Source organism: Anolis sagrei, chromosome 4, assembly GCF_037176765.1.
Source record: "Anolis sagrei isolate rAnoSag1 chromosome 4, rAnoSag1.mat, whole genome shotgun sequence".
Lineage (NCBI taxonomy): Eukaryota > Metazoa > Chordata > Lepidosauria > Squamata > Dactyloidae > Anolis > Anolis sagrei.
Genome location: NC_090024.1, coordinates 238,239,261 through 238,383,439, shown reverse-complemented (window position 1 = coordinate 238,383,439; position 144,179 = coordinate 238,239,261). Strand labels below are relative to the sequence as shown.

The 144,179-nt window shown below is 43.2% G+C and overlaps 1 protein-coding gene and 1 long non-coding RNA gene across 4 annotated transcripts; one reads left to right on the top strand and one right to left on the bottom strand.

The window, feature by feature from the left end:
- Positions 1–58,077: 58,077 nt before the first annotated feature.
- On the bottom strand, positions 58,078–127,041 carry UCKL1 (uridine-cytidine kinase 1 like 1). 3 transcript variants are annotated; one of them, XM_060771917.2, is made up of 15 exons: positions 126,931–127,041; positions 100,591–100,784; positions 97,594–97,700; positions 91,753–91,923; positions 89,903–89,974; positions 84,560–84,749; positions 82,611–82,672; positions 72,126–72,145; positions 67,473–67,571; positions 65,708–65,801; positions 65,011–65,073; positions 60,137–60,259; positions 59,931–60,038; positions 58,903–59,059; positions 58,078–58,492 (listed from the first exon to the last, which is right to left on the bottom strand). In XM_060771917.2, the coding sequence occupies exons 1-15, from the start codon at positions 126,990–126,992 to the stop codon at positions 58,416–58,418; spliced, it is 1,599 nt and encodes a 532-aa protein (XP_060627900.1). In that variant the 5' UTR covers positions 126,993–127,041; the 3' UTR covers positions 58,078–58,415. The 3 variants fall into 3 exon arrangements, with proteins under 3 accessions (XP_060627900.1, XP_067324354.1, XP_060627899.1); XM_067468253.1 differs by lacking the exons at positions 72,126–72,145; positions 126,931–127,041 and adding exons at positions 79,266–79,282; positions 112,475–112,879; XM_060771916.2 differs by lacking the exon at positions 126,931–127,041 and adding an exon at positions 112,475–112,879.
- Positions 113,178–117,673, top strand: LOC137097025 (uncharacterized). The gene is made up of 2 exons (XR_010909933.1): positions 113,178–113,388; positions 117,288–117,673. It is a non-coding gene; the product is annotated as an uncharacterized lncRNA (long non-coding RNA).
- Positions 127,042–144,179: the final 17,138 nt, after the last annotated feature.

Here is a 144,179-nt window from a genome sequence, read left to right as displayed (position 1 = left end):
GGGGGAATTGATACCAAATTTGGACACAAGGCACCTTTATGTCCTCCACTCAAAAAAATGATTTTGTCATTTGGGAATTGTCGTTGCTGGGATTTATAGTTCACCTACAATCAAAGAGCATTCTGAACTCCACCAATGATGGAACTGAACCAAACATGGCATACAGGACTTCCGTGACCAACAGAACACACTGGAAGGGTTTGGTGGGCATTGACCTTGAGTTTGGGAGTTGTAGTTCACCTACATCCAGAGAGCACTGTGGACTCAAACAATGATGGATCTGGACCAAACTTGACACAAAAATTCCATATACCTAAATATGAACACAGATGGAGTTTGGAGGAAATAGACCTTGACATTTGGGATTTGTAGTTACTGGGATTTATAGTTCACCTACAATCAAAAAGCATTCTGAATCCCACAAACGACAGAAATGGGGCAAACTTCCCACACAGAATCCCCATGACCAACAGAAAATACTTAAGGCCATCCAGTCCAACTCTCTTCACCAGGGCAAGAAAATGTAATCAGAGCCCTCCTGACAAAGAGCCATCCAGTCATACATACATACATACATACATACAGATAGATAGATAGATAGATAGATAGATATGATTCACACACACACACACACACACACACAGATATAGTATCATAGATTTGAAAGAGACCCTTAAAGAAGGACTATGATATGTTGCATATTCCAGAGTAGGCAAACCAGACACTCTCCACATCAACACTGACAAAGAAACAACAAGAAATACTGTTTACTCACAAGCATCAAGGAATTACATATATTAGAAACAACACTTTCTCATGACTTTTTTTCCAGATCACCAGACTGGGCCACAGCAACACGTGGCAGGGGACGGCTAGTGTTACTATATAAATGCGATTTGATACCAAACACAGTGTAGGATCTCAGTTCTACTGTCAGTCTTGATATACCTGGCTGCTTGAGGTTATCATTTCAAGCTCTTCTGCACGAAGCTCACTAAAGGCTGTGCGCGGAAGGTGGGAAAAGAGCGGAAATTTATTCTGCATTTTGCACTTTGCTAGTTTTCTTCCTTCGACAGCAATTTCAATCTCTCTCTCCCCCCCCCCCCTTCCATTCTGCGTGGGAGATATTTCAGCAGCCACAGTATATTATGCGCTCTCCGAAATTATACATTGCCAAGGGATGTATTAAGGGGGCTTTGATCCTATCAAAGGGAACAAACGGGTAAGATCTTGGCACCTTCACAGGGCCGCTCTGAAGCCAAAGGGAAATTGATTGCCTGGCCAGGACTGGCATTGACCCAGTGATTATGGAGAAGGGGCTCCAAACTTTGAAGGAGTTCCGTTGACTCATGCGGTCTGTGTTCATTAACAAAGCACTTCTCCTCCTTTGTTCTGAGCAGCGCCTGATGAATTAGGACAAGAGAACAGTGGTTTAATAGGGACCTTCCTCTCAGGTGAGCGTGTGCCTTTGGGTAGAAAGGAGCCGTACCACAGAATCATAGAGCTGGAAGAGACTCCAAGGATCATCCAGTCCAACCCCCTTCTGCCACGCAGGAACACACATTAAAAGCACTCCCAATAGAGGACCATCCAGCCTTTGCATCCAGAATCATAGAATCGTAGAGTTGGAAGAGACCTCATGGGCCATCCAGTCCAACTCCCTGCCAAGAAGCAGGAAAATTGCATTCAAAGCACCCCACACAGATGGCCATCCAGCCTCTGCTTAAAAGCTTCCAAAGAAGGAGCCTCCACCACACTCCGGAGCAGAGAGTTCCACTGCTGAACAACTCTCACAGTCAGGAAGTTCTTCCTAATCTTAAGATGGAATCTCCTTTCTTGTAGTTTGAAGCCATTGTTCCATTGCGTCCTAGTCTCCACGGAAGCGGAAAACAAGTTCACTCCCTCCTCCCTATGACTTCCTCTCACATCTTTATACATGGCTATACCTTTTTAACTTGTATGCAGAACACATCATGCGATGTGCGGGGCTTGATGAATGCAAAGCTGGGGTGAAAATTGCTGGAAGAAACATTAACAACCTCAGATATGCAGATGACACCACTCTGATGGCCGAAAGCGAGGAGGAGCTGAGGAGCCTTCTAATCAAGGTGGAAAAAGAAAGCGCAAAAGCTGGGTTGCAGCTAAACATCAAAAAAACCAAGAATGATTGACAACTGGAAAATAGAGGGAGAAAATGTGGAGGCCGTGACAGACTTTGTATTTCTAGGTGTAGATTACTGCAGACGCAGACTGCAGCCAGGAAATCAGAAGACGCTTAGTTCTTGGGAGGAGAGCAATGTCCAGTCTTGATAAAATAGTAAAGAGTAGAGACATCACACTGGCCACAAAGATCCGCCTAGTCAGAGCCATGGTATTCCCTGTAGTAACCTACGAATGTGAGAGCTGGACCTTAGAGAAGGCCGAGCGAAGGAAGATCGATGCTTTTGAGCTGTGGCATTGGAGGAAAGTTCTGAGAGTGCCTTGGACTGCGAGAAGATCCAACCAGTCCATCCTCCAGGAAATAAAGCCCGACTGCTCATTGGCCGACAGGGAGCTCTGGCGTGGGCTGGTCCATAAGGTCACAAAGAGTCGGAGACGACTGAACGAATGAACAACAACAACAACAACAATCATGTCTCCTCTCAGCCTTCTCTTCTTCAGGCTAAACACGTCCAGCTCTTTGAGCCACTCCTCACAGGGCTTGTTCTCCAGACCCTACAACAACCCAATATTCCAACAAACGCACATGTGTTTCGCAAAGAAGCCCACTTGAATCTCTCCAGCTAAACAGTGGAGGAGTTCTCTGAAGATCTGTACATTTGGTGGAAAGTTTGATAAGAAATGTAATAACACATCCACTACTTGTGTCACTGCTGAAATCTCTGTTTGGATCCAAATTACGATGAAGTGAATGCCAGGAAATTGCCATGTACATGATAATAGCCTCAAGAACGGAAGCGGTTCCTAAACTGAGCCCAAAAAGACAAGAGTAAAAGAAAGGAGATGACTAGAATGAGGAATGCTTTGTGGAGGATGAAGCAAAGACAGAGAAAACATTAATGAGAATGTAGAATCTGTTCAGTCAGTTGGGTTTTTATGTATTCCGGACAGTGAATAGAGATGAGAGAAATTAAACTGATGTGAAATGTGATGCTGGAGGCAAACACCATGGACTGATAAAAAAGGCAAATGAAAGGATGATGTGTTGCAGTACTCTCATTTATTTACGAATGATCCATAATTTTTCATGATCAATCAATCAAAAAGCTTTGCTGAAATCTATAAAGCACACCCTGACTTCTTTTGGAAATTCTTGGATGTCCTTCAGTGGAAAATAAAATTAAGATAGGCAGAAAACAATACAGCAGTAGATACCCAGCGATACGTAGCAAAACATCAAGCAGCACTGTAGACAATTTCTTTTTCTTAAATTAATTTTTATTGAGTGTTTTCCAAGAGGGTATATCCAAGTTTCGAAAGTCAATAACTTGAACTTAACCATTAAGGAGAGGGATGGTGGACGGGGCCAAATCTCTGCCCCCTGAAGGCAACTGTAGTGAAAGAATATGGAAAGGAAACTCAGAGACACTTAGCAGTGTGATAGGGAAAGCACCTGTTTCATTAAAAAACTAAGTAAGACTGAGCTCTTCTCTCCTCTCCTCTGCCACACACTTCCCTGCCTAATGTGATGAAGTGGCGGGATATATGTTAGCATGAGTTTTTATCGATTGTATCTCATTCAGTCAGACACTATGGTTGGTTTTTGTGGTTCCTAGTACTCTGCCTAAATCACCTTTAAAAAGTCACCAGATTCCATCTGATCTTGGCTGCTAGAATCATAGAATCATAGAGTTGGAAGAGACCTCATGGGCCATCCAGTCCAACCCCCTGCCAAGAAGCAGGAATATTGCATTCAAACCACCCCTGACAGATGGCCATCCAGCCTCTGTTTAAAAGCTTCCAAAGAAGGAGCCTCCACCACACTCCGGGGCAGAGAGTTCCACTGCTGAACGGCTCTCACAGTCAGGAAGTTCTTCCTCATGTTCAGATGGAATCTCCTTTCTTGTAGTTTGAAGCCATTGTTCCGCGTCCTAGTCTCCAGGGAAGCAGAAAACAAGCTTGCCCCCTCCTCCTTGTGGCTTCCTCTCACATATTTATACATGGCTATTATATCCCCTCTCAGCCTTCTTTTCTTCAGGCTAAACATGCCCAGCTCCTTAAGCCACTCCTCATAGGGCTTGTTCTCCAGACCTTTTATCATTTTAGTCGCTCTCCTCTGGACACATTCCAGCTTGTCAATATCTCTCTTGAATTGTGGTGCCCAGAATTGGACACAATATTCCAGGTGTGGTCTAACCAAAGTGGAATAGAGCATGGGTAGCATTACTTCCCTGGACCTAGACACTATGCTCCTATTGATGCAGCCCAAAATCCCATTGGCTTTTTTTGCTGCCACATCACATTGTTGGCTCATGTTTAACTTGTTGTCCACAAGGGCTCCAAGATCTTTTTCACACGTACTGCTCTCGAGCCAGGCATTCCCCATTCTGTATCTTTGCATTTCGTTTTTCCTGCCAAAGTGGAGTATCTTGCATTTGTCACTGTTGAACTTCATTTTGTTAGTTTCGGCCCATCTCTCTAATCTGTCAAGATCGTTTTGAATCCTGCTCCTGTCCTTTGGAGTATTGGCTCTCCCTCCCAATTTGGTGTCGTCTGCAAACTTGATGATCCTGCCTTCTAGCCCTTCATCTAAGTCATTAATAAAGATGTTGAACAGAACCGGGCCTAGGACGGAACCCTGCGGCACTCCGCTCGTCACTTCTTTCCAGGATGAAGAGGAAGCATTGGGGAGAATCACCCTCTGGGTTCGTCCAGGGATGACAAAATACGCGGGGATGACCCTGGTTAGGACTGGAATTGGAGACTGCCAATGGATCCCATGTGCTGTTGGCTCTGTTTCAGAGGATAGGCCTGGTAAAACTACCAAGGATTATGTCTTGTCTAAGAAAACCCTTTGAAATCCACAGGGTTGGAATAAATCCACAGGCACATATTTTCTAGGTTGAAGAGGAGTCTTCTGCCTACCCAAAAAATGTCCGCTTCCCATCCCATTTTTCTCCCGATGGGTTTTGCAAAAAGGGACAAAGAAAGTGTTCCGAGTGACTGGAGGCAAACTGTGTCGTTTCCTGTTGGCAAAGGGTTTCAAAATCCCTTTCAATGGGAAAAGATCTGTATTTTCTTTCCTTATAGGCAGCTGTAACCTAGATGTGGGTGTTTGATTTGCCTTTGCGCAGCTACAACGCACCAAGTCTATTTTAGGAAACTCCCTTCCGGCATTTCCATTCTCTTGGGTCTTCTCGGAAACTCTGGGTTGAAGGCTGCTCAAATCTTCTCCCTTCCCTTTTGTCTGAGTCACAAAGACCTCAAGCAGCGAGTCATCCTTCATCAAACCCGCTTCACCATTTCGGCCCTGAAAGCAAGTTGATGGAGAGCGAGGGGGGCCAGGAGAGCGGATAATGCAGCAGGACACTTTTTCGCTGGGCCTTTCGGTCCGGCTTTATGCCATGGACCCAAAACTACAAATTGCAACATGTTTGAAAATGAGCCATTTGGCAAAAGAGATGGATCTTGTCAAAAGAACCTTCACCAGGCCCATCTTTTTGTATCATCTTTGTCTCCAGACTTGGCATCAGAGTGGCCAAATGTTCCTTCTCTTGGATTACAGCAGTGGTTTTCGACCTTCCCAATGCTATGACACCTTGATACAGTTCCTCATGTTGTGGTGACCACCAATCATACATTTATTTTCGTTGCTACTTCATAACTGATTCTAGGATTCTATGATTTTGCTGCTGTTGTGAATTATAATGTAAACATCTGATATGCAGGATATATTTTCATTCACTGGACCAAATTTGGCACAAATACCCAATATGCTCAAATTTGAATACTGGTGGGGTTGGGGGGGGGTTGTTTTTGTCATTTGGGAGTTGTAGTTCATAGAATCATAGAGTTGGAAGAGACCTCCTGGGCCATCCAGTCCAACCCCCTGCCAAGAAGCAGGAACATTGCATTCAAAGCACCCCCGACAGACGGCTATCCAGCCTCTGTTTAAAAGCCTCCAAAGAAGAAGCCCCCATCACACTCCAGGGCAAAGAGTTCCATTGCTGAACAGCTCCCACATTTGAATACTGGTGGGTTTGGAGGGGATTGATTTTGTCATTTGGGAGTTGTAGTTGCTGGGACTTAGAGTTAACCTACAGTCAAAGAGCATTCGGAACTCCACCAATGATGGAATTGAACCAAACTTGGCGCACAGAACTCCCATGACCAACAGAAAATACTGGAAGGGTTCGGTGGGTATTGACCTTGAGTTTTGGACTTGTAGTTCACCTACCTTCAGAGAGTACTGTGGACTCAAACAATGATGGATCTGGACCAAACTTGGCAAGAATACTCAATATGCCCCAATGTGAACACTGGTGGAGCTTTGGGGAAATACACCTTGACATTTGAGAGTTGTAGTTGCTGGGATTTATAGTTCACCTACATTCAAAGAGCATTCTGAACTCCCCTAATGATGGAATTGAACCAAACTTGGCACACAGAATTCCAACGACCAACAGAAAATACTGGAAGGGTTTGGTGGGCATTGACGTTGAGTGTTGGAGTTGTGGTTTATCTATATCCAAAGAGCACTGTGGACTCTAACAATATTGGATCTGGACCAAACTTGGCATGCATACTCAATGTGACCAAATGTGAACACTGGTGGATTTTGGGGAAAATAGACCTTGACATTTGGGAGTTATAGTTGTTGGGATTTATAGTGGAGTTGAACAGGACCCAACTATGCCTGGAATCCTTGATAAAGGGACATTTGGACACTCAGATATTGGATACTTTTGAGATCAGTGAAAATCCCTCCCCATTGAACATATTGCATTGAGATCATGGGAGTTATAGGCAGAAATATCTGGGAGGCTGAAGGTCCCCCATCCCTGCCATAGTTCACACAAATAAGGTTACATTTAGTAGCAAACGTATGGTCTAAAACCCTGTTGTTAATCCTGAGGAGAGTACAGTAAACCCTCTTTCTATGTTTTGTGGGGTTGGGGGTGCAGGGCTCTTGGGAAAGTAGAAAAACCATGAATTAGAAACCTACTATTTTTGTAAAACCTGCAAAAAAGCCTCTCAAAGAATATCTAAATCCTCCAGCACAACTCTATGGGCAACTTCTGCTGGGAGCTGACCTTGGAATTGCACAGAAGGACATACAAATGCTTACATAAGGAACTCTAAGGACCTCTAGATCAGGAATGGGCAAACTTTGGCCCTCCAGGTGTTTTGGACTTCAACTCCCACAATTCCTAACAGCCAGTAGGCTGTTAGGAATTGTGGGAGTTGAAGTCCAAAACACCTGGAGGGCTGGAGCTTGCCCATTTCTGCTCTATATCCTCCATCTTGACCTTATGGTAAATTTCTTGCAGAAGTTGACCATAGAGTTGCATTAGAGAACTTAGAAAGATATATGAATATAATCTGCAAATAATCCAGTCTGCGAAAGTAAAATCCGTAAATGTGGAAGGCTGGTGATGACTATTGAACCAACTGGATTTACCAAAACAGTGACTCACCATTCATCAATAACTTCCCTTAGCTTTCTCTCAGAGAAGCTAACGCTAAGCTGGAATATAATAAGACAGAAAAGGCTTCAAAGCTTGTTTTTATTTCCATTTATTGCATATATTAAAACCTCCATCCAGGGAAGGGAATCTGTGGGTGGATACATGTACAGAATTTTGAGAAATCTTAGAAACGGGTGAGATGCCGGAGCAAGCCATGTCCCTCTTTTTAAGAAGGGCAAAAAAGGCAATATCCAGGAAACTCAATATCAAGATTCAAAGCACAGTCTGCTTGTTAAGTGCCTTTCTGGCAATGCAGTGATTAGTAGAAGCCAGCATGGGCTTATCAGAATGCTGCAGAAGTCATTTAACTAGATTTCAGCAAAGTATTTAATGAGATTCTCCATGATATTTTGATTAACAAACTGACTCAATATGATCTAGATGGAAACACCATCAGATGGATCCATTATTGGTCAAAAACCATGCTCAAAGGGTTGAAATCATTGGATACAATTCCAATTGGAAGCTGGTCTTCGAAACTGCAAGGCCATTTAATGCTAATCAAGCTGGCCAATGGCAACATCCACACTTGCCTCCAACAGACAAGAGTTCTTTCTCCCACCCTGGACATCATTCCACAGATATATATCCCCACTTGCCTAGTTTCCAACAGACCTCACAACCTCTGAGGATGCCTGCCATAGATGTGGATGAAACATTAGGAGAGAATGCTTCTGGAACATGGTTGTACAGCCCAGAAAACTCACAGCAACCCAGTGATTCCGGCCATGAATACTTACTTACTTACTTAGGCGATCCCTCGTTGTCCAAGTAAGATTGTTCTCCAAGTTCGGTGTCCTGGTGGTGGTATGTAGGTGGCTGTGGAGCCCTATTCTTGACCTTCATGTTCTCCTGCAGTGAGGGCATTGGTTTCCAGGTGGAAGGTGGTCCCGGTTGGGGTTGGCTTGACGCACCTTCCTCTTGGCACGTTTCTCCCTCCCTCCCTCCCTCCCTCCCTCCCTCTCTCTCTCTCTCTCTCTCACACACACACACACACATAACCCACTTGCCTAGTTTCCAGCTCACCTCACAACCTCTGAGGATGCCTGCCATAGATGCAGGTGAAACATCAGGAGAGAATGCTTCTGGAATATGGCCATGCAGCCTGGAAAACTCACAGCAACCCATGCTCAAAGGGTTGCCATCATTGGATGCATTTCCAACTGGGAGCTGGTGTCAAATGAAGTGCTGCAGAGTTTTGCCTTTGAGCCAAAACTCTTCCAATAATTTTTTTTATCAATTACACTATGTAACAAAATTTGAAAAAATTTCTGTTCCTGGTTTGAAAGTATTATTCCTATTTGATTGTGCAGTACTTACTCTGAAAGTAGTTTTTCTACTCCAGAACCTTCGTTTTTGTGGCTGCCACAAACTTGGTTGGGTTTGTTGAGGCTATTATGGGATAGAATCATAGAGTTGGAAGAGACCTCATGGGCCATCCAGTCAAACTCCCTCCCAAGAAGCAGGAAAATTGCATTCAAAGCATTCAAAAATATTCATTGAAAAACTATAGCAAAATATTCTGCAGCTTATTTATTTATTTATTGCATTTGTATACCGCCTTTCTCATCCAGAAGCGACTCGATAAGCTTAATAAGCTTTCTCCATGTATTTATGATAGAACTAATATTTCTTTATTGTCTCAGGAGTGAACCAAGGGTGCAGTTGTAACGTATTTTAAAAAGTTTAAAAACTTGGCATTATATTACATGTTGTTTGACCAGTTGCTGGCAACTTGAAGTGCCTCTGGTGTTACTATAAGGAGGTTGAGCATGTGGCAGGCCTGAGACTGCATTGTAGTAGGTGGTCTGTGGTTTGCTCTTCTCCACACTTCCATGTCATGGACTCCACGACATGCAAGTGGCTCCTGTTCAGCGTCCCCATGTCATCCACTCTTCTGTGTGCCCAGGAGGGAGTTTCTCATCTGGTCTCAGCCACTGATTGAGGGTCTGGGTTTTAGACTGCCACTTTTGGACTCTTGCTTGCTGAGGTGTTCCTGCGAGTATCTCTGTAGATCTTAGAAAGCTATTTCTTGATTTAAGGCATTGGTGTGCTGGTTGATATCCAAACAGAGCATGAGCCGGAGATGTCACTGCCTTCGTACTTTCATTATTGGCTGCTACTTCTTGGCAGATGTCAGGTGGTACAATATCAGCTAAACAGTATAATTTCTCCAGCGGTGTAGGTCATAGACATCCTGTGATAATGCGGCATGTCTCATTAAGAGCCACATCCACTGTTTTAGTGTGGTGAGATGTGTTCCACACTGAGCATGCATACTCAGCAGCAGAGTAGCAAAGCACAAGGGCAGATGTCTTCACTGTATCTGGTTGTGATCCCCAGGTTGTGCCAGTCAGCTTTCATATGATAATGTTTCTAGAACCCACATTTTGCTTGATATTCGAGCAGTGCTTCAGTGATATAACTAATTAAGAAATTGCATTTATAACCCAGGAACAAGAATTGTGCTACATATAGTAGATAATGAAGCCGAGGTAATCCTGATCAAACCTGCAGATTTTTTTTTTGTCGTGTCAGGAGCGACTTGAGAAACTGCAATTCGCTTCTGGTGTGAGAGAATTGGCTGTCTGCAAGGACGTTGCCCAGGGGATGCCCGGATGATTTGATGTTTTTATCATCCTTGTGGGAGGCTTCTCTCATGTCCCTGCATGAGGAGCTGGAGCTGATAGAGGGAGCTCATCCGCCTCTCCCCGGATTTGAACCTGCGACCTGTCGGATGATACAAAACTAGAAGGAGTAGCTAACACACTGGAAGGCAGGGACAGAATTCAAAAGGGCCTTGATCAATTAGAAAATTGGACTGAAATGAACACAGTGAAATTCAGCTGAAACAAAGGTACAATTTTACATTTAGGCACCAAAATCCAGTCTAATCCAGCTTTTATCTTTGTAATTTATGCTTTAGATTTAGATGAGATCTCTTTTCTTTTCCTCAATGGATGACAAGCAGAAAGTGATGCCAGTTCTACCACTAATTAATCTGAAAATGAGATTCGTCCATGAACTGAAGTACATATTTGGTGATGAATTGGTAGCCGCACCTCTGGCTTCATAGTATATGGGTTACTTTAAATGGTTCCCTTTTAGTCTTTTTTATTTATAACCCATCTCTGTTTAGATTGACAGGGGCATTGTTGTTTTTAACACTGATGAATGATCTCAATTTTTATCCATTTTGAAAATAAATTCTAAAAACCCTCCCAACAATTGATTTAATGAGTCTGGACTCAGGCAGATGGATCCGTGGGCTTCTGACTCCTGTGGCTACGAGACATCTTTAGCTGCCATGAACGCATCCTGTGAAATCCTGGGATTTGCAGTTTGGAGAATCAGGAGAACTCTCTAGCAGCAAATTCCAGGTGCCCCATAAACCTACAAATCCCAAGATTGCATAGGAGGCAGCCATGGCAGTTAAAGTGGTATCAAAGTGGTATAACTGTGTAATGTGGAAGGTACCCTATGCATTGGTGTCTGGAAGCTTTGAAATTCTTTGTGATATTAAGTGATGAATCCATCATTAGGTTGAATGGTAAAGGAACTATCCAAGGCACAGCCATTATTGGCTTTAAGCACCTTGGAAAGCTCCTTTTGAGTTCAGACTAAAATCCAGCACATGTTTGTTGTCATGTGTGTGTTAGCCACCTTGAGCCTCTACATTGAGCACCCGTACCTTGGGAAGTCTGACTTGGCCACGGTAGTCCACGCTCTGGTTACATCCCGTATAGACTACTGCAATGCTCTCTACGTGGGGTTGCCTCTGAAGACTGCTCGGAAGTTTCAAATGATCCAACGATCGGCAGCCAGGATGCTAACAAGAGTGGCACTCAGGGTGCATACAACTCCTCTGTTGTGCCAGCTCCACTGGCTGCCAATTTGCTACCGGGCACAATTCAAAGTGCTGGCTTAAGCCTTTAAAGCCCTAAACGGTTCTGGACCAACCTATCTGCCCGAACGCATCTCCTCCTATGAACCAGTTAGGACGTTAAGATCGTCTGGGGAGGCCCTGCTCTCGGTCCCGCTGGCTTCACAAGCACGCCTGGCGGGGACGAGAGACAGAGCCTTCTCAGTAGTGCCCCCCCGGCTGTGGAACGCCCTTCCTACAGACATTAGATCGGCCCCCTCCTTATTGGCATTCCAGAAGAGAGTGAAGACCTAGCTCTTTGAACAGGCATTCAACTAAGCAGTGCAATTGATTGATTACTGGAATATGGATTAATGGACAACGAGATCGGATGCTGATTCTATTGATGAGACGTGATGGATTGTTATTTGCTGTATAGTTGTATTGATGTTTTGATGTTAATTAATTGATATTACTGTTTTAAATGACTAACGATTTTGTATTGTGTTGTTGATACTGGTTGTTAACCGCTCTGAGTCGCCTGAGGGCTGAGAAGAGCGGTATACAAGTGAAGTAAATAAATAAATAATAAATACATTGGGGAAAAGGCAGGATAAAAAGGAAGTAAATAATAAATGTTCACTGCCAAACTAGGCCAAACCGACCTAGAAGCCCTCAGTTGGTCTCTTGTATTTCACCTGTTTCCTAGATCGATGAAACTCAAAGTGCTTTTCTTCCTGCTGAATGAAGAACTCAGTTCACCCTTTTCCCCATCATTCTTTGGTGTGTTTAAATACCCTTTGTTTGAGAAGGGAGCATCATGATACCTTTGTGTGTCAAAGGTATCTTCTGTCTATAGATACCTTTGACACACAAATGGCAGTCAGTCTTATTTATTTATTTACTTCTCACATTTCTAACCCGCCCTTCTCAACCCCCGAGGCGGCTTACACCAGCAATAATTCAATGCCAGAAGATAATACAAATATAAACAAATATAACAACATTTTAAAACAGTGATTGAACATTAAGTTAAAAACACATTAAAAGCATTGTCATCAATCCATATAGCCAATTCCAGTACGATTCAGCATCCAAAATGCTGTCATGCTTGCTGTACAAAGGCCTGGTCCCAGAACCATGATTTAACCTTCTTTCTGAAAGAAAGGAGGGAAGACATCAACCTGATTTCACTGGGGAGCAAGTTCCACAGGTGTGGGGCCACCGCTGTGAAAGTCCTGTCCCTGTCTGCACAGGGACAAATATTTCTTTATATTTGTATTATCTTCTGGCATCGAGGGGTCCTTGCCAAGCGCACTTGCGAGACTGGTGGGACTGAGAGCAGGGCCTCGCCAGATGATCTTAAACTGCGAGGCAAGACGTAGAGGGAGATATGTTTGAACAGGTAAGCTGGGCTGCCCGTATTAGAGACTCTTCAACCAAAGTTGGGTAACTTTCTATCTTCTCTTTTACTTGAGATGTATTACCTGCCTATTACAGAGAAAACTAGCTGATTTCTAATTTATCTAAAATGCAGTCATGTCGAGACAAGCATCTCGTGCTCTGAGGATTACTTGGTAAGGAATCCCACTGGAGCATTGCAGCACACCCAAATATCTAGGAATCCCTCTGGACCATTCTCTGACTTATAAGAAGCACTGCTTAACTATCAAAGTGGGTGCCAGAATTAATATCACAACCAGATAAAGTGAAGACATCTGCCCTTGCACTTTGCTAATCTGCTGGTGAATATGCATGCCCAGTGTGGCATCTCACCACTTTAAAACTCTTAAGGAGACATGCCACATTATCAGAGGATGTCTACACCCGACACCACTGGAGAAACTATACTGTTTAGCTGGTATTGCACTACCTGATATCTGTCAGGAAGTAGCATCCAATAATGAAAGGACCAAGGCAATGTCATCTCCGGCACATCCTCTGTTCAGATATCAGACAGTATGTCAACGGCTTAAATCAAGAAACAGCTTCCTAAGATTGAGAGAGATACTCACAGAAACACCTCAGCAAGAATCCAAAAGTGGCAGATTAAAACCCTGTACCTTAATCAGTAGCCGCGACTGGATGCGACACTCCCTTCTGGGCACACAGAAGACTGGATGACCTGGAAGGAGCTGAACAGACTGTGCTCTGGTACCATGAGATGCAGAGCCAACCTTAAGAAATGGGGTTACAAAATGGAGTCATTAACATACGAGATTGGAGAAGGGTATTCCTAATGGTCACTCTACCCGCTACTTGCTGGTCATGCTGGTCCCTCATTCTGACATTATCAGATGCAACAAGCAATAGCTAGACACTTGAAGGAGCTCCATGGCAAGACGTGGTGGCAGCAACATGAAGACATGGGGTTGGGCTGGCATGGGGACAGCTGGACTGTCTGGACACTGGCTCCAGATTCAACTGATTTCACTGGGTTCCTAGAGAGACTGTTTTAACCAAATCCATGTGCAAACATATCATCGATTGATAGCTAAGTAGCATCTCATGGCCTGACTTTTCCTCCCAACCTGACTTAGTGGGCAGCTGCTAATGTGAGCAAAAGTTGAGGGCCAACTGTAGTCTAATCTGTCATGAGCAAGTGGTGTTATGCTGGTGTAACCATTCCACAAGAGGTTGGACTTTCTGGGAAGCTGCATGAGTGTGTTGGTAGACCAATTTGCTTTGTGCAAATGAGGCCACACCACTTGCTCTTTCTAAGGTTGCCAGTTGCTTCCCTTTTAACTCAGGAGGAACTACACAGTTGTACTACAGGTGAGTGTGAATCACTATCCAATTGTGATACAATTCATTGTGTGACAGCGCGATCCAGTATAACTCTAAAAACCTACAACAACCCAGTATAACTCTGGTATAGCGTACCTCTGCTGTACCCGTACATTGACATTTGGCTGCCCAACAGAATCTCAGTTTATGCAATACTTACTTAGCTGACATTATGACTTGGCTTCCCATATGAGGATTCCCAATTCAACTAAGAATAAAACCCCTACAAACAGAAGCAATCAAAGAAGTAAACAATTACAGATGAAACACTTAAAAACTCCAAAAGGAGGCAGCATTGAGCACATAGAGACCCTCAAAACAGCACATCCAGATCTATCAAAACAGATATTTTATGACATGCTAAAACATCTTAAAAGGGGTGCTTTGTCAGATCTCCAGGGCAGAGAAAGCGACATCGGTAAGGTCACCTGGAACTTTTGGAAACTTGGAAATGTTAACAATATGGAAAGGTGGTCCATTGGGAATCAATTCTCTCGTTTTTCTTCTCCCGAAGATGATACATTGGTTGCTCCAAGATGATTCAATGGTTGCTTCTCAAGGGCGAATCCAATGGGGATTAATTAATTAGAGACTTTTCTGTATTTAAGCATGTCACTTGTCTCCACCATTCATTAAAAAGTGACAACAGCAACACAGCTGTTTCAAATGTAAACAGACTAAGACATAAACACACCTCCGGAACCACTGAAGGGTATCATTTTCTCTCCTCCTCATCAGTGACCTACCTTCCCTTTTGCTGCAAATGTCTCTTTGTGGTTCCCAGAGTGCTTGCCAATTAAAGTTGTCACAATGCAAGATTCTCTGCCAGGATTGTTGTGCTCAAGTATCGTTGACCGTGATGGGGATGTTCCTATCAAGCGATGACACTGAATCCTACTTGTCTTTTATGACTCCTAAAAGGAGAGTGAGTTTGTTTATTTCAAGCATTCGCAGTCCTCCTTAACCCGAAATCTAAGTGACAGGAGAAGAGGGAAAGGACAATGGGAGCCAAGATTTGCTCACCGAGGCTTTGTGTAATGAAAACCTTGGTCTGCTATTTTCTGCAAATTCAATACCAACAATGATTTTCATCGCACAAAGCTGAGTTGTGAGCCAATCTTGTTTCCCATTGACCTTCCTTTACTCACTGATGACTGAAGGAAGTCAAAGAAGAAAGCGCAAAGAGAGGTTTGGAGATGAACACGAAGAAAAAGAAAGCATGACCATAAGATGATTTATATAACTCTAAAGCAGACAATGGAGACATTGAAATAGTTCAAAACTTGTCCCTGTCATTAGCCATTGAAGAGACTGAAGTCAAGAAATCAGAAGAAGAGAAGGACTTGGAAGGGCAGTTATCGTGGAACAAGATTCAGAAACTTCAAGATATATTATTGAATACTAAAGTTAGCATGACCCATGTCACCGTATTTCCCCATCTCTATGTGTGGCTGTGAAGAAAACTGACAGGAAGAAAATCAAGTTATTTGAAATGTGATGCTGGAGGAAAGTTCTGTGGATACCAGAATAATCTAAAAACATCAATAAATGGGTCCTGGAGATAATAATGTCTGAACTCTCCCTGGAAACCAAGACAACTGCACAGGGACTGTCATAGTTTGAGAAGCCATGACTCATTCACCAAAAGCCAAAGTTGACTTGATGACAGTTAACAATAACTGAATGTGCAGGTACAGCTGTACCAGGAGCTCCAATTTTGTTTGCTTTGCATTGAATGTTTGTTGTAGAGGACTACAACAAACAAACTTAGAAAAGTTTCAGGGATTCTGCAGATAGGTGGCTTCTTTTGGCTGCAATCATAGGGCAAGCCACTTGTCAATTATAGTTAGGTTCCCTGGTCCCGCCCCCTTTTTGGGTTCTTGGAGGGAATAGGAGCCTTTTTGGGTCAGTCCACACAGAGAAGCCTTTCATGCAGGACATAATACTAAGAGCTCCTGTAGAAAGCTTCGTCTTCTATGGCTTGGCCGGGGAGATATACAGCCTACAGCTTGGCCGGGGTTATACAGCCCACAGCTTGGCCGAGGATCATACAGTCCTACAGCTCCTTTGCTGAAGGACTTCAGTCAGCCATCATGGAAGCCTGAATTCTTTTCCCCTGGAAGTCTACAAAGCTCTGCTTGGTAAGGGTCACTCGCGGAAGCCGGAAGCAGTTGGTACCAGGTGTAGGGGCTCCACGCCAACAGAGGCAAAGAAAGACTGCCCAGATTAGAAGTTAAGGATTTCCCCATTAGTTAGTATACAGTTATGAAGATAGTGCCTATTCCCCGTGGACAAGATTGAGAGGGCCAATAGACTGTTAAGAAAGCTTTAAAGTACCTGTTTGTTTTCATCAATAAAGAACTTTGTTGAACCTTTAAGCAATCTAAAGACTCTGTTTTAAGGAAATCCAAGGGCCTTTAATCTGAGGCAGCCCCGGCGTCCCGTTGGGCACACAGAATTTATGTCCTGTCTACAGTCTGATGCACAGGCCCAGCGTGCGATAGCACACTGAATCTGTACTGAAATTGTGTCTCATACCTCATTTTCAGAAATACCTACATAGAATCATAGAATCATAGAATCAAAGAGTTGGAAGAGACCTCATGGGCCATCCAGTCCAACCCCCTGCCAAGAAGCAGGAATATTGCATTCAAATCACCCCTGACAAATGGCCATCCAGCCTCTGCTTAAAAGCTTCCAAAGAAGGAGCCTCCACCACACTCCGGGGCAGAGAGTTCCACTGCTGAACGGCTCTCACAGTCAGGAAGTTCTTCCTAATGTTCAGATGGAATCTCCTCTCTTGTAGTTTGAAGCCATTGTTCCGTGTCCTAGTCTCCAAGGAAACAGAAAACAAGCTTGCTCCCTCCTCCCGGTGGCTTCCCAGTGGCTCCCGGTGGCTTCCTCTCACATATTTATACATTTATACAGAAGCCTTCTCTTCTTCAGGCTAAGCATGCCCAGTTCCCTAAGCCGCTCCTCATAGGGCTTGTTCTCCAGACCCTTGATCATTTTAGTCGCTCTCCTCTGGACACATTCCAGCTTGTCAATATCTCTCTTGAATTGTGGTGCCCAGAATTGGACACAATATTCCAGATGTGGTCTAACCAAAGCAGAATAGAGGGGTAGCATGACTTCCCTAGATCTAGACACTATGCTCCTATTGATGCAGGCCAAAATCCCATTGGCTTTTTTTGCTGCCACATCACATTGTTGGCTCGTGTTTAACTTGTTGTCCACGAGGACTCCAAGATCTTTTTCACACGTACTGCTCTCGAGCCAGGCATTGTCCCCCATTCTGTATCTTTGCATTTCATTTTTTCTGCCAAAGTGGAGTATCTTGCATTTGTCACTGTTGAACTTCATTTTGTTAGTTTTGGCCCATCTCTCTAATCTGTCAAGATCGTTTTGAATTCTGCTCCTGTCCTCTGGACTATTGGCTATCCCTCCCAATTTGGTGTCGTCTGCAAACTTGATGATCATGCCTTCTAGCCCTTCATCTAAGTCATTAATAAAGATGTTGAACAGGACCGGGCCCAGGACGGAGCCCTGCGGCACTCCACTTGTCACTTCTTTCCAAGATGAAGAGGAAGCATTAGTGAGCACTCTCTGTGTTCATCCACTTAACCAATTACAGATCCACCTCACCGTAGTTTTGCCTAGCCCACATTGGACTAGTTTCCTTGCCAGAAGGTCATGGGGGACCTTGTCGAAGGCCTTACTGAAATCCAGGTACGCTACATCCACGGCATTCCCCGCATCTACCCAGCTTGTAGCTCTATCGAAGAAAGAGATCAGATTAGTCTGGCATGACTTGTTTTTGATAAATCCATGTTGACTATTAGCGATGACTGCATTTGTTTCTAAGTGTTTGCAGACCGCTTCCTTAACTATCTTTTCCAGAATCTTGCCCGGTATCGACGTGAGGCTGACTGGACGGTAGTTGTTTGGGTCGTCCTTTTTTCCCTTCTTGAAGATTGGGACCACATTGGCCCTCCTCCAATCTGGTCCCAATCTTCAAGAAGGGAAAAAAGGATGACCCAAACAACTACCGTCCGGTCAGCCTCACGTCGATACTGGGCAAGATTCTGGAAAAGATTGTTAAGGAAGCGGTCTCTGAGCTTGGACCCTTTCCTCCAGTCCTGAGGCTAAGGAGAGGAATCTCAGAGTGAGACCAGAGCCTTGAAATGTATGTGTGTTCATAGATACTGACTAGATTCTCCTGTTGCAGTTACAGGCTGGGCCGGAGGTTTAGCACAGCTGGTAAATCATCAGCAGTTATAAGACCTATCAACCAAAAGGTTGCAAGTTCAAAGCCCTGGGTTAGCATGAGCTACAAACTGTCAGCTTAGCTCATTGTTTACCTAAGCAATTCGAAAACAGCTTTAGCTGTGATTAGAGAAATTAGGTAACTCTAAAAGCAGGGGAGGTGTTTTACAATGCCATAAAAAAGAAAGAAGATCAGAAAACGGAGGAAGTCCTGACGGCTCTTCGTCATAGAGGATAGAAAACAGCACGCCCTGGACTTGAGCCCAACCTTCCATGACACCAAAAACAGCTGAAACAAACCACCTCCTTCTGTTCTGTCTGTCTGTGTATTGTCTATACAAAGCAACATTGAATTGTTTGCTGTGTATATGTACTGTGATCCGCCCTTCGGGGTGAGAAGAGCGGGATATAAATAAAGTGTTATTATTGTTATTGTTGTTGTTGTTGTTATTGGGTTGTTGTAGGTTTTTCTGGGCTATATGGCCATGTTCTAGAGGCATTTTCTCCTGACGTTTCGCCTGAATCTATGGCAAGCATCCTCAGAGGTAGTGAGGTATTATTATTATTATTATTATTATTATTATTATTATTATTATTATCCTACTAGAGGAACAGATACGTACCTGCTCTGATTTCAGCTTTCATATTTACCATATTACGGTTATTTGTGCTCCCTCAAGTGGTTATATGTCTGTTTCCCATTGTACGTGATTTCCCTCACCTCTGAATTTTGCCTTTAGCACATTTTCTTTTGCAATTTTTTATTGGTCTTTACTTGCAAATCTGAAGCTGAAAAAATCCGTCTATCAGATGGGAAACATGCTGATCTTGGGGACTTCCTCAGTGTCTATTTTCACCCTAAGCCTAAAAGGAAAGGAAAGAAACTTGCCATGGTTGGTGTCTGCATGGAGAGAGAGCCATCCACCACAAATGGTCATATGTGATCCAACTACAGTTTAACATACATAGAATCATAGAATCATTTTTTGAATCCACAGTGCTCTCTGGATGTAGGTGAACTACATAGAATCATAGAATCATAGAATCAAAGAGTTGGAAGAGACCTCATGGGCCATCCAGTCCAACCCCCTGCCAAGAAGCAGGAATATTGCATTCAAATCACCCCTGACATTGTTCAACCAAAATCGATTGGGCAATTCAGTCAATTTACTAATACAAACCCAATTGAACTCAGTGTACTCAGAGTCAGACTAACTGAACTAAGTTTGTTGTTTTGGCTGTGAGAAATCACTGAGGGTTGTGCAGAGGTACAATCTCCCATGTTTAAGAGCTGGCATTTTGACTGAGACTTGCAAAAATTCAGATTCTGGCTCTGAATGAGTCATGAAATACTCCAAGTGACCTTAAGCCAGTTGTTTTGTCTCTTGGGCTGACCTATCTAAACCTTTTGTGATAGAATAATAGAGTTGCAAGAGACCCCGCAAGGACATCCAGTCCAACCTCCTGCCATATAGAATCAAATCATCTCTCACAGATGCAGAGGCGGCCCTAGGTAATTTTCAACGGTAAGCAAACCGTATTTTGCCCTTCCTCAACTCCCCCCCCCCCCCCCAAAAAAAACAACCAATCACTGATATATATTTTCTGTTCATCATGGGAGTTCTGTGTGCCATATTTGGTTCAATTCCATCATTGGTGGAGTTCAGAATGCTCTTTGATTGTAGGTGAACTATACATCCCAATAACTGCAACTTGCATATGTCAAAGTCTATTTTCCCCCAAGAGTGCCTCAAGAGCGCCCCTGGGCAAAATAAACTATACTGCAAATGCTTACTTTGCATAATGGGTTGATCCGCCCCTGCACAGATGCCCATCCTGTTGGAGCATGCAATCAATGTGTGTGTGTGTGTGTGTGTGTGTGTGTGTGAGTCAACCGTAAAACAAGATGCATGGAACTGATTGGCCGGACAATGCTTGGGGAGAAAGCTGAGCCTGGGACTTTTGGTTACTGTTACATTTTTGTTCAGGCTTGAGCTATGCAGGTGCAAAGAGAGAAGAGAAAAGCAGAGAGAGAAAGATATTGGAGTGTACTCTTGCTTCATGAACTGCTGAAAGAGTTTATCCAACATGGATAAAGAAAGACCATTTTAAATCTCCCATAAAAGGACATTATGTGAGTTGTTGCAACTGATCACATTGTACATATGTTGTTCTGAACTATGAAGAGTAAACTATTTGTTCTTTGGGTTGTTGTAGGTTTTTTCGGGCTATATGGCCATGGTCTAGAGGCATTTTCTCCTGACGTTTCGCCTGCATCTATGGCAAGCATCCTCAGAGGTTGTGAGGTCTATTGGAACTAGAAAAAAGGGTTTATATATCTGTGGGAAGACCAGGGTGGGACAAAGGACTCTTGTCTGCTGGAGCTAGGTGTGAATGTTTCAACTGACCACCTTGATTAGCATATAATGGCCTGACAGTGCCTGGAGCAAACTTTTGTTGAGAGGTGATTAGATTAGATTATTTGTTCTTTATTGTTCACCTGTGCGGCATATTTTCTTTCTCTAGCAAGACAGTGTGTGGGCTGATCAAACATGAACCACACATGTTTAATTTTACATTACACAACCAGCCCCTGCTTGAAAAACTCCAGAGAAGGAGACCGCACCAGACTCCGAGACAGCATATCCCACTATTGGGCAGTCTTGCTATCAGGACATTAGGTTCTTGTGGGTTTTTTCAGGCTATAGGGCCATGTTCTAGAGGCATTTCTCCTGGCGTGTCGCCTGCATCTATGGCAAGCATCCTCAGAGGTAGTGAGGTCTGTTGGAATTAGGACAATGGGTTTATATATCTGTGGAATGGCTGGGGTGGGGCAAAGAGCTCTCCTCTGCTGGAGCTAGGTGTGAATGTTTCAACTGACCACCTTCATTAGCATTTGAAGGCCTGGCTGAGCCTGGGAGAATCTTTTGTTGAGAGGTGTTAAGATGTGCCTGGTTGTTTCCTCTCTGCTGTTTTGCTGTTGTAATTTTAGAGTTTTTTAATATTGGTAGCCAGATTTTGTTCATTTTCATGGTCTCTTCCTTTCTGTTGAAATTGTCCACATGCTTGTGGATTTCAATGGCTTCTCTGTGTAGTCTGACATGGTGGTTGTTGGTGTGGTCCAGCATTTCTGTGTTCTCCAATAATATGCTGTGTCCAGGCTGGTTCATCAGGTGCTCTGCTATGGCTGACTTCTCTGGTTGAAGTAGTCTGCAGTGCCTTTCATGTTCCTTGATGCGTGTCTGGGCGCTGCGTTTGGTGGTCCCTATGTAGACTTGTCCACAGCTGCATGGTATACGGTAGACTCCTGCAGAGGTGAGAGGATCCCTCTTGTCCTTTGCTGAACGTAGCATTTGTTGGATTTTCTTGGTGGGTTTGTAGATTGTTTGTATGTTGTGTTTCCTCATCAGCTTCCCTCTGCGGTCAGTGGTTCCCTTGATGTATGGCAGGAACACTTTTCCTCTGGGTGGATCTTCATCTTGACTCTCGTGGCTTGTTCTTGGTCTTGCAGCTCTTCTGATGTCTGAGGTGGAGTCTCCATTGGCCTGGAGAGCCCAGTTGAGGTGGTTCCGTTCATCTTGGAGGAGGTGGGGTTCACAGATTCTTTTTGCACGGTCTGCCAAGGCTTTAATGGTGCTTCTTTTTTGACTTGGGTGATGGTTGGAGTTTTTGTGTAGATATCTATCTGTGTGTGTGGGTTTTCTGTAGACGGTGTCCCTGATGTTTATATGCAATCTCTTTTCCTGTAATTTGAATATGTTGTTCCATTGTGTCCTAGTCTCTGGAGCAGCAGAAAACAAGCTTGCTTCCTTATCAATATGACATCCTTTCAAATATTTAAACATGGCTATTTCAACTTTCTTTATCAGTGTTTCCCAACCTTTGGTTCTCCAGGTGTTTAGGACTTTGGCTCTCCGGCTTGGCCAACTGTCAGGGATACTGCATCTCAGTCAGCGAATAAATAGAATAATAAGTCCCAACACCTGGAGAACCAAAGGTTGATAATAATGGCTGGAGGAGGAGGAGGTATTCTGTGAGCTCCTTGGAGGAAAGCCAGAATATAAAGGTAACTAATTATTATTATCTATAATTACAATTATGTATAATTAACCATAATTTTAATTTTGATAGCATTATTACGGTATATAAAAATAATTATGGTTGGCATCCTGTTCAGCCATTATGAAATTGTAAACTGTACTCATCTTGTGTTTGCTGAAGTTTGACCTTTATAGTTGTAATGACTGAAGGTGACCTCCAAAACCAACTGTGTTTTCCAAGTGGCGACAATGCAACTGAAGTTGCAGATTAGGCGGCTGTGGGATGGAGCTAGCAACATGCTTCCAGTTGTGGGGCTCATGGAGAGAAAGAGTTGTGGCCAGACCCGAAGGGGGCTGCCTCTAAAGCAGCTTTCCAAATTTGTCATGTTGGTGACATGCTGTTGTGACATGCATACTTTTGCGACACAGCCATTCAGTTTAACTAATAAACCAAAGGTTACAGTAAATCATCCAGAGCCCCCGGTGGCGCAGTGGGTTAAACCCCTGTGCCGGCAGGACTGAAGACTGACAGGTTGCAGGTTCGAATCCAGGGAGAGGCGGATGAGCTCCCTTTATCAGCTCCAGCTCCTCATGCGGGGACATAAGAGAAGCCTCCCACAAGGATGATAAAAACATCCAAATCAGTGTTGATGTAGAGATTGTCTGGTTTGTCTACTCTGGAACATGCAACATATTATTGTCCTCCTTTAGGGGTTCCTTTCAAATCTGTGATACTATATCTGTCATATACATATATATGTGTGTGAATCATATATATCTATATCTATGGCTGGATGGTTCTTTGTCAGGAGGACTTTGATTATGTTTTCTTGCCCTGATGAAGGTAGTTGGTCTAGATGGCCTTAAGGCAGCATTTCTCAACCTGGGGTCAGGACGCAAGGGGGGGGGGGGGTCGCAAGGGGATGCCAGAAGGGTTGCCAAAGACCATGAGAAAACACATTATTTTCTATTGGTCATGGGGGTTCTGTGTGGGAACTTTGGCCCAATTCCATCATTGGTGGATTCAGAATGCTCTTTGATTAGAAATGAACTATAAATCCCAGCAACTACAACTCCCAAATGACAAAATCAATTATTTTTTTTGAGTGATGGGTCACTCCTTGGGTTAGTAGGTGTCCTGTGGCCAAATTTGGCGGCAATTTGTCCAGCGGATTTTGAGTTATGATGTCACTCAAAATGAACAGAGCATATATATATATATATATATATATATATATATATATATATATATAGACATAGACATAGACATAGACATAGACATAGATATAGACATAGACATAGACACACACACACACACACATATGTATGTGCGTGTGTGTGTGTATACATATGTATACATACATACACCAAGCATGGACAAACTTTGGCCCTCCAGGTGTTTTGGACTTCAACTTCCACAATTCCTAACACTCTACCAGAAAGATGGGGTGGCAGGAAGAGCATACAGTTCTTTGGCCATGTGTTCCCCCTTTCTTTTTCAATCTCTCCTACACAAAATACATATTTGAAGGATTCTCACCTGGTGCCAGAAAATGGGGCCAGCTGCCAGTCCAACGTGGAAGTGTGCGACATCTCGTGGCCCCAGAGCTGTGGAGGCAGCTTCTCGTGGGCTGACGGACCTGAGATTGACCTTCATAATTCACCATTCTCAGGTTAGACAGTCCTCGAAAAACTCCTCACCTGGGCAATCCCTGGTGTGATCCCTGAGAGGAGACAGAAAGATCCTAGCAAGACTTCTCCATTGCCCAGACATTAGTAGGAAAAAAAAATATCACAATGTAATACCATATATACTCATGTATAAGTGAGTGGTCAAAATTATGGGGGTTTGATATAATCTCTGGATAAGATGAGGGTGGTTCTGCAGAGCGGAGAAGGCACCAATGCCGCCTTAGGACCCCACTGCCATTTTCCTGCTCAAGAAGTCCAGAAGTTGTGCAGCTATGGAGTAGGTAATAATAATAAAGCTATTGTCCTCCCAACCCTGCTATACGACTGTGAGACATGGACCGTCTACAGATGTCACATGCAACTCCTAGAATGATTCCATCAGCGTTGCCTCTGAAAAATCCTGCAAATCTCTTGGGAAGACAAGCGGATAAATGTCAGCGTGTTGGAAGAAGCAAAGACCACCAGCACTGAAGCGATAGTTCACCGCCATCATCTCTGCTGGACCGGCCACATTGTACGGATGCCCGACCACCCTCTCCCAAAGCAGTTGCTCTACTCTGAACTCAAGAAGGGAAATTGGAATGTTGGTGGGCAGGAAAAGAGATTTAAAGATGGGTTCTAAGCCAACCTTAAAAACTGTGGCATAGACACTGAGAACTGGGAAGCCCTGGCCCTTGAGCGCTCCAGTTGGAGGTCAACTGTGACCAGCAATGCTGTAGAATTTGAAGAGGCACGAATGGAGGGCAAAAGAGAGAAACGTGTCAAGAGGAAGGCACGTCTAGCCAACCCTGACCGGGACCGCCTTCCACCTGGAAACCGATGCCCTCACTGCGGGAGAAGATGCAGATCAAGAATAGGGCTCCACAGTCACCTACGGACCCACCACCAGGATACCTTGGAAGACAATCCTACTCAGACAAGGAGGGATCACCTAAGTAAGTAAGTAATAATAATAATAACAACAACAACAACAACAATTAGCACAATTGGTGCTGACAAAATTGCCATCTATCAGCTGCAAAAGGCCACCTTACGGGGATCTGCACACATTATTCGTCGATACAGCATACAGTTCTAGACACTTGGGAAGTGTCCAATATGTGATCGAATACAAAAGCCAGCATAGTGATCTTGTTTGCTGTGTACTAATCTTGTTATGTATCAAGTAATAAGAAGAAGAAAAAGCACTGGGGAAGATGATCAGTTTTGGATTCAAATAATAGTTACAACCGTACATAAGTAGAAGTATACTTATATTACATAGAAAGAAAATGAGGAAATGGGCTTCCGAAACAGAATTAGTAAATAATTGTATGACAAAATGGGCATCAAACATAAAAAGGGCTATCAAACTCGAAGAATGGGAACAAATGTGGAATAAAAAAACTTAACTACATCTACGCAACAGATTTAAAGGAGAATTGGTACAAAGTGATGTGCCATTGGTACATGACCCCACAAAAATTAGGTTTAATAGAATTAAAAGAAAACTGGATTAAGATGTCACACAGGTGGTATATGGGCCCACAGACATTAGGAGAATGTTATATAAATATAAATATAAAATGTTGGAAATGTGGGAACGTGGAAGGATGATTTTTCCATATGTGGTGGCACTGTGAGAAAAAAATACAAACCACATTACAAAAAATACTAAATATAAAAATCCCTATGAACACGGAAACATTTCTGCTTGGTCTAATGGATGAGAAATTAGATAAGAATACAGACAAATTATTATTCTTATTAAATACGGCAGCAAGAATCTGCTATGCAAAACTCTGGAAAAGGGAAGAGATCCTGGAAGAAGAGGTTTGGATGGAGAAAATTGAAGATATTAGAAACATGGACATATTTTATGTCTAAAAATAAGGGTACCCCGATAAAAGAAACTGATTGGTCAAAAATTACAGAATATTTAAGATTGAAAAAAAGAAACATATTAATAAAAAAGAGGGAAAAGTGGAAGAAGAAGACGAAGGAAAAGGGAAAAGGAAAAGAAAAAAGGAGAGAAAGGGAGAAGAAAGAAGGAAGAAAGGGGGAAGGAAGGAAAAAGGGAAAGATGAAAGAAAAGGGGAAAAGAAAGGATAGAAAAGAAAAAGAAGCTGAAGAAAAAAGACAAGAGAATGAAAAGGAAGAACCTACTCTGAAGATACCAATGGAAGTCAATGAACAACTTTTTAACTTTATTTTTCTCGACTTTTTTCTATCCTTTTCCCCATTGTCTTTCTCATATTTTTCTCTTTTTTTATTTTTCTCTTTATTTTTTTCTTTACTTTTCAATGGAAATTCTAATAAATATTATATTAAAAATAGGTTTAATGTATAAAAATACCCAAAAAATAGGTTTAATGTATAAAAAATATGCCAAAAAATAGGTTTAATGTATAAAAATACCCCCAAAAATAGGTTTAATGTATAAAAATACCCAAAACAAATGTTGGAAGTTTGGAGAAAAGGAAGGCACCTTATTTTATATGTGACAGACCTGTAAAAAAGCCAAAAGGTATTGGAATGAAGTTTAAGAGACTTGTCAGAACATATTATGCACAAACATACAGATGAAACCGGAATATTTTTTTTATTAGGGTTAACAGATACACATTCAAACAAAGACATCCTCTTTATATATTTAACAACTGCAGCAAGGATTGCATACATACGCCAAAAACTGGAAAAAAGAAGAACCTCCCGCAATGGCTGGATAAGGAATGGGAAATTATGGACACGGACAGATTAACTTTTTTTTGTTGAAAAAAATACAATGGAAGACCTATTAAGACAATCGTTTTGCAGTTATTCAAGGATTATATGAAAAAGGAGAATAAAGAAGATCATTGTTGAGGCCATTAAGAGGCAGCTAGAGAACCACATCAGTTCCAGACTATTAAATGCAGTTTTCTGTGGATGAGCAGATGGTGACAACTGGATGGCATATATTCTACATCAGAAACTAAAGCTGATGTGGTCCACCCATGTAATTTTCTGAATCAGCACCCAAATAACCAAATTGAATCTAAAGTTGACCAAAACTGATTCGTAACCCTTTTGGTACTAATGTTGGAGAGTGGTCCCTGGTCAGAAAAAGGTTGGAAACCACTGGTGTAGACCTATATAATGCAGTTTAGATGCATTGTATGGCAGTGTAGATCTAGTCAAAAAATTAACCAGGCCTTGCCTTGCCAAACCAAAATACCCAAAGAACACACAGCAACTACTTATCGTAGTATTTCTCAATAGGCAAAGATTTCCCAGTGTTAATTTTCTAAAGTAGCCTGGAGAGTCTGAATTCCCGCTTGGCCATGAAACGTACTGGCCATGAAACGTACAAGTCACACACTCTCAGCCTCAGAGAGAGGAAGTAAACAAGTCTTTCCAAGAACACCTACAGTGATAGATTCTCCTCAGGGCTCACACAGGTTGAAAATGACTTGAAGTCACCCAAGGAACAGAAGGAACACGTGGGTTTGGCAAGTAATACTTCATCTGGGAAACAGATAGTGTAGTTTTATTTGCCAGGTTTCAAAAATATAGGCATTGTCTTGTACAGTCAGGCTAAACTCTATAATGGGAGAAAAGAGGGATTAAAATACAGTAAATAAATAAACCCTAATGATTGCTAATGGTCCTGGTTTGACATTTTCCTTGGAAACAGTTTCATTTCATTTTAAACTTGTTTGTAGCATTTGGGGCTGAAATGCAATCGTTGCTTTTGGGAGTTTGTTTACAAACTAAGTTCTTGTCGCATTTCAACAAGCCTTTTTAAATTTTAGACACCAGGGAAATGTTTAAATAAACTTTTGAGATGATAAGTCCAACAAATTTGCCAGCTTTCCACAAGATCACGCATCACGCAAGATCACGCATCAGGCTCTCCAGGCTACTTAGAAAATTAACACTGGGAAACCTTTGCCTATTGAGAAATACTATCATAATTAGTTGCTGCATGTTCTTTGGGTATTTTGGTTCTAGTCAACGTTGTTAATATCTAAACCAGGCACAGGCAAACTTGGACCCTCCAGGTGTTTTGGACTTCAACTCCCACAATTCCTAACAGCCGGTAGGCTGTTAGGAATTGTGGGAGTTGAAGTCCAAAACACCTGGAGGGCTCAAGTTTGCCTATGCCTCATCTAAACCCAGATATTTTTCTCCAGCAAGTCATATTCATGGTTATATACTGCCTCTGCACACAGATGGTCTATATTTTAAATTACTGGATATTCTTCATTGTTTTGGAAACTCTAGGTGGCATACAAATGCAATACCCAAATCAATAATAATAATAATAATAATAATAATAATAATAATGGGACTTTCGAATTCAGACAGACAGAGTTTTGGAGCACAATACTCTTGACCTCACGATTGTGTTAAAAAACAAAGTATGGATTGCCGATGTTGCCATCCCAGGTGACAGCAGGATTGAAGAGAAACAACTGGAAAAGCTGGCACGATACGAGGATTTAAAGATCGAACTGTAAAGACTCTGGCACAAGATAGTCAAGACAGTGTTCCCAGTGGTGGTCGGCACACTGGTTACAGTGCTTAAAGACCTTGGCCTGCAATTTGGCCAAGATCGAAGCCTTCCAAGTTAAGCAGCTTTGCACCTTTCTGGGCCTTTCCAGAATAACGCTGACAGCGGCAGTAAGGGCTGAGCTAGGAATACTCCCAGTAAAAGCTCAAATCTTAATGAGACAGTTTAATTACTGGTCAAAAGTAAACTCTATGGATCCTAGTAGTCCTCGCCTATGTCTAGAGGATCAAGTCCAGCATGACCAGAAATCATCGTGGATGGCGGCTCTGAATAATGAGTTGGCTGGATTCAGTCTGCCTTTGCAATTTCTGGGTGTTTTGGGTCCAGGGGCAGGGCAAGTGCTCAAGCAGCGCATTAGGGATGTCTATGCACAGCTGGACCTAGAGAGCATAGGTAGGTCTTCAGCCACAAGGTTTTTAGCTTCCCACAAAAGGAATATTCATTTAGCGCCCTACCTAACTATTCCACTTCCTTTACTCTTAAGAAAGAGACATCTCCAGCTCATCCCCTGTTTGGGTATAAGCCAGCACGTCAACAACTTAAATCAAGACATAGTTTTCTTAGATCTACAGAGACACTCGCTGGAACATCTCAGCAAGCGAGAGTCCAAAAGTGGCAGGCCCAAACCCAGCACCTCAATCCGTGGGTGATACCAGATGAGAGACTCCCCCCTGGGCACACAGAAGACTGGGTGACTTGGAAGGTGCTGAACAGACTGCACTCTGGCACCACAAGATGCAGAGCCAATCTTAAGAAATGGGGCTACAGGGTGGAATCCACGACAGTCGTGTGTGGAGAAAAGCAAACTACAGACCACCTGCTGCAATGCAACCTGAGCCCTGCCACATGCACAATGGAGGACCTTCTTGCAGCAACACCAGAGGCACTCCAAGTGGCCAGATACTGGTCAAAGGACATTTAATCAGCTACCAAGTTTGCAAAATCTGTGCTTTTTTAAATCTGTTTTTTGTTTTGTTTTGTTCTGTTAGAAATGTAATACAATGGTATGGTTGCTGATGACACGATAAATAAATACCCTTAAGAAGAATATATACTAGGGCTAGGTTTGAACAACTCGGTACTATGGTGCAAACCAGGCGCTACTGTAACATCCCAAGAAGTGAGAGATTCTGCATATGGGGAGAACAACAGTGGAAGACATTGAACATTTCTTAATTGACTGTCCAGCATATACTGAACTGCGAGACAGATATTTACATCCAATATTATCCAACTGCAGGTCCCCCAACAGAAATTATATTCTGACATCCCTCTTGCAAGGGCAGGAAAGATCCAGCATAATCAGAGTAAGACTTTTTATTCTGAAAGCTATCAAGAAAAGAGCAGATTTCCTGAAAGAAGAACCAGGAAAATAAGATTCTGACTCTTCAAGTGTTGACACGGCCTTGGTTTATATTATATAATCAGATTTATAAAATTGCATATCATGCCATAAAATACTTTGGCTATAATACATGGATGGATGAAGGGATATCAGTTGCTCAGAATATAGAAAGGTATCGTAGATGTTAGTGGGATTTGTAACTCTTTTGGTACTAATGTTGGAGAGTGGTCCCTGGTCAAAGTGGTCCCTGGTCAGAAAAGGGTTGGAAACCACTGGTGTAGACCCATATAATGGAGTTTAAATGCAGTGGATGGCAGTGTAGATCTAGTCAGAAAATTAACCCGGCCTTGCCTTGTCAAACCAAAATACGCAAAGAACACACAGCAACTAGTTATGACATTTTTTTCTCAATATGCAAAGGCTGCCCAGTGTTAATTTTCTGGAGTGTTCGAATTCCTGCTCTGCCATGAAACCTACTGGGTGACCTTGGACAAACCACACTCTCTCAGCCTCAGAGAAAGGCAGTAAACAAGTATTTCCAAGAACACCCTACGGTAATAGATTCTCACACAGGTTGAAAATGACTTGAAGTCACCCAAGGAACAGCAGGAACACGTGGATTTGGCAAGTAATACTTCACCCGGGAAACAGATGGGGTAGTTTTACTTGCCACGTTTCAAAAATATAGGCAATGTCTTGTACAGTCAAACTCTATAATGGGAGAAAAGAGGGATTAAAATACAGTAGATAAATAAACCCAGTTTAACGATTTAATGATTGCGATTGGTCCTGGTTTGACATTTTCTTTGGAAACAGTTTCATTTCATTTTAAACTTGTTTGTAGCATTTGGGGCTACAAATAACATCCCAAGAAGTGAGAGCTATTAAGAAACGAGCAGATTTCCTGAAAGAAGAACCAGGAAAATAAGATTCTGACTCTAAATAGAAAGTTAGCTGCTGTTCTCACCTTTTTGCCTTGTTTTTTTTACTCATGTTCTATTTTGAAATGGTCATATGACTGATCAAAATAACAATAATAACAATAATAATAATAATAATCTTGGCCTGCATTTAAACACAATCGGCGCTGACAAAATTACCATCTGCCACCTTGCTGGGATCTGCACGCATTATTCGCCGATACATCACACAGTCCTAGACACTTGGGAAGTGTCCGATGTGTGATCCAATACAACAGCCAGCAGAGTGTCAGCTGTGGACTCATCTTGTGGTGTTTCAAATAATAATAACAACAACATGCCCCATGGTGATCAAAAAAGCATTGGGAGAAGAGCTTGGAAACTTTTCAAAAGAGACTTCCTTGACTCAGAATGGATTTTCCTTACCTGAAGGGAAGATGCAAGGAAGGGAAGCTGCTAATTATGGACCGGACCTGGCACCCCTGCTGTCGTTTCGCCGGTTCCTTTCTCCTCTTCAGCCCTTTACCTGCTTTTATTGGCTCTCACAATTTGCCACACCAGCAACGGGTTTCCTGTTTGTTCGTCGAAAACGTCTGTGGTGAAATTTCCATGACACCACTGGACCAAGCCGAGGCAGCAGGAAAGGCCTCGAAGGAGAAGATAACATAACTCCATATAAAGTCAAAAGATATAGTATATTGAAGATTTATTCAAAGGGGGGTTGGGGAGAGAAAGAGAACACTATTGTTCCATAAAGCAGTTGCAACTGGACTTCTTTTTCTCTCTCTGTTCTTTCATTCTTTCCTTTTCCACCTGGAGGAGGCACTTTCTGCCTTTTTTGACACCCACCGGTTTGGCATTTTTGAAGGTTGGTTTATCAACCAGGAAAGCCCTAGTTCTGAATCTCTACCAGGTTTATGACTAGACTGGTAGAAATTCAGTGTTTCCCACCCAACCTATATCGAATGATTCATGTGTTTCGGGACCCAAATCACAAATCATGAAGTGCGTTTGTTCATCTCTGTCCAGGACAGCTCACCATTTCTACTTCTATGATTGCAAACAATGAGAGAAGCTTTGGGGTTGCCACTTTTGCCCACATACGAGGGTGGGTCAAAAGGTTTTGCCTCCTGTGTCATAGAAACGTTATGAATGAACATATAACAACCAAAGTTTATACAGATCATAGCCCGAACTTTCCTCTACACAAAACTACAGTTCAACATATTCACCACCAGTTTGAATACATTTGCACCATCTTTAAACCCAGGCATCAAAGCCATTTTGGAAAATTTTGGCATTTTGCTTCGTAACCCATGATTTCAAAGCTGTTTTAATGTCATTCGAGTCATTGAATCTGAAACCACGTAGGTTGTCTTTCAGAGGTCTAAATAGGTAAAATAATCAGAAGCGGCCAAAATCAGGGCTTTAAAACAACTTTAAAATGAAGTTCCTGGAGTATAATAACTTCTTTCAAAGTAAGTAAGTACCATTAAATAAGAATAACACTTTTAAACCAGCAGTAACGGATGTTTTTCAACTATTGTTATATCCCTTGTAGTGTAATGCCTGTGAGTTTTGAAGGCTAGTTTTTACTCTTTGATTTTTAGACACTTGCATAACATGTCATTACGTTGCACCCTGCCTCAAGCCATGAGGAGAAGTGGATAACAAATAAGTTTTAAAATAATAATAATAATAATAAACATGAACATATGAAAGCTGTAGTCGGCAAAGAATATACTCAAAGGGTCAGAAAAATTCTCAAAAGCAAGCTCAATGGAGGCAATACCATCAAGGTCATAAACACCTGGGCCATACCTGTCATAAGATATACTGCTGGCATCATAAACTGGACGCACGCAGAACTGGACAATTTGGACAGAAAAATAAGAAAACTCATGACCATTTATTATTCACCACATCTTCACAGTGACGTTGACTGTCTATATCTGCCTAGAAGGTCTGGTTGCACAGGACTTTTACAAGTAAAACAAGCAGCCGAAGAAGAAAAACACGCCCTGGCAGAATATGTCAAGGAAAGCCAAGAACCTGCTTTGATTGAAGCCAATAATCAGAAACTTCTCAAAGCACAGCAGACAAAGAATCAGTACAAGAAAACTGTACTACAAACCAGAGCTGACAGCTGGCACAACAAAGCATCGCTCTGCGAGTGCAGCATTTTTCCAAATGAAGCAGAGAGTGTTTGAGGACTGGGATATCCGAGGAGAGACCAAGGTGCTTGTTTATAAAGCCATTTTGCAGGCATATAACCCTGTTATACACCTGCAAAACATGGACAGTGTACAGACATCACACTCAACTCCTGGAAGGATTCCATCAGTGTTGCCTCTGGAAAATCCTGCAAATCTCTTGGGAAGACAGGCATACAAGTGTCAGTGTGCTGGAATAAGCAAAGACAACCAGCAGTGAAGAGATGTTCCTACGTCATCAACTCCGCTGGACTGACCCCATTGTCTGAATGCCCGATCACGGTCTCTCAAAGCAGTTACTGTTGGTGGATAGGAAAAGAGTTTTATAGATGTTCTTAAAGCCAAGAGGAAGGCTTGTCAAGTCAACCCTGACTGGAAACTGATGTCTTTACTGTGGGAGAACATGTGGATCAAGAATAGGGGTCCACAAACCCACCTCCAAGACACTAGACCTGGAGGATCGTAATCCTCGGCCTACAAGAGATCGCCTAAGTAAAGTAAGTGTATTTCTGAGCATCCCTCCTTAAACAGAAAAATTGATACCAGAGGCAGAAATAACACACAGGAATAGGTTTTCTTGTTCCTATACAGAAAAAAGAAGAGCAGATCAACATACTTTGGCAAACCTTTTTTGAAAACTGACGTGATTGAAAGGACACAACCAGGTCAGGGAAACCTTGCATAAGTAAATAAAAATATTCTGACTTTCTAGAGAGTACCTGAAGGCTTCACTCCAAAATGGTGCCTTTTCCCCACCTGCTTTCCATTTTGATAGATCTATGCTTTTGCAAAACACTGGGCGTAACTGGTGAAGCTGGCTTCTCTGTTTTCCCATTTCCTCTCTGCCTTGCTGTTTGCACTAAAGAAATTCTTGAGACGGTTGCTGTTTACCTTGCAGTAATAGATAAGCACATCCAACTAAAGCAGTGTTTTTCAACCTTCCTAATGCCGCAGTCCCTTAATACAGTTCCTAATGTTGTGGTGACCCCCAACCATAAAATTAACTTCGTTGCTACTTCATAACTGTAATTTTGCTCCTGTTATGAATCGTAAGGTAAATATCTGATATGAGGGGATATTTTCATTCACTGGACCAAATTTGGCACAAATACTCGATACACCTAAATTTGAATACTGGTGTGGTTGGGAGGGGGGGGGATTGATTTTGTCATTTGGGAGTTGTAGTTGCTGGGATTTATAGTTCACCTAAAATCAAAGAGCATTCTGAACTCCACCAATTATGGAATTGACTCTAACTTGGCACACAGAACACCAATGTCCAACAGAAAATCCTGGAAGGGTTTGGTGGGCATTGACCTTGAGTTTTGGAGTTGTAGTTCACCTACATCCAGAAAGCACCTTGACCTCAAACAATGATGGACCTGAACCTAACTTGGTATGAATACTTAATATGCCCAAATGTGAACACTGGTGGAGTTTGGGGAAAATAGGTCTTGGCATTTGGAAATTGTAGTTTCTGGGATTTATAGTTCACCTACAATCAAAGAGCCCCCTTGGGTTCTGTGTGGGCTAAATGTCCCACACAGAACCCTCATGACCAATAGAAAATATTCCCAAATGACTAAATCAATCCCTCCCCCCCACCAGTATGGGTTTACAATGCTCTCTGGGCATCTGGGAGGAATTGACAATGATTATGGGTAGATGTAGTTCACCTATCTCTGTATAGCATTGTAAACCCATACTTGTGGAGTGGAGGGATTGATTTTGTCATTTGGGAGTTGTAGTTGCTGCCAAAGGGGTTCCTAAGACCATCAGAAATATGTGTTTTCTGGTGGTCTTTGGTGACCTCTTTGAAAGTCCCCTCAGGTTGAGAGACACTCAGCTAAAGTAACATTTAAGGTAAAGGTAAAGGTAGTCCCCTGACTTTAAGTCCAGTCATGTCTGACTCTGGGGTGTGGTGCTCATTTCCATTTCTAAGCCGAAGAGCCAGCATTGTCCGTAGACACCTCCCAGGTCATGTGGCCGGCATGATTGCATGGAGCGCCGTTACCTTCCCGCTGGAGCGGTACCTATTGATCTACTCACATTCCGCTCCCCGGAATCGAACCTGCGACCTTTCGCTCAACAAGCTCAGCAGCTCAGTGCTTTAATCCACTGCGCCACCGGGGGCTCCTAGAGCACAATTCCATTGTTTTCCATTTCAACCTTCATTGCATTATTTATTGCAAAACCACTGCTGCAACCTGAGACTAAAGGTTTGCATTTCTCCATCCTTCAACCCTCCAGGTGTTTTCGGACTCCCACAATTCCTAACAGCCAGTAGTTTGCCCATGCCCAGTCTAGATTGAGGGAAATCATAGTACCCTCTGGTTAGATCTCATCTGGAATATTTTGTCCAGGTTTGGACACAACCATTCAAAAAGAATATTGCTAAACTAGAATGTGTCCAGAAGAGGACAAAGCCAAGCCAGGTTTGCTTAGCCTGCTTTGACTGGATATTCCAGTTGAACTGGATGGCCCTTCGGATCTCTTCCAACTCTACAGTTCCAACTCTATCATTATCTCAGAAACTATGGCCAGATCTGTGACAGAATGGAGGCAGATCAGCTGTATTCTTCCATTTTTATAGTTTCCAAAAATAGCTCTTTTCAGGACTGAAAGCAAAGTGCCTGACCATTTATTTAGGTCATTGAAAGAGGTCTATTTCAAGCATGCTTCTCCAAGGGATAAAATAAAATAATTCACATTCACTGAGATTTTGTCATTTTTACAAAGGTATCCGGCTCATGGTCCGCAAGACTATTAAAGAAGGCACCTGTGTATCCTTTAGTTTGCCACCATTTCTTTGCGTTCCCCTTTCTAAAATGATATGTAAGGAAATGCACGTGTATGAAAAGGGCTGGTGGGATTCTGAGAAACACAATGAAAACAAAACTAACGGAGTGACACATCCTTTGGTGGCCCTTGTCAACTTAGCCACTGTGAAATGGTAGCCACCGTGAAGTAGCTGAAGGGATGTCATATAGCAAACCAGTGTGGTGTTGTGGTTTGACTACTGGACTCTAACTTCTCTGAGTTTTAATTTGCATCCAGTTGAAGCTCACTTGCAGTCTTGTCACAATAAGGTCATGTGGAAAATGAAACAAGCTTGTTTTCTGTTGTCCCAAAGGACACAAACTAATGGCATAAGATTGCAAGAAAAGAGAGTAGATCTAATAATTCTCCTCAAATTTCTCCATGGCAAGAACTGATTTGCAGTGGAATGGATTAGAACAACGTTTCATAGAATCATAGAATCATAGAATCAAAGAGTTGGAAGAGACCTCATGGGCCATCCAGTCCAACCCCCTGCCTGCCAAGAAGCAGGAATATTGCATTCAAATTCACCCCTACAGATGGCCATCCAGCCCCTGTAAAAGCCTCCAAAGAAGGAGCCTCCACCACACTCCGGGGCACAGAGTTCCACTGCTGAACGGCTCTCACAGTCAGGAAGTTCTTCCTCGTGTTCAGATGGAATCTCCTTTCTTGTAGTTTGAAGCCATTGTTCCACGTCCTAGTCTCCAGGGAAGCAGAAAACAAGCTTGCTCCCTCCTCCCTGTTGCTTCCTCTCACATATTTATACATGGCTGGCTATCATGTCTCCTCTCAGCCTTCTCTTCTTCAGGCTAAACATGCCCAGCTCCTTAAGCCGCTCCTCATAGGGCTTGTTCTCCAGACCCCTGATCATTTTAGTTGCCCTCCTCTGGACACATTCCAGCTTGTCAATATCTCTCTTTAATTGTGGTGCCCAGAATTGGACACAATATTGTTTAACATGGAGAAAAGAAGGTTTAAGAGGAGACATGAGAGCCATCCTTAAATATTGATTCCCATCTTTGGGTCAACCAGCATTTGACAGCAGGAGATCCATGATGTCCAACCACTGCATCAAGGATTGAGCCAGCTTTCTCAGGTTGTGGTGGCATCTCTTTCAGAGGGTTTTCAGCAGAGGTTGGATGACGATCTGTTGGGAAGGCTTGGATGACAGAAAGGGGTTGGACTGGATGGCACTGGGTTTAGCCTGAAAGTAGACATGACAGTCATGTTTAAATATTTCAGAGCATGTCGTGTTGAGGAGGGAACAAGCTTGTTTTCTCCTGCTCCAGAGGCCAGAACACAAACAAGTGGATTCAAATTACAAGAAAGGAGATTTAATCTAAACTTAGAATTATAGAATCAAAGAGTTGGAAGAGACCTCATGGGCCATCCAGTCCAACCCCCTGCCAAGAAGCAGGAATATTCATTCAAAGCACCCCTGACAGATGGCCATCCAGCCTTTGTTTAAAAGCCTCCAAAGAAGGAACCTCCACCACACTCCAGGGCAGAGAGTTCCACTGCTGAACAGCTCTCACAGTCAGGAAGTTCTTCCTAATATTCTGATGGAATCTCCTTTTTTGTAGTTGAAGCCATTGTTCCATGTCCTAGTCTCCAAGGAAGCAGAAAACAAGCTTGTTCCCTCATTCCTGTGACTTCCTCTCACATATTTATACTTTAGGAAGATTTTTTTTTTGCTATAAGAATATTAAACAGCAGAGTAGATTGCCTCTGATCAAAACTTCATCACACTAGAGAGAAAAATCCACTTAAAATCTGGTTTCTGCCTCCTGCAGAATTCTGGGGTTTGAAGTTCAGCAAGGCTGTTAAAGGCTCCTCCCTAGACTACAAACCCCAGAATTATGCAGGAGGCAGAAACCAGATTTTAAGTGTATTTTTTCTTTAGTGTGATGAAGTTGTGAGCTCTCTGTTTTTAGAGGGCTTCAAACAGAGACTAAATAGCCATCTGTCATGAGAACTTTGTGTTGTGTATTGTCGAAGGCTTTCATGGCTGGAATCACTGGGTTGTTGTAGGTTTTTTCGGGCTATATGGCCATGTTCTAGAGGCATTTTCTCCTGACGTTTTGCCTGCATCTATGGCGTGCATCCTCAGAAGTAATGAAGATGCTTGCCATAGATGCAGGCAAAACGTCAGGAGAAAATGCCTCTAGAACAGTGTTTCTCAACCTGGGGGTCGGGACCCCTAAGGGGGTCGCGAAGGGGTGTCAGAGGGGTCGCCAAAGACCATCAGAAAACACTATTTTCTGATGGTCATGGGGATTCCATGTAGGAAGTTTGAGCCAATTTTATCATTGGTGGAGTTCAGAATGTTCTTTGATTGTGATGAACTATAAATCCCAGCAACTACAACTCCCAAAAGTCAAGGACTATTTCCCCCAGGCTCCACCAGTGTTCACATTTGTGCATATTGAGTATTTGTGCCAAGTTTGCTCCAAATCCACCATTGGGTGAGTCCACAGTGCTCTCTGGATATAGGTGAACTACAACTCCCAAACTCAAGGTCAATACCCACCAAACCCTTCCAGTGTTTTCCGTTGGTCATGGGAGTTCTGTGTGGCTAATTAGGTTCAAATCCATTGCTGGTGGAGTTCAGAATGCTCTTTGATTATAGGCGAACTATAAATCCCAGCAACTACAACTCCCAAATTACAAAATCAACCCTCCCCCAACCCCAGTAGCATTTACATGTGGGTGCATTGGGTATTTGTGCCCAGTTTGGTCCAGTGAATGAAAATACATCTTGCATATCTGATATTTACATTATGATTTATAACAGTAGTAAAATAACTGCTATGAAGTAGCAACAAAAACAATGTTATGGTTGGGGGTCACCACAACATGAGGGACTGTATTAAGGGGGTCACGGCATTAGGAAAGTTGAGAACCACTGCTCTAGAGCATGGTCATATAGCCTGAAAAAACCTACAACAACCCTTTGTGTTGTGTGTTTCTGCATGATTGAAGGTTGGACTGGATGACCCTTAGGATCCCTTCCAGATATAAGTCTGTAAATCTAGATGTGTCCCTATCTCACCTCTCTCAAGATGAAATGCCATTGGCTCTCCATTTTTGTCTGTTGGACACTGAATGTTTTCTGAGCTCACCCTTTTTGAAGGTGCTTTCTGTTCCCCCCCACAAAGATAGGTAAAAATAACAGTTGCATATGCGCCTTTGCAAAACCCTCAACCTCATCTCAACTGTAAAAACTCCAATTTGCACATCTCTGAAAAAAAGGCGCGGCAAGATGGTCAAACGGATATAGTGCTTGGGTTTAATATCCGCGGCCAGGGGCTGGCTCTATTTTTAGCCTGAGAGAGGCTCTCATTCAAGAACATCTGATTGTGGCAATGGTGGCTGAATGCCTTTGTGGCTGCAGGCTGGGCAGGAAGTCGACCTGAAATTTCCAGCACAGACTGCCAACGAAGAAAAGTACAAAGCCAGCATGAGAAAGGAAGGGTGCAAAGCTTCAAGAATGGACACAATGGAAACAAGGTCCTGCCTAGGAATAAAGTGTGGGATGAACTACATGTTGCCTTGCAACCAATGTTACTCATCAAAATACAATCCGTGACAGGTTTTAGTCTGACTTTGAAAGGACTGTCCCAGGATGCTTCCACACTTTAGAATTAATGCAGGTTGGCATCACTTGAACTATCATGTTCAATGTTGTGGAATACTGGGAGATATACTTTTACAAGGTCTCTAGCCTTCTCTGCCAAACAGGAGCCCTCGGTGGCACAATGGGTTAAGCTGTTTTGCTGGAAGGAGTGCTGACTGAAAGGTTGGTGGTTTGAATCCAGGGAGTGGGGTGAGCTCCCATCTGTCAGCCCCAGCTTCCTATGCGGGGACATGAGAGAAGTCTCCCACAGGATGGTAAAACACTTGGGTGTTCCCTGGGCAATGACCTTGCAGAGGGCCATTTCTTTCACACTAGAAGTGGGCCGAGGCTTAGCACAGGTGGTAAATCACCAGCAATGATAAGATCTACCAACCGAAAGGTTGCCAGTTCGAAGCCTCAGGTCGGCATGAACAGCCAATGGTCAAACCCAGCTTACTGTTGACCTAAGCAGTTTAAAAACAGCTTGTTCTGTAATTAGAGAAATTGGGCAACGTCCTTGCAGAGGGCCATTTCTTTCACACTAGAAGTGGGCCGAGGTTTAGCACAGCTGGTAAATCACTAGCAATTGATAAGGTCTACCAACCGAAAGGTTGCCAGTTTGAAGCCTCAGGTCGGCATGAGCTGCCAACGGTCAAGCCAGCTTACTGTTGACCTAAGCAGTTTAAAAACAGCTCGTGCTGTAATTAGAGAAATTAGGTACCACTAAAATACATGGGGAAGGTATTTTATGACACCATAAAGCAAAAAGATCAGAAAATGCCGGGCAACCAGAAGGAAGGAGGAAGTCCTGATGGCTCTTCATCATATTATTTGTATTAATTATTATTATTATTAAACTTTATTTGTACCCCGCTAGCATCTCCCGAAGGACTCGATGCGGCTTACAAAGGCCAAGGCCTCAAACAACAACAACAGACAATAACAATATAATACAAGCAAATTAAAAACATAAGCAATAACAACAACAACATTACACTATTATGCAATAAAACCCGGGCCGGGCCAATGAAGGGTACAGGTTAAAAAGTGCTGGGTGTAAGAGGTGATATGTTGGGGTTCTGGGCAAGTGCAATGTGCAGAGAGTCTTAAGCTCTAATAAAGTGCTTCTTGGATGTAGTGCTGGAGGTTATCCTATTCCGGAAAGGCACATCGGAATAGCCAGGTCTTCAAGTTCTTCCTAAAGACCGCCAATGTGGGTGCTAGTCTAATGTCTTTGGGGAGGGTATTCCAAAGTCGGGGGGGCAACCACAGAGAAGGCCCTGTCCCTCGTCCCCACCAAACGAGCCTGCGACACAGGTGGAATCGTGAGCAGGGCCTCTTTGGATGAACGGAGGGAGTGCGTGGGTTCGTATACGGAGATGCGGTCACGCAGGTAGGCAGGTCCCAAACCGTCATAGATGATGGAGCAACAGCACCCCATTTGGCTGGATTCGAGCACAACCTCCAAAGTGCCAAAAAGCTGGATGTTGATATTGACACAACATACCTCCTTCTGTTCTGTCTGTCTCTGTATTGTCTATCCAAAACGGCATTGAACGTTTACCATGTACATGTACTGTGATCCACCCTGAGTCACTTGGGGAGATAGGATGGAATAAAAATAAATTGTTGTTGTTGTTGTTTTTATTATTATTTTGACACGAGGAAAAAAATGTCAAATAGTGTTGGTGCGCCATAAAACCATGTGGTTTGTAGTGAGATATTATTATTATTATTATTATTATTATTTTTATTATTATTATTATTTTATTTCTTACCTGTCTCTCCTCTATGCTCAAGGCAGGATACAACATTGTCAAAATACAAAGATTAAAAACATAAGACTTTTAAACCTTACATGTTCATAGATATAAGATGAAAACACAATACATGCTAATTTACATTTTATAGTTTAATATTGTCTGGGTACGATTCGTGGCGCATATAGCTGCCACATACAGCAATATTGTTCTATCGTGGATATTATAATAACAGCAAAGTGGATGGAAAGAAGTGAGCGGCTTGTAGCACTCAAATGTTTTAATGGTTTTAAAATAATCATTTCAGTTACTTTCAAGCTTGGCTTGAGTTGCATTCAAGTTATAATAATTTGTGATCTACAATTCATTATAAAAATAATATGCAGCTAATCAATTACAATCTATATCTCATCCAATTAAAATCTCTATTGAGACTGGGTTGCTGTAGGTTTTCCCGGGCTATATGGCCATGTTCTAGAGGCATTTTCTCCTGACGTTTTGCCTGCATCTATGGCAAGCATCCTCAGAGGTAGTGAGGTCTGTTGGAACTAGGAAAATGGGTTTATATATCTGTGGAATGACCAGGGTGGGACAAAGGACTTTTGTCTGCTGGAGCTAGGTGTGAATGTTTCAACTGACCACCTTAATTAGCATTTAATGGCTTGGGAGTGCCTGGGGGGAATCTTTTGTTGAGAGTGATTTGATGTGCCTGATTGTTTACTCTCTGTTGTTTTGCTGTTGTAAGAAAGGAAGAAACCATGAAAATGAACAAAATCTGGCTACCAGTATTAAAAAACTCAAAAATTACAACAGCAAAACAACAGAGTAAACAATCAGGCACATCAAATCACTCTCAACAAAAGATTCCCCCCAGGCACTTCCAAGCCATTAAATGCTAATCAAGGTGGTCACACCTAGCTCCAGCAGACAAGCGTCCTTTGTCCCACCCTGGTCATTCCACAGATATATAAACCCATTTTCCTACTTCCAACAGACCTCACTACCTCTGAGGGTGCTTGCCATAGATGCAGGTGAAACGTCAGGAGAAAATGCCTCTAGAACATGGCCATATAGCCCGGAAAAACCTACAGCAACCCAGTGATTCCGGCCATGAAAGCCTTTGACAACGCTATTGAGACTGTAACTACTCTGGATCTCATTCTATTAGAAATAATAGATTACAGCAGAGGAATGATAAAGACATTTTATCCCAATCAATGCACATTGTTTATGTCTCCTTCCTATTTTATTCTTATGACAAAACCCTAGGAGGTGCTGCATCGAGACAGCAAAGATTTTAAATATTTTTATGCTTGTTTTAAGATTAATATATAAACATTATTATGAACATGTAACTTGGAAGGAAAGGGATTTTTTTTTCATGTCAGGACTGACTTGAGAAACTGCAAGTTGCTTCTGGCCATCTGCAAGGACGTTGCCCAGGGGATGCCCAGATGTTTTACCATCCTGTGGGAGGCTTCTCTCATGTCCCTGCATGAGAAGCTGGAGCTGACAGACTGGAGCTCACCACGATGGATGGATGGCATCCTTGAAGTGACTGGACTGACCTTGGAGGAGCTGGGGGTGGTGACAGCCGACTGGGAGCTCTGACGTGGGCTGGTCCATGAGGTCATGAAAAGTCAGAAACGACTGAACGAATGAACAACGACAACAACAAATAAACTTTTAACCTTACAAAACTATTCCAGATAAGATTGTTTAAAAGTACCACAATTAGGTCACCCTATATCAGCCCGAAATGACATATGGAGGTCTGCGAGCAAACCTTCTGCAGCAAATGTGATCAAAATGCTGCAGTGTCGTTTTAAAAATTATCCTCTATGATCTCTCCTCTTGCCTTCCGGAAACTGAAAGTCAGTTTTTCCATTGCAGCCAGTGTCCAAACTCTATAGAAAAAGAAAGGGCGACTTGAGTGACAAACCGCTCCTTCATTTGATGCTTTAACTACTCTTTACATTGTGACTGGTCTTGATACTTCACCACCATATGCACATGTTTGGTGTTTCTCTTACTATATACCACTTTATTACAGTTCTGTGACTTCCCAATATCCCTTGGTAGCAAAGATTGAACATCCTTTACGTGGAATTCAAAAACATCCGGGTGTCCCCTGGGCAGCGTTCTTGCAGACGGCCAATTCTCTCATACCAGATGTGACTTGCAGTTTCTCAGGTCGCTCCTGACACGACCAAAACCTGGGATTCCAAAATCTCCCAAGTCTAAGATTGAGCACAGTGGCAGCTGAGGTTGGATTTACACTGTCACATAATCTAGTATCTAATCCTGGATTATCAGCTTTGAACCAGATTATATGAGTCTACACTGTCATATAATCCAGTTCAAAGTGGATAATCTCAGATCCGAGTCTGGATTATATGACAGTGTATATATGGCCTGCAAATGTCTTTGCATTCTGATGGTTCAAGGTGCGCAAACTTTGTTCTGTGCACGAAGTTGTGCATTAAATGGTCTTCCTATTTTACTGACATATGAAACATTAATGAATGCCATGTGTTCTTCTTCCCTCTTTTATCTCACCCGAGTTTTAATTAGTTTTAATCAGTTTGTCTTTTTAATCACTACACGTAGCCTGCCCATTATTACTGTGCCCGTACATATTGTAATTTTTATTGTTATGTATTCATATGTTTTATGTAACTATGATGTTATTTGGTGGTCAGTTGAAACATTCACACCTAGCTCCAGCAGACAAGAGTCCTTTGTGCCACCCTGGTCATTCCACAGCTATATAAACCCCTTTTCCTAGTTCCAACAGACCTCACTACCTCTGAGGATGCTTGCCATAGATGCAGGCAAAACGTCAGGAGAGAATGCCTCTAGACCATGGCCATATAGCCCGAAAAAACCTACAACAACCCTATGATGTTATTGTTTATTGTTTGCATTTTCGGTTTTTGTTTTTGGTTTTTCTTTATTGTAATTGTCATTTGGGCTTGGCCTCATGTAAGCCGCTCCAAGTCCCCATCGGGGAGATGGTGGTGGGGTATAAACAAAGATTCTTCTTCTTCCTCCTCCTCCTCCTCCTCCTCCTCCTCCTCCTCCTCCTCCTCCTCCTCCTCTTCTTCTTCTTCCTATTTTACTGACACAAAAACACAGTATGTCACAGTAAATGAGATCTATATGCTGGATTTTGTATCACAAAATCACAAATTGAACATTTCCCAAGCATTTAGGAATGTGTTATGTATTTTCAAATGATGCGTGCAGATCCAAGTAAGTTGACAGATTGTGATTTTTGCCAATGACCACTGGGAGTACCTGTACTGGTTTATGCCAGAGCCTTTGTAGTTCGATTTTGAGGTCCTGATAACGGCTGATTGTTTTTCTTCAATGCGACTGTCACCTGGTATGGAGACATCAATAATCCAAACTTTTTTCCTTTTCCACAATTGTGATGTCTGGTGTATTGTGTTCCAAAACTTTGTCAGTCAGGATTCGGAAGTCCCATTGTATTTTTGTTCATTTTCCACTATCTTTGAAGGTTTATGATCCCACCAGTTCTTCACTACTGGCGGGTGGTATTTGTGGCATAACTTCCAATGAATCATTTGGGCCACAGAGTTGTGTCTCTGTTTGTAGTCTGTCTGTGTGATTTTCTTGCAGCATCTGAGGATAAGATCAATGGTTTCATCAGCTTCCTTGCACTGTGTACATTTTGGGTCATCAGCTAATTTTTCAATCCTGGCCTTAATGGCATTTGTTCTGATGGCTTGCTCCTGGGCTGCAACAATCAGGTCTTCTGTCTCCTTCTTCGGTGTTCCATTCGTGAGCCATCACTAGGTCTTCTCCTTGTCAACTTTTCCTTCAGTTTTGTCAAGGAACTACCCATGCAATGCTTTGTTGTGCCAGTTTTCTTGTACTGATTCTTTGTCTGCTGTGCTTTGAGAAGTTTCCGATTATTGACTCCAATCAAAGCAGGTTCTTGACTTTCCTTGACATATTCTTCCAGGGTGTGTTCTTCTTCGACTTCTTGTTTGACTTGTAAAAGTCCTCTGCCATCAGACTTTCTAGGCAGACAGAGCCAGTCAACATCACTGCAAGGATGCAGTGAATTATGAATGGTCATGAGTTTTCTTGTTTTTCTGTCCAAATTGTCCAATTCTGCCTGCATCCAGTTTATGATGCCAACAGTATATCTTATGACAAGTATGGCCCAGGTATTTATGGCCTTGTTGGTATTGCCTCATAGAATCATAGAATCAAAGAGTTGGAAGAGACCTCATGGGCCATCCAGTCCAACCCCCTGCCAAGAAGCAGGAATATTGCATTCAAATCACCCCTGACAAATGGCCATCCAGCCTCTGCTTAAAAGCCTCCAAAGGAGGAGCCTCCACCACATTCCGGGGCAGAGAGTTCCACTGCTGAACGGCTCTCACAGTCAGGAAGTTCTTCCTAATGTTCAGATGGAATCTCCTCTCTTGTAGTTTGAAGCCATTGTTCCGCGTCCTAGTCTCCAAGGAAGCAGAAAACAAGCTTGCTCCCTCCTCCCTGTGGCTTCCTCTCACATATTTATACATGGCTATCATATCTCCTCTCAGCCTTCTCTTCTTCAGGCTAAACATGCCCAGTTCCCTAAGCCGCTCCTCATAGGGCTTGTTCTCCAGACCCTTGATCATTTTAGTCGCCCTCCTCTGGACACATTCCAGCTTGTCAATATCTCTCTTGAATTGTGGTGCCCAGAATTGGACACAGTATTCCAGATGTGGTCTAACCAAAGCAGAATAGAGGGGTAGCATTACTTCCTTAGATCTAGACACTATGCTCCTATTGATGCAGGCCAAAATCCCATTGGCTTTTTTTGCCGCCACATCACATTGTTGGCTCATGTTTAACTTGTTGTCCACGAGGACTCCAAGATCTTTTTCACACGTACTGCTCTCGAGCCAGGCATCCCCCATTCTGTATCTTTGCATTTCATTTTTTCTGCCAAAGTGGAGTATCTTGCATTTGTCACTGTTGAACTTCATTTTGTTAGTTTTGGCCCATCTCTCTAATCTGTCAAGATCGTTTTGAATTCTGCTCCTGTCCTCTGGACTATTGGCTATCCCTCCCAATTTGGTGTCATCTGCAAACTTGATGATCCTGCCTTCTAGCCCTTCATCTAAGTCATTAATAAAGATGTTGAACAGGACCGGGCCCAGGACGGAACCCTGCGGCACTCCGCTTGTCACTTCTTTCCAAGATGAAGAGGAAGCATTAGTGAGCACTCTCTGTGTTCGTCCACTTAACCAATTACAGATCCACCTCACCGTAGTTTTGCCTAGCCCACATTGGACTAGTTTCCTTGCCAGAAGGTCATGGGGGACCTTGTCGAAGGCCTTACTGAAATCCAGGTACGCTACATCCACGGCATTCCCCGCATCTACCCAGCTTGTAGCTCTATCGAAGAAAGAGATCAGATTAGTCTGGCATGACTTGTTTTTGATAAATCCATGTTGACTATTAGCGATGACTGCATTTGCTTCTAAGTGTTTGCAGATCGCTTCCTTAACAATCTTTTCCAGAATCTTGCCCGGTATCGACGTGAGGCTGACCGGACGGTAGTTGTTTGGGTCGTCCTTTTTTCCCTTCTTGAAGACTGGGACCACATTGGCCCTCCTCCAATCTGCTGGAACTTCTCCCGTTCTCCAAGAACTCTCAAAGATGGTTGCCAATGGTTCCGAAATGACTTCCGCTAGTTCCTTCAATACTCTGGGGTGTAGTTGATCCATTGAGCTTGCTTTTGATAATTTTTCTGACCCTTAGAGTATATTCATTATTATTATTATTATTATTATTATTATTATTATTTCTTACCCACTTCTTCTTGAGGGTTTTAATTCAAAGGACCAGACCCCAATTTCCTCCTGCAACATTATCTGAATCCTGTAAAGTGCTGTGAGATACTGTTTATCCTTCTATTTAACAGACATCATTAAGGAAGGTGAAATGTCTGGCTTTATTTATAAACACCTATTTGCAATAAATTTTACTAAGTTCATACCTGCGTGTTTGGATCAAGGTTTGTTTTCGGAGCGGATGAGAAGCATTGGTTGCAAGAAGACAGCTAGACCAATTTGCTTTCTGTCTTTTCTTGATGCATCAGGGAGGTTTTGTGAACTGTGCGTGGGAGTCGCATGAAGAGAGAATGTGTGAGAGAGTATATAACAAAACCTTGTGGGGGAAATATATATCAACAAGCACAAAAGAAGTTTCTACTTTTGCTGTTAACTACTGCTAAGTTGACGTCAGCTTATGGCGATCCCACGAACAAGACGCCTCCAAGTCCCACTATCCTCAACAGCACAGCTGGTGAAAATTCAGGATCGTTGTGCCATTGTGCCTGGGGACTATAACTCTTAGTGAAAGAGGCATGGACGTGACATCTTTCCCCCAGGGGATTGCTTCTTGCCCTCCTTTAGGAAAACTGGAACTCCCAAGGACCAAAACACTGTAGATAACTCAAAATAGGTTTAATTGTTCACAAAGAGTTATCCCTTTAAGGCAATAAGCTGGAAGTTTCAAAGGGGTAAAGGAAAATATACATTGCAGTCTCTGGTTTCCTTGGGTCCAAGGAGTTTTGCAGCTGAGAAGCTTTTCCAGGTCCCTCTTTCTCAATGGCTGTGAATATCGGAATAATCACAACCTCAATTCCAATGGCCTATATTTGAGGGAACAAAGCCTCCCTCTGGTGCCAAAGAACTGGTTTGAAGGTGCTTGAGACTTCTCAACGTCGTCCAAGTTGAACATGAAGCATAAGTCTCAAGGGTAAGAAACTCAGAATTGGTGCTGAGAGGTAACTTAATCAAGGGCTTCAGAGCCAAGCCTCTCCCTCACGTCCATCTGATAGAAAGTTTGATGGTGGAATGGAAAAGGAAACACTGTCCTGCTCTCTAGGAAGAGGTGGGGTCAAACAATTGAGCAGGAGGAGCAATTCAACTGGTGCAAACAACATTGATTGACAGCTATAAAAACTAATCAATCCAACTATACATTTACAGGGTAAAAAGGCAAAATCAGGCATGATACAACAGTGCAAATCCTGCAACTTACAGTTTTACATATAGGTGGCGCCACTCGTGCCGTCACAATTGTGGCTTCTGTGCTTGAATCTATCCATTTCAGTGGTTCCCAACCTGTGGTCCGTGGACCATGAGTGGTCCACAAGAACTAAAATATGGTCTACAGCCCCACCGTTACTACACCGTAGAGTGACTGGTCTCATGAAACCCTCTTATAGTGCTGAGGCTTGTTAAATATGGTTTTCTGTGTGCGAGCAGATGGCAACTACTAGATGACATATGTTCTGTATCAGAAACTACAGTTGCTGTGGTCTATCCAATGCAATTGTCTGAATTGGCACCCCAAATTACCTAACAGAATCTAAAGTTGACCAAACGTTCACTGATTTGTAACCTTTTTGGTACTAATGTTGGAGAGTGATCCCTGGTCAAGTAGTCCCTGGTCTAGTGGTCTCTGATCCATCTGGAATGTGTTCCTCCTCTTTTTCCTACTACTTTCTACTTCACCTGGCTTTATTGACTTTTCTAATGAGTCATGCCTTCTCATGATATGGCCACCTGTTTAGCCATTTTGGCTTCTAGGGAGAGTTCAGAACTGATTCGCTCTAAAGACACATTTATTTGTCTTTTTGGCAGAACTTTCTCCAGCACCACCATTCAAGTGACTTGATTCTCTTCCTATTTAGTTTCCTTCTGTCCCACTTTCACAGCCGTATGCAAAAAGCTACAGACCTTGGAAAACTAAAATTTCCAGGATTCTATTTTTAAAAATAATTTTTATTGAGTTTCAAATTCAATAACAGAAAGAAGAGAGAAAAGAATACAAAAAAACACCCCTGAAAATACAAGGTAAAAAGATATTTTGGACTTAGTACATACAGATAACCAATCTATATATAGCCCAAGAGAAGAAAAAGAAAACGAAAAAAGAAAAACTCTATGATTCTATGATTCCATGTATTTATACCTATTATGATCGGAGGTCATCCTTTAGTTTCTGGTTGCTTCTGACCTACAAGAAGCACTGCCTGAACATCAAGCAAAAAGTGGGCGCTTGAAACAACATCATACGAAAGCTGACTGGCACAACGTGGGGATCACAACCAGACACAGTGAAGACATCTGCCCTTGCGCTATGCTACTCTGCTGCTGAGTACGCATGCCCAGTGTGGAACACATCTCACCACACTAAAACAGTAGATGTGGCTCTTAATGTGACATGCCGCATTATCACAGGGTGTCTGCGCCCTACACCACTGGAGAAATTACACTGCTTAACCGGTATTGCACCACCTGACATCCGCCGGGAAGTAGCAGCCAATAGTGAAAGGACCAAGGCAGAGACATCTCCAGCTCATCCTCTGTTTGGGTATCAGCCAGCACGTCAACGACTTAAATCAAGACATTGTTTTCTTAGATCTACAGAGACACTTGCTGGAACACCTCAGCAAGCGAGAGTCCAAAAGTGGCAGGCCCAAACCCAGCACCTCAATCCATGGGTGATACCAGATGAGAGATTCCCCCCTGGGCACACAGAAGACTGGGCGGCTTGGAAGGCGCTGAAATGGGGCTACAAAGTGGAATCCACAACATGCGAGCGCGGAGAAGAACAAACCACTGACCACCTGCTGCAATGCAACCTGAGCCCTGCCACATGCACAATGGAGGGCCTTCTTGCGGCAACACCAGAGGCACTCCAAGTGGCCAGATACTGGTCAAAGGACATTTAACCAACTACCAAGTTTGCAAAATCTGTTTTTTTTTTTAATGTGCGTGTTTGTTTTGTTCTGTTAGAAATGTAATACAATGGTATGGTTGCTGATGACACGATAAATAAATAAAATAGATATCCTTTAGTTTTTCTTTCTCTTTTTTTCTTTCATCTCCTACCTTTTCTTGATATTTCTATATCTATATCTATATCTATATCTATAGCTCTGGGGTCCACAGTGGCTCAGTGGGTTAAAGCACTGAGCTGCTGAGCTTGTTGATCGAAAGGTCGCAGGTTCGATTCCGGGGAGCAGGGTGAGCTTCCGCTGTCAGCCCTAGCTTCTGCCAACCTAGCAGTTCAAAAACATGCAAATGTGAGTAGATCAATAGGTACCGATCTGGCGGGAAGGTAACGGCGCTCCATGCAGTCATGCCGGCCACATGACCTTGGAGGTGTCTACGGACAACGCTGGCTCTTCAGCTTAGAAATGGAGATGAGCACCACACCCCAGAGTCAGACATGACTGGACTTAATGTCAGGGGACTACCTTTACCTTTTACCATCTATAGCTCTATCTATCTCTATCTATCTATCTATCTATCTATCTATCTATCTATCTATAAAATATAATATCTGATAATTTAAGATTTATAAATTTTATTGCATTTAAAAACTAATAACAACAATAAATCCTGACTAGTAAGCACTTCCATCTTGCTGGGATTGAGTTTCAGCTTTTCCTTCCCTCATCCAGCCCATTACCTTCCTCCAGACGTTCATTCAGAAGACACAAACTAACCTTAGCTGATGTTGTTTTCGAAGGCATTGGTGTCATTGGCCTACTGATAGCACCCTTTTCAGTCTCCATTTCTCAGGATGATCTTTTCCAGAGGTTTTGTGTAGATAAACAGCAATGAGGATAGAATGGCACCTTGTGGTATGCCATATAACAGCACCTTTATATCCGATCCTTTACACTTCAGGATAAAGTCAAGTGTCTTCATAGTTGCCATTCCAAGCTGTCATGGTCTTTTTCTGATTTCTTGACTGCAGCCTCGGTGCTAATTAAGGGCCGATTTCCAATAAATACAATAAAATAGTTCAAGATGAGGTATTGCTGAAGGCTTTCATGGCCAGAATCACTGGGTTGCCATGAGATTTTTGGGCTGTATGGCCATGTTTAACCAGCAGCATTTCCTCCTAACATTTCGCCTACATCTGTGGCTGGCATCTTCAGAGGTTCTGTTGGCAGTGAGGCAAGTGGAGTTCATATATACATGTGGCATGTCCAAGGTGGGAAAAAGAACCCTTGTCTATTTAAAGCAGTGGTTCCCAACCTTTTTTTCTTTTTGATCAGGGACCACTTTAACCAGGGACAACTCTCCTACATTAGTACCACAACGGTTATGAATCAGTTTTTGGACAACTTTAGATTCAGTTTGGTTATTTGGGGTGCTGATTCAGAAAATTGCATTGGATGGACCACATCAGCTCTAGTTTCTGATACAGAACATATGCTAGAGCTGGAGCTCACAGAGGGAGCTCATCCATGCTCTCCCCGGATTCGAACCTCCAACTTGTCGGTTTTCAGTCCTGCCGGCACAAGGGCTTAACCCAGTGTTTCTCAACCATCCCAATGGCGTGACCCCTTAATACAGTTCCTCATGTTGTGGTGACCCCCAACCATATTTTCGTTGCTACTTCATGATTGTAATGTTGCTGCTGTTATGAATCGTTATGTAAATATCTGATATGCAGGATGTATTTTCACTCACTGGACCAAATTTGGCATAAATACCTGATATGCCCAAATTTGAATACTGGTGGGGTTGGGGGGGGGGGGGGTTGATTGATTTTGTCATTCGGGAGTTGTAGTTGCTGGGATTTATAGTTAACCTATAAGCAAAGAGCATTCTGAACTCCACCAATGATGGAATTGGATCAAACTTGGCATACAAAACTCTCATAACCAACATAAAATACTGGAAGGGTTTTGTGGGTATTGACCTTGAGTTTTGAAGTTGTAGTTCACCTACATCCAGAGAGCACTGTGGAGTCAAGCAACGATGGATCTGGGCTGAACTTAACATAGATACTCACTATGCCCAAATGTGAACACTGATGGAGTTTGGGGAAAACAGACTTTGACATTTGGGAGTTGTAGTTACTGGGATTTATAGTTCACCTACAATCAAAGAGCATTCTGAATCCCACCAATGATAGAAGTGGGCCAAACGTCCTACACAGAACCCCCATGACCAACAAAAAATACTATTTTATATTGTTGCGTTCTTTATTTATATTGGTTTTGTATCTTATGTTATTTATTTTCTTATTTTCTATTGTGTTCTTGTGTTACATTTTTTTACTGTATTGACAGGCATGTATTGACAGCCCCCTTGAGGAGATGGTGGCGGGGTATAAATAAATAAATTTATTATTATTATTATTATTATTATTATTATGTTTTCTTATGGGCTTTGGCGAACCCTCTGACACCCACTCATGAACCCTCCGGGGGTCCCGACCCCCAGGTTGAGAAACACTGCCTTAACCCATTTCACCACTGGGGACTAATAGCTTAGATTTGGGAACATAAAACATTAGGTTCTTGTGGGTTTTTTCGGGCTATAGGGCCATGTTCTAGAGGCATTTCTCCTGACGTTTCGCCTGCATCTATGGCAAGCATCCTCAGAGGTAGTGAGGTCTGCTGGAATTAGGACAATGGGTTTATATATCTGTGGAATGGCTGGGGTGGGGCAAAGAGCTCTTCCCTGATGGAGCTAGGTGTGCATGTTTCAACTGATCACCTTTATTAGCATTTGAAGGCCTGGCTGAGCCTGGGAAAATCCCCTGTTGAGCGGTGTTAAGATGTGCCTGGTTGTTTCCTCTCTGCTATTTTGCTGTTGTAATTTTAGAGTTTTTTTAATACTGGTAGCCAGATTTTGTTCATTTTCATGGTCTCCTCCTTTATGTTGAAATTGTCCACATGCTTGTGGATTTCAATGGCTTCTCTGTGTAGTCTGACATGGTGGTTGTTGGTATGGTCCAGCATTTCTGTGTTCTCAAATAATATGCTGTGTCCTTTCAACAGAAAGGAAGAGACCATGAAAATGAACAAAATCTGGCTACCAGTATTAAAAAACTCTAAAATTACAACAGCAAAATAGCAGAGAGGAAACAACCAGGCACATCTTAACACCGCTCAACAGGGGATTTTCCCAGGCTCAGCCAGGCCTTCAAATGCTAATAAAGGTGATCAGTTGAAACATGCACACCTAGCTCCAGCAGGGAAGAGCTCTTTGCCCCACCCCAGCCATTCCACAGATATATAAACCCATTGTCCTAATTCCAGCAGACCTCACTACCTCTGAGGATGCTTGCCATAGATGCAGGCGAAACGTCAGGAGAAATGCCTCTAGAACATGGCCCTATAGCCCGAAAAAACCCACAAGAACCTAGTGATTCCAGCCATGAAAGCCTTCGACAATACATTGAACATAAAACATGTTAACAAATTTGCAAAATGGCAACAAAACTGGAGGGATGAAATCAAGATTTTAAAAAAGGTATCATTGTTAGATTATTCCACCCCATCCAAAATATCATAGCAAAGAAGTACTATTCATTGGCCAGAGAAAGTGCAGGAAACTTATTCAAAAAGAATACTTACAAGAACTTTGCAATGGATAGCTGGTGCTCATCTCTGCTTTTTTGTTTCTCCTCCTGTCAATTCTTTTCCTTATGTGTCAAACCTTTCGGATGTTTAAGCCTCAGGGCAAGGGCTGCCTTATTACTGAACATTGTGTGCCTCTCCGGAAACCATTGTCATCTCAAGATTGAGATTAAAAAAAGACATTTGAGTAATAATATAATGAATAATATGTAATAGGAAACCATTTTTCCTCTAATGTCTTCCATTCATACAAGACAATTTTAAAAGCTTGAGCAGAAAAAAAGCACATATAAAAGATTTGCAATCAAAACATTCTCATCCGGGTGGATGAATAAGATCTCCTTCCTGTCACTTTTCAAACACTATTGATGACTATTTGGATAGCATTTGGAGAGCATGAAATACCATTGGAGAATGTGTCAGTTTTCTTCCAAGGCTCCTAGAATTGTATAAATGATCAATTCCTTCTACACTCAATAATATCTCCAGATTCTTCCTAGATATTTACCATTATTTTTCCATATCTATTTGGACAAACATGCTGGAATCTTGTTGGGGAGTGACACCTTGATAAGGGTGCACTTGCACTGTAGATTTAATGCAGTTTGACACCACTTTAGTTGCCAGTGGCTCAATGCTATGGAAGGATGACAGTTATAGTTTGGAGCACTCTTGGGTAGAAAAGGCTACGTGTATCCAGTAAAGGGAGGCTGTTGTTGGCACAGACCTAGATAAGATATTTTTTTCATGTCAGGAGCGACTTGAGAAACTGCAAGTCGCTTCTGGTGTGAGAGAATTGGCTGTCTGCAAGGATGTTGGACTGGACTGACCTTGAAGGAGCTGGGGGTGGTGACGGCCGACAGGGAGCTCTGGCGTGGGTTGGTCCATGAGGTCACGAAGAGTCGGAGACGACTGAACGAATGAACAACAACAAGCATGTTGTCCAGGGGATGCCCGGATGTTTTACCATCTTGTGGGAGGCTTCTCTCATGTTCTCACATGAGAAGCTAAAGCTGACAGACAGGAGCTCACCCCGCTCCTCAGATTCAAACCATTGACCTTTCAGTCAGCAGTTCTGCCGGCACAAGGGTTTAACCCATTGCTCTTCCGGGGGCTCTGTATATAAGAATTACCATGTATGCATTACATCAGTGTTTCTCAAACTGTGCTCCTCCAGGTGTTTTGGACTTCAGCTCCCAGAAATCCCAGCCAGCTTGCCAGCTGTTTGGAATTGTGACCAGCTGAAGTCCAATGCATCTGGAGAAGCACAGTTTGAGAAACACTGCATTAGATGTTGCTCGTACACATTTTGCAATTCTGGGCTTGGCGGTTTCTTTGGCAAAAGTTATTGTTTTGATATCTGTTTCCCTTCCTGCTCATTTCAAGGCTCATCTTAGCTTAGATCCCACCTGGGAAGATATCGTAGTGCCAATATTTCAGCCCTGTTCAGTAGCACTGTCATATTACTATGCCAGAGAACCAGCAAAGTTGCCACTGCACATTAAGACTGATACACAATGGGAATGTTGCATGATGGGACCTTTTGTGTATCTTTTGTGCAAGGTTGTGGAGTAGGTGGTGGCTTCTCAGCTCCAGAGATTCTTGGATGAAACCGATTATTTTGAGCCCTCGCAGTCTGGTTTTAGGCCTGGTCACAGAACAGAGACAACTTTGGTCGCCTTGGTGGATGACCTCTACAGATGACTAGACAGGGGAAGTGTGCCCGTTGGTTCTCGTGGATATCTCAGTGGCTTTTGATACTATTGACTGTGCTGGTACAGCTGTACCAGGAGCTTCAACTTCTTTTCCTTTCTATTGAGTGTTTGCATGTATTCCAAAGTTCCATGCATTTTGCAATAAGGTGGCTTCCCTTGGTTTGCAATCATAGGGTCAATGACCCATCAATTATCATTATTTTCTTTAGTTCCGCCCCTTTTTCTGGGTTAAGAAGGGAAAAAGGGACCTCCAGTTCACACAGAGAAGCCTTTCATACAGGACGTGAATCAGTTCCACCTGTAGAAAGCTTCGTCTTTTACAGCTTTGCTGGGGGGATCCAGTCCCACAGCTCTACAGAGGACTACAGCATAGCCTTTGTTGGGGAATTTAGTTCCACAACTCTACAGCCAGCCTTCGCTGGGAATTGAAAGCCTTCTTTCCTCTTGGAAATCTTCTAAAGGACTCTGTTTGGTAAGGACCACTCACGGCAGCCATAACGCAATTTGGACCAGGTGTAGGGGCCCACGCCAGCAGAGCTTAAGTCAGATTGCTCAGGGAAGGGTCAAGGATTTCCCTTGTAGAAGGAAGAAACAGTTTATGAAGAAAGTTGCCTGTCCCTTGTGGACAAGATTTAAGCAAGCCACCAGTTGATTCAAACCCTTGAAGTATTTGTTTGATTTATTGAAGATTTAAACAACATTAAAACTTTGTTGTACTTTCTAAGTCTTTAAAAGAACTTTGTGTGGGGAAATCTGAGAGGCCTCTCAGCCGAGGCACCCCCGGTGTCCCTTTGGGCATTCGGAAAACACGTCCTATCTACAGACTCTTTCACAGGCCCAGCGCGTAACAGCACATTGACAGTGGTATCCTTCTGGGTCAGCTCTCTGGCATGGTTTTTGGGGGCACTGCATTGCAGTGGCTCCGCTCCTTCTTGGAGGATCAGACACAGATGGCAATGCTGGGGGACACCTGCTTGGATCCTTGGCCACTGACTTGTGGAGTCCCACAAGGTTCTATTCTTTCCCACATACTTTTCAACATCTACATGAAACTTCTGGGTGAGGTCATCCAGAGTTTTGGAGTTGGGTGTCGTCTCTACGTAGATGACACTCTACTACTCTTTTCCACCTGATTCCAAGGAAGCTTCTTGGATCCTAAACCAGTACCTGGCAGCTATGATGGATTGGATAAGGGTCAACAAGCTGAGGCTTAATCTAGACAAGACAGAGGTCTTCCTGGTTAGTTGCAAGGCCAATTTGGGTATAGGGTGACAACCTGTGCTCGATGGGGTTGCACTTCCCCTCAGGACACAGGTCCACAGTTTGGGGGTCCTCCTGGACTCAGTGCTGACACCTGAAGCTCAGTTAAAACTTGTGTGCCAGCTGCGACTATACCTCAAAAAGTCTAGCTTGGCCACAGTGGTCGGTGCCTTAGTTACACCCATAATGGACTTACTTTACTTACTTACTTACTTCGGCGATCCCTCGTTGACCAAGTAGGATAGTCTTCCAGGATCAGTGTCCTGGTGGGTCCGTAGGTGACTGTGGAGCCCTATTCTTGATCTGCATCTTCTCCCGCAGTGAAAATATTGGTTTCCAGGTGGAAGGCGGTCTCGGTTGGGGTTGACGTGACATGCCTTCCTCTTGGCACATTTCTCTTTTTGCCCTCCATTTGTGCCTCTTCAAATTCTGCAGCACTGCTGGTCACAGCTGACCTCCAGCTGGAGCACTCAAGGGCCAAGGATTCCCAGTTGTCAGTGTCTATGCCAGAGTTTTTAAGGTTGGCTTTGAGCCCACCTTTAAATCTCTTTTCCTGCCCACCAACATTCCGTTTTCCGTTCTTGAGTTTGGAGTAGAGCCACTGCTTTGGGAGACGGTGGTCGGGCATCCAGACAATGTAACCAGTCCAGCAGAGTTGATGGCAGAGGACTATCGCTTCAATGCTGGTGGTTTTTGCTTCTTTTGGCACGCTGACGTTTGTCCCCCTGTCTTCCCAAGAGATTTGCAGGATTTTTTGGAGGCAGCGCTGATGCAATCGTTCCAGAAGTTGCATGTGACGTCTGTAGACAGTCCAGAATTGACTACTGTAATGCACTCTACATAGGGCAGCCTTTGAAACCAACTTGGAAACTGTAGTTAGTCCAAAGATTGGCAGCCAGATTACTAACCAAGGTGAGCTTTAAGGAGCATACCATGCCCCTTTTAAAGCAACTCCACTGTAGGAAAGAATCCACGCTCTCTCCGGATTCGAACCTGCGACTTCTCGGTCTTCGGTCCTGCTGGTACAGGGATTTAACCCTCTTGCCATTGGGAGCTCCCCGTCCCAAGATTGTATGGTAAAGAAAACAATATATTATAACCAAAGCATGACCAAACATCAGACACAGGATTTCAATTATTATTTTTTAATAAAATAAGTTATATTAAAACTTTTAAATTAAAATAAGCTTCCTCTAGACTTGGAAACACTCGTGGGCACATTAAAAAGACAGCAAGGATCTATTCTCCTTCTTTATCATTTTCTTTGTTTCTTTTTCCTTAAGGAAAGAAAGAAAGAAAAAAGACACTTCCGGCCATTGACAAAAGATGCGTAAGAAGATATTTCTATGCTGCGGGTGATCGTCTCTTTGCAGGTATTTGGGGACAAGGGGGCTTTCAGGTTAAGGTGCGCTTGTCAAAACCTCGTACATCCTTCACAGTGCTTTCCTGGGATCACGCAGAAGCTCTCTAAGAATCCAGCAGGTCTTCTTCGTCACTCCAGTCTGGAGGGGCATCCGTGCCGAAATACCGATCTCCAAAATTCCCTGCAGGAAGAAAGCAGTTGTTAGCAAGCAGAAAAAAATACTAACGTGCAAGTAGATATCGAGGATTGTCCATCCCAAGGGCACAAATCCTATGGTATAACACAGGCATGGGCAAACTTTGGCTCTCCGGGTGTTTTGGACTTCAACTCCCACAATTCCTAACAGACTTCAACTCCCACAATTCCTAACAGCCTACCGGCTGTTAGGAATGGGTGGCTTTGACTCAGCTAGCCCAGTCTTAGGCAAACTTGGGCCCTCCAGGTGTTTTGGACTTCAACTCCCACAATTCCTAACAGCCTACCGGCTGTTAGGAATTGTGAGAGTTGAAGTCCAAAACACCTGGAGGGCCCAAGTTTGCCCATGCCTGAGCTAGCTTGTTCTCTCTCTCTGTATTGGAAGTTTCTGCTCACCAATGCCAGGGATGATGCGGAAGAGGTCATTCACTTTCTTGTCCACGGCGGTCGTAATGATCTTCACCTGAGGGAAGGCATAGGCGACAGAGTGGACACCCATCTCAGCCATCAGTAGGGACAGCAGGAAGATTTTATCCTCTGGGACATCATGGTCCTAAAGGACAGAGTTTGAAGTTTACTTTGAGTAGCAATTTGAATATTTATTTATTTATTTATTTATTTACTATTCTTGTATACCGCTGTATCTCAAGCCCGAGGGCGACTCACAGCGGTTTCCAAACAGCAAAGACAATAAAAACAGCAATAATCAATATACAAAACAGTTAAATTACACAGTTCCATTAATAGCTAATAAACAATCATCAATACACAGTTATCACAAATCCCATCCCCCGATCGCCTCATCATCCAAACGTGATCCAAATTCGTCGTCCATTGTTCCGTTCCTATGTTCAATTTACCGCAATTGCACTGAATTACTCAAACGCCTGCACAAACATCCAGGTCTTCAACTTTCTACAGAATGTCATGAGAGATGGTGCCAGCCTAACGTCTACAGGAAGGGCGTTCCACAGCCGAGGAGCCACCACCGAGAAGGCCCTATCTCTCGTCCCCGCCAACCGTGCTTGAGAGGCTGGCGGGATCGAGAGCAGGGCCTCCCCGGACGATCTCAAAGTCCGGGTGGGTTCATAGGCCGAGATGCGGTCAGATAGGTATGTATATATATATATATGAAGATCCACATATAGTATTTGGCACCACAGGGGAGCAGCTTTGTGCACAATGTTGGGACGTTCAAGTATATGTAATGATCTTGCAAAACAGCCCACCTTGGACTGCGAGCAAACATTTAATACAAAGCAAATAAAGTTGGAGTTCCTGGCACAGCCATACCAGCACATTAAGAATTAAATCTGATGTCCTGCACCTGCTTCGAAGCTAAGTGCCATCTTTCTTTTGCTAAGACGACTGCCTCCCAAGACCTTTCCTTCTTCAATCACAGTGGTCCTTCTTGTCTCCCTTACCAGCAAGACTCTCACAGCCATCATGGCAGCTGCACCTGTAGAGACAGTGCAGTCCATCAGGATCACATGATCTTCACTGATGTCTTTTGGTAGCCTCAGGTAATGCAGCTGGAAGAGGAAGAGAAAGTGGCTAGTACAAGTTTGGACTAACTTAATCAGTGAAGGATTAAGACTCCCAACTCTTTGTAACATCCCAGGTATATTACCTCTGGTTCGCCAGTATAGCGATTTGTCTGGATGAGGATAGTGCCGATTCGGACATCCTTGCACACGGCCCTCAAGGCCGGCTCCATGGTCTCCCCAGCCCTCAAAATGGACACACCAGTAATCTGAGATGTGGAGGAGAAGAAGGAAACTCACAATTAATTGGATTGTTGTAGGTTTTTTCGGGCTATATGGCCATGATCTAGAGGCATTCTCTCCTGACGTTTCGCCTGCATTGGAACTAGGAAAGTGGGTTTATATATCTGTGGAATGATCAGGGTGGGACAAAGAACTCTTGTCTGTTGGAGCTAGATGTGAATGTTTCAACTGATCACCTTGATTAGCATATGATGGCCTGGCAGTGCCTGGGCAATCTTTTGTTGAGAGGTGATTACATGTCCAATGTATTGTCGAAGGCTTTCATGGCTGGAATCACTAGGTTCTTGTGGGTTTTTTCGGGTTATAGGGCCATGTTCTAGAGGCATTTCTGACCACCTTCATTAGCATTTGAAGGCCTGGCTGAGCCTGGGAAAATCTTTTGTTGAGAGGTGTTAAGATGTGCCTGGTTGTTTCCTCTCTGCTGTTTTGCTGTTGTAATTTTATAGTTTTTTAATACTGGTAGCCAGATTTTGTTCATTTTCAGGCTCAGCCAGGCCTTCAAATGCTAATGAAGGTGGTCAGTTGAAACATTCACACCTAGCTCCAGCAGAGAAAAGCTCTTTGCCCCACCCCAGCCATTCCACAGATATATAAACCCACTGTCCTAATTCCAATAGACCTCACTACCTCTGAGGATGCTTGCCATAGATGCAGGCGAAACGTCAGGAGAGAATGCCTCTAGAACATGGCCCTATAGCCCAAAAAACCCCACAAGAACCTAGTGATTAGATGTCCTTGTTTGTTTCTTCTCTGTTGTTTTGCTGTTGTAATTTTAGAGTTTTTTTTTAATACTGGTAGCCAGATTTTGTTCATTTTCATGGTTTCCTCCTTTCTGTTGAAATTATCCACATGTTTATGGATTTCAATGGCTTCTCTGTGTAGTCTGACATGGTGGTTGTTTGAGTGGTCCAGCATATTATTTGAGAACACAGAAATGCTGGGTTGCTGTGTTCCGTTTCCAACTGAACAATCAGCACCAGCCTCCTTTAAATTGGGGTCCAGCTCAAAATGGCAATTTTCCTCAAAAAGAGTAAACTCTTGCCAGTTTCCCTTCCTTTCCCAATTAGTAAACTCTTTACTTTCCGAAGAGGATAATTGAAGGTGTGTGCGTGTGTGTTTTTTTTTTCTTGCGCATTCTTAGCAGGGGAGTATGCTAAGTAGCAAGAAAGCCATATTTGCCTTAAGTGGGAATATTATCTTCTTGAACATCAACAGAAGAGCTGTTTCCTGCTGAGAAGATGGTGACTTGAAAACTTTCTGGAAGCTTCAAATGGTCCAACGGACGGCAGCCAGGTTGCTAACAGGAGCGGCACTCAGGGAGCATACTACTCCTCTGCTGCGCCATCTCCACTGGCTGCCAGTTTCCTACTGGGCACAATTCAAAGTGCTGGCTTTAGCCTATAAAGCCCTAAACAGTTCTGGCCCAACTTACATGTCCGAACACATTTCCCCTTATGAACCATCCAGGACTTTAAGATTGTCTGGGGAGGCTCTGCTTTCAGTCCCACCTTTGTCACAGGTACAGAGACAGGGCCTTCTCAGTGGTGGCCCCTTGGCTAAGGAACACCCTCCCTAAGGATATCAGATCGGCCCCCTCCCTTCTAACATTTCAAAAGAGGGTCAAGACTTGGCTCTTTGAGCAGGCATTTCCAAATACAGTGTAATAGACATAGGGAAATGGAATGGTTGGATGATGTGATTGGACAATGTTTTTAAGAATGTCTGGGGAGGCCCTGCTCTCGGTCCCACCTTTGTCACAGGTACAGCTGGCGGGGACGAGAGACAGGGCCTTCTCAGTGGTGGCCCCTTGGCTATGGAACACCCTCCCTAAGGATATCAGATCACTCCCCCCAAACATTTTGTAAGAGGGTCAAGACTTGGGTCTTTGAGCAGGGATTTCCAAATACAGTGTAATAGACATAGGAAAATGGAATGGTTGGATGATGTGATTGTCTGGGGAGGCCCTGCTCTCAGTCCCACCTTCGTCACAGGTATAGCTAGCGGGGAAAAGAGACAGGGCCTTCTCAGTGGTGGCCCCTTGGCTATGGAACACCCTCCCTAAGGATATCAGATTGGCCCCCTCTTGGCTCTTTGAGCAGGCATTTCCAAATACAGTGTAATAGACATAGGAAAATGGAACGGTTGGACAACGTGATTGGACAATGTTTTTAAGATTGTCTGGGGAGGCCCTGCTCTCGGTCCCGCCTTCGTCACAGGTATGGCTGGCGGGGACGAGAGACAGGACCTTCTCAGTGGTGGCCCCTTGGCTATGGAATGCCCTCCCTAAGGATATCAGATTGGCCCCCTCCTTTCTAACATTTGGAAAGAGGGTCAAGACTTAGCTCTTTGAGCAGGCATTTCCAAATAAAGTGTAATAGACAAAGGACGATGGTTGGATGATGTAACTGGACAATATGTTAAATAGGAGACCTTAATGTTCATGTTTTTATGGATTTTGTTATGGTTTTATTATCCGATTTTTTTTTTGTTGTGTTGAAATTGTATTTTATGGTCTTGGCACCAATTGTAAACCTCGCCGAGTCGCCTGCAGGCTGAGAGGGATGGTATATAAATATAGTAAGTAAGTAAGTAAATAAATAAATAAATAAATCCCAGCTGCCTGGCACTGGTCCAGGATCCAGGGAACTTCTTTGGATTTTGGTGGAAAGGAGGAGCAGAGTTTTGTGTCATCTGCATACAGATGGTATCGAACTCCAAAACTCAGGATGACTACACCCAGCAGTCTCATGTAGATATTGAAAAACAAGGGGGAAAAGAATGGAACCTTGCAGGACTACAAAGGCCAATGGCTAGGGATCTGAGCAGGTGTCTCCCAGCTTCACGAACTAGGTGCAATCCTCCAGGAAGGAGCAGAGCCACTGCAATGCCATACCCCCAAAACCCAGCCTGGCTATGGAAACTAGGGCTGGGCAGTTTCGTTCGTTAATTTCGTAATTCGTTATTAATTCGTTATTTTTTTTTTATAACGAAGCGATATTGAACCATTCAGGAGCAACTAAAAAACGAAACGAATTTTTCCAATTCGTTTTGTAATCGTTTCGAAATCGTTTCGAAATCGTTTCATTATTATTTCCGCATGTCTGGTGCAAGTTTTAGGGTCGCTGTTTGTTTTATCTGTGAAAAAAATATATAATTATCACACCAACAGTCAACAACAGAGGGAGAGGTTTTTTTTTAGCGTATTGTGCAATCGTGCCCACCATTAACGAATTGATTCGTAATTGTTTCGTAATTGTTTCGTAATTCCCGAAATTTCGTAAATTTTGAACTTTTTAAAGGAAAATTTCGGAATTCTTTTAAAAATCGAAACGAAAAAACCCCCTAAAAACGAATCGAGTTTAGAAACAAATTTTTCCGTAGTTGCCCAGCCCTAATGGAAACCCAATGGATGACTCTGGGCAAGTCATACTCTCTCTGCCATAGAGAAAGCCAAAGGCAAAATTCCTTGGAATTCAAAATAATTAGCATGTTTTGGATGCAACCTTTCCCAAGCCCTTCCCATAACTTGCTGTCTAGGAGTCTCTTGAAGTTTTCTTTGCTGGAGGTTTTTAAGCAGAGGCTGGATAGCCATCTGTCGGGAGTGCTTGTATTTTGTATCACTGCCTGGGAGAACAAGGTTGTATGGTGTAATGAATCCCTTACCTTAGCTGGCTGCCTGAAGCCTAAAGGGAGTGGGCCTGGCGACGCCACGTCATCCATTTTGGAGAAGGAAGACAGGGAGAACCCATTTTGGTTGAGTTTGCCTTGAGAAGGCATGTTCAAGTCTTAGAGGGAAAATGGGAAGGCTAGGACTGGCTAGGAAGATGGGGGCAGAGCCTAAGTGGTCTAGAGGAAAAAAGTGTCCTTTAAACTGAGGCTTGAAGTCCCAGTTGAGTTAGTTGAAGTTGGAATTTGGAACTGTTAGAGAGAAGTGTTGGTGTTAGTGAGAGCAAGTTTGGGGTTTAGAGAAGAAGTTTGGGTTAGTCTTTTGTGAAGTATTCAGAGAAGCTATTGAGTAAATAGCTAGAATACTGTGGAGGAGCAGTACCCTGTTAGTGGACTGTTCAATTCCTAAGGAAGTCTAGTTCAGGGTTTTTGGCTAGATTCCTAAGGGGTATTTTTGGGAGTTACTTTCAGGATTCATTTCCTGAAGTAATTTTCTGAGTTGGAACTTTGAAGACTTGTAACCCAGAAGTTTGTAAGATTTTGACTCTAATGCAACCACAAGCTTTTTATGCCAGTATTTTACTGAAACCATTAAGCATTTGTACCTGAATATTTCAAGCATGTTCAATAAACGTTCTTGCTACTTTTATCAACTTATACCAGCCTCAGTGTGAATACCTTTGTGGTCAAAGTATTTCAAAAGTCAGCTTCACAGCAGCCTCTAAGAAACTATAGTGGCACAGTGTGTGTTAATATTACCTCAGCCTGATTATTATTAAAAGGGTGGCAGCTGAAATCTTTTGAAGAATCATTTTAAGTCTCTCAGTTCCAGTGGTTCCCAGTTCCTAACTTTTAAATATACAGTTGGTTCAGCTCCCTCTTCCTTTTGTGAGCGTTATAATTTTGGTTGAGCAGCATTGGGAATATTATATATTTTTCCCCGTCTGATAAATAAAATTAATTTTAAAATCTTTACTACTCTTGCTGCGTTATTATAGATTGAATGGCCCTTACGGTCTCTTCCAGATCTAGGATTCTATGATTCACTTACTTGCTTTCCACGGTAGGCTCGGCCTTCATAGTCATGTCCTTGTGGCGTTTGAACCGTGCAACTCTAGAAAAATCAGAGTAGAATAGAACAGAAAAACACAGATGTGAATGAGAAAGGGGGACTTTTTCAGGATCGCTCCCCCCCTCTGGAACTCCCTCTCGAAATAACTAAAAATGTCCCGCTATCTCCTATCCCTTTAAAAACTCCTAAAAACCTATTTATGCACTTTAGCGTATGGAGAGAAGGAGGACCAGTACACCATAATCATATACTCCTGTTTAACTGGAAATCTACCTCATCCCTGTTGATCGCAGTAAACCATCCCACATTTTTAATGCATTGTAGCAGCTCAGTTCTTTATTATGTTGGTAAATGTGTGTAAAGTAACATATTATGTTTATTTAAGTTTTTACTTTTGTTATTATTGGTTAATTCTTGTAAGTTTATATTGTTCTTGTTCTTGTTTTATTTATTGTATTGATTGATTGATTGATTTGTTGTTTGTCTGTTTTTATGGCATTGAATGTTTGCCACTTTGATGGAAACTGCCCTGAGTCCCCTTCGGGGAGATAGCACAGGTTTGCCCGTGTCTGGACTAGAACAACTCCTCACCAAGAAAGGTAATAATGTTCTGGGCCACTTAGCTTAGAGAAAAAGCTTAAAGACATGACAGAAGTGTATTTAAAAGAGACCCTACCTGGAATGGCAGAAACGACAACGCATGCTCAATGAGTAGGCGCATCAGCCGTTTGGAGTAGAAGATGAACTCATCACGGCTTGTCTCCTTGTCCCTAAATGAGAAGGAAAAACGAGACAGGGTTGTGGAAGGATCATGAGTGACATGGATAAGCCTGCTTTGAAAAGTGGCCAATGCAGAGGAAGATAGTTTGGCTCCAAAGGATGAGTCTTGGAGAAGCTGTGCAATGCTCAAAGAGCTTGAAGTTTCATCTTAAGACAGGGAAAGCACAGGAGCCCTTGGTAGCACAGTGGGTTAAACCCCTGTGCCAGCAGGACTGAAGACTGACAGGTCGCTGGTTCAAATCCGGGGAGTGTGGATGAGCTCCCTCTGTCAGCTCCAACTCCCCATGCAGGGACACGAGAGAAGCCTCCCACAAGGATGGCAAAACATCAAAACATCCGGGCGTCCCCTGGGCAACGTCCTTGAAGACGGCCAATTCTCTCACACCAGAAGCGACTTGCAGTTTCTCAAGTCGCTCCTGACACGAAAAAAAAACCCATCTGGAGCACCTAAGAAGTTCAGCATGATGCAACATAAAACATATGTCCCCAATAATATGATATTTCCACCCATCTATGGCTATAACATCAATTGGGATCCCATCTTTTAGTCCTAGCACATAAAGCCAAGTATAATGGGAGATTAGATATCAATCCAAGACTTTTGGAAAGTTTAGCCTTTTCTAGTGCAAACGCAAGGGAGTGTTTGGTTCCAAGGCATTTTCCTAAAGCTCTCCAGAATTTTTAAAAAGGTCTTCACCAACCAGTTGAAGGACAGTAAGGATGACATTAGTTTAATCTCCATAGAAATTGTGTTTCTAGTAGCCATAAAGAAAGCCTGTGTTCCCACTAGATAGGCCAGTAAGAATGGCAAGAGGAAATTATCCTTTGAAGATCTCAAAGTCTGTGTAGGTTCATAGAGAAGAACATAATCTTTTAGGCAGCCCGGAACGAAATATCAGCTGCAGCAAGAAGAAAGACTAGACAGATTCTTCCAAAAATATAGTCAGTCTTCAATATTTTTGGATTGAGTTTTTGCAGATATGATTATTTGTGGTTTTGAATAATGAGGTATCTTTAGGAATCCGCAGGTCCTCCAGTGCAACTCCGTGGCTAACTTCCACTCAACTTCCGTAAAGTGACACTGAAGGACTTACAGATTCTTAAAGAGGTATTTTAAAGCATTTTGAATGTGTGGTTTTATTTATTTATTTATTATTTACAGTTCTTATATTCCATCTTATATTTTCCGACTTTTGAGGAGGTTCTGGGCCCGTAACCCCAGGCACGAGAAGAAGCATGATAGCCATGTATAAAGATGTGAGGGAAAGTCATAGGGAGGAAGGGGCAGGCTTGTTTTCTGCTGCCATGGAGTAATGACAAGGAGCAATGTCTTCGAACTAAAGGAAAGGAGATTCCACCTGAACATTAGGAAGAACCTCTTAAGTGTGAGAGCCATTCAGCAGTGGAACTCTCTGCCCAGGAATGTGGTAGAGGCTCCTTCTTTGGAGGCTTTTAAGCAGAGGCTGGATGGCCATCTGTCGGGAGTGCTTTGAATGTGATTTTGTTGCTTCTTGGCAGGACTGGGTGGCCCATCAGGTCTCTTCCAACTATATGATTCTATGTTTACATATCTCTTGTGTGCTTGCTTTTGCAATCTTATTTTTCCCCCCCCAAAAAAACCTCAAGAAAGGAAGAAGAGAAAGAAGGAAACGTAAACTCACCGGATGATGGTGTGCATTCCTCTGACTTGTGGGGTGTTCTTCAGCACACTGAGGGTCTTGGGGAGAGGGTGGCATTGGTGGGCAGAGGCCAGGGCTGCCCTGGAGAAGCATGAGAAGAGTAAAGGGATGTTACATTGATTAGGCACCCTTTTCTTGCTGCACTCAAAGAAAAGAAACCCACCCCAAGATCCCCATTGTTTTTCTCATCTGAACAAACCACACAGACCTTGTGGCCCCAGGGGTTGTGTCAATAGAGATCAGCTAATTTTTCTAGTTGGGAGCTTTCCTTTTGAAAAGAACAGGTGCCAATGCTTCATTAGCATGCAGTGTGGTGTTTGTGTTTAAACAATTCCTTACATTTAGGATTGTGACTCTGTTTTGGATCAAGAACAACAACAACAAAACTTTATTTATATACCGCTCTATCTCCCCAAGGGGACTCAGAGCGGTTTCCAAGTGACGTAATCAATACATACAAAGAGAACAGTATGAACATAAAATTAACAAGACAAAATAAGCATTAAAAACCACAATAGCGCATATATTGAAAATAATCCTGCCTGTTCAAGGCAGTTTAAAAGGCCAGGCCGTGCTAGTGCGACTTTAGAGGGCCCAGGTAATTAGGTAGAGTCTATGGGCCTAATTTCCAGGGCCTAATTTCCAGGGCCTAATTGGTAGAAAAAGATATGGCCAATTTCTACAGTATCTGGGGCAGAGCTAGAACTAGTCGTTCTCAAAGGTTTGTTTAAACCACCAGGTCTTCAGGCTCTTACGAAAAGAGAGGAGGAATGGGGCCTGTCTTATTTCTCCAGGAAGGGCGTTCCAGAGGCAGGGGGCCACCACCGAGAAGGCCCTCTCTCTCGTCCCCACCAAGGGAGATGCGATCGCGAAGATAGGCGGGGCCCGAACCGTTTAAAGCTTTATAGGTAATGACCTGCACCTTGAATTTGGTTTGGCAACTAATCGGCAGCCAGTGAAGCTGTTTTAAAAGGGGCGTTGTATGCTCCCTATTGTTTGCTCCAGTAAGGAGCCTGGCTGCCGCCTGTTGTACCAGTTGGAGCTTCCGAGCCGTCTTCATGGGCAGCCCCACGTAGAGCGCATTGCAATAGTCCAATCCGGATGTAACCAAGGTGTGGACCACACTAGTTAAGTCAGACTTCATGAGGTATGGTCGCAGCTGGCGCACAAGTTTTAAAAGGGATTTATTTACATTTACCTGGTAGAATTAATGCAGTTTGACACTCACTTTTACTGCTGTGTCTCCAAGTGATGGAATCCTGGGAGTTGCCGAGGCAAACTATCAAACACATCCCATGGTCCCGTAGCATGGAGACACAACAGTTAAAGTGGTGTCAAACTGATCAATTCTACAATATTGATGCCTCCTTCATGTCGTTTTCAATTGATGATGAGTCTAATGTGCAGCTATCACAGGGGTTTGGGGGGCTAAGAGTATGTGACTTGCACAGGGTCAGCCAGGTCTCTTCTACACTGCCATATAAAATCCTGATTATCTGCTTTGAATTGGATTATATGGCAGTGTAGACTCAGATAATCCAGTTCAAAACAGATAATATATATTAACTGCTTTATATGTTAACATTCTTAATTATATTTTATGTTGTCGAAGGCTTTCATGGCCGGAATCACTGGGTTGTTGTAGGTTTTCCGGGCTATGTGGCCATGTTCTAGAAGCATTTTCTCCTGACGTTTCGCCTGCATCTATGTGTAACATAGGGACCACCAAACGCAGCATTGCCCAAACACAAATCAAGGAACACGAAAGGCACTGCAGACTACTTCAACCAGAGAAGTCAGCCATAGCAGAGCACCTGATGAACCAACCTGGACACAGCATTTTATTTGAGAACACAGAAATGCTGGACCACTCTCACAACCACCATGTTAGGCTACACAGAGAAGCCATTGAAATCCGCAAGCATGTGGACAATTTCAACAGAAAGGAAGAAACCATGAAAATGAACAAAATCTGGCTACCAGTATTAAAAAACTCAAAAATTACAACAGCACAACAACAGAGAGTAAACAATCAGGCACATCAAATCACTCTCAACAAAAGATTCCCCCTAGGCACTTCCAAGCCATTAAATGCTAATCAAGTCCTTTGTCCCACCCTGGTCATTCCACTGATATATAAACCCGTTTTCCTACTTCCAACAAACCTCACTACCTCTGAGGATGCTTGCCATAGATGCAGGTGAAACGTCAGGAGAAAATGCCTCTAGAACATGGCCATATAGCCAGGAAAATCTACAACACCCCACTATATTTTATGTTGTTGGGGGCATTGATTGCCACCTTGAGTCGTCTTAGGGCTGAGAAAGGCAGTATATAAATATGGTAAATAAATAATAAATACTACTGCACTACATATCCCACTGGCATCAACTTAGGATGGAGGTGTGCATCCAAAACCAGTGGCCCAAAATTAGCCAATGATTGATATTCAAGGGAGAGAGATTTAGCAGAGCTTAGAGAAATGAAAATTCCCAGTAGGGCTCTCAGTTGGGAGTTGTAGTCCCAAATTAAAAACAGTGTGGTGGAGCAAGGGAAAAGGAAGGGCTATTGGTGGTGGTGGTGCTCCTGCAAAAATGCCTGGAAAAGTGGATGGCTGCAAAGTTTTGGAATGAGTCACAAAAATGGGTGCTTTGAGGAGAGGTTTTCTTTTGTTTTTTTCCTAAAGGCTTTATTGGTTTTGACGATGTATTGGTTTTGAGTCCTATATTTAATTCTATTTAATGTTTATACATTTTAAGTTCAATATACATAATTTATTATTTTGGGTATTGTTCAAAGGCAGAAAAAGCAAGATGACAACAATAGTAATGACACTACGCAATATGGTTTTTGTTCCTGGGTTATAAATGTCATTTCCTAATTTCTTTTATCATAAAAGCAAGGGAAAAAATTATTAAACTGCAAAATAAAAAAAAAGTTTTGCGGGAGATTCTTCAACACAGTCTTTCAATGGACATCTTATTGAGTCTCAACCAGTTCTAGGTCGGCAGCTGCAAAAACAATGTTTCTGAAGTATAACAACTATTTTCAAAGTAAGTACCGCACAATTTTTTTTTTGTCGTGTCAGGAGCAACTTGAGAAACTGCAAGTCGCTTCTGGTGTGAGAGAATTGGCCGTCTGCAAGGACGTTGCCCAGGGGACGCCTGGATGATTTGATGTTTTTGTCATCCTTGTGGGAGGCTTCTCCCATGTCCCTGCATGAGGAGCTGGAGCTGATAGAGGGAGCTCATCCGCCTCTCCCCGGATTACAATAATGATGATGATGATGATGATGATAATGATGATAATATAATAATAATAATAATAATAATAATAATATAGTGGAGACAAAAGCTGGAGGAGGAAAGAGATACTCTATTGGGGACCACTTGTTTCAAATCAAAATACAGTGCTAGAATTGTGTCAGGTCTCTCTGTGTTAGTTCAGATGGAAAAACAATCCAAATGCAAATTCCTTCTTACCTCTCCCCCATTTTTTTTTCACACACGCATGCACAAATCACATATACTTAAATGGAATTAAGGATGAACAAAAGAAAGATTTTTTAAAAAATTAAACGCATGGAGGACAAATCAGAAGATTTTTTAAAGCCTGGCTTTGCTAGTCTAGGCTTAAAAGCAACATATAATAACAAGCAAATCAAAAGGAAGAAGGATGCAGCAGGCGTGGAAAAGATGGCGTGGAATTGTTGGAGAGACACAATGCTTTGCAAGGGACTGATGAGTCAGATCCTCATGTTGGAAGGTCTTCTAATGAATCTCTGCCAGATCTTGGAAAGTTGCTTTTTGGACTGTATCCCCCAGAACCACCAGCCAATTGTGTTATGTCTGGAGTTTAGATTATTTATTTATGTATTTATTTCTAGCATTTCTACCCCGTCCTTCTCAACCCTTGAAGGGGGACTCAGGACGGCTTACAATAGGCAACAATTCAATGCCAAAGCAAGCATGGGCAAACACCCTCCAGGTGTTTTGGACTTCAACTCCCACAATCCCTAACAGAATACCAGCTGTTAGGAATTGTGGGAGTCGAAGTCCAAAACACCTGGAGGGAGGGCCATAGTTTGTCCATGCCTGGGTGAGATGAACACTAAAATGTTGGCTAGAACTTCTGGGAGATGTAGTCCAAAAAAGGAACCACAAAAGCTCTTCCCATTGTGCCTCAATAGAGTTTGGAAGTGTTATCTTGATGTGCATCAGCATTGTAGAATGAATGCAGTTTGACACCACTTTAACTGTCTTGGCGCAATGCTATGAGATCTTGGGAGTTGGAGTTTTACAAAGTCTTTAGCCTTCTCTGCCAAACTACAAATCCCATCATTCCATAGCATTGTACCAGAGAGGTTCAAATGGTATCAAACTGCATTCATTCTGCAGTGTAGATGCACCCTTTTTCTAGGAGTCAAAAGCCCCTACGAAGCTGATATGCACACATCGGGTCTCATATCCCCATCATAGGACCTATGGGTTGTAATTACTTATGCGCAGCTGATACATCTGTGTTAAAGGTGGCATGCCAATCCACACCACAGAGCACTGAGCATGCAAAGCTCAAACAATTTAGTATGTAAACCCAAGCCAAAAAAAATAATGGGTGTGCAATTGAGTTCCTCACATATCCCAGCGTAGTTTCCTCTGTTTGTCGATGGGCCAGAGATGTTCATGGATGTGCCAGGAAGGAGAGTAGTAGGAGAGATTTGTTTACATAGAAAGAAAATGGGAGGTATTATTCAAACAAAGCCAAGACGGAAGACTCATCCCTATTTTGCCACCTTCGACAGGACCTTGGTACTAGCACAAGCATGGCCAAACCTTGGCCTTCCAGATGTTTTGGACTTCAACTCCCACAATTTCTAACAGCCTACCGGCTGGGCTGTCAATAAAGAGGTTAAACAAATGCACACACTTTTAGCTTCTGTTTCTGTGGTCAGCAATCTCTCAACCTCAAGTGGACCATGTAAGTAGACAAACCATTCTAGGCTTGTCTGGTCTGACATGGGAACTACCTATCTATGTATATATGTGTTTGTGTTTGTGTGTGAGTGTGAGTGTGAGAACAATGGATTTTGATGATTTCCTGGCTTGGGAAACGGCCAGAGGGATTTACCCATCTGGTGTAAATCCTTCTGAATAGGACACCACTTTCGCTATCATAACTTGATGCTATGGAATACTGGGAATTGTAGTTGGGAGAGGCACTGGCACTCTTTGGCAAAGAAGGATTGTAAAACTACAACTCCGGTGATCCCATAGCATTGAGCCATGGAAGTAAAAAATGGTGCCAAGCTGCATTAAGTCTGCAGTATAGATATTATACTGCAGACTATATAACAATCCAAGACAGACATGGGCAAGCTTGGACCCTCCAGGTGTTTTGGACTTCAATTCCCACAATTCCTAACAGCCGGTAGGCTGTTAGGAATTGTGTGAGTTGAAGTCCAAAACACCTGGAGGGCCCAAGTTTGCCTATGCCCGGTCTAAGATGATTCAATCAGAATGGCAGACGATGAAGGCAGGGAGTGAATAAACAGAAGTAATTGTAAACGAATCAAGCCAAATTTTGCAGTTGTGGCCGAGAGGGCTTTGCCTCTCTTATCTTCCCCCTTCTCCCCACATCGACCGCAGGTCTCAAAAGTTTCCTATCACCCCTATTTTACTGCCTTTGACCGGTAGTGGAAAATTCTGATAAGCAGCTTTGAAGGTGTGATCTTCTGGGTTTTATTTTCCATTTTCCCTTTCTTCTTGCTTTCATTTTTGAATGAAATTTTTTTTTGCCTCTCTTTTGCAGCCTTCTTCCTCGAGAAGAAAGGTTTCAGAAAATGTCAAGAAAGAAAGGAAAGTGGCCGTCTCGAGAAATGTTTAAAAAGAGCATATGTCGAAATGTCACCGGCTCTTGTTTCATTGAAAATCAAACAGGAAGCAGACGAGAGAAAGCGAAGGCAGGCGGAGGAAAAAATTAAAAAAGAGAGACAGAGAGGTGCAGCGAAGGAAGGAAAGCGAAGCAGCAAATGCTGGCCAAGGCATTTCAATTTTTGGGGGGTGGAGAAGGGGTTGGGATTGGAGAAGGGAGGCCGTGCATTGACGTTTTGAACTATTATTCCAAGGGCGCCATTAAAATCATCAAAGCATGACGGAATGGGCAAAAGGCGTGGCAAGATTTCGCCGGCAGGAATCTATTTCTAGACCACGTCTTCCAAATGTTTTACTTATTTAAACATAAAAGGGAGGGGGGGGGGGGAACCAAAACTCAAGTTTCCTTTAATTGCTTCTCATTCATTATAAGCTTTCAAGCTTTTCTTTTAAGAGTTTGTTAGGCCTTCTTAGAACACGAACTTTCCTGTAAACCTAAATATCCTAAATTAGCAGATATATCTATTTTCATAGAATCATAGAATCAAAGAGTTGGAAGAGACCTCATGGGCCATCCAGTCCAACCCCCTGCCAAGAAGCAGGAATATTGCATTCAAATCACCCCTGACAGATGGCCATCCAGCCTCTGTTTAAAAGCTTCCAAAGAAGCCTCCACCACACTCCGGGGCAGAGAGTTCTGACAAGCTGGAATGTGTCCAGAGGAGAGCGACTAAAATGATAAAAGGTCTGGAGAACAAGCCCTATGAGGAGCGGCTTAAGGAGCTGGGCATGTTTAGCCTGAAGAAGAGAAGGCTGAGAAGAGATATGATAGCCATGTATAAATATGTGAAAGGAAGCCACAGGGAGGAGGGAGCAAGCTTGTTTTCTGCTTCCCTGGAGACTAGGACGCAATGGAACAATGGCTTCAAACTACAAGAGAGGAGATTCCATCTGAACATGAGGAAGAACTTCCTGACTGTGAGAGCCATTCAGCAGTGGAACTCTCTGCCCCGGAGTGTGGTGGAGGCTCCTTCTTTGGAAGCTTTTAAACAGAGGCTGGATGGCCATCTGTCAGGGGTGATTTGAATGCAATATTCCTGCTTCTTGGCAGGGGGTTGGACTGGATGGCCCATGAGGTCTCTTCCAACTCTTTGATTCTATGATTCTATGATTCTATGAAGCCATTGTTCCGCATCCTAGTCTCCAAGGAAGCAGAAAACAAGCTTGCTCCCCCCTCCCCCCTGTGGCTTCCTCTCACATATTTATACATGGCTATCATATCCCCTCTCAGCCTTCTCTTCTTCAGGCTAAAAATGCCCAGCTCCTTAAGCCGCTCCTCATAGGGCTTGTTCTCCAGACCCTTTATCATTTTAGTCGCTCTCCTCTGGACTCCTCCTTTTAGTCGCTCTCCTCCTATTTTGGGTTGCTATGAGTTTTAGGGGCTATATGTCAAGGTTCCAGAAGCATTCTCTCCTGATGTTTCACTCACATCTATGGCAGGCATCCTCAGAGATTGCCTCTTTACACAGTGAACAACAACATACAATACACAGACAGAAAGAGGTATGGTCCCAGCTCAGCTTACATGTTCGAACGTACTTCCCTCTACGTCCTGCCTTGGAATCTAAGATCATCCAGGGAGGCCCTGCTCTCAATCCCACCATCTTCGCAAACGTGTTTGCTGGGGACAAGAAACAGGGCCTTCTCAGTGGTGGCCCTGTTGCCAATGTGTTGCTTGTTGCCCTCCCCAGGGAAATTAGACAGGCCCCATCCCTCCTCTCCTTTCGTAAGAGCTTGAAGACCTGGTGGTTTCAACAAGCCTTTGAGAATGACTAGTTCTAGCCCTAGAAATTGTTGAATATGGCCTTAATTCTTCCTACCAATTACCCAGGTCACTATTAGAGTTTCCGGGACTGTAACAGTCCAGAAACAGCCACAGACCTGTATTCTTCCTACCAATTACCCAGTTCACTTCCTCTAATAGGCCTGGAAACAGCCACAGACCCGTACCTATTATTGTTGTTGCCTGCTATAGCACTGCACTTAATTCCCGGACCCCTCGAATTTTTGAGCTTGCACTAATCTCGGCCCGGCCTTTTAAATTGCCTTGAACTGGCAGGATTACTATAGGCCCAGTCTGGTGATCTGCAATATAAAGTAAAGAGAAAGTGTTGGTTTCTAATATATGTAATTTCTTTATGCTTGTCGGTAAACAGTATTTCTTGCTGTTTCTTTGTCAGTGTTGATGTGGAGATTGTCTGGTTTGCCTACTCTGGAACATGCAACGTATAATTGTCCTTCTTTAGGGGTTCCTTTCACATCTATGATACTATATCTGTCTGTGTGTGAATCATATCTATCTATATCTATGGCTGGATGGGATTTTGTCAGGAGGGCTTTGATTACGTTTTCTTGCCCTGGTGAAGGGAGTAGGGCTGGATGTTGGTCAAGGGGGTTCTGTGTGGGACGTTTGCCCCAATTCTGTCATTGGTGGGGTTAGGAATGCTGATTGTAGGTGAACTATAAATCCCAGTAACTACAACTCACAAATGTCACAGTCTATTTTCCCCAAACTCCATCTGTGTTCATATTTTGGCATATTGAGCGTTTGTGCCAAGTTTGGTCCAGATCCATCATTGTTTGAGTCCACAGTGCTCTCTGGATGTAGGTGAACTACAACTCCCAAGCTCAAGGTCAATGCCTACTAAACACTTCCAGTATTTTCTGTTGGTCATGAGAGTTCTGTGTGCCAAGTTTGGTTCAATTCCATCATTGGTGGAGTCCAGAATGCTCTTTGATTGTAGGTGAATTATAAATCCCAGCAACTACAACTCTCAAATGGCAAATTCATAATTTTTTGAGTGATGGTCACTCCTTGTGTTGTGAGACGTTTTGTTGCCAAATTTGTTGTGATTACGTTCATTGGTTCTTTTGTTTTTAAGGTACTCATTATGCACAGAGCATATATATATATGTGTGTGTGTGTGTGTGTGTGTGTGTGTGTGTATGTATGTATGTATATATGTATGTTATGGCGACAATTTTTATGCTTGTATTGTTTTGTTAATCTTATGGTGATGTTGTTTACTCTGTATGTAATGATGATGTTACTTGGAAACCGCTCTGAGTCCCCATGGGGAGATAGAGGGGTATATAAATAAAGTTTTTATTATTATTATAATATTATTATTGCCTATGGAATATGCTCCCCAGCAAAATTAGGTCAGCACCATCCCTCCTCTCCTTTAGAAAGAAGCTCAAAACATGGTTTTGGGACCAGGCTTTTGGGCAGCAGGCTTGAGATTTGTCTACGGACTGGCGTTGGACTGGGTCGTTGGTCGTTGAATCAAACTTGAATTTGGCTATATGAATAATAATAATGTTTTAAAATGGTTTTTAACCTAATGTTTTATCTACTGGACCTTAAGATCCTTTTGGGATGCCCTGCTCTTGGTCCCGCCTTTGTCACAAGTGTGTCTGGCAGGGAAGAGAGACAGGGCCTTCTCGGTGGTGGCCCCTCGGCTATGGTACACCCTTCCTAGGGGTATTAGATCAGCCCCCTCCCTTTTAACAATTCGAAAAAAAGTCAAGACATGGCTTTTTGAGCAAGCATTTGCAAATGCAGAGTAACTGACATAGGAATATGGAACGACTAGACGATGGAACTGGACAATGTTTTTAACAAGGAGACACTAATGGCGTATGCTTTTATTGATGTTGTTATGGTTTTTATTATAATTTTAATTGTATTTATGGTATTGTGGACATTGAATTTTGCCCTGTAAACCGCCTTGAGTTGCCTGTGGGCTGAGAAAGGCAGTATACAAATACAGTACATAAATAGTAAATAATATTGTGTAATGTTGTATTGTAATGTGTTTTGTACATTGTTGGCATTGAATTGTTGCCGTTATAAACCACCCTGAGTCCCCACCTCGGGGGTTGAGAAGAACGGAGTACTAATGTTTGAAATAAAATAAATAATAAAGTCCTTTCCCTTTCTATCTCCAGCATCTGGAGGTAAGGCTCAACTCTGGCCATGGGGAGGTGCTCTTGTTCCATACCAAAGAGCCTGTTATCCATAGACTTTCTTCGATTGTTGCCAGCATGTCTCCATGGGGCACCCTTTTACCTCCTCGCCGAGGCAGTACCTATTGATCTACTCACATTACATGCTTTTGAATTGCTAGGTAGGCAGAAGTTAGGGTTGACAACTGGGAGCGTACCTCTACTCGAGGCTTCGAACTGCTAACCCTCCAATCTGCAGATTTCCTACAGCTAGCGGTTTTAACTACCATGACCCTAGTTCAAAGCAAATGATGTGGATTTTCTGCTTTGATAATCTGGATTTTATGGCAGTGTAGAAGGGGCCTGAGGTTATTAACTGATCCTATTGATTTGTCAAGGTGTCAGTGTTGCCTTAGGAGCTTGACAGTGGAAATGTGTTTCTTGTATTGTCGAAGGCTTTCATGGCTGGAATCACTAGGTTCTTGTGGGGGGTTTTCGGGCTATAGGGCCATGTTCTAGAGGCATTTCTCCTGATGTTTCGCCTGCATCTATGGCAAGCATCCTCAGAGGTAGTGAGGATGCTTGCCATAGATGCAGGTGAAACATCAGGAGAAATGCCTCTAGAACATGGACCTATAGCCCGAAAAAACCCACAAGAACCTAATGTGTTTCTTGTTCCCTTGGAGTGATCAAAAGTTTGGAAGCCAAGCCCTATGAGGAATGACAGAGGGAGCTGGGCATGTTTAGCTTGGTGAAGAGAAGGCCAAGAGAAAGGGACATGAGAACCATGTTTCAATATCTGAAAGGAAGTCAAATTGAGAAAGGGGCAGGCTTGGTTTCTCCTGCTCTGGGAACTAGTACACAATGGAGCAATCGATTCAACCTAAACATTAGGAAGAACTTCCTGATGGTTAGAGCCATTCAGCAATGGAATAGGCTTCCTGGGAGTGTGATGGAGTCTCCTTCTCTGGAAGTTCTTAAGCAGAGGGGAATGGCCATCTGTTGATAGTGCTTTGATTGTGTCTTCCTGCCTGGAAGATGGAGGCTGGACTGGGTGGCCATGGGGTAACTTCTAAGTCTAAGAAAATCCTGCAAATCTCCTGGGAAGACAGGTGGACAAACGTCAGCGTGCTGGAAGAAGCAAAGACCACCAGCACTGAAGCGATGGTCCTCCATCATCAACTCTGCTGTACCGGCCACGTTGTCCAGATGCCCGACCACCGTCTCCCAAAGCAGTTGCTCTACTCTGAATTCAAGAATGGAAAATGGAATGCTGGTGGACAGGAAAAGAGATTTAAAGATGGGCTAAAAGCCAACCTTAAAAAGTCTGGCATAGACACTGAGAACTGGGAAGCCCTGACCCTTGAGCACTCCAGCTGGAGGTCAGCTGTGACCAGCAGTGCTGCAGAATTTGAAGAGGCACGAATGGAGGGCAAAAAGAGAAATGTGCCAAGAGGAAGGCGTGTCAAGCCAACCCCAACCGAGACCGCCTTCCACCTGGAAACCAATGCCCTCACTGCGGGAGAAGATGCAGATCAAGAATAGGGCTCCACAGTCACCTACGAACACACCAGAACACTGATCCTGGAAGACTATCCTACTCGGCCAACGAGGGATCACCTAAGTAAGTAAGTCTATGATGCTAAGGAGGCTTCCTGTGGAGCCTGTGAAGAGATTGCAATTAAAGAGGCAGCTCTGTGTTATTTCCCATTCTGAATTTCCCTTTCACAAGATTGATCGAATCACTGGATTTTTAGAATCCCATCTCATCCACATATATAAAAAAGAGATAGGAAAAAAGATGGTTTGTACACCCCCAGTTCTTAAAATGCCTTGGATTTTGCAAAATAGCTCCGAGAGGGTCGAGTTAGGAACAGAGAGAGTGAGGGGTCCTTACCTGACGCTGAGTTCGCGCTGCAGCAACGAAACAAAGGGCATCGTGCAACCGGTATTAGAACAGGGGCAACACCGACGCAGCATTAAGAGGCAAAAGGGGAAATCAACAACAAAACATGGAACAGGAGTATATCCCCCTTCTTCACAGCATTGGGAATAGTTAGCAACTTAGTATTTGGGGGTGGGAGGGAGGGATTTTTCTCACTTTTTGCTCAGGGCGGGAAGTAGCTTTGCAAAGTAGCTGTAGCTAAGCATACAAAATTATAATCTAAATCCCAACAGATCCAGAACTTAATACCATCAGTTAGACAGATACAGTAATGCATTTTTAGACAGGAATGCATTGGTTGTAACCCTATTGTGCAAAACTAGTGGAAAATACAGTTCTAATGGATATGTGGTCACATACCTGCTGAATGATTAAGTGGGTGGTGATATGTATGTAACTTAGGGGACATGCTGCAAAGGCTGAGTCATGACCATGTGGCATTCATGACGAGGGTTTCGTCATTCACTTTTGTCCCTGGCTGATGATGAGCAAGGGTGGGTATAAAAGAGGGCAGGAAGCATGTGTTCTTTCAATTGCTATTTACTATTGCTGAATTCTCTTGCTGAACTGTTGCTGATATCTGTTTTACCCAATTTTTTTTGTCGTGTCAGGAGCGACTTGAGAAACTGCAAGTCGCTTCTGGTGTGAGAGAATTGGTCGTCTGCAAGGACGTTGCCCAGGGGACACCCGGATGTTTTGATGTGTTACCATCCTTGTGGGAGGCTTCTCTCATGTCCCCGCATGAGGAGATGGAGCTGACAGAGGGAGCTCCTCTGTGCTCTCCCCGGATTTGAACCTGCGACCTGTCGGTCTTCAGTCCGTCTTTGATATGTTACCATCCTTGTGGGAGGCTTCTCTCATGTCCCCGCATGAGGAGCTGGAGCTCACAGAGGGAGCTCATCCGTACTCTCCCCGGATTTGAACCTGCAACCTGTCGGTCTTCAGTCCTGCCGGCACAGGGGTTTAACCCACTGTGCCACTGGATGAAACACCATGTTTTACCCAAGTCGTGAGTACATCGCCGTATATGCCATTGACTGATAGGAGATCAGAGGATCCTGCTCTGTGTCTGTGTGTATTTTGTACACAGAGCAACAAGCCAAGATTAAAAGCCTCCTGTGAGTTTGGATAAAAACTGGCTCAGAGAGTTTTCCTAAACAGTGAACATCACAAGGCCACATGGTGCTGTCAAAATCTGATGAGAAATGATAAGCACTCTGCTGTGCATGGGCTAATTTTTCTGGGTTGCCTTTGAGACATTCAGTCCATTGCGCAGTGTATCCAGGGTGGGTGTGATTGGAGAAAACTATAAATCATGCACCGTGACCCCGCCTCAACACAGTCGAACCTCAGCATTTGTGGATTTGACTTTTTGGGGAATTTGATTAGTTGCAATTTTAATTAAAATGTTATCTCTAGAAGTCTCCAGGTACCCCAATGTGATTCTATCGCTGCGTGGAAGTAGACAATGAAGTCGTGCTAGATGATCCCAAAATTCCTACAGAGGTGTCTTCTCAGGTAGGAAATAGCATTTTTTTTTGTATTGTCGAAGGCTTTTATGGCCGGAATCACTGGGTTTTTGTAAGTTTTTTCAGGCTATAGGGCCATGTTCTAGAGGCATTCTCTCCTGACGTTTCGCCTGCATCTATGGCAAGCATCCTCAGAGGTAGTGAGGAAACCTCACTACCTCCAAGGATGCTTGCCATAGATGCAGGCAAAACGTCAGGAGAGAATGCTTCTAGAACATGGCCCTATAGCCCGAAAAAACCTACAACAACCGAGCATTTTTTTTTTAATTTTCAACTTTTCACTCATATGAGGGTCCTGTGCCATTAACCTCAGCAAATAAGGAGGGCGGACTATAATAAACGAGTCCATATATTTGATCACAAAATTTAAGATTTAGGAAATTTCCATTTCCATGGTGATCATGGAAAAATAAAAATAAAAGTTTTTAAACTTTATAGCCCACAAGGTATCTCCCAGCTCTCAATTCTATGACTCTAAGGAATTTTTTTGGTCGTGTCAGGAGCGACCTGAGAAACTGCAAGTCGCTTCTGGTGTGAGAGAATTGGCCGTCTGCAAGGACGTTGCCTAGGGGACGCCCGGATGATTTTTTTGGATGTTTTATCATCCTTGTGGGAGGCTTCTCTCATGTCCCCGCCTGAGGAGCTGGAGCTGATAGAGGGAGCTCATCCGCCTCTCCCCGGATTCGAACCTGCGACCTGTCGGTCTTCAGTCCTGCCGGCACAGGGGTTTAACCCACTGCGCCACCGGGGGCTCCACTCTAAGGATGCATCTACACTACAGAATTACAACACTTTGATACCACTTGTAACAAAATCATGGCAGCTATGTTTTTGCAAGGATTTAGCCTCCTTTGTCAAAGGTTGCTGGTACGCCACCAAACTACAAGTCCTAGGATGCCATCGCATTTAGTTATGGAACTTGAAGTGGTGTCAAGCTAGATTAATTCTACATTGCAGATGCACCACTAGTCTGTTTTTCATTAATTTTGCATTAATTTTGCACAAGATTGCAGAAACATTAATGGGAGGTGAGGAGGAAAAGGCAGCATGAAGCTATGAAGTTTCATAATAGAGACGGGCAACTGCATAGGGTTGGATGTGAGGATCCCCCCGGCGCTAGTGCAAGTCCAATTATCTCCATTTTCCTCTGAAAATGCTTTCAAAAGGGCAGCAGGAAGTAATATGGCATCACTTCTATCACCATTTTGAGACATAATGCAAAGCAAAATGGGGGTATTTGGGATAGTAGAAGGCTCTCGGATGATCACAGGGACAAGTTTGGGGACTTTCTGTGTAATTTGGGAGTCGATGACAGATTGCATCCCATCAGAGCTCTGAAAAGTTACCTTTTGGGATGACACCTCCCAGTATTGAGGCATAGTGAGAGCTGCAGTCCCAAAAGGTAACTTTTTGGAGCTCACCATCTCATATCCAGAGTTGGGTGGCAGCAGAACGGAGTGTTGAGAAAAAGTTTAGAGAAGCAAACAGGCGAAAGCACCATCCCAAACGGACAACCGGATGTGATGATGACAAAAGGGACCCATGCAGTTAGTTTGCAAGGGGATTTGGGAGATCACACAGCCTCCTTCAGCCTCCCCCCAGCTGCCCAAGGGCTTTGCAAAATTTAAATTCTATAGACAGAAAAAATGTAACATTGCATTCCCAGGTTGGGTATCCTTAGTATTTACAAACCAAAATCCAACTGGGAACACCTACCCCACCCCACCCAAAATGCATAGTAGATATGCATTGTTAAGACAACCCTTACCTCCTCCAGCTGGCTGTGGACATGCTGGACAATCAGGTCAATGGCTACAGTGTTCCCACTTCCTGAAACAAAAAAAAAAGAGAAAATCGTTCCTATTCAAGCAGGCTTTTAATATGTAAGTAGGAAAGTTTTTTGTAGGTTAGTTTATTCTTAGAATCATAGAATCATAGAGTTGGAAGAGACCTCGTGGGCCATCCAGTCCACAAACGATCGGTCTTCAAAACCTCATATCATTTCCAGTTGTTTCTCTTCAATCCTGCTGTCACATGGGATTGCGACATCGACAATACATACTTTGTTTTTTAACATGATTGTGAGGTCAGGAGTATTATGCTCCAAAACTATGTCTGAATCTGGAAGTCACAGAGAAGTTTGGCTTGTTCATTCTCTGTAACTTTTTCCGGCTTGTGATCCCATCAATTCTGTCGCAGGCAGATGGTATTTGTGGCACAAGTTCTAATGAATCATCTGAGCAACGGTGTTATGCCTCTGCTTGTAGTCTGTTTATATTATTATTATTATTATTATTGAAATATTGTGTGGTTTCCAGGCTGTATGGCTGTGTTCTGTATGGCTGTGTTCTAGAACACAGCCATACAGCCTGGAAACCACACAATATTTCAATAATAATAATAATAATAATAATAATAATATTCTCTTGATGTTTCACCTGTATCTGTGGCTGGCATCATCATAGGATCTTCAGAGAATTATTATTATTATTATTATTATTATTATTATTATTATTACTAGCTGTACCCGCAACATGGGTAGAAATGTAATACCATTGACTGGTTGCCCTGACACAACAAATAAAATACCAGTCACACTTCGCTGTGGCCAACCTTCCCTCTTTCTCTCCTTCTTTCCCTCCTTCCTTCACTCCTTTCCTTCCTTCCCGTCTTTCCTTCTCTTCTTCCTTCCTTCTCTATCTCTTTCCTTCCTTCCCCCTTTCTCTTTCTCTTCTGCTGTCTCTCTTTTTTTCCTTCTCTCTTTCTTCCCTCTCTCTTTGTCTACATCTTCCCCCCTTCCTTCGCTCCCACTTTCCTTCCTTCTTTCCATTTTTCTTTCCTTCTCTCCTTCCTTCCTTCCTTCTCTAACTTTCCTTCCTTCCCCCTTTTTCTTTCCCTCCCTCTTTCTCTCCTTTCTTCCTTCTCTACCTCTTTCCTTCCTTCTCTCCTTGCTTCCATGCTTCCTTCTCCCTTTCCTCCTTTCTTTCCCTCCCTCCCTCTCTTTTTCTTTTCTTTTCTTTCTTTCTTTTTTCCCCTTCCCTCCCTCTTTCTTCCCTTTTTTCTGTATTGCCATTTAACTTTTTGTCATTTAGCTTTTGGGGGCTTTTTAAGTCCCTTCTGCTGTGTTTTTCAGTGTTTTTATGAGTGAAGGACATACATTGGGTTGTTAGGTGTCTTGTGTCCAAATTTGGTGTCAATTCCCCCAGTGGTTTTTGAGTTCTGTTAATCCCACAAACAAACATTACATTTTTATTTATATAGATTAAGTGGCAGGAATCCAACTGTAATGCTCAGTGTGGATCCTCATCTCCCACCATTTCAGCCTCCTCTCTTTCTCTTCAGTCCTGTGGCTCTCTGCAGCTTTGCATCTCATTCACTTGCTTGTATTGTGTAAGAGACAAAGGACTGGAGAAAGACTGAGAGTATAAGGCACCTGATATTAAATATATGTATATAGTATAGTACTCTACTACACAGAAGATCTCTGGAGAGCCCCCCCCCCCCCCCCCCCATCCAGCTGCCTCTGTTTTGCAAACCAACAAGCATGAGTGTTACAGCCTCAAAGGTAGAAATGGTTGGCTGGAAGCAAAAAGTTTCCAATTTTGGAGCATTTCAGATTTTGGATTTCCAGACAAATGAGGATTCACCAGCCTGAGACAGAACCCCACCTGAGAAACCAGCGATCCCATCAAATGGAGCAAAGGGAGGGACACATACCCCGTGGGACGACAATATCAGCGAGCCTCATGGTGGGCTGGATGTACTGGTCGAAGGCGGGTTTGACGAATTTGTTGTACTGCTTGATGACCCCCTCGATGTCCCTCCCGCGCTCGGTGATGTCCCTGCGCAGGCGCCGGACCAAGCGGATGTCGGAATCCGTATCCACAAAGATCTTCATGTCTAGAAGCTGGAGAGAACAGCCATATCAAAGAAATGTCAGACAGAATATTATCGCTCTTTGAAGTAGGAATGGCAATTACAGGAGGCCCCTCTCCCAAAGGCAATAGGTCAGAAGTGCTTGCTACCTAAGACAAGGGAGGAGCGAAATTCCTTTCCTCTCCAGTCAGTACACAAACCACCTGGAAACCATGCTGAGTTTGATACACCAGGCACTTATCTTTGAAGGACATGCTCTCAACAGGGCAACAGCCAAGTTACTAACAGGTGCATCTTACAGGGAGCTGTCAACCCTCCTGTTTAAGGAGCTCTATTGGCTGCAGTTCATTTTCCAGTCCCAATTCAAGGTGCAGGTTCTTACCTACAAAGCCCTGAACGGTTTGGGACCCGCCTACCTGCGTGACCGCATTTCTGAGTATGAACCCACACAATCTTTTTGATCATCTGGAGAGGCCCTGCTCACGCTCCCACCTCCTTCGCAGGTGCGAATGGTGGGGATGAAGGAGAGGGCCTTCTTGGTGATGGCCCCCCAACTCTGGAACTCACTCCCCAAGGACATCAGGCATACCCCAACATTAGCAGTCTTTAGGAGGAGTCTGAAAACGTGGCTGTTCCAGTGTGCCTTCCCAGAATAAGGAAAATTCCCAGCAATATGTCTTCAGAATGCACTTTATTCTTGGTTTAGGTTGACTGCGCTCCCTCATTTCTTTTAAAACTAGATATATCCTACCTTGTTCATGCCCAGCGTTTATTTTTTAATTTTAAATAATTATATTTGGCCCGGCCATAGGTTTTTAAATCCTTGTGTTATTGTTTCTTGATTATTGTTTATATATGATTTATATTAATTGTATTGTATTTATTGTTTTTGTTTACTGCTTTGTTTTATGATGTGTTATTGGGCTTGGCCTAATGTAAGTCACTCCGAGTCCCTTGGGGAGATGGTGGTGGGGTATAAATAAAGTATTATTATTATTATTATTATTATTATTATTATTATTAGCTGTACCCGCCACTCTTTGCTGTGGCCAACGTTCCCTCTTTCTCTCCTTCTTTCCCTCCTTCCTTCCCGTCTTTCCTTCTCTTCCTTCTCTATCTCTTTCCTTCCTTTCCCCTTTTTCTTTCTCTTCTGCTGTCTCTCTTTTCTTCCTTCTCTCTTTCCTTCTTTCCTTCCCTCCCTCTTTCTTTACATCTTCCCTCCTTCCTTTGCTCCCTCTTTCCTTCCTTCTTTCCCTTTTTTCTTTCGTTATCTCCTTCCTTTTCTATCTCTTTCCTTCCTTTCCCCTTTTTCTTTCTCTTCTGCTGTCTCTCTTTCCTTCCTTCTCTCTTTCCTTCTTTCCTTCCCTCCCTCTTTCTCTGCATCTTCCCTCCTTCCTTCACTCCCTCTTTCTTTCCTTCCTTCCCGTCTTTCCTTCTCTTCCTTCCTTCTCTATCTCTTTCCTTCCTTTCCCCTGTTTCTTTCTCTTCTGCTGTCTCTCTTTCCTTCCTTCTCTCTTTCCTTCTTTCCTTCCCTCCCTCTTTCTCTACATCTTCCCTCCTTCCTTCGCTCCCTCTTTCCTTCCTTCCTTCCCTTCCTTCCTTCTCTATCTCTTTCCTTCCTTTCCCCTTTTTCTTTCTCTTCTGCTGTCTCTCTTTTCTTCCTTCTCTTTTTCCTTCTTCCCTTCCCTCCCTCTTTCTCTACATCTTCCCTCCTTCCTTCTCTCCCTCTTTCCTTCCTTCTTTCCCTTTTTTCTTTCCTTATCTCCTTCCTTCCTTCTCTAACTTTCATTCCTTCCCTTTTTCTTTCCCTCCCCCTTTCTCTCCTTCCTTCCTTCTCTGCCTCCTTCCTTCCTTCCTTCCTTCCTTCCTTCCTTCCCTCTTTGCTTCCATACTTCCTTCTCCCTTTCCTTCTGTCTTTCCCTCCCTCTTTCTTTTCTTTTTCTTTCTTTCTTTCTCTTTCTTTCTTTTCTCCCCTTCCCTCCCTCTTTCTTCCCTTTTTTCTGTATGATCATTTAGCTTTTCATCATTTAGCTTTTTGGGGCTTTTTAAGTCCCTTCTGCTGTGTTTTTCAGTGTTTTTATGAGTGAAGGACATACATTGGGTTGTTAGGTGTCTTGTGTCCAAATTTGGTGTCAATTCCCCCAGTGGTTTTTGAGTTCTGTTAATCCCACAAACGGACATTACATTTTTATTTATATAGATTATTATTATTTACCACGGAGGGACTCCAAGCCTTAGTTCCAAAGATTTGGAAGGAACAGGAGAAATCAGGGACAACTCCTTGCAATATAGAAACTCGAAGAGAATGCATCGATGACAGCTCTCTGGTCATTGCAAAGGATGGAAGAGTGGGCTGATACATGTGCATGCCGTTAACGACACGCAGTACGGTTTAAATGGTGGACTAGGTAAAGGTAAAGGTTTTCCCCTGACATTAAGTCCAGTTGTGTCCGACTCTGGGGTGTGGTGCTCATCTCCATTTCTAAGCCAAAGAGCCGGCGCTGTCCATAGACACCTCCAAGGTCATGTGGCCAGCATGACTGCATGGAGCATCGTTCCCTTCCCACTATTGATCTACTCACATTTGCATGTTTTCGAACTGCTAGGTAGGCAGAAGCTGGGGCTGACAGCGGGAGCTCACGCCCCTCCCCGGATTTGAACCTGCGACCTTTCAGTCAACTAGCTCAGCGCTTTAACCCACTGCACCACCGATGGCTCCAATGGTGGACTAGGACTCTTTAATTTGGTTGGCCATATAATTTTTTTGTAAAGCTTTGGACATGTCACACACTCTCAGTCCAAAGACAATGGTAACCCTGCTCTGGACAAACCTTGCTAAGAAAACCCCATGATAGGTCATCATAAATTGGAATGTATTGTCGAAGGCTTTCATGGCCAGAATCACTGGGTTGTTGTAGGATTTTTCGGGCTATATGGCCATGGTCTAGAGGCATTCTCTCCTGACGTTTTGCCTGCATCTATGGCAAGCATCCTCAGAGGTAGTGAGGTTTCACATAGATGCAGGCGAAACGTCAGGAGAGAATGCCTCTAGACCATGGCCATATAGCCCGAAAAAACCTACAACAACCCATAAATTGGAATGATTGAAGGCTGTAGGAAAGGCTTCCCTGTTGAGAATTCCTAAAGTGGACACTAGAGGTCGCTGTTACATTAGCTAGAACTGCAATGTTGGCTTCTCTTAAATGAAAGCAGAGAGACCAAAACAATGTATTTTCAATGATATGCCAAAAATGGGGAAACCTTGTCAGTCCAAGCAAATTCAACTTTAAAGAAGGTGCCAGGGGCTTAATTCCAAACAGCACGTTGCTCAAAGATAACAATATGTAACACAGTTTTTGTTCCTGGGTTATAAATGTCATTTCCTAATTGGTTCTATCATAAAAAGTTGGAAAAAGTTTATTAAACTGCAAAAACTTTGTTTTCACGGGACATCCTATAGCAAGTTTTGCTATAGTTTTCCAATGACTATCCCATATTTATTTATTTATCGTGTCATCAGCAACCATACCATTGTATTACATTTCTAACAGAACAAAACAAACAGATTAAAAGAGCACAAATTTTGCAAACTTGGTAGTTGATTAAATGTCCTTTGACCAGTATCTGGCCACTTGGAGTGCTTCTGGTGTTGCCGCAAGAAGGTCCTCCATTGTACATGTGGCAGGGCTCAGGTTGCATTGTAGCAGGTGGTCTGTGGTTTGCTCTTCTCCGCACTCGCATGTCGTGGATTCAACTTTGTGGCCCCATTTCTTAAGATTGGCTCTGCATCTCGTGGTGCCAGAGCGCAGTCTGTTCAGCGCCTTCCAAGTCACCCAGTCTTCTGTGTGCCCAGGAGGGAGTCTCTCATCTGGTATCGCCCACGGATTGAGGTGCTGGGTTTGAGCCTGCCACTTTTGGACTCTCACTTGCTGAGGTGTTCCAGCGAGTGTCTCTGTAGATCTAAGAAAACTATTTCGTGATTTAAGTCGTTGACATGCTGGCTGATACCCAAACAGGGGATGAGCTGGAGATGTCTCTGCCTTGGTCCTTTAACTATTGGCTGCTACTTCCCGGCGGATGTCAGGTGGTGCAATACCGGCTAGACAGTGTAGTTTCTCCAGTGGTGTAGGGCGCAGACACACCATGATAATGCGGCATGTCTCATTAAGAGCCACATCCACTGTTTTAGTGTGGTGAGATGTGTTCCACACCGGGCATGCATACTCAGCAGCAGAGTAGCACAGCGCAAGGGCAGATGTCTTCACTGTGTCTGGTTGTGATCCCCAGGTTGTGCCAGTCAGCTTTCGTATGATATTGTTTCTAGCACCCCCTTTTTGCTTGATGTTCAGGCAGTGCTTCTTGTAGGTAAGAGCATGGTCCAGAGTGACTCCCGGGTACTTGGGTGCACTGCAATGCTCCAGTGGGATTCCTTCCCAGGTAATCCTCAGAGCTCGGGATGCTTGTCTGTTCTTAAGGTGAAAGGCACATGTCTGTGTTTTAGATGGATTAGGGATCAGCTGGTTTTCCCTGTAATAGGCAGTAAGAGCAACTAGAGCTACGGAGAGCTTCTGTTCAACCATCTCAAAGCTCCCTGCTTGAGTGGTAATCCCATAGAGTCTCAACCAATACAACATAGATTGTGACAGCCACAAAAACAAAAGTTCTGGAGCAGAACAATGACATTTAAAGTAAGTACTGCACAATTAAACTGGAAATAGCACTTTCAAACTCGGAACATATTTTTTTCAAATTTTGTTACACAAATAAAGAGGCTGTATAGTAACTTCTTGTGGAAGGAAGTGAATAGGTGAAATTGCAGGTACAGGCCTGGTCATAATGTATACTAATATGGTGCTTTATGGCTCTGACACAAACAAAGACTTTCTTTGTAAGAGGACAAAGTTTGAGCTATTTTTTAAAAGAACACAAACTGTCTCAGATCCTGGGTTGTTGTGAGTTTTCCGGGCTGTATGGCCATGTTCCAGAAGTATTTTCTTCTGATGTTTCGCCCACATCTATGGCAGGCATCCTCAGACAACTTCTGAGGATGCCTACCATAGATGCAGGCAAAACATCAGGAGATAATGCTGCTAGAACATGGCCATACAGCCCAGAAAACTCACAACAACCCAGTGATTCCGGCCATGAAAGCTTTCAACAATACAGTGTCCCAGACCCTCTTACCTTTAAAAGCTCCTTGTCGGCAAACGCCATGATGCCTTCAAATATAATGACATTTGCTCCATAAAGGATTTTCTGAAAGAAAAAGGTTGTCAACAATTTAGTTTGAAAAGCATCTCTGGCAGTTCAAAAGAGAAACACAAAACCTAAGACAAAGAGACAAGGCCAAGCAAAAACATTAAGGGAGGGCTGACAGCAAGCAATAGTTTTTGAACAAGTTACTCTATAGTGATAGAAAGAGAAGAGTGGGGCAGCTGAGATAATGGAAGTCAAAGGGAAAGGGAAAGGTTAAGTCTAGAATCATAGAATCAAAGAGTTGGAAGAGACCTCATGGGCCATCCAGTCCAACCCCATTCTGCCAAGAAGCAGGAATATTGCATTCAAAGCACCCCTGACAGATGGCCATCCAGCCTCTGTTTAAAAGATTCCAAAGAAGGAGCCTCCACCACACTCCAGGGCAGAGAGTTCCACTGCTGAACAGCTCTCACAGTCAGGAAGTTCTTCCTCATGTTCAGATGGAATCTCCTTTCTTGTAGTTTGAAGCCATTGTTCCTTGTCCTAATCTCCATGGAAGCAGTAAACAAGCTGGCTCCCTCCTCCCTGTGGCTTCCTCTCCCATATTTATACATGGCTATCATGTCACCTCTCAGCCTTCTCTTCTTCAGGCTAAACATGCCCAGCTCCTTAAGCTGCTCCTCATAGGGCTTGTTCTCCAGTCCCTTGATCATTTTAGTTGCCTTCCTCTGGACACATTCCAGCTTGCCAACACCTCTCTTCAATTGTGGTGTCCACAATTGGACACAATATTACAGGTGTGGTCTAACCCAAGCGGAATAGAGGGGTAGCATGACTTCCCTAGATCTAGACACTAGGCTCCTATTGATGCAGGCCAAAATCCCATTGGCTTTTTTTGCCGCCGCATCACATTGTTGGCTCATGTTTAGCTTGCTGTCCACGAGGACTCCAAGATCTTTCTCACACGTACTGCTCTCGAGCCAGGCATTGTCCCCCATTCTCTATCTTTGCATTTCGTTTTTCCTACCAAAGTGGACTTCATTTTGTTAATTTTGGCCCATCTCTCTAATCTGTCAAGATCGTTTTGAATCCTGCTCCTGTCCTCTGGACTATTGGCTATCCCTCCCAATTTGGTGTCGTCTGCAAACTTGATGATCCTGCCTTCTAGCCCTTCATCTAAGTCATTAATAAAGATGTTGAACAGGACCGGGCCCAGGACGGAACCCTGCTTGTGGCACTCCACTCGTCACTTCTTTCCAGGATGAAGAGGAAGCATTGGAGGGAATCACCCTCTGGGTTCGTCCATTTAACCAATTACAGATCCACCTAACCATAGTTTTGCCTAGCCCACATTGGACTAGTTTGTTTGCCAGAACGTAAGTTGTGTATGTCTCTGGGGGATGGTGCTTATCTCCATTTCTAAGCTGAAAAGCCAGTGTTGTCTGTAGACACCTCCAAGGTGTTGAAAACATACAAATATGAGTAGATCAATAGGTACCGCTTCTGCGGGAAGGTAACGACGCTCCATGCAGTCATGCTGGCCACTTGACCTTGGGGGTGTCTCCGGACAACACCAGCTCTTTGGCTTATAAATGGAGATGAGCACCAACCCCCAGAGTTGGACACTACTAGACTTAATGTCAGGGGGAACCTTTACCTTTATTGGGTTGTTGTAGGTTTTTTTGGGCTATATGGCCATGGTCTAGAGGCATTCTCTCCTGACATTTCGCCTGCATCTATGGCAAGCATTCTCAGAGGTACCTTTATTCTTCTTAGCCCCAATACTCTGGATCCTCAATGGGATGAAATAACACTGTGAATGAAGAAGCATGGCTCACCCATTCTTTTTTGCGGCTGTGGGTGGTGAAGTCGTAAATGGGGATCTTGACGCTCTTCCCTTGCTTGAGCTTCTTCAAGGTGGAGATGATCAGATCGAAATCGAAAGCATCCGGGTGGTCAAAGTTGTAATCGTTGCTGGCCGCTTGAAGCTGTTGCTCCTTGGTCAAGACCTGCCAGAAGGAGGAGAAAAAAAACAATGCATCCCAACTTAAACCAGAGAACTTGCTCAACATTCTGTTTGGGATTTATATCTTCATAACAGTAGTTTGAAGTCTGGACTATGAGTTTGTATATCCTCCCATTTGCCCATCGAAATCCATTGGTCACACACTCTCAGTCCCAGAAAACAGTCATTTGAAGGTTGGATGAACATTTTGGATACCAAGGTTCTATTCTTCCCATCTGCCCATGGCAATCCATTGGTGGATCTTACATAAGTCACACACTCTCAGCCCCAGAAAACCCCATGATACGTTCACCTTGATGACCCACTACTACAACAACATATATGCCCTTATGTGTGCAGAAAACCGAATTAAGTATGGGTTGTTGTAAGTTTTTCCGGGCTATATGGCCATGTTCTAGAGGCATTTTCTCCTGACGTTTCACCTGCATCTATAGCAAGCATCCTCAGAGGTAGTGAGGTCTGTTGGAAGTAGGAAAATGGGTTTATATATCTGTGGAATGACTAGGGTGGGACAAAGGACTCTTGTCTGCTGCAACTAGGTGTGAATGTTTCAACTGACCACCTTGATTAGCATTTAATGGTTTAGAAGTGCCTGGGGGGAATCTTTTGTTGAGAGTGATTTGATGTGCCTGATTGTTTACTCTCTGTTGGTCAGTTCTTGTGGGTTTTTTCGGGCTATATGGCCATGTTCTAGAGGCATTCCGGCCATGAAAGCCTTCGACAATACATACTCTCTGTTGTTTAGCTGTTGTAATTTTTGAGTTTTTTTTAATACTGGTAGCCAGATTTTGTTCATTTTCATGGTTGCTTACTTTCTGTTGAAATTGTCCACATGCTTGTGGATTTCAATGGCTTCTCTGTGTAGTCTGACATGGTGGACAATTTCAACAGAAAGGAAGAAACCATGAAAATGAACAAAATCTGGCTACCAGTATTAAAAAAGTCAAAAATTACAACAGCAAAACAACAGAGAGTAAACAATCAGGCACATCAAATCACTCTCAACAAAAGATTCCCCCCAGGCACTTCCAAGTCATTATATGCTAATCAAGGAGGTCAGTTGAAACATTCACACCTAGCTCCAGCAGACAAAAGTCCTTTGTCCCACCCTGGTCATTCCACAGATATATAAACCCATTTTCCTACTTCCAACAGATCTCACTACCTCTGAGGATGCTTGCCATAGATGCAGGCGAAACGTCAGGAGAGAATGCCTCTAGAACATAGCCCGGAAAAACCTACAACAACCCAGTGATTCCAGCCATGAAAACCTTCGACAATACATTGAATTAAGTATTTCTGCAATGCCTATATTCACCTAGAGCAGGCATGGCCAACCTTGGGCCATCCAGGTGTTTTGGGCTTCAACTCCCATAATTCCTAACAGCCTACCGGCTGTTAGGAATTATGGGAGTTGAAGCCCAAAACACCTGGATGGCCCAAGGTTGGCCATGCCTGATATAAATGCACCCAAGTTAATGTTCAATTAACTCTTTGTTTCAGTCAGGAAGAGCAATTTTATGGTCTTCCGAAGCACTTGCAATGTTCAACAGCAATTCAAATATTTAATGGCCTCTCAGTGCCCTGATTGTTTGCAATGAATATGCTATTCAAATGTTGTTGAATGATGGATGGTACAGTGCACTCTATATTCATTTCCTTTTGTTTAAGGCAGTTAAAGCAGTTAATAATAGAAAACCAGGAAGGTGGCAAATATCCCAGACTAAGTTTCTGATTAATGATTGCTCATCTTGGTTACAGACTCGACTCCCAGGATTACAGGCAATAAAACAGATTGCGCTAGGACTTAAAAGGGGGAAAAAGATTTAGAATAAATCTTTGACATGATGTTAACAATATTGCCATAGGGATGAAAAAGAAAGGCTAATTTAGGATTAATTATTGACTAGTCGCTAGCAGTGAACAATTGTTAAATTAAGTGAAAAGTGCAAAGTTTTGGAAATAAGACCTGAGAAGCAACGTTACGATCTCCATGAGAAAACTGAGTAGCTTCCCCGCTGGAATGCTTTGCTGGAGTCTTCTTTATGGCCTCATAAATCAGTTAATTTAGCCTCCCCACACTTTAAGGTAGTACCTTATTTTCCTACTTGACAGATGCAAATGTCTTTCGGGTTGCAAAGGTCAACAACAGGCTACACACAATTGGTTGGAAACCCACTCCAACCCGGGCTGGCTTCGAACTCATGACCTTTTGGTCAGAGTGATCTTATTGCAGCTGACACTCAGCCAGCTGCGCCACAATCCCGGTGCAAGCCAAGGTCTTTAGGCTCTGCACCCAGTGTTTCAATCACCACTGGGACCACCTTGACTGGCTTGTGTCAGAGTCTTTGCAGTTCGATCTTTAAATCCTTGTATTGTGCCAGCTTTTCCAGTTGCTTCCTATCAATTCTGTTGTTGTCTGGGGTTGCAACCGATGAACCATACTTTGTTTTTACCCACGATCGTGAGGTCAGGAGTAAACGGTTCGGGCCCTGCCTATCTCCATGATCACATCATAGAATCATAGAATCAAAGGGTTGGAAGAGACCTCATGGGCTATCCAGTCCAACCCCCTGCCAAGAAGCAGGAATATTGCATTCAAATCACCCCTGACAGATGGCCATCCAGCCTCTCTTTAAAAGCTTCCAAAGAAGGAGCCTCCACCACACTCCGGGGCAGAGAGTTCCACTGCTAAACGGCTCTCACAGTCAGGAAGTTCTTCCTCATGTTCAGATGGAATCTCCTCTCTTGTAGTTTGAAGCCATTGTTCCATTGCGTCCTAGTCTCCAGGGAAGCAGAAAGGAAGCTTGCTCCCTCCTCCTCCCTGTGGCTTCCTCTCACATATTTATACATGGCTATCATATCTCCTCTCAGCCTTCTCTTCTTCAGGCTAAACATGCCCAGCTCCTTAAGCCGCTCCTCATAGGACTTGTATCTCCTTCTATGAACTGGCGCAAGCTCTAAGACCTTCCGGGGAGGCCCTCCTCTTGGTCCCACTAATGTCTCAAGTGCGGTCGGTTGGGACGAGAGAGAAGGCCTTCTCAGTGGTGGCCCCCCACCTCTGGAATGCCCTTCCTGGAGAAATAAGACAGGCCCCATCCCTCCCCTCCTTTCGTAAGAGCTTGAAGACCTGTTGGTTTCAACAAGCCTTTGAAAATAACCAGTTCTAACTCAGCCCTACACATTGTCGAATACGGCCTTATTCTTCCTACCAATTACCCAGATCATTTCCTCTAATCGGCCCTGGAATGAACAGCCACAAAACCATACCTAATATTATTGTTGCCTGCCATAGCATTGCACTTAATTCCCGGGCCCCCTAAAATTTTTGGGCTTGTGCAAATCTTGGCCCAGCCTTTTTAAATTTTTAAATTGCCTTGAACAGGCAGGATTCTTTTAATATATGTGTTATGGCGACAATTTTTATGTTTATATTTTGTTTTTTTAATCTTATGGTTATGTTGTTTTTTTACTTTGTATGTTTTGTGATGTTACCTGGAAACTGCTCTGAGTCCCCTCGGGGAGATAGAGCGGTATATAAATAAGTTTTATTATATATATTATTATTATTGTGCTCCAAAACTATGTCAGTCTGATTTAGGAAGTCCTAGAGTACTTTGACATGTTCATTTTGTGTAATTTTTTCAGGTTTGTGATCCCACCAGTTTTTTTGTCGCAGGAAGAGGATCAAGTGGATCATCTGAGTAACAGTATTATCCCTCTGCTTGTAGTCTGTCTGTGCAATCTTCTTGCAGCATCTGAGGATGTGATCCATTGTTTTATCTGCTTCCTTGCAGAGTCTACACTTGGAATCTGTCGTCAACTTTTCAATCCTGGCTTTGATGGCATTGGTTCTAGTTGTTTCTTCTTGGGCTGAAATTATTATTACTATGTCTATTTATACTCTGGTTTTTTTCTCTCCACAAAGCTTTACTTTTACTTAATGTTTTGCGTAGTTTCTTGGAGTGGTTCTTCCTCTTATGTGGTCAGATGGATATATTTGGAAATCTTGCACAGAGAACGTTATGACATTTTGGCTGACCAAAAACTCATACTGCCACAATAAATGGACTTGGAACATGACAGGGGTGGGGCAGGAGAAGGAAGAGCTTTTACCGGCCTCATTGAGCACATGGAAGTAACCTATGGAGGTTTCCAAGACTGTCTGTGTAAACTGTAGTAGGGCATAGGCTTTAGGGTGGGGATAGGAGTCCTGCTGTTATTTCCACTCAAGGAGGAACAAAGCTCGTTCTATCTTATGCTCCAGATGGCCAGCTCATGGCATCACGGGTGTGGTCTTAACATTAGCAAGGAAGATATTGATAAGCTGGAAGGTATCCAGAAAAGGGGAAAAAACACACACAAATGATCAAAGGTTTGGAAGGCAAGCTTTATGAAGGATGGCTTAGGGAACTGGGTATGTTTAGCCTGGAGAAGAAAAAGTTGACTTGATAGCCATGCTTAAATATTTGAAACAGTGTTGAGAAGGAAGCCAGCTTGTTTCTTGCTTCTCCAGAGACTAGGACATGGAGCAATGGATTCAAATTGCAAGAAAGGAAATTCCACCTAAATAATTATGAAGAACATACTGACAGTCACAGCTGATTGACAACTCTGGAGCTTTCTAAAGAGAGGCTGGATGGCCATCTGTTGAAAGTGCTTTGATTGTGTTCCCACATGGTACAATGGGGTTGGACTGTATGGCTTTTGGGGTCTCTTCCAACTATGATTCTATAAATTATCATCCCTACTATATTTCAATAGTAATATATTGAAATATATTGAGAGCAATGTCCAATCTCGATAAAATAGTAAAGAGTACAGACATCAGACTGGCAACAAAGATCCATTGCCTAGTCAAAGCCATGGTATTCCCTGTAGTCACCTACGGATGTGAGAGCTGGACCTTAGGGAAGGCTGAGCGAAGGAAGATCGATGCTTTTGAGCTGTGGTGTTGGAGGAAAGTTCTGAGAGTGCCTTGGACTGCGAGAAGATCCAGCCAGTCCATCCGCCAGGAAATAAAGCCCAACTGCTCATTGGAGGGAAGGATACTAGAGACAAAGTTGAAGTACTTTGGCCACATCATGAGGAGACAGCAAAGCCTGGAGAAGACAATGATGCTGGGGAAAGTGGAAGGCAAAAGGAAGAAGGGCCGACCAAGGGCAAGATGGATGGATGGCATCCTTGAAGTGACTGGACTGACCTTGAAGGAGCTGGGGGTGGTGACGGCCGACGGGGAGCTCTGGCGCGGGCTGGTCCATGAGGTCATGAAGAGTCAGAGACGACTGAACGAATGAACAACAATACTGTATTTCATCTGATCGCAGAAGCTGCCAGGGAGAGGCGATACAAGACAATGTGGTCTTTTCCTCCACCCCATAAGAACATCCCATCTTTATATCAGTTCTAGCGACAGTATTTTTATTTGTGGCTTTCCCAATTTCATAGTGGGCCTGTGCCCCTAACTCCAGCGAATGTGGAGGGCTGCCTATACAGGCATCCATAATAATCTATAATCCAAAGCACTTCTGGTGCCAAACATTTTGGATAAAGGATATCTATATAGTAAGTAGGTGATGTGGAATATAATCCAATGCTTTGAAAAATATGAAACCAAAGTTCCATTACTGAGTAGCATTCGCTCCCAACTTACCTTGTAGAAGGAGTCCATGGAGAGGAGCACCACCCACGGCACATCCAACGCCTCGATGATCATCCGGGCAACGGTGGTCTTTCCAGAGGCACTGCCTCCCCCAAGGCCTGTAGGAAGTGGAAGAGGAATGAAAACTTGGGATGGAACTTTTGGAACACAGGCATGGCCAAACTTCAGCGCTCCAGGTGTTCGGGACTTCAACTCCCACAATTCCAGTAGGCTGTTAGGAATTGTGGGAGATGAAGTACCAAACACCTGAAGGGCCAAGGTTTACCCATGTCTGGTATAACAGTACTTCCAACAATGCAAGGATAACCTCTCAACAAAAGATTGCCCCAGGCACTGCCAGGCCATCAAATGCTAATCAAGGTGGTCAGTTGAAACATTCACACCTAGCTCCAGCAGACAAGAGTCCTTTGCCCCACCCAGATATATAAACCCATTTTCCTAGTTCCAACAGACCTCACTACCTCTGAGGATGCTTGCCATAGATGCAGGCAAAATGTCAGGAGAGAATGCCTCTAGAACATGGCTATATAGTCTGAAAAAACCCTACAACAACCAAGTGCAAGGATGCCTTAATAATAATAATAATAATAATAATAATAATAATCTTTATTTATACCCTCCCATCATCTCCCCAAAGGGGACTTGGGGCGGCTCACAAAAAGCCCAAAAATACAATACAGCAAAATAAAATACAAAACAACAGAAAAAATTACATCAGAACAAAATACATAAAATCACAAAATAAAATGAATAATGCAAAATAACATTATAAAAGTCAAACAAATAGGGTAAACTATTCATAAAGATAAATTAGGTCATGGCAACCGAGGCTCAACTAGTACAAATGTTGGCTTCCTTCTGGTGCCAAGTCAAGACATGGCTTCTTGTTAAAGACTTTAGAGCTTTGTTTACTTTCGAGCATGGGTGTGATTTCAGATCTTCCAGACTTTTATTACCTTACTTCAGTTGAATAATAAGTTCTTGTCTTGTTTAAATTGTTTTTCTAATTTTTAATTTGGAATTGTTCAGATTGTTTATATCATTTTTTACTGTGTTTGCTGCCCTGAAACTGATGATAAAAAGGGTGAGATAAGAATACTTTGAAAAAAAGGAAGAAAGGAATGAAGGTGAAAGAAAGAAAGAAAGAAAGAAAGAAAGAAAGAAAGAAAGAAAGAAAGAAAGAAAGAGGGAGGGAGGGAGGGAGGGAGGGAAGCAAGGAAGACTGGAGTCATAGTATCAAAGGTTCATGGGGTCTTAAGTTCATCTATTCCAACCACCTGCCATACAAATAAAGCACCCATCTAATCTCCGTTTAAAGATCCCCAAAGTACTCGAGTCACGGTGGTCCACGCTCTGGTTACATCCCGTCTAGACTACTGCAATGCTCTCTACGTGGGGTTGCCTCTGAAGACTGCCCGGAAGCTTCAATCAGTCCAACGAGCAGCAGCCAGATTGCTAACAAGAGTGGGGTAGAGACCATACGACCCCTCTGTTACGCCAGCTCCACTGGCTGCCAATTAGATTCCGTGCACAATTCAAAGTGCTGCTTTTGACCTATAAAGCCCTAAACGACTCCAGCCCAGTTTACCTGTCCGAACGGATTCTCCCCTATGAACCATCAAGGTTATTAAGATCTTCAAAGATACAAAATGGGGGACAATGCCTGGCTTGAGAGCAGTACGTGTGAAAAAGATCTTGGAGTCCTCGTGGACAACAAGTTAAACATGAGCCAATCATGTGATGTGGCAGCAAAAAAAAGCCAATGGGATTTTGGCCTGCATCAATAGGAGCATAGTGTCTAGATCTAGAGAAGTGATGCTCCCCATGCTCTATTCTGCTTTGGTTAGACCACACCTGGAATATTGTGTCCAATTCTGGGCACCACAATTCAAGAGAGATATTGACAAGCTGGAATGTGTCCAGAGGAGAGCGACTAAAATGATCAAGGGTCTGGAGAACAAGCCCTATGAGGAGCGGCTTAAGGAGCTGGGCATGTTTAGCCTGAAGAAGAGAAGGCTGAGAGGGGATATGATAGCCATGTATAAATATATGAGAGGAAGCCACAGGGAGGAGGGAGCAAGCTTGTTTTCTGCTTCCCTGGAGACTAGGACGCAATGGAACAATGGCTTCAAACTACAAGAAAGGAGATTCCATCTGAACATGAGGAAGAACTTCCTGACTGTGAGAGCCGTTCAGCAGTGGAACTCTCTGCCCCAGAGTGTGGTGGAGGCTCCTTCTTTGGAAGCTTTTAAAGAGAGGCTGGATGGCCATCTGTCAGGGGTGATTTGAATGCAATATTCCTGCTTCTTGGCAGGGGGTTGGACTGGATGGCCCATGAGGTCTCTTCCAACTCTTTGATTCTATGATTCCGGGAAGGGGGGGGGGACTGCTCTCGGTCCCACCACCTTCGCAATTACGGTTGGTGGGGACGAGGGACAGGGCCTTCTCGGTGGTGGCTCCCCGGCTTTGGAACTCCCTCCCACTAGAGATTAGATCTGCTCCCTCCCTCCTGACTTTCAGGAAACTACTAAAGACCTGGCTCTGGAATGTGGCATTCGAGGACTAAATCTATAACCTCCGTCCACAAGGAAGGAGGATGATGAACTGTGACTATGACTATGACTATGACTGGATTGACGACTTGGCTTGGGTAATTGTGATGATGATGTTTTTATTGTACTTTATTGTACTATTTTAATCTGTAATGATGTTGCACTCTGTTGTACTTATATATTATATATTGTATTTGCATATATGTTGTAAACCGACCTGAGTCCCTCGTTGAGGTGAGAAGGCCGGTATAGAAAACTTCCAAATAAATAAAATAAATTCTGCTCCTATCGCAGAGTTCACACAGTTTTTAAGAAGTCCTTCCTAATGTTTAAGTGGAATGCAAAAAAGCTGATGAAGGGTAAACAATGAATGTCTTTCCTAACTGCAAATGGGTGGGCAACTAAAATGGCAACCCGGGAAAGAGAGCCCTCTTACCGATGACAAAGGCCTCTTTGGATTGGGTGCCATGCTCATTGTACCAGGGCGGCCGGCCAGCAGTATAGATGGTTCTTTTGCTCGTCCGCAGGAGGGGTGGCTCCGATTTGCACTGGCTGGTGGTCCTTTTCCGCGGCGACCTGGTGGTACCCACCACAGGAAGCAGTCGATCCAAGGATTCAGCACTACTGTTGCTAAGAAACAAGGGGATAAATAAATGTGTAGGTTAGATGTTAAATCTGCCATACCTGAATTTCCAAGACTTGTATGAGGAATCCCTGCTTAGCTATAAAGTTTACATGGCATCACACTCTCCAACATTTCGTAGAAGACATAGGTATGGCCATGCAGAACGATTGTGGTCACAATGGAAAATGTTGTTAATGAGGAAGAACAGTCAAACCAAAAGAGGTTGTCGCAGTTTGCTTTTGCTTGGGCCTACTGGGAAGGGCATCATTGTACCCTCTCCTTTTCCCTGCTATGAAGTAGGTAAAGTTAAAGGTAGTCCCCTGACATTAAGCCCAGTCATGTCTGACTCTGGGGTGTGGTGCTCATCTCCATTTCTAAGCCGAAGAGCCAGCATTGTCCGTAGACACCTCCAAAGTCATGTGGCCGGCATGACTGCATGGAGCGCTGTTACCTACTCACATTTGCATGTTTTCGAACTGCTAGGTTGGCAGGAGCTAGGGCTGACAGCAGAAGCTCACGCCACTCCCCGGAATGGAACCAACTCCCACAATTCAACAAGCTCAGCAGCTCAGCGCTTTAACCCACTGCGCCACCGGCTATGAATTAATTCAGTGCAATTTTTAATGTAACTGTATTTTAAATTGCTTTTAGGGTATTTGTTGCAATGTTTACTTATGTTTTAGTTACCTATGTCTTATTGGATTGTTTTATTTTTTCATCACGATGCTTAATTATTTGTTGTAAGCTCACTGTTATTACTGTTGCTTTATTGTATATTATTTTGATATGTTTGTACTTACCTGAGGCATTGAATGGTTGCATTTTTGTGTGTGTAAACTACCCTTTGGGAAGAGAAATAAAGTTTGGTCTAGAAATAAAGTTTGGCGCAGTGGGTTAAACCCCTGTGCCGGCAGGACTGAAGACCGACAGGTCGCAGGTTCAAATCCGGGGAGAGGCGGATGAGCTTCCTCTATCAGCTCCAGCTCCTCATGCGGGGACATGAGAGAAGCCTCCCACAAGGATGATAAAAAACATCAAATCATCCAGGCGTCCCCTGGGCAACGCCCTTGCAGACAGCCAATTCTCTCACACCAGAAGCGACTTGCAGTTTCTCAAGTCATTCCTGACACGACAAAATAATAATAATAATAATAATAATAATAATAATAATAATAATAATATTTGAAACACAAGATCAGTCCACAGCCGACACTGCTGGCTGTTGTATTAAATCCCACATCGGACACTTCCCAAGTGTTTCTGGATTTATTGTACCCCACCTTGAGCCATCAGGAGAGGAAGGCAATAAATATTTTTATTATTATTATTATTATTATTATTATTATTATTTGAAACACAACAAGATGAGTCCACAGCCGACACTGCTGGCTGTTGTATTAGATCACACATCAGACACTTTCCAAGTGTGTAGGACTGTGTGATGTATCGGCGAATAATGCGTGCAGATCCCAGTAAGGTGGCCTTTTGCAGCTGGCAGATGGTAATCTTGTCAGTGCCAATTGTGTTTAAGTGCAGGTCAAGGTCTTTAGGTACTGCACCCAGTGTGCCGATCACCACTGGGACCACCTTGACTGGCTTGTGCCAAAGTCTTTGCAGTTCGATCTCTAAATCCTCATATCGTGTCAGCTTTTCCAGTTGTTTCTCTTCAATCCTGCTGTCACCTGGGATTGCAACATCAACAATCCATACTTTGTTTTTTAACACGATTGTAAGGTCAGGAGTATTGTGTTCCAATACTCTGTCTGTCTGAATTCGGAAGTCCCAGAGTAGCTTGACATTCTCTGTAATTTTTTCTGGCTTGTTATCCCACCTATTATTATTATTATTATTATTATTATTATTATTATTATTATATAGTGCAAACTATTTTGGTCCTTTGAATTCAAAGAGAGGGGAAGTAGGAGGAAGAAAGAGAAACCAGGACACTTTAAAAACCATTGAAATACAGTCTCTGCCTGATTTCAATGGGGAAGCTCTGGTTCCGTCTGCCACTGTTAAAAGCCTTTGGGTTGTGTTGGACTCATCGCTGACGATGGAGGCCCAGATCACTGCCATAAGTAAGCAGGCCTTCTTTTCATCTTCATCAGGCAAGGAAATTGGCATCCTACTTTCGGTAGAAGCATTGGCAACAGTAATCCACACAACAGTCACCACGAGGTTGGACTATTGCAATGCCTTATATGTCGACCTTCCGAAGTCAAACAACCCAGAAGATTCGGATGGTCCAAAATGCAGCAGCCAGGCTGCTAGCGGGATCATCTATAAGATCCCATATTACACCGATTCTGCAACAACTGCATGGACTACCAATAGAACATCAGATCTCTTACAAGATACTGGTTCTGATATTTAGAGCTCAAAATGGCCAAGGACCTTTATATCTTAGGGGCCGCCTCATTCCTTTTTCCCATCAGTGGTCACCTCGATCCACCCAGGAAAATCTCCTATATATACCGGGCCCTAGGGAGGTACATCTGGAAGCTACAAGGCGTAGAGTTTTTTCGACCTATGCTCCAATTCTGTGGAACTCATTGCCTCCATACATTAGAGCAATGTCGGAGTTGTGACCTTTTGTAAAGACGCTCAAGACATGGCTGTTTGGTTGTGCATTTAAGTATCAGATCTAATTTGTCAAATAGTCACTGTTGAATGTTTTTATATTGTGTAAATGCTATTTTAGACTGTAAGTTGCTCAGAGCACCTTGGTGGAGAGCGACTAATTGAGAAATAAAGTGAAGTGAAAATGCTGGATGATGAATTATTGGTTGGGACTGTCCCTGCCAAATCAATATAATTGGAGGGTATATGGTATTATTTGGCCACTCACTGTTGTTCAGTCCAGACAACTGCATAACATATTGTCAGGATACAGTGGAAAATGGGAATGTACACTGCTCTGAAGGTGCATCTACACTGTAGAACTAATGCAGTTGGACACCACTTTAACTGCCATGATTCAATGCTGTGAAATTCTGGGAGTTGAATGTCTTTGAATGTCTCACACCTCAGAAATCCTATCAAGAGTAAACTTATTGTTCTATGACGTATTGCAAACCTAAGGTGAACTTATGAGTTTGCAAATTTCTTTGGGTGTGTGTGTGGAAGTTGCTTTTACCATCCTCTGAAACTGAGAGAGTGTGACTTGATCAATGGATTAGTATGAATGAGCAATATCTATGGTGCTGAAAGTTGCATTGACGTTGCAGAATGAATACAATTTGACACCACCTTAAAAGCCAAGGCTCAATGCTATGGAATCCCAGGATCTGTAATTTGGGAAGGCACCAGCACTCTTTAGCAGCAAAAACCAACTAAAACTACAACTCCCAAGACTCCATAGCAGGCATAGGCAAACTTTGGCCCTCTGGGTGTTTTGGACTTCAACTCACACAATTCCTAACAGCCAGGAGGCTGTTAGGAATTGTGGGAGTTGAAGTCCAAAACACCCAGAGGGCCAAAGTTTGCCCATGCCTGCTCCATAGCATCAAGTCCTGGCAGTTAAAATAGCGCCAAACTCTATTAATTCTGCAATGTTGATGCACCCGTGGCCCAATGCTCAAAACGCAACTCCGATCTGGCTCTCTAAAGAGGGACAACGAGCTTCCTTCTATTTTTATGTGCCATGAAATCACACAAGGAGCAATCTGATATTTATAAATCCCGGAGAGCTCAGCCGGACGGAGGTCACCAAAGCTGCCTCTTTTTATCAGCCTGAGTGCAGGAAGAGAGGAGATAAACCTCTTTCGAGAGCTCTTTCAGGGCTGGCAACTGCCCGCAACGAAAATCATGGCTCGGCGGTGGCTCTGGTCCAGGCGGATAAGCTTATGCCCGGACTGGAGTAGCGGCTCGCTCCCTCTGTGCCAGGGACAGCAGAGAACAGGTTATTTATAGCTGATCTTTCGGAGGCCAGCTGGTCCCACCCCTCCTCTGGTTTTCTATTTCCGAGGCAGGCCGCATCCCCTTTCGCTGATGCATTTATAGCAACCGGGCAAAACAAGGATTTCAAAATGCTCTGTGCGGATGAAGTGAGAGAGAGAAAGTCCTTTTCCTCTGTGCTCCCAGGTAAGATGATCGCCCCCATCTTCATCACCTTTGGGGAAAGTTTGGTCCCATTTCAGAATCCTGGGTCTCATATGCTTGCACATATCCGAAGGAGTGATGGCAGCGGGTCAAATGAAGTTTGGAAGAACAAGACGATTTTAAGAAGCAACTTGGCCTCCAGCTGACCCTCTGTATCCACTGATTCCGCACCCACTGATTCCACCATCCATGGCTTGAATTTAAGCCAACCTTGATTTTGCCATTTTAAAAACAAAGGGCATCATTTTACTACGCGATTGCATATCATGGGACTTGAGCATCCATGGATTTTGTTATCCACAGGAGGACCTGGAACCAAACTGCAGTGGATACCAACAGGACCGTAGCCAGAAAATTTTTTTGGGGAGGGTTGAAAATTTCGCGGGTTTTTTGAAAATTTGGGGGGGGGGGTTGAAATTTTGGGGGGGGGGGGTTAGGGTCATGCTGAAGCAAAGAGCACAGCAGGGGGCAGAACAGCCTTCAATAGCCTGCAGCTCTGCCCCTGTCAACCACCTCCACCAAGTCTGGCCTCCTTAACTTGGTTGCTTTGCTACATCGGCTACTGCTGCAAGTAATGGCAGTGTGAATAAATTGTCAATATTTGCTTGAGATAGTGCTTGCAGTTCTGGAGGGACTCTTAATTTTTTGCGTCTTTGCATGGGGATTTGGTTAACCAGTTAAAATTCATGAGTAAACCAGGGTTTTTTTAACCTGAAAAATTTGGGGGGGGGGGTTGAAGCCCTAACACCCCCCCACCCCCCGGCTACAGGCCTGGATACCAAGGGCCAACTGTATACAGGACAGAACTGTTCAAACTGGCAGTCAAAGACCTGGCACTAATTCCTGAGCCATTCGCTACCAGTATCTGGAATTTCCATTAAATAAACTAAAATTGTAGCTGGTACTAGTTTGCAACTGGGCCATGATGTATATGGGAGTTGTCACTCTATACCTCAATCCAGTCTGTGACTGACCTGAAGGACCTCTGTCTCGTCAGGATTGATCCTCAGCTTATTCACCCTCATCCAGACCATCACAGCGGCCAAGCACTCGGCCAGACACTCATCCATCTAGGCCTTCAGAAGAACTTTTCTACTTTTAAGACCTATCTGACAGTGGAAAAGACTATGCCAGAAAGTGGTGGACTCTCCATCTTCTGAGGACTTTAAACAGAGGCAGGATGGCTATCTTTCAGGACTGCTTGAATTGTGTGTTGCTGTACAGAAATGCAGAATCACAGGGCTGGAAGGGACCATGATGTCCATCTACCAGGAGTTCTCAACCTGTGGGTCTCCAGGTGTTTTGGCCTACAGCTCCCAGAAATCCCAGCCAATTTTCCAGCTGTTAGGATTTCTGGGAGGTGCCAAGGCCAAAACATCTAGGGACCCATAGGTTGAGGACCACTGATGTACTTGCACTTCCTGCTGCTCAAAAATACACATCTATATGGCAACAGGATGGACTAGATCAGTGGTTCTCAACCTGTGGGTCCCCAGGTGTTTTGGCCTACAACTCCCAGAAATCCCAGCCAGTTTAGGATTTCTGGGAGTTGGAGGCCAAAACATCTGGGGACCCACAGGTTGAGAACCACTGGACTAGATGGCCTTTATGACACCTTCCAGCTTTGTGTATACTTTCCAACTATTTATGTAATTGAAACATCAGCTGTTTGGTTTGTACTTGCCAGGCAAAGGCATGTGAAAGGCAGAGATGCTGAACCAAACAATAAGTGGCTCTCTAGCATGTTTACAACCCAACTTATCCTTGCCGGAGGATTCAACACAGACTATATATACATATGTTCCTTGTATAAAGGAAGCACAGATTTAGCTAGATTGAGGCCAGACCATGGCCTGAATCCAATTGCTAGATCCAATGTGGGTGGATCCATTCAAGCAGCAGAATTTATATAAGCTTTGACTTGCCAGTCAGCTATTAATGAGCATTTGGATTTAGGCCCAGGACTTGGGTTCCAAGCTGCACAAAGAATAGCAAAGAGAAACGCAACAATAATTTTGTGTGTGTGAGCAAAATCAGGCAGTTTGGATTTAGCAAACAATGCCAAAGGCCTATCTTAGGATGCATCTACACTGCAGAATGAATGCCGTTTGACACCACTCTAACTCCCGTGGCTCGATGCTATGGAATCCTAGGAGATGTAGCTTGGTGAGACACCATCATTCTTTGACATAGAAGGCTTGTAAAACTACAACTCCCATGACAACTGGGAAGACAAAGGAATAATTGGAACCCACCCTTGCTATGAATTGGAGAGAATGAGATGGTGAAGCAGAGTATGTCCAAATATTAATAGCATGCAAAGCTCATTAATCTATCCCAGTTCTTCAAGACAGCAAGCTGAAATGGATCAAGAAGGGACGACATGCAGTAAATCTTCTGCTCCCACCGGTGGAAAAGAGGATCTACCTTCAGAATATGAATCTCATATTTAAAACACGCATCACATGGCCAAGCTTACAGCTACAACTTGAAATCTGAGGACACGAGAGACCATGAAAAGGGAGGTCAATCTTCCACCATTGACCTTTCCAAACCTGCTGAAGAGACACAATTGCAACGGCAACAAGCACAAGTTTAATCCAGGGCAGGGTGACATTGGCTCTACAGTTTCCAAAATCTGACATGGCCAACTCAGCTCAGGTAAACAAAAGGTTAATGATATGCAGGCAGTTACAAGCATCTCACTTACAAATGACTCCTGTAAATATAAAGGGCCAAACGTATGAGTCTACACCAGGCATGGGCAAACTTGGGCCCTCCAGGTGTTTTGGATTTCAACTCCCACAATTTCTAACAGCCAGTAATTTAAAGAAATTAAAAAACACTGGGTGAGACGGCAGTGTAATGTATCTGGACAGGGAGTCCGGTGGGTCAAATAGGATTTGATTGCACTAACAGATGAAATAAAGCGCTTCCGAGGGCATTTGCAGAAATCGGTCAGGTTAGGGAATTATTGTTCATTCATTCAGTGAAGGAACACTGGAACAGCCAAGTTTTCAAGCTCTTCCTGAAGACTGCCAGGGTGGGGGCTTGCTTGCCTAATATCTCTGGGGAGCATTGCTTAGCCGGTATTGCACCACCTGACATCTGCCAGGAAGTAGCAGCCAATAGTGAAAGGACCAAGGCAGAGACATCTCCAGCTCATCCCCTGTTTGGGTATCAGCCAGCACGTCAACGACTTAAATCAAGACATAGTTTTCTTAGATCTACAGAGACACTCGCTGGAACACCTCAGCAAGCGAGAGTCCAAAAGTGGCAGGCCCAAACCCAGCACCTCAATTCATGGGTGATACCAGATGAGAGACTCCCCCCTGGGCACACAGAACACTGGGCAACTTGGAAGGCACTGAACAGACTGCACTCTGGCACCACGAGATGCAGAGCCAATCTTAAGAAATGGGGCTACAGGGTGGAATCCACGGCATGCGAGAGAAGAGCAAACCACTGACCACCTGCTGCAATGCACCCTGAGCCCTGCCACATGCACCATGGAGGACCTTCTTGCGGCAATACCAGAGGCACTCCAAGTGGCCAGATACTGGTCAAAGGACATTTAACCAATTACCAAGTTTGCAAAATCTGTGTTTTGTTTTGTTTTTAATCTGTGTGTTTGTTTTGTTCTGTTAGAAATGGAATACAATGGTATGGTTGTTGATGACACAATAAATAAATATTGGCCAGCAAACCAGCCAGCTCCAACCAAGTCTGGCTCCTTCATGGGGTCATTCAAACTGCCCCCCCCCCCCCGGGCACCTTATGCTTTGCTTGGCTGCAGGTGGGGCAAGTCTACAGAAACGGTGCTGCGTACGAATAAATCATGGCAGGTATATTATGCAGGGGAACCGGTGAGAGTGGAAACCTCTTCAGGCCACCCGAAATACGTTGAAGGGCTGCATGTGGCCTGCAAGCTGTATGTTAGAATCATAGCGTTGGAAAGAGACCACAAGGGCCATCCAGTCCAACCCCTACCATGCACGGAAACTCAATCAAAGCACTCCCGACAGAGAGCCATCTAGTCTCTGCTTAAAAACCTCCAGAGAAGGAGACTCCATTAGAATTTTTCCCCTCAAGTTTAGGTGGTGTATTTTTTTTCTTTTAGTTTGAATCTAGGTTGTGCAGGTCTGGTGCAGATGCTCCCTTAGGCTCAGTGTTTTTTATTCTGTGCAGCTGTGGTTGATCAAGTCTTGTGTTTAATGTCACTTCTAGGGCCTGCCTCCCAGGACATCACGCACAGACATCTGCACTTCTCAGATTTCGGTCTGGGATACTCCCAACCTGGCAACCCTAATTATACATATGCATCAATTTCATGCAAAACAGATGAGTGCTTGCTTGCTTTCCCTCCATATGCCATATCACCTCAACAATTCCATTTAGAGGTGGGGATGAGGAATAAGATCTGGGAGGAAGGAGGGAAAATATCCACCCCAGAGGAAAAAGCATTGCGGGAGGTGTAGCAATTAACCGGCAAACATGAGTCTCAAAGGGATGCTGACACAAGCAAGCTCCGCTGCTAAGATGGAAAATACAACCAGGCCCATCAGGGTTGCTTTTCATGCGCAAGGCGTTTGCGTCTGCTGTTGCATTTAGAATACACATCTCCAAAGGGAAGGAATGATGACTTGCTGCTCCTTGTGAATATGCCAAAAACTACTGGTAATTTACACAAGCTTTCTTCTCTCTCTAACATTACCTTGATTGGGTTGTTGTAGGTTTTTTCGGGTTATATGGCCATGTTCTAGAGGCATTTCTCCTGACGTTTCGCCTGCATCTATGGCAAGCATCCTCAGAGGTAGTGAGGTCTGTTGGAAGTAGGAAAAGGGCTTTATATATCTGTGGAATGACCAGGGTGAGACAAAGGACTCTTGTCTGCTGGAGCTAGGTGTGAATATTTCAACTGACCACCTTGATTAGTATTTGATTTCCTGGCAGTGCCTGGAGCAATCTTTTGTTGAGAGGTGATTAGATGTCCTTGTTCGTTTCCTCTCTGTTGTGGTGGTGCTCTCTTGTGCACAGCAAAACGAAAACAGAGAGGAAACAAACAAGGACATCTGATCACCTCTCTACAAAAGATTGCTCCAGGCACTGCCAGGCAATCAAATGCTAATCAAGGTGGTCAGTTGAAACATTCACATCTAGCTCCAGCAGACAAGAGTCCTTTGCCCCACCCTAGTCATTCCACAGATATATAAACCCTTTTTCCTAGTTCCAACAAACCTCACTACCTCTGAGGATGCTTGCCATAGATGCAGGCGAAACGTCAGGAGAAATGCCTCTAGAACATGGCCATATAGCCCCAAAAAACCTACAACAACCCAGTGATTCTGGCCATGAAAGCCATCGACAATACAACACCTTGATTTTATCTCCACTGTAGTATTAATGCAGCTTGAAACGGCTTTAACTGCCCTAACTCACTGCTGTGAAATCCTGCGGTTTGCAGTTTGGAAAGGTACCAGTGCTATTTGGCAGAGAAGAACTTGCAAAACTCCATAGCACTGGATCCCAGAGCACCAAGCCAAAGTGGTATTATTTCTTCAGTGCGAATCCAGGTGTTGTAGACTTTGACTTCTACAATTCCTAACAGCCTCAGGCCCTTTCCCACCTGGACTACGTATGTGGATGGAGCAACAGGACAATTCTCTAAAAGGCTGGCCTTGCAGGGATGTTATTCTTCACTAAGTATCTTTTCAAAGGAAAGAAGGGTTTTAGCAATATATTTCCTGTTGCAAGAAAATTTTCGAAAATTACACCACCTTCAAAAGACATTTGCAATTTGGGGTTTGTTGTATGGAAATTTGCACATGGTTGCTTTGCATAGAAAAACATTAATTTTCTGCACGGCATATGTCTCCTGTGCAGAAAATGCTGCTTCCTGTGAAAAAAAAGTGATTTCTATGCAAAGCAGCCATGTGCAAATTTTCTGCAAAACAGCTATAGAACTTGTCGAAGGCTTTCATGGCCAGAATCACTGGGTTGTTGTAGGTTTTTTCGGGCTATATGGCCATGGTCTAGAGGCATTCTCTCCTGACATTTCGCCTGCATCTATGGCAAGCATCCTCAGAGGTAGTGAGGTCTGTTGGAACTAGGAAAAGGGATTTATATATCTGTGGAATGACCAGAGTGAGACAAAGGACTCTTGTCTGCTGGAGCTAGAACTCTAAAATTGCTGGAACTTTAAAATTACAAAGGTTTGCTCTAGGCACTGTCAGGCCAGGCATGTAGCCGGGGGGGGGGGGCATCGGGGGGCTTCAGCCCCCCCCCCCCCCCGAAATTCTCATGGTGGTTCGCGAAAAGGCCTTACTGGTGCATTATTTAAACGGTTATGTTTATTCATATCATGATCTGATCACCATACTCAATATATCCCATATGCATGGGGGTATTGGGGTAATGATACAAAAGGTTTGCTAGGCTAGACCCTTTTTCACTCAGACTCAGCCCCCCCCCGAAACTCAGCCCCCCCCCCGAAAACCCCCCTGAAAATTTTTTAGCCCCCCCCAAAACGAAATCCTGGCTACGGGCCTGTGTCAGGCCATTATATGCTAATCAAGGTGGTCAGTTGAAACATTCACACCTAGCTCCAGCAGACAAGAGTCCTTTGTCTCACTCTGGTCATTCCACAGATATATAAAGCCTTTTTCCTAGTTCCAACAGACCTCACTACCTCTGAGGATGCTTGCCATAGATGCAGGCAAAACGTCAGGAGAAAATGCCTCTAGACCATGGCCATATAGCCCGAAAAAACCTACAACAACCCAGCTCTAGAACTGCAAATATTCTCATCAGTGCTGGATTCTTCTAGCCACTCAAAAAACATGGTTTTGACTCTTTTTATAATAATTCCAAATATTATTTCCATCACAACAGTCCAGTGAAGACATACCAAATGAATACCAATCAACAACACCAAAGATGCCCAGTTCTTAACCCAGTTTTCTATATCCAACAGTTTCTGGATATTTGCAAAACACCCAATTCTTGCAGACAATGCAATGTGAGGTAATTGTGTCAGTTATGCGTTTTGGTTTAGAATCGCAGAGTTCAAAGAGGCCACAAGTCATCCAGCCCTTCTCCCTAACACACAGCAAAATATATGCAAAGCACTCCTGACAGATGATCATCCAGCCTCTGCTTTGAAACCTCCAGAGAAGGAGATGCCACGAAACTCCAAGGCAGAAGTGTATTCCATTGTCACGATCAGAAGGTGCTTTCTAATATTTACACGGAATCTCTTTTCCTGCAATTTGAACCCATTGCCCTATTGTGTCCTAGTCTCCTCAGAGGCAGAATGTGAGCCTTCCCTCCTCAATGCAACAACCTTTCAGATATTGAAACACGGCACTCATGTCCTCTCTCAGCCTTCTTTTCTCCAAGCTAAACATACCTAGCTAAACAACATCGACCCAACATGATACAGCCACAACCCCAAGAATAGTTCAATTTCTGCCACCATACATCTCATCCATACATCTCATCTCCTTGTACCCACTTCTCCGCTCCTTGTGACATAGCATTCCCCCATGCAACCAAGCATTATGTTACTTAGAAAAAGCAAAATGACAGAACTCACCTGCCTTCAGGTCCAAGGGCCCAACAGCCTGAGATCCTGACTCCTGAGTAGTTGGGAGATCTATTCATTTCCCTCTTTAGATGTAAAAGGGTCTAAGTGTGAGAGTTTATGGGTTCTTTGTGTGTCGGTGTTGAACTTGGGTGTCTCATCCCAAGCTCAAAACATACAGGGAGCACATGTGGAAGCAAACTGAGTGCATTCTGACCATTACAGTGGTATGTAATATAGGTCTATCCTTTTGGATAATACGGGATGGAAACTAGGACTTGGGAAGTGCCTGCCAAATATTTTGAGAAAACCCGAAAGGCTCTGGCGTGACAACCACGAGAGAAGGACCGGGAGAGAAGAAGGGAGAACCGGGCGAGAGTTGCCTAAGAGGATAGCTTAACTTAGAGATTATGTTCATTACCTGATATTAATAGCACTGACTTTGCAAAGAGAAGAGCAGTTACACAGTACAACCCGGAGTAGCCCCTCCGCTCTTGGGAGACCAAAACACAGCAGCTGGCCCAAGGCCATGGACGGCTGTTTATGAGACATTCAGAGTCTATCCTGGGCTCATCGGAGAAGCACTATGAGGCAGCACAGCTCCATTGCATCTTGTTGCTCAGTTATGCCTACTTTGATTGACTCCTTGAAGCCTTTTACAGGCATCTACCTGAGATCTCTTCAGTTGGCCATGCTGGAGAGACAAGCTCTAGGTCCTTCTCTATGCAAAGTGTGTGTCTTACAAAGAAGCTCTGTCCCTACCTGGGCGACAGGAAAGGTCTTAAGAAGCTAATAATGGTTCATTCTGGATGGAAGTAACTCTCTCATCCCAAAGGTGGGAAACAATTGGACTAGATCCTGCATGAACAATGGATGTGACCCACTACTGAGCTTTGGACCCAACCTAACGTCACTGGATAAGAAAGGTACGGTACGACCAGTACCAATCAAAATTGTCATTTTGAAAGATGGGGAGGGATACTGGCTGGCAGAACATGAAGGACGTGCTAGATCAGCAAGGCATTGCAGACCAGAAGAACATGGCCATGGAAAGAGGCAAGAACATGGCACAGTGGTTTGAGCATTGGATAAGGCTCTGGAGAACAACGTTTGAATCCTTGTTTGGCTGTGGAAACTCTTTGGGTGATCTTGGGTGAGTCTCACACACTCTGTCCCAGGTGACAGTGTCATCGGAGGGTCACGATAAATTGGAAACAACTTGAAGGCATGCAACAATGAGATAGCGGGGGAAAGACTAAACAGAGATTCACAGATTTAATAGTTTGGTCTTGCTTCCCCGATATCAAAAGAGGGGGAAGAAGCTCAGAAAAGGAAGAATTTTGGAAAGTGTATACAATTGTAGTGGAGTTGTAGTCCAACAGCATCCAGAAGGCCACATCTTCCTCACCCTGGGATTATGGATCATCTATAGTCAGTTCAGCTGAAATTCTTTACTGTTATTGTTGTGTGCCTTCTGACTTATGGTGACTGTCATAAGGCTTTCCTGGCAAGATTCCTTCAGACTCCATTGCCATCCTCTAAGGCTGACAATGTACCCAGTTGCCGAGCCAGGATTTGAACTATGGTCTCCCAGAATCCTAGCTTAACATTCAAACCACTGGATCCTCTCTCCTGGGAATTTTCTCACACTTCATTCAATTATGAAAGGATACCAAGACACCAGATCCCACCTGATCTTGGAAGCTAAGGTGGGTTGGCTGTGGTTAGCATTTGGATGGGAGGTTGCCAATAAATCCCAAGTGTTGTAGGCAATATTTAAGGGGAGGAACAGGCAAAACCTCTTCTGGGTCTTCCCTAAGAAAACCCAGAGATCACCACAAGTCAACAGGGGCTCTGAAGGCACACACACACAAGGGGTCTTGTGTAAGCACCATTCTGTGAAAGCCAGCTCAGCAGGGCACTGAGCCATAAAGCCACTTAAGAATAAACTTGCTTCTTCGCCACCTTGTGCTACGCCCCCTGCAAGGAATTCCCACTCTGCATTCCCAGCAAGTTGACGGGATATTTGACCCAAGTGTCAAATGACAACCCAGGTTCTGTTGTGGGAAATAAACCCAGCCCTTAGATACCAAAACTGAACCCGCAGCAAGTCCAAAGTTGCAATAAGAGGTAAGATGCCACACAATCTTTTGTAGTGAAAGGAATGGCAAAGCTAACAGAAGAAAGGCATTTATTTGCAACTTTCCAAAGTTGATGTACAATAAGATCCCCTTAGTCAGACCATAGTTAAATGAAACTATGGATGCGGCCAAATGCCAGTGAATTATCTCACTTCTAGTGCCTGCACTAGAAGATCTAGAGATTCCTAAACAGGGAATCTCTCTAGGAATTTCCTAAGTTCTCCAATGCAACTCTTGTGTACTAACTTCATAGAATCATAGAATCAAAGAGTTGGAAGAGACCTCATGGGCCATCCAGTCCAACCCCCTGCCAAGAAGCAGGAATATTGCATTCAAATCACCCCTGACAGGTGGCTATCCAGCCTCTGTTTAAAAGCTTCCAAAGAAGGAGCCTCCACCACGTTCCGGGGCAGAGAGTTCCACTGCTGAACAGCTCTCACAGTCAGGAAGTTCTTCCTCATGTTCAGATGGAATCTCCTTTCTTGTAGTTTGAAGCCATTGTTCTGTGTCCTAGTCTCCAGGGAAGCAGAAAACAAGCTTGCTCCCTCCTCCCTGTGGCTTCCTCTCATATATTTATACATGGCTATCATATCCCCTCTCAGCCTTCTCTTCTTCAGGCTAAACATGCCCAGCTCCTTAAGCCGCTCCTCATAGGGCTTGTTCTCCAGACCTTTTATCATTTTAGTCGCTCTCCTCTGGACACATTCCAGCTTGTCAATATCTCTCTTGAATGTGGTGCCCAGAACTGGACACAATATTCCAGATGTGGTCTAACCAAAACAGAATAGAGGGGTAGCATGACTTCCTTAGATCTAGACACTATGCTCCTATTGATGCAGGCCAAAATCCCATTGGCTTTTTTTGCCGCCACATCACATTGTTGGCTCATGTTTAACTTGTCCACGAGGACTCCAAGATCTTTTTCACACGTACTGCTCTCGAGCCAGGCATTGTCCCCCATTCTGTATCTTTGCATTTCGTTTTTCCTGCCAAAGTGGAGTATCTTGCATTTGTCCCTGTTGAACTTCATTTTGTTAGTTTTGGCCCATCTCTCTAATCTGTCAAGATCGTTTTGAATCCTGCTCCTGTCCTCTGGACTATTGGCTATCCCTCCCAATTTGGTGTCGTCTGCAAACTTGATGATCCTGCCTTCTAGCCCTTCCTCTAAGTCATTAATAAAGATGTTGAACAGGACCGGGCCCAGGACGGAACCCTACGGCACTCCGCTCGTCACTTCTTTCCAGGATGAAGAGGAAGCATTGGTGAGCACCCTCTGGGTTCGTCCATTTAACCAATTACAGATCCACCTCACTGTAGTTTTGCCTAGCCCACATTGGACTAGTTTCCTTGCCAGAAGGTCATGGGGGACCTTGTCGAAGGCCTTACTGAAATCCAGGTACACTAAATCCACGGCGTTCCCCGCATCTACCCAGCTTGTAACTCTATCGAAAAAAGAGATCAGATTAGTCTGGCATGACTTGTTTTTGATAAATCCATGTTGACTATTAGCAATGACCGCATTTGTTTCTAAGTGTTTGCAGACCACTTCCAAGGGAAGTATTCTGTAGGATTGTCTGGGGGGGGGGGGGGGTGCGAGCAAATTTCTCCAGAGACCATTTTCCCTCTGGATATAAATCCTATGGAGATCTTACAGTATATTTTGGCAAATCCGAGGATTGCATCTAGCTTGTACTTTACCCATTCCTGATTTACTCCATATGAAGGGCTTTGTGTGTAGGGAAACCATTTAAGCAAGGATTTGAAGATCCGTTCTCTTGGCCTTTGAGAGTAACTGTTCCTCAGAATCAGGCCAATTCTAAATTCATGTCAGGCTCAGCACCATGGCATTACAAAGCTCTCATCCATCCTGTCCAAATGGACACTCTGAAGCTGTCTCCAAAGACAATTGAGATGCATGGTCCTCCCATTGGGGAGGAGTTTTTACAATTCAGTTTTAGCCTGAAGTTTGAAGGAGCTATCCATGGTGCTGGGCTTGTTTTGGGTGTTGGTTCAGCACCTTGGATAGTACAGCCCACTGGCATTTTGGCACTACCATCATTGGCAGAAGTTGAATACACTGGGTAAGCTCCAGGACTTTCCAGAATCTGGAACTTGGGAGACAGATCAAGGTTCTTCTTTCATCTTGACCTGAATATTGGGTGCATACTGATAAATTAGCAAAATATCTTCTTCCCTATTCTAAGTAAAAATAAATACAATGCAACCTCTATATTCTCACCACTAGCACCTGCAGTTTCATTTATTCCAGGCATGGACAGACTCTGGCCCTCCAGTTGTTTTGGACTTCAATTCACACAGTTGGCTGTTAGGAATTGTGGGAGTTGAACTTCGGGGGGGACGGGACAATGTGTTTACATTAATCAGAGACAATAGCTCTTTATGTTAAGGAAATCTTTAGAAGGTTATGTTAAGAAGGAAGTCAACACGAGGCTTATCTTTACCAAAACCAATTATGAAGAGTCAAGAGAAATGGAGATGTATGCATGGTGATAGATGAATGCTTATGTGTGTGTGGCCATCTGTCAGGGGTGATTTGAATGCAATATTCCTGCTTCTTGGCAGGGGGTTGGACTGGATGGCCCATGAGGTCTCTTCCAACTCTTTGATTCTATGATTCTATGAATGTTGAGTAAAACTCCAATTCCCCTTTGTTTGTTTGTTAGCCAATGTCACTGTAGGTCCCTCAACCTCCGAGGATGCCTGCCAGAGATGTGGGTGAAATGTCAGGAGAGAGTGCTTCTGGAAAATGGCCATACCGCCCGGAAAACTCACAGCAGCACAGTGATTCCAGCCATGAACGCCTTCGTCAACACATATTCAAAACGCTATTTTAGAGGAAAACCACCTCTGAGGATTCCATGCCTAAGAAAGCACTACAATATCCATGGGATTGTCATAAGTTGACAAATGACTTGAAGGCACATCAGCATGCATGCTATGGGGGGGATATTTTAAATGAGCGTGCAGAATCCATAGGTACTAAGTACTATATAGTACTAAGTGCTTATATAATAGGCTGAAACAATGAAAAGATCTTTACTTAAGTATACACATTGTGCAGATGGATGGAGCTTTCAAGATCTATAGCTGCCGAGATGGAAGGAATGCTATCATTAAAAAAAGTGCTTTGTGGGCAAGAGAGCAATTAATCTATTTATTTACTTTATTTTATCCTACCTTTCTCCCAATATAGGGGTTCAATGCAGAAGAAGGAAAGATAGCAGTTGACGACCTTCAACAGGCATTTTCCCCATTGAGTTTGAGTTGCCCTCCCTTTGCGATGGTGACATTGCCTCCTAGTGGCACATGAGAACAAACATACCAGAAACCCATTTCCATAGGACGCAAGCACAACTAGACTGCATCTACACTGTGAAATTAATGCAGTTTGACATTACCTTTGGCAGAGAAGGCTGAAGACCTTCCATGATCCCATGGCATTGAGTCATGATGTTAAACTGCATTAATTCTATTATACAGATGCACCCCAAGAGTTGGGATCTTCATCCAGTGTATGTAAACACACAGACACATAGAGACAGAATGTACTTTCACTGCAGTTTGGCAAAAAGAGAGCTTCCAACCACAAGAAGAGAAGTACAAGCTGTTTCCGAAAGTTAATGGTTTATAGAGGAGGCCATGTCCTCTAGATCAAAAGGGTGCAACAAAAGGCTCATGTTTTGGCCAAAATACAAAGCTGATGCAGCAAGTTAACTGTGGACCTGCGATGACTGACTCGTATCTGGAACTAGACCAGTTTTGCTCCTTCAAGCAAAATATGAGGGTTGAATGAAAAGTAATGCCTTCACCTTCATAACTCCTCAACAGATGGCAGTACTGGTATGCGGCAGGTACTGGCTTGTTCAGTAGACTCTCTTCTACAGTTTCATTTTGGTGGGAAGCCTTAGCATTGAATAGTTGTGTTGTTAAAGTGCAAAGTATGGAACCCTGCACAGACAGTCGGTCAATGCAACCTAAGCAACGTGCAGGCATTGCATTCTTGACAGCAGAAGGTGTCACCCCAAAGGAGATTAATCAGAGAATGCAAGCTGTTTGTGGTGATTGTGTTGATATGAGTACTTTGAGTGAGTAAGTTTAAAGATGTTGAGGTGGGAACATCTGACTTGCATGACAAACAAAGAGTTGACAGCAACCACCAAGTTTCACGAGCGAAAGGTTGACAGATTTGATTCAGGATGATCGTCGTATCACTCAGAGATAAATTTCAAGCATAATCGGCATTTCACAAGAACGTGTGGGTCACATTATTGCTTTGCTCGGCTATCAGAAGATCTGTGCACGATGGGTACCTAGGATGAGAGAACTGTGAGATGCTGGTTGCGGAAAGTGTTGACTTCTTCCATGACAGCTTCAGAAAACTTGTTGGCAGAAATGTATCCAATTGTCTGGTGATTAGGTGGAAAAGTGAATAGTGGTAGTGAAAGAGTACATTCTAAGGATTATTTCTGCGTTTGATTTATTAAAATATTCCCATCCAAACCTAAGTAACGAAGGTGGAGGCATTATTTTTCATTCAACCCTCGTACATCGCAATCTTTCACATCCAGAAGACCAGCATTTCAAATTCTAAGTCTCTAGTCCCATACCATGATAGGTTTCTAAATGGAAAAGGTAGGTTTTGTGATCCAGAATCGTCTAAACTGGTTCAACTTGGACGCAGGTTTACTATTTATTTCAATATGAATTCGATCTCTATTTATCCCTAAGAGGGACTTCCAGCGTCTACATCATCAGGAGCAACTCTTTTTCCTTGGCACTCTACTCAATGCCATGCAAACATGGAAATGATCATTTTACAAGGTCTTTAGCTTTCTCTGCCAAAGGGTGCTGGTGCTTCACCAAACTAGAACTCCCAGGTTTCCTTTGCATTGCAACATGGTAGTGAAAGTGGTGTCAAACTGCATCAATTCTTCAGTGTAGATGGACTTCAAGATGCATTCCACTCCAGATGCTATTATTAACTCATTGACATGGAATTCACAATTTATCCCTGGAGGAAACATGCCAATGTTTGCATTTCAATGGACGCTGCTTTTTCTCACCATTCAAACCGAAAACTATTGTTGCTGAGAAGGGGAAAGGGTGTTTTTTTTAAAAAACTTTGGACAGTAGAATATTTCAAAGATTTTGGAATGATGCCTGGAATGTAGTTCCATGACTATCCTAGATTAGAGAGTTTTCTACCTCTGCCATGGAGCAATGCTGTGAAATCTTTGGAGTTGTAGTTTGGTGAAGCACCAGCATTATTTAGGAGAGAAGGATAAAGACCTTGTAGAATTACAACGCCTGGGATTCCATAGCATTGAGCTGTACAGATAAAGTGACATCAAACTGTGTTAATTCTCCAGTATAGATGCAACCAAAGAATCCACCTAGATGGGCTACTACAGGTTGTACGTAATCCGGAGGTCAGGAAGAGTGTGATCCTGACTGTGGCTCCCATCATCTCTCTTTCAGCTTCAGAAGAAGGGAACTGCAAATCTTTTCTGAACCAGTATTGCAAATGTATCACAGAGTTTTAGTTCCTTTAAGGTTGCCATGAATTGGGGACAATCTGAAGTCACACAACGGCAGTGAGGGCATCTTTTTGGGCACAAATGCATTGAATCATAGAATCAAAGAGTTGGAAGAGACCTCATGGGCCATCCAGTCCAACCCCCTGCCAAGAAGCAGGAATATTGCATTCAAATCACCCTGACAAATGGCCATCCAGCCTCTGTTTAAAAGCTTCCAAAGAAGGAACCTCCACCACACTCTGGGGCAGAGAGTTCCACTGCTGAACAGCTCTCACAGTCAGGAAGTTCTTTCTCATGTTCAGATGGAATCTCCTTTCTTGTAGTTTGAAGCCATTGTTCCTTGTCCTAATCTCCATGGAAGCAGTAAACAAGCTTGCTCCCTCCTCCCTGTGGCTTCCTCTCACATATTTATACATGGCTATCATATCTCCTCTCAGCCTTCTCTTCTTCAGGCTAAACATGCCCAGCTCCTTAAGCCGCTCCTCATAGGGCTTGTTCTCCAGACCCTTGTTCATTTTAGTCGCCTTCCTCTGGACACATTCCAGCTTGTCAATATCTGTCTTGAATTGTGGCGCCCAGAATTGCTTGAAGAAAGCCTTTAAAGAGGATATTGCAGGGATTTGAGTGAAAGTACAACTGGGCAATTCAGCAACAGGTTAACTCAGCTTCATGCTTCCCAGAAGGCTAATCTCTAACGTGGATTAAATTCCAGGCCCAGGATAACAAAACAGAAGGGAAACCCAGCCTGCTGGACACACTGCTTTCGCTGCAGTTTTGTGCACGAGCTTCAGCAGCTGCTCTGAGCACAGTTCAGAAAAGTTCCTTTGGAAACAAAAGACTCCAACTCTCAGAATCCAGTAACCAGCATGGCAAAAATGGGATTCCTTCCCTCTTCCAAAAGCTCTGACTCAAACACACTTCCCTTCTGACACACACATAACGCCAAACATGGAGAGGGAGAAAATATATTTTGTGCCTGACTCCCTTCTCTATGACAGCTGAACAGTTTGCACGAACAAGCCTTCATTTGGAAAAAGCAGTTGGGAGGAATGTAGGAAACAGCTGCAGTTGCGCAGAGCAGGAAAATGGGAATGAGATGTGGAAATGAGGACTAGAAGCTTGAACATAGAATCATAGAATCAAAGAGTTGGAAGAGACCTCATGGGCCATCCAGTCCAACCCCCTGCCAAGAAGCAGGAATATTGCATTCAAATCACCCCTGACAGATGGCCATCCAGCCTCTGCTTAAAAGCTTCCAAAGAAGAAGCCTCCACCACACTCCGGGGCAGAGAGTTCCACTGCTGAACGGCTCTCACAGTCAGGAAGTTCTTCCTAATGTTCAGATGGAATCTCCTCTCTTGTAGTTTGAAGCCATTGTTCCGCGTCCTAGTCTCCAAGGAAGCAGAAAACAAGCTTGCTCCCTCCTCCCTGTGGCTTCCTCTCACATATTTATACATGGCTATCATATCTCCTCTCAGCCTTCTCTTCTTCAGGCTAAACATGCCCAGTTCCCTAAGCCGCTCCTCATAGGGCTTGTTCTCCAGACCCTTGATCATTTTAGTCGCCCTCCTCTAAAATGATCAAGGGTCTGGAGAACAAGCCCTATGAGGAGCGGCTTAGGGAACTGGGCATGTTTAGCCTGAAGAAGAGAAGAAAGCAGGAAAGAACTACACTATCCATACTGTAGAATTAATGCAGTTCAACACCACTTGAACTACCATGGCATAATGCTAAGGAAATGTGAGAATTGCAGTTTCGTGAGGCATCTGTCCTTTTTGGCATAGGAGTCGAAAGGCCTTGTAAAACTACACCTCCCATGATTCCATAACATTGAACCACGGCAGTCAAAGAGGAATAGTGTAAATGCACCCTGGGATTCCACTTCAATGACATTATTGGAAGAATTCCAAAGTCTTGGCTAAACTACAAATCCCAGATTCCCCTATATTGCAACAGAGGCAGCTAAAGTGGAATCACAGTGGTACAACTTCATGGTGTGAACGAAACAAGGGTCCCTTGGAGGGTTCCCATTCATTGTTGTTCATTCGTTCAGTCGTCTCCGACTCTTTGTGACCTCATGGACCAGCCCACGCCAGAGCTCCCTGTCGGCCGTTACCACCCCCAGCTCCCTCAAGGTCAGTCCAGTCACTTCAAGGATGCCATCCATCCATCTTGCCCTTGGTCGGCCCCTCTTCGTTTTGCCTTCCACTTTTCCCAGCATAATTGTCTTCTCTAGGCTTTCCTGTCTCCTCATGATGTGGCCAAAGTACTTCAACTTTGTCTCTAGTATCTTTCCCTCCAGTGAGCAGTTGGGCTTTATTTCCTGGAGGATGGACTGGTTGGATCTTCTCGCAGTCCAAGGCACTCTGAGAACTTTCCTCCAACACCACAGCTCAAAAGCATCGATCTTCCTTCGCTCAGCCTTCCCTAAGGTCCAGCTCTCACATCCGTAGGTTACTACAGGGAATACCATGGCTTTGACTAGGCGGATCCCATTCATAGGGCCATCATAACTTGGCTGCGAGGAAACTCCTTGTGAAACAAGCAAACTAATCGATAAACAAGGTGCATGGTGTCATCACAGCATGCCATCATACACCATGCTACCTTCTGTGGTGACATATTACACCGTGCCAGTATATTTGGTCCCAACTTACACAAACTTCTATGATGCCATCTCACATCATGCCAACTCTTGTGTTGCCATTGTATCTTACACCAACACAATTGCTGCTGTCTCACCATTATTCTGTGCCCTAGTCTCCAGGGCAGCAGAAAACAAACTTGCTGTCGTTTAACCCTGGTAAAAAAAAAAGTTAAACTTGTGCAAGAGTCCTGTACCATTTTTGTAGCATTTCCCTGCTTACTTCCCTTAGGAGAAGCCCATAGACAAGGAGGTGTTTTAGGGGTTCAAACCACACACACACACCCCAAATTTTTCAGCCAAAAAATACAACCACTACCAAGTTTCCTCCTGAATTTTAACTGGTTGACCAAATCCCTATGCCAAGTATATGAAAAGCAAACATTAGAGTCCCTCCAGAACTACAAGCACTATCCCAACCACAGTTTCTACCAATTCACATGCAGAGCCCCCGGTGGTGCAGTGGGTTAAACCTTTGTACCGGCAGGACTGAAGACCAACAGGTAGCAGGTTTGAATTTGGGGAGAGCGCAGATGAGCTCCCTCTGTCAGCTCCAGCTCCCTATGCAGGGACATGAGAGAAGCCTCTCACAAGGATGGTAAAACATCAAAACATCTGGGCATCCCCTGGGCAACATCCTTGCAGACGGCGAATTCTCTCACACCAGAAGCAACTTGCAGTTTTTCAAGTCACTCCTAACACAGGAAAAACAAAACATTGCAATAGCAGTAGATTCCAAAATGTGGTAGCCAATAGGCAAAGCCTAAGGTGCGGAACAGGGGAGGATGATTTGACCTGAATTGCAGGGGAAAACTGAGGAAACTGGGGTGTCTGCCACTGGTAAATCTGAATCCTCATGCTGCAAAGCAAACACATTGGCCATTTTTATCCTGCAGCCAAGATAAATTCAAACCATGCAGTTTTGTTCTGGAGGGTGGCTACATTAATCTAGCCAAGGCATGGACAAACTTTGGCCCTCCAGGTGTTTTGGACTCCAACTCTTACAATTATTAACAGCTTGTCAACAATGGATTCCCCCAGGCAGGAAGCAGCCAGGCTTCGAAACTGCAAGGTCATTCAATGCTAATCAAGGTGGCCAATTGCAACTTTCAAACTTGCCTCAAGCAGATAAGAGTTCTTTCTCCCACCTTGGACATTCCACTGACATATAAAACGCATTTGCCTAGTTTCTGCCAGACCTCACAACCTCTGAGGATGTGTGCAATTGTCAGGAGAGAATGCTTCTAGAAGATCATAGAATCATAGAATCCAAGAGTTGGAAGAGACCTCATGGGCCATCCAGTCCAACCCCCTGCCAAGAAGCAGGAATATTGCATTCAAACCACCCCTGACAAATGGCCATCCAGCCTCTGCTTAAAAGCTTCCAAAGAAGGAGCCTCCACCACACTCCGGGGCAGAGAGTTCCACTGCTGAACGGCTCTCACAGTCAGGAAGTTCTTATTTATTTATTTATTATTTGCACTTGTTAACCGCCACTCTCAGCCCGAGGGCGACTCGTGGCGGTGTACAAAACATAGAACATAGAAAAGACAACAGTTTACAATAGATCAAGACCATAACACATCTTACTAATACACAACTAATTAAGCTAAAAATCCGCTTCGTCTTGTTTGGGGTCATAATCAATCTCATAGTCATAGTCCATTCCGGTGGTCATTCCAAAAACATAGCACTTAGTTGAAGGCCTTTTCGAAGAGCCAGGTTTTCAGGCCCTTGCGGAAGGCCATGAGGGAAGGCGCCTGTCTGATTTCAGCAGGGAGGGAGTTCCATAGCCGGGGGGCCACCACCGAGAAGGCCCGCTCTCTTGTCCCCGCCAGGCGTGCCTGTGAGGCAGGCGGGACCGAGAGAAGGGCCTCCCCAGATGATCTCAAGGTCCTCGTGGGCTCGTAGGCCGAGATGCGGTTCTCAAGGTATTTTGGGCCGGAACCGTTTAGGGCTTTGTAGGATAACACCAGCACCTTAAATTGGGCCCGGTAGCAGATCGGCAGCCAGTGGAGCTGGGACAGCAAGGGCGTTGTGTGCTCCCTGCGTCCCGCTCCGGTTAACAACATGGCTGCCGCGCGCTGGACTAGCTGGAGCTTCCGGGCCGTTTTCAAGGGCAGCCCCACGTAGAGAGCGTTGCAGTAGTCGAGGCGGGACTAATGTTCAGATGGAATCTCCTCTCTTGTAGTTTGAAGCCATTGTTCCGCGTCCTAGTCTGCAAGGAAGCAGAAAACAAGCTTGCTCCCTCCTCCCTGTGGCTTCCTCTCACACATTAATACATGGCTATCATATCTCCTCTCAGCCTTCTCTTCTTCAGGCTAAACATGCCCAGTTCCCTAAGCCGCTCCTCATAGGGCTTGTTCTCCAGACCCTTGATCATTTTAGTCGCCCTCCTCTGGACACATTCCAGCTTGTCAATGTCTCTCTTGAATTGCGGTGCCCAGAATTGGACACAATATTCCAGGTGTGGTCTAACCAAAGCAGAATAGAGGGGTAGCATTACTTCCCTGGACCTAGACACTATGCTCCTATTGATGCAGGCCAAAATCCCATTGGCTTTTTTTGCCGCCACATCACATTGTTGGCTCATGTTTAACTTGTTGTCCACGAGGACTCCAAGATCTTTTTCACACGTACTGCTCTCGAGCCAGGCATTGTCCCCCATTCTGTATCTTTGCATTTCATTTTTTCTACCAAAGTGGAGTATCTTACATTTGTCCCTGTTGAACTTCATTTTGTTAGTTTTGGCCCATCTCTCTAATCTGTCAAGATCGTTTTGAATTCTGCTCCTGTCCTCTGGAGTATTGGCTATCCCTCCCAATTTGGTGTCGTCTGCAAACTTGATGATCATGCCATGATGGTCATACAGTCTGAAAAACTCACAGCAACCCTGCCTACCAACTGTTGGGGATTCTGGGAGTTTGAGTCCAAAACACCTGGAGGGCCAAAGTTTGCCCAGGCCTGATCTAAACTAAGCCCTGCCAAAGAAACAATGGAACAGGAGGAAAGCAGCTAACATTTCAACCCAAATGGTTCAGCAGATTTCCCTGGCTAACCTACTCATTTCATCCACGAGATGCTCTCCGTAAGGACTGTGTGGTGATTGGAGGAGAAGTTCAGGGTAAAAGTGGACATCAAATCTTGGTCCATTGGTTGCTAAACCATTTAGTAAAGGTTAGGTAAAGGTTTTCCCCTTGACATTAAGTCCAGCTGTGTCCGACTCTGGGGGTTGGTGCTCATCTCCATTCTAAGCCGAAGAGCTGGCGTTGTCCATAGACGCCTCCAAGGTCCTGTGGCCGGCATGGAGTGCTGTTACCTTCCCGCTGGAATGGTACCTATTAATCTACTCACATTTGCATGTTTTCATAGAATCATAGAATCAAAGAGTTGGAAGAGACCTCATGGGCCATCCAGTCCAACCCCATTCTGCCAAGAAGCAGGAATATTGCATTCAAATCACCCCTGACAGATGGCCATCCAGCCTCTGTTTAAAAGCTTGCAAAGAAGGAGCCTCCACCACACTCCGGGGCAGAGAGTTCCACTGCTGAACGGCTCTCACAGTCAGAAAGTTCTTCCTCATGTTCAGATGGAATCTCCTCTCTTGTAGTTTGAAGCCATTGTTCCACGTCCTAGTCTCCAAGGAAGCAGAAAACAAGCTTGCTCCCTCCTCCCTGTGGCTTCCTCTCACATATTTATACATGGCTATCATATCCCCTCTCAGCCTTCTCTTCTTCAAGCTAAACATGCCCAGCTCCTTAAGCTGCTCCTCATAGGGCTTGTTCTCCAGACCCTTGATCATTTTAGTTGCTCATTCCAGCTTGTCAATATCTCTCTTGAATTGTGGTGCCCAGAATTGGACACAATATTCCAAGTGTGGTCTAAGCAGAGCAGAATAGAGCATGGGGAGCATGACTTCCCTAGATCTAGACACTATGCATCCCTTCCTCATGGGCCAGGTGTCCCATATACCTATACCTGTGCATTTCTCTTGCCAAAGTGGACTCTTAGGTGCCTTCTGGGCTGCTTCTCCTTTAAGGACCCGGCTCCCCTTTCCCACCCGGCAGGGGAAGCCTTCCTCTCCCCTCCCCGGGCTCCCCCGGGGTCCCAGGTGTGCTGCCTTACCTGTCCTCGCCCCTCCTGCCCTCGCTCCCGCCTCCCAGCCCGGCCACCGAGACTGCAGCCATGGCGAGCGGATTGCTCTCGATCAGCTGTTAGGCAGCCCGGGAGGGGGCGGGGCTTAGGGAAGCCAGGGGCGGGGCTCTCCGCCCTCTCTTTCTGCGCCTCCGCGGGACATCACGGGAAGTGTAGTCCGCCGAGAGCTACGCCTCCGTTCACTGCCACGCGGCGTCGCAACGCTAAGGACTACAAGGACCAGGAAGCCGCGCGGTCCCATGCAGGATGGGAGATGGAGTTTTCTGGCAAGGCGAGTCAAACTAGGGAAAAGAAACCGAAAGTTATGCACAATGTGATAAATAAAATAAAATAAAATAAAATAAAATAAAATAAAATAAAATAAAAAATAAAATAAAATAAAATTAAAATTAAAATAAATAAAATAAAAATTAAAATAAAATAAAATAAAATTTAAAATAAATAAAATAAAATAAAATAAAACAAAATAAAATTTAAAATAAATAAAATAAAATAAAATTGAAAATAAAATAAAATAAAACAAAATAAAATAAAATTTAAAATAAAATTTAAAATAAAATAAAATAAAATTTAAAATAAAATTTAAAATAAAATAAAATAAATAAAATAAAATTTAAAATAAAATAAAATAAAATAAATGCACTCTTAAGACTCTTAAGGCCCCATCTACACTGACACATAAAATCCAGATTATCTGATTTGAGCTGGATTATATGGCAGGGTAGGCTCATATAATCCAGTTCAGATAATCTGGATTGTGTGTTTTGATAATCTGGATTATATGGCAATGTGGAAGGGGCCTGGGTCTCAAACAAAAGTGGAGTAGAAATGATGATGATGATGATGATGATGATGATGATGATAATAAAAGTGTCAGACGTGTGATCCAATTCAACAGCCAGCAGAGTGTCTGCTGTGGACTCATCTTGTTGTGTTTCTAATAATAATAATAGATTCATAGAATCAAAGAGTTGGGAGAGACCTCATGGGCCATCCAGTCCAACCCCATTCTGCCAAGATGCAGGAATATTGCATTCAAATCACCCCTGACAGATGGCCATCCAACCTCCAAAGCCTCCAAAGAAGGAGCCTCCACCACACTCCGGGGCAGAGAGTTCCACTGCTGAAGCTGAACAGCTCTCCTTACAGTCAGGAAGTTCTTCCTAATGTTCAGATGGAATCTCCTCTCTTGTAGTTTGAAGCCATTGTCTCGTGTCCTAGTCTCCAGGGAAGCAGAAAACAAGCTTGCTCCCTCCTTCCTATGGCTTCCTCTCACATATTTATACATGGCAATCATATCTCCTCTCAGCCTTCTCTTCTTCAGGCTAAACATGCCCAGCTCCTTAAGCCACTCCTCATAGGGCTTGTTCTCCAGACCCTTGATCATTTGAGTCACCCTCCTCTGGACACATTCCAGCTTAGAGTCAATATCTCTCTTGAATTGTGGTGCCCAGAATTGGACACAATATTCCAGGTGTGGTCTAACCAAAACAGAATAGAGGGATACCATTACTTCCTTAGATCTAGACACTATGCTCCTATTGATGCAGTCCAAAATCCCATTGGCTTTTTTTGCCGCCACATCACATTGTTGGCTCATGTTTAACTTGTTGTCCCATAACCAACAGAAAGATCTTTTTCACACGTACTGCTCTCAGGCCAGGCATTGTCCCCCATTCTGTATCTTTGCATTTCGTTTTTCCTGCCAAAGGAAAGATCTTTCCAGTTAAGATAATCTGGATTGTGTGCTTTGATAATCTGGATTATATGGCAATGTAGAAGTGGCCTAGGTCTCAATTAAAGAGACAAAAGTGGAGTAGAAATAATAATAATAATAATAATAATAATAATAATAATAATTTTTGTTGTGTCAGAGTGACTTGAGAAACTGCAAGTCGCTTCTGGTGTGAGTCGCATGAGGAGCTGGAGCTAATAATAATAATAATAATAATAATAATAATAATAATAATAATAGGTGTCGGACGTGTGATCCAATTCAACAGCCAGCAGACTGTCTGCTGTGGACTCATCTTGTTGTGATTCTAATAATAATAATAATAATAATAGGATTATGGGGGGGGGGCGTTGATTGGATTTCCCCATCGCTACCATATAATGATGATGATGATGATGATATTAATAATGGAATTATGCGGGAGCAGGGGTTGATTGGATTTTCCCATCGCTACCATATAATAATAAAATAACAACAAAAATAACAGTATAATAATAATGCAAAGACTCTGGCATAAGCCAGTCAAGGTGGTCCCAGTGGTGATCGGCACACTGGGTGCAGTGCCTAAAGACCTTGGCCTGCACTTAAACACAATCAGTGCTGACAAAATTACCATCTGTCAGCTGTAAACAGCCATCTTACTCAGATCTTCAAGCATTATTCGCCGATACATCACACAGTCCTAGACACTTGGCAAGTGTCTGAAGTGTGATCCAATACAAGAGCCGGCAGAGTGATCTTGTTGCTGTGTACTAATGTTGTTGTGTTTCAAATAATAATAATAATAATAATAATAATAATAATAATAATAATAATGGGATTGGAGGGATTGATTGGATTTCCACATCACTACCATATAATGATAATGATAATAATAATAATAATAATAATAATAATAATGTAATTATGGGTAGGATATATATGGTAGTGATGGAGAAATCCAATCAATCATACCACATCATCATCATCATCATCATCATTTCTATCCATCTCTCATCATCATTATCATCATTTCTATCCATCATTTCTATCTCTCTCTCTCTCTCTCTCTATATATATATATATATGTAATTACACACACATAAACTTTACTATTAAAAGTTTATAATAACACATTTGTTCTTTTAATGAATCCATCCTTAACAGTGAATAAAACTGGGTTGTTGTAGTTTTTTTTCAGGCTATATGGCCATGTTCTAGAGGCATTCTCTCCTGACATTTTGCCTGCATCTATGGCAAGCATCCTCAGAGGTAAACATCCTCTAGAACAGTGGTTCTCAACCTTTCTAATTCCGTGACCCCTTAATACAGTTCCTCATGTTGTCATGACCCCCAACCATACAATTATTTTCGTTGCTACTTCATAACTGTTATTTTGCTACTGTTATGAATCGTCATGTAAATATCTGATATGCAGGATGTATTTTCATACACTGGACCAAATTTGGCACAAATACCCAATATTCCCACATTTGAACATTGGTGGGGTTGGGGGGGGTGTGTGTGATGATTTCGTCATTTGGGAGTTGCAGTTGCTGGAATTGATAGTTCCCCTACAATCAGACAGCATTCTGAATTCCACCAATGGTGGAATCGAACCAAACTTGGCACACAGAACTCCCATCACCAACAGAAAATACTGGAAGGGTTTGGTGAGCATTGACCTTGAGTTTTGGAGTTGTAGTTCACCTACATCCAAAAAGCACTCTGGACTCAACCTATGATGGATCTGGACCAAACGTTGCACAAATCCTCAATATGCCCAAATGTGAACACTGGTGGAGTTTGGGGAAAATAGACCTTGACATTTGGAAGTTGTAGTTGCTGGGATTTGTAGTTTTCTGAACCCCACCAACGATAGAATTGGGCCAAACTTCCCACACAGAACCCCCAATAGAAAATACTGTGTTTTCTGATGGTCTTTGACGACCCCTCTGACACCCTCTCACAATCCCCCCAGGGGTCCTGACTCCTAGGTTGAGAAACACTGCTCTAGAACATGGCCATATAGCCCGAAAAAACCTACAACAACCCAGTGATTCTGGCCATGAAAGCCTTCGACAATACAGTGAATAAAAGTATTTTTTAAACAATCCCAAAACTGTATGAAACCATCAGAAAGAACCATCTGGCTTATTACTTTGGCCTTCCAGCAGCTGAAGGGTCTTCATTGACTTAGTGCATTGTACATACGCACATGGCTGTTGTCAGATTAATGGAAGGGAGATATTCATGCAACACAGCTGTGCCACAGGGCTTTGGACGGGGCTAGGAAGCCCCAAAGTGCCAATGACACATTCTCTGGTGCTGCAACTACTACATTTCTCCCTAAAGTCCCCAAAACTTAACAGATTTCTCTCTCTCTCTCTCTCTCTCTCTCTCTCTGTTGCTGGGTTGCAGAGTTGCAAGAATGCCACACACCCAGCCGGGTTTACAAGACACAAAAAGCACTCACGGTATATACAAACACACAGGGAGTGCAGCTACACACTGTTGAATGAATGCAGTTTGACACCACTTTAATTGCAATGGGAGCTGCAGTTTGACCAGGTCTTTAGCCCTCTCTGTTAGAGGAACCAAACTATAAGTCCCAGGGTTCTACAGCATTGACCCATGGGAGTTAAACTAGTGTCAAACTTCATTAATTCTACAGAGTGTATGCACCTTCAGACACGTTCCTCCCTGTTTAATGCTGGAGAACAAGACATGTTTTTTTCCTCCGCCTTCCAAACCAGGAGACTCTGATATCTTATCCGCCCTTGGAAAAAGCAAATATTCTTGCTGAGGCCAAAGGTGGGAGAGACAAGACAGAGCACTATTTCACTGGCACTTGGAACAGCTGTCTGGAGAGCCATTAATAGCAACAGGGTCAGAAAGGGTTAAAATATCAGCTTACCAATTAAGGGTCCCCCAAAAAGGAGCCATTCATTCATTTTTTTGGTTGATATTTGGCCTTCCTCCCAGTTAACTGTGAATTTTAACTTTGCGTTTTATTAGCATTGGTGTCAATCCCTGTTCTCTGTGTTATAATACATGCATTTTAATCCTATTATACATTATTATTATTATATCTGTATTGTCGAAGGCTTTCATAGCTGGAATCACTGGGTTGTTGTAGGTTTTTTCGGGCTATATGGCCATGTTCTAGAGCAGGGGTCCACAAACATTTTAAACAGAGGGCCAGATCATAGGGCTGGGCGGTTTCACTTCGTTAATTCGTAATTCGTTAAAAATTCGTTATTTTTTTATAACGAAGCGATAACGAACCATTCTGGAGCAACTTAAAAACGAAACAAATTTTTAAATTAGTTTCGTAAATGCTTCGGATTCGTTATGTATTCGTTTCGTTATCGGTTTGAGGTCGTTTCGCTATTAATTCCGCATGTCTGGGGCAAGTTTTATAGTTGTTTTTTGTTTAATTAGTGAAAAAAAATTATAATATCACACCAACAGTCAACAACAGAGGGAGTTCCCCCTGTCCCATTTGGAGGTTTTTTAGCGTATTGCGTGGTCACGTCCGCCATTAACGAATCGATTCGTTATTGTTTCGTATTTGTTTCGTTAATGTTTTGTAATTTTTTTTACATTTATGAAATTTCATAAATATCGAACTTTTTAAAAGAAAAATTTCGGAATTCTTTTAAATATCGAAACGCAAAAACCTCCAAAAAACGAATCGATTTTAGAAACAAATTTTTTCGTTGTTACCCAGGCCTACCAGATCACAGTCCCTTAAACTGTTGGAGGGCCGGATTATAATTTGAAAAAAATGAATGAATTCCTATGCACGCTGGGCACATCTTATTTGTAGTGCAAAAACACTTAAAAATACAATAAATAAAACGAAGAACAATTTTAACAAATATAAACCTATTAGTATTTCAATGGGAAGTGTGGGCCTGCGTTTGGCTGATGAGATAGCATTGTTGTTGTTGTTGTTGTTGTGTACTTTCAAGTCATTTCAGATGTAGGTTGACCCTGAGTGAGGGCCGGGTAAATGACCTTGGAGGGCCGCATCCGGCCCCGGGCCTTAGTTTGAGGACCCCTGTTCTAGAGGCATTCCCTCCTGACGTTTCGCCTGCATCTGTGGCAAGCATCCTCAGAGGTAGTGAGGTCTGTTGGAACTAGGAAATTGGGTTTATATATCTGTGGAATGACCAGGGTGGGACAACAGACTCTTGTCTGCTGGAGCTAGGTGTGAATGTTTCAACTGACCACCTTGATTAGCATTTGATGTCCTGGCAGTGCCTGGAGAAATCTTTTGTTGAGAGGTGATTAGATGTCCCAGATTTTTTCCCCTCTGCTGTTTTGCTGTTGTAATTTTGGAGTTTTTTTTAATACTGGTAACCAGATTTTGTTCATTTTCATGGTCTCTTCCTTTCTGTTGAAATTGTCTACAAGCTTGTGGATTTCAATGGCTTCTCTGTGTAGTCTGACATGGTGGTTGTTGTAATAGGATTGTGATTGTAAAAGGATTGTATTGCCAGAATGTATTTTAACTCAGAAGGGTCAAACAGCAGAGTTAGCAAGCTGTGAAAATGTGACCCTGAGTTCTTGCCTTGAGAGATTAGGGAGTGTACAGAGATAACTCTCTTCTGCTACAGTTTGTGTATTGTGTATTTGTGTTCCTATCTCTTTCGGTTTGTTCTTCGTGTCTGTCTGCTGATCGTGTATGGTGTTTTGTTTGAGCTGCTTTAGTAAAGCTGAGAACCTGCTTTTACCAGAGACTCCAGAGTCCATTATTCTGAGCTTTAAAAGCTTCTGCTATACTCTGCTAACGCCAACAAATTATGCTGGGGAAAATGGAAGGAAAAGGGTAGAGGGGCCAACCATGGGCAAGATGGATGGATGGCATCCTTGAAGTGACTGGATTGACCTTGAAGGAGCTGGGGGTGGTGACAGCTGACTGGGAGCTCTGGTCCATGAGATCACGAAGAGTCGGAAACGACTGAACGAATGAACAACAAACTCCAGATGCAAATCCTACATGTTCCAGGTGCATTCATAAAGGGCATGTTGATGTTCATGCCACACAAACACTGCAAACAAAATGTGAAAATCCACTAAATGTGTGCCTGCCTCCATAAGCACGTAGTGCTCAAGTCTTAGCTTTTGTCCACTTGTGAAAAGCACTTTTTCTCTAGGTGTTTTGGCCTACAACTCCCAGAAATCCCAGCCAGTTTACCAACTGTTAGGATCTCTGGCCAAAACATCTGGGGATCCACAGGTTGAGAACCACTATTTTAAAGTGATGTTTCTGGCACTTGTAAACATTTGAGCTGTGCATGAAAAGAGGTGTTATGCCACTCCAGCTCCACCCAGTGGCTTGAAAAGGATGGTAAGAAAATAAATCAGTGTACCTCACATGAAACAATCCCTAACCCATATAAACCTTTCACCTTAAGAACAGACAAGCATCCCGAGCTCTGAGGATCACCTTGGAAGGAATCCCACTGGAGCATTGCAGCGCACCCAAATACCTGGGAGTCACTCTGGACCGTGCTCTGACCTACAAGAAGCACTGCCTGAATATCAAGCAAAAAGGGGGTGCTAGAAACAATATCATACGAAAGCTGACTGGCACAACCTGGGGATCACAACCAGACACAGTGAAGACATCTGCCCTTGCGCGATGCTACTCTGCTGCTGAGTATGCATGCCCAGTGTGGAACACATCTCACCACACTAAAACAGTAGATGTGGCTCTTAATGAAACATGCCACATTATCATGGGGTGCCTACACCCTACACCACTGGAGAAATTACACTGCCTAGCCGGTATTGCACCACCTGACATCCGCCGGGAAGTAGCAGCCAATAGTGAAAGGACCAAGGCAGAGACATCTCCAGCTCATCCTCTGTTTGGGTATCAGCCAGCACATCAATGACTTAAATCTAGAAATAGTTTTCTAAGATCTACAGAGACACTCGCTGGAACACCTCAGCAAGCGAGAGTCAAAAAGTGGCAGGCTCAAACCCAGAACCTCAATCAATGGCTGATACCAAATGAGAGACTCCCTCCTGGGCACACAGAAGATTGGGAAACTTGGAAGGCGCTGAACAGACTGTGCTCTGGCACCAAGAGATGCAGAGCCAACCTCAAGAAATGGGGCCACAAAGTGGAATCCATGACATGCGAGTGTGGAGAGGAGCAAACCACTGACCACCTACTGCAATGCACCCTGAGCCCTGCCACATGCACAATGGAGGACCTCCTTTCGGCAACACCAGAGGCACTCCAAGTCGCCAGCTACTGGTCAAAGGACATTTAATCAACTACCAAGCTTGCAAATTTTGTATTTTGTCTGTTTGTTTGTTTGTTTTGTTCTGTTAGGAATGTAATACAATTGTCTGGTTGCCTGACACGATAAATAAATACATGAACTAATAATAATTTACACATCACACCACACAACTATTAAGTCAAGGGAATCATGAGGTTTTGGGTGCATCTACACTATAGAATCAAAGCAACTTGATGCCACTTTAGCTGCTATTAAATCCTGGAAGTTGTAATGTGGCGAGGCACCAACTCCCATCATTTCTTAAGTAAGGAGATATAGAATTTAAAGTGGTGTCAGATTGTATTAATTCTACACTGCAGTTCAGGCTGGGTAAACTTAGGCCATCCATTCTTAACAGCTGGAGTTGAAGTCCAACACATCTGGATGGCCTAAGATTGCCCATGCCTGATCTTGACAATAGGGAGTGTTGCAGGGCATGGAAACCTAGATTAAGTGTCACACTAGACCATTATTTCCATTACAGCAGTATTTCTGCTTCATTAAAAGATTCTTGTGTGGATGTAACATATGCTTCACGCCAGTTGTCTACTTGCTGTGAGGTCTTAGACAAGCTGCTATTTTTTAATACAAGAGGTAGCGCTAAAAGAAAAACAAAACCTCTCATGCCAAGTAAAAATAGAAGAGTGACAGGGACAGTTGGGAATTTCCTATTAACACAAGGATCATTGCAAAAACTGATATCTAAATCACAAGGGAAGTAAGTATAAAACTCTTTGTTCATATCAATATGCTTTAATGGTTTTGGGGGAAAAATCGGAAAAATATTCATGGATTTTTTTTCTCCATCGCATTTTGCCTCCTTTCTGTGTAATAATAATAATAATAATAATAATAATAATAATAATAATAGTTATTATTATTATTATTTGGGTGGCCTACAAATAAATTAATAATAATAATAATAATAATAATAATAATAATAATTCATTTGTAGCCCACCCAAAGCCATGGTATTCCCTGTAGTAACCTACGGATGTGAGAGCTGGACCTTAGGGAAGGCTGAGCAAAGGAAGATTGATGCTTTTGAACAGTGGTGTTGGAGGAAGGTTCTGAGAGTGCCTTGGACTGCGAGAAGATCCAACCAGTCCATCCTCCAGGAAATAAAGTCCGGCTGCTCACTGGAGGGAAGGATACTAGAGACAAAGTTGAAGTCCTTTGGCCACATCAGGAGGAGACAGCAAAGCCTGGAGAAGACAATTATGCTGGGGAAAGTGGAAGGAAAAAGGAAGAGGGGCCGACCAAGGGCAAGATGGATGGATGGCATCCTTGAAGTGACTGGACTGACTTTGAAGGAGCTGGGGGTGGTGACGGCTGACAGGGAGCTCTGGCGTGGGCTGGTCCATGAGGTCATGAAGAGTCGGAGATGACTGAACGAATAAACAACAACAAGCCCACCCAAATAAAATAATAATAATAGTTATTATTATTATTATTATTATTATTATTATTATTATTATTACCGTATTTATTTGTAGCCCATCCTATCTCCCCTAGAAGACTCAGGGCAGCTTCCAACATAATAGAGGAAAATATTCAATGCCTGTATAAAACTATATGTATATATATTTGTAGAGAGAGAGAGAGACAACAAACAATACAATACACAAGTTGAAACACGTAATTGAAATAATTATCAGTTAAATAATTGAATTGTTGCCTGTTTGGAAGCCGTTCTGAGTTCCTCCTTGGAGGTAGATAAGGACGAGGTATAAATGTTTTTAATTAATTAATTAATTAATCAACATTTAAGCCATTAAAATCCAGCTAAGGTAGAATATCAAATCCGTTTCCTTGGAACTAGAACTTGAATTAAGTTACTGCAACTGTCATCAACTGTCATCATCTCAACCAACACATTCAAATGCCTTGTTGATTTTGGTTGAGATGATGGAAACTCTAGTCCAGTTGAGACAGGGAGCGTTTTATTTTCATTTCTATCAGCAAGATTTTCTATTTTCCTATAGCTTTCTCTCTATGGCATGTGCATCAAACTCAAGACCTTTGGGCCAAACCTGGTCTGCTATGTGGTCCCCCAGATACTGGACTCCAACTCCTATATTCCTCATCATTAGACATCATGACTTGAGCTGATGGGAGTGGTGATACCATAATATCTGGAAGGCTGCAATTTGTTCTGTTTAGTCAGGAGAGGGGGGTTTGGAATTAGATACAAGGTTTGCAGATATGATGTCTGATGTTAAAATGTTCTTTAACCTTTCCCCAAACTTAGAGTCACAAGGGCTGTTGGGTTGCATTTCCCATTATCCCCAGTCTGCATAGCGAATTATCAGACCTCACAACCTCTGAGGATGCTTGACATGGATGCAGGTGAAATGTCAGGAGAGAATGCTTCTAGAACATGGCCATATAGCCTGAAAAACCTACAACAACCCAGTGATTCCAGCCATGAAAGCCTTTGACAATGCAAATCAGAAGTGTGTTCCTATATGGCAGGGGGTTGTTGTTGTTGTTGTTATTATTATTATTTACTATGCTTCTATACCGCCATTCTCAGCCCGAGGGTGACTCATGGCGGTTTACAAAACAGCACAATTCGATGCCCGCAACAGTACAAAAATAATTTAAACATTAAAAAGATTTGACACAGGTAAAAATTCATTACAATTAACATCAGTAACACAATAAAAACCATAAGTCCTCCACATTTCATTACCAGTCATTATCCAGTCACGTTCTCCAACCATTCCGAGATCAGAGTTTAATAGCTACACTGTGTTTGGGAAGGCCTGCTCATATAGCCAGGTTTTAACTTTTTTGTGAAATGTTAAGAGGGTGGGGGCTGATCTAATGTCCCTGGGGAGGGCATTCCACAACCGAGGGGCCACCGCTGAGAAGGCCCTATCCCTCGTCCCCGCCAATTGAACCTGTGAAGATGGCAGGGTCGAGAGCAGGGCCTCCCCAGAAGATCTTAAATTCCTAGAGGGTTCGTAAGGAGAGATACGTTCGGGTTGGATTGGATGACCCTTGTTTGACTCTTTGATTCCATGATGGAACATCTGGAGATCCAAACTGGATAAAAACTAAAGAGTGCCAACCTCCCTCCCTCCCTCCCTCTCTCTCTCTACACACACACACATATATATGGCCTTCTTGGGTTCTCCATCCATGAATTCAAAAGCTCTTTGAAGGCAACCCTAAGGCTGATATGGTCCTTGGTGAAAATGAATTTGACACCATTGCTGTTTGGTATATGACAGCAGAATTTTGCCCTGAAATCTGGGGAGGGGAACCCATTGCATAATGTTGGCATTTTCTTTGAACATAGCAAGCTTCCTAGTGGAATAATCCAACAGACAAACAAGCTCTTAGAAGGCAGGTGCATGCTCCTCGGTCACGTCAATGCTCTTTTCTTGCAAAGGACAGAAACACTAGCTTCCAAGGGTTACTTGCACACTTGTTTCTCTATGTTCCTCCCCAGAGCCGTATGTCTGGGCTGCCCTCCTTCCACCTGATGCTTCTCTGCCTTGTTGCCAATGTGTCAGGCATCTCCGTCGTTCTGCTCCATCCAGCTGTTCCCGGGTGGGTCATGTTCAAGCAATGGAACAGCTTTGGTTTTACAATTGCAGGCTCTGGAGACAGCTGCCAGGCTGGGGCTGTGTGGAGCAGATGGAGAAGGCTTGTCAGCCGGTCTCTCAAGGGCTGCTTGTCCTCCTACCAACGATGTACGCATAGATAGAAGGATTAAAAGCACACACACAAGAAAGAGAGAATTTGCAACCAAAATGCAATGCCAACATTTTCCCCTCTTTAGCGATCCCGTATTTATTTGAAGTCTCTTCCCAAGGATTTGTCCAAGCATAAGGTGCATCCACACTGGTCCATTAATGCAGTTTGGCTCCACCTTAATGGCCAAGGCTTGATGCTATGGAATCATGGGAGATGTAGCTTTATGAGGTCTTTAGCTTTGGGTTGTTGTAGGTTTTTCAGGCTATATGGCCATGTTCTAGAAGCATTCTCTCCTGATGTTTCGCCTGCATCTATGGCAAGCATCCTCAGAGTTTGTGTGGTTTCACAACCTCTGAGGATGCCTGCCATAGATGCAAGAGAAACATCAGGAGAGAATGCTTCTAGTACATGGCCATATATGTTGCTACTAAGAGGTTGCAACGTACTTTATCTAAGTTGTTGTAAGGATCAATGTTGTTTGTGCTATACCTTTAACTTACTGTAAGGTTCAAGGCTGTTTGTCCTACAGCTGTTTCAGTTAATTGAAGAGTTAATTGAGAGTATTATTTTCATGTGTATAAAGATAGCTACTGTGTGTTTAGTTTTTTGCCTTTGTGCCTTAATGCCTTTGTGCCTTAATGCCATTGTGCCTTAATGCCATTGTGCGTGTTTGCCTCTGTGCCGTTCTGTCGGGGACTATGCTGCAGATGTCCTGTGAAGACACAGCCTTGAGAAGAAGACAAGGATTCCTGCTTATCTCAGCTGAGTGGTGATATCTCTCAGAAGATATTGTATTATGTTATTTTTGTGGAAACAGTAATCCTGCTACTTTATTTTGTATGCTGCCAATACAACAATATTTTTCTTTTCTACTTGAAGTCAACGTCTCATGTATTTTTCTTTTATGAGCCAATTCATCACACACTGTTTACTGGGCTAGAGTCTATCCGCATGCTTCTCATGCTAGCGCATGACATAGGTTATGGGCCATAGGTTATGGGCCCAGCATAGCGGCATAAGGACTCCAAAGCCCATAACTCTGAGACTTTGGAAGAGTTTTTTGTGTGTGTTTTTTGTGCTTAAATAGAAAAGTAAGCAGCTATGGCTCATCGTATGGCAAGCTTACCATTTGAGCGTTTAAATGCTGACAATTACATGGCTTGGAATGTGAAAATGAAGAGTTTTCTCATAAGAGAAAATTTGTGGACTGTGGTTGAAACCCCACCCACAGAAGCTTCGAGTGAAGAGGTAAAAAAGCAAGACCGAATTGCCAGGGCGAGCATTTTTCTCGCTGTTGAGGACGGGCAATTAATTTACTTAAGGGACACTATATCTGCAGCAGACTGTTGGCAGAAGTTAAAGGAAGTTTATCAAACTGAAACTTCTGGCATAAAAATTATTTTGACCCGGCAGCTTTATAATTTGAAGCTAAAAAGGGGTGACAACATAACTGAGCATTTGCAAAAGCTCAGGCATTTGTTGATGGAGTTGGAAAATAGACAAATGGTGTTTACCGAAACCCATAAAGCTTTCATTTTGTTATCTTCTTTGGATTCTAGTTGGGACAATTTTGTGTTCAGTATGCAGAGTGTGCCTGAAGCACAATTAACCTTGGATTTGGTTTCTGCAAGGCTTCTTGAGGAAGAAAGAAGAAAGCAGTTTCTTAAAGAAACAAACACCATTTCAGAAAATGCAGCTTGTGAAGGGGTTGGATGCAGAAAGAACCCTGCTGTGTGTAACGTAAGGAAGTGCTACAGTTGTGGAGATGTGAACCATCTTGTCAAGGCCTGTCCCAAGAAGAAGAAGAAGAAAGAAGAAATGAAGAGGAACCCTGGGTGGCATGACAGAAATGCAAGGGGAAGAAATGCTGATGTAATGACTGTGTTATCAAAGGCTAAGTATGATGAGGCCACATGGTTACTTGACTCTGGGTGTGCAGAGCATTGTGTTAATAACTTAAAATTGTTAAAGGACACTAAAAAGCCAGATATTAATCATGTTACTTTAGCAGATGGATCATTAGCTGAGTGCAAGCTTGTAGGCTCAGCATTTGTTCCTAGTTTAGGAAGATATTTAGATAATGTTATGTTGGTTGAAAAATTTGATTTTTGTTTATTAAGTGCATCAAGTTTGTGTCTGCAAGGATATGACATCAAACTTAATAGTTCTGGGTGTACTGTATGGAAAGAAAATAAGTTACGTGCCAAAGGTAAATTAGTTAACAAAGTATATGTGATGAGTAACAAGGATAGTTCACCAAATGTTTCCTGTGTAAATAACAAACCTATACATAATGATTGTATTCATTACTTGCATAGAGTTTTTGGTCACGTGAACTTTAATTATCTACAAAAATTATCAAAAGTGACTGATTTAGAGGTAAAGCCATGTCAAAAGTATTTAGACTGTGCTGTGTGTTCTAAAGCAAAAGTAAAGGCACATCCAATACCTAAGAAAAGTTTAAACACAACTACCAGACCATTTGAATTAGTTCACGCTGATTTAGCAGGACCATTTCCTCTTTCACTTGGAAATGCAAAATTTATATTTGTGTTAGTGGATGATTTTTCACGATTCATTTATTGTATTATTTTGAAATCAAAGTTTCAAGCTTTCAGTAAATTCAAAGAGTGGGTAGCCATGGTTGAGAGAAGATTTCCTTTTAAGGTATCATGTTTAAGGACTGATCGTGGTGGAGAATTTATGGGGACACAATTTCAAGACTGGTTAAGAAAGAGAGGAATTAGACATCATAAAACAAACCCATATTCACCTGCTGAGAATGGTGTGGCAGAAAGAAAAATAGGCGTTTTGAAAACTATGAAAGACTGCATGTTAGTAGATGCAAAAATGTCTAATAGGTATTGGGCAGAAGCAATTTCCACTGCTACATATATTTTAAATAGAAGTTGGAGTTCATGTGTAAATAATACTCCATATTATTTGTTGTATAAGAAAAGGCCAGTTCTAAAACATCTTAGAATATTTGGAAGCTATGCTAACGTGCTGGTACCTAGACAAACTAGAACAAAAGGTCAGAAAAAATGGCAGAGACTACGTTTTCTCGGCTACCAGGAAGATACCAAGGGGTATCGTTTTATTAAAGACAATAATAAAATTGTGATTTCAAGAAGTGCAAACTTTGAAAAGAATACAGGTTGGGAACATGTTCATCAGAATAGTGAAGTGTTTTTTCATTTAAAGGAACATATGCCATCAAAGATAGATTTAAAATCTGAGTCTGATGAACACATTGAGGAACAAAGTGAGGATGATATAAAAGAAGAGCCTGAATTAAGTTTACAGGAAGCTGATGCTGAGGAGCAAATTGTAATACCAAGAAGGTCACAAAGATCTAACAAAGGTGTACCTCCAGATAGGTTCGTGATTCAGGAGGTAATGACTTGTCAGCCTGAAATGGAACCTGAAACCTTTCAGGATTTAAATAATTGTAGTCCAGAAGAACAAAGAAATTGGAAAAAGGCAATGGACGATGAATTTGATTCTTTGCTAAATTTAGAAGTGTTTGATATTGTTGATGTTCCCATAGATAAGCCAGTGATTGGGTGCAGATGGGTTTTTAGGAAGAAACTATTACCCGATGGAAGTTGTAAATATAAAGCTAGGCTAGTAGCTCAAGGATTTGCGCAAAAGCAATTCGTAAATTATGATAACACCTTTGCCCCTACAGCAAAAGCTGAATCAATGAGAATTATAATTGCTTTAGCTGAGCAAGAAGGATTTAAGTTAAAACATTTTGATTTTGAAACAGCGTATTTAAATGCCACAATTAATGAGGAGATATATATGAGGCAAGCGCCTGGATACGAAATTCAAGCAGGAAAGGTTTGTCGGCTTCGGAAAGCATTGTATGGATTGAAACAATCGGCCCGGAGGTGGAACCAGTGTATACATGAAGTATTGGTGAAATTAGGATTTAAACAAAGTGTGGCCGATGCATGTGTTTATACACTAGGTGAAGGCAAAGATAAGATAATTGTGTTAATTTATGTAGATGATCTATGTATAGCCGCACAAACTGACTCTAAAATACAAACTGTATATACGTATTTGTCAAAACATTTTCGGCTAAAAGATTTGGGATGTTTGAAACATTATTTAGGCATCGAAGTAGTAAACAATGAAGGGGTGATATTTCTAAATCAAACAAGGAAAATTTTAGACCTTGTAACCAAAGCAGGTTTACAAGATGCTAATGCTGTTAAAACTCCTTTAACAGGAGATTTCTTAAGAATGGAAGACACAAGAGAACTAAAAAAAGCAAAGTTATATCATTCTTTTGTTGGAAGTCTTTTGCACATTGCAAATTGGTCTCGGCCAGATATTGCATATGCAGTGAGTTTACTTAGTAGGAAAGTATCAAAACCAACTATAAGTGACTGGCTAGCATTAAAAAGGTTGATTAGATATTTAAAAGGAACTGCTAATTATTGTTTGTGTTTTTCTAAAGAGGCTGACAAAGAACTGGTAATGTACGCCGATAGTTCTTTTGCTGATGAAAAAGATAGAAAATCTATAAGTGGATACATAGTGCTACATGGAAAATCTCCTATCTGCTGGAGGTCCAGAAAGCAAACAACTGTTGCAGTTTCTACGGCTGAAGCAGAATATGCGGCGTTGTCTCAAGCTGCAAATGAGTTACTTTGGATTAAACAGTTATTTGATGATTTAGGTGTAGAATGTAAATTGCCTATTACTGTGTATGACGATTCTCAAACGTGTATAGCTATGTCAGAAAGCGAAAGTTTAAAAAATACAACAAAATACATAGCTGTGAAGTATCAAAATATAAGAACCTTAATCAAGGAAGGATTTATCAAAATGGTTTATTGTAGGTCTGAAGATAACTTGGCAGATATTTTTACAAAACCTCTAACGGCAGCTAAGCATGGTGAAGCAACCAGAAAGTTAGGCCTAGTAGAATTAAAACAAAATTTGTAAATAATGTAACTTAGATAAAGTGAAGGGGCATGTTGCTACTAAGAGGTTGCAACGTACTTTATCTAAGTTGTTGTAAGGATCAATGTTGTTTGTGCTATACCTTTAACTTACTGTAAGGTTCAAGGCTGTTTGTCCTACAGCTGTTTCAGTTAATTGAAGAGTTAATTGAGAGTATTATTTTCATGTGTATAAAGATAGCTACTGTGTGTTTAGTTTTTTGCCTTTGTGCCTTAATGCCTTTGTGCCTTAATGCCATTGTGCCTTAATGCCATTGTGCGTGTTTGCCTCTGTGCCGTTCTGTCGGGGACTATGCTGCAGATGTCCTGTGAAGACACAGCCTTGAGAAGAAGACAAGGATTCCTGCTTATCTCAGCTGAGTGGTGATATCTCTCAGAAGATATTGTATTATGTTATTTTTGTGGAAACAGTAATCCTGCTACTTTATTTTGTATGCTGCCAATACAACAATATTTTTCTTTTCTACTTGAAGTCAACGTCTCATGTATTTTTCTTTTATGAGCCAATTCATC

Excerpts from the sequence above, each read along its gene's own strand:
- UCKL1 (XM_060771916.2), bottom strand. The coding sequence starts at position 112,542 with ATGAATAGATCTCCCAACTACTCAGGAGTCAGGATCTCAGGCTGTTGG. Across the intron at positions 82,673-84,559 it reads TGATATTGTCGTCCCACGGG|GAAGTGGGAACACTGTAGCC; the intron begins GTATGTGTCCCT and ends TTTTTGTTTCAG. Across the intron at positions 72,146-82,610 it reads TCCACAGCCAGCTGGAGGAG|AGGAAACTACGCTGGGATAT; the intron begins GTAAGGGTTGTC and ends ATCGACAAACAG.